The following is a 139,198-nucleotide window of genomic DNA, read 5'->3' as shown; positions in this document are numbered from 1 at the left end:
ACTCACCCACTCAAAAACCTGCCAAACTATTAGTGATCCACTATCAGCACTACATCTAAAGCAAATAATTGAAACTCCAACTCATAAAGCAGGTCACACTATCGACCTCATCTTTATCAACACTGAAACTTGGCAATTAAAAAATATTCACACCACAGATATACCTTGGTCTGACCACCACCTAATCCACACCAACTAACCATCAATCTTAACCTTAAAACATTCTAACAAAATATCTTACTGGCCTCCTTGCAACACTGAACTCCTACAGAAAACCCTTCAAGATGAACTAACTAACATAAATTTATCAAACTCCAAAGATGCAACGACTTCATGGCTAAATATCACCGAAAAGGTAGTAGACAGCATCAATCCCACAGTTACGAAGACAAGAAAACAATCCAAACACACCAACCAATGGTATAATAATATCAGGACAGCCAAACGTATTCTTTGAAAAAAAGAAAGGGAATGGAGAAAAAACAAAAATGCAACCACACTAAATATATATCGGTGCCACTTAGCACAATATAAAAACATCACCAACAATACTAAAAAAGAATTCTCCTCCAACAAAATCTCCAAATTTCATCACAACCCCAGAATGCTATTCTCAATAGTTCAAAAACTTACAAAAACCACCCAAGATTCTTCATGCACCAAACAAGGCAGCGATGACTTAGTTGAGATTTTTTTGTTGAAGAATTCAGCAAATTTAATCCAACATAACCAACGACAACCAAAACCTCAAACTAAACACCAAGGCAACCTCATCATGGTCAAACTTTGATACCGCCTCCTTCATCGAAATTCAATCTATCATAAAAAAAATGAACCCCGCCAACCACCCAATAAACATCCCTATAAAAGCCCTAAAAACAATTGAACCCACCATATCTAAAACCATCACCAAGATCGTCAATTTATCCCTGACTGGAGGTAATTACCCCAAATGCCTCGTCTGCAATAATCAAATCAATTCTAAAAAAGAACAACCTGGATCCTGAAATCCTTACAAACTACCGCCCTATTTCAAACCTTTCGTTCATAGCCAAGACCATCAAAAAAGTCATACACTCCCGACAACTATCTCGAAACAAACAACATCCTATCACCAACCCAATATGGATTCAGAAAAAATCTAAACACAGAATCTCTCCTCTCACCTTCCCCGCCCTGCCCCTTTAATAAAGCCCTGGGACTTACACACATCCCAGGGCTTTATGCGCGTCGCCGGGCCTTTTGACAATAGACTCTGTATGCGTAACCTTTTTAAAATCCAGCCCTTAGCATTTAGCAGCATTATCCTAGCCTAGGTGGGCACCAGTGCCACACCAGCAGCACTTGTAAGGTAGGCACTTTCTGTGCAGTGCAGTAATGAACTATTATCCTATCTTCTGGTCTAGCAGTAGTGTCTCTTTTTGGTGCTGAACTTGCTCTTGCAGCTTTGACTGTGCCTGGCTGGCAGTCATCATCAGTATCAATCAGATCACTAGTATATCAATCATCACTCCTATCCTCTGTCCTGTGGTCTGGGGCTATTAGCTAAGTAAAGTTTTAAAAATACCAAACTAATAGTGTCTTACCACTATAGCACTGCAGTGCCAGCTATATTCTTAATTTCTTTATAAGGTGTGTGCTGCTTGCTTACATCTTGGTGCACTTATAGCTTTGATTGTGCCTGGCTGGCAGGCTAGCCGAGCAGGCAGACAGTAGTACAGTAGTGTACAGCAGTGGTGGTCATTCAGTGACTCACTCACTAGTGTTACAGCAAGGTGAGCTGCAACTATGTGACAAAAGTATCATCAATTATATCCTATCCTGTGTCCTTTGGTCTGGGCTATACAATCTGTCTCCAGTTGCCACTGGTCTGAGGCATCTGGACCAATAACATCACCAGTGCCTAATTTCAAAATGTAATAAAAGAGCTCAGTAAAATCGCTGTTAGTTGTCTACTGCTCTGGATTTGATTTTATTTTTTTCAACACCAGCGGTGGGGGTAGTGGCACCATTAGTAGTTGTTACAGTTAATAGTTAGCCAATAACCACTTGTTATAACTTAATTTTATAGTGACATCTTACATTAACACTGCTGTGCCAGTTATATATTCTTAATTTCTTTGCTTGCTTGCTTGTTGGTGCTGGACTTGCAGCTTTGACCGTGCCTGTCTGGCAGGTTAGCCAAGCAGGCAGACACAGTAGTAGTACATCTAAATCTTTGTCTCTGTGCAGTGTACTGTGTATTAGAGATGTGCAATCGTTTTTCACGATTTAGTCAATGCCAACGACATTGTCTAATTCGTCATTGCTGGGGAAGTTGGGAAAAAGAATCAAAATTCCACGAATTTTCGGGTTAAAGTCGGTTTTTTATTACTGCGCACTAACGGATGTTAGTGCGCATGGACTATCCGTTAGCGCGCAGTCGCTGGACGTAGTGCGCAGTACATGGCGCCTCACCGTACTGCGCACTAACGGATTATTAGTGCGCGCTAGGTACATGGCAGTGCGCGGTGATATATGTTAGTGCGCACTAACGTAAATTGATACTAAATTGACACTTTTTTTAAAATTGAAGGTTGATTATGTATTCCTATTGGGTGTCTTCTTGTTTTTTATTCATTACCAAGGTTACCAACAGCCAAGGTGCTGTTTTTTACAGATTGTTTTATATGGGGGATGGGGAATGGGAATGGGGGATAGAGCTATTAGCTTGAAGTTCTAATCCTACTGTAGTAGTGTGTCTGTGGATAGTGTGATTATGTCATCAATCATGTGACTAGAATTTGTTTGATATATTATGCATAATATTCATTTGCATCATTTTTGAATTGGCCACTTAAACCTATTAATTTATTTTCCCTCCTACTTTTAGTCAATAGGTAGCAATAATAGCTATATAATAAGGGGTGCTCTGCTTATGTGTTGCTTTTGTTTTGTGGGTTTGAGGAGAAAACATCAGTCAATCAGTTTATAGCTAGCTGCAGCTGTTGATTGATAGTTAGTTAATATTATACAGCCTTTATTGTTATTAATAAGGGGTACTAGCTGCTAGCTGGCTTAGCTAGCTGATACTAGTATCAGCCTATGATACTAGCAGCCAGCCAGTAGCCATTGCCACTAGCCACAGTAGCATATAGCTAGCTACTGCTAGCAGCCAAGTTCCACTAGCCAAAATAGCCAATAGCCACAACCAGTGAGCTGAGCTGAGCTCTACTCTTTTTTTCTGTTTCTTGAGTGAGCTCTTCGTTCGCAGCATTCCTAGCCTAGGCATAGGCAGGCACCAGCACTCCAGTCCAGCAGCAGTGCTTGCTTATAAAGGACAAGGTAGGTGCGTTGATTGCTTTCTGAACATTGCAGCAGTAGAGTTTTAATAAATATAATATTATATAATTTTATATATTTATAAATCTATCAATATTATATAGATGTATGTGTAATCTACCAGATTTATCACTAATAGTGTTTATAGCTAGCTAGCCATAGCCAGTGACACTAGGTTAATAGCTAGCTTGGCTATTAGCCTAGTGTCACTGGCTATATTGGCTAGCTATTAAAGCCAGTGAGTCACTACTATCAAATCAATTCTACTACTAAACCTATAATTGGCCAATAGTCTGTCCAATATCCTATATTATGTATCTTGTGCTTGGCTTGAGGCTTCTGCTCCTGTGTGTGAGATCTGTGGGTAAGACTTGAAGTGGGAGGGAGAAGTTATTTTAGTTCAAAGAACAGAATAGGCCTGAAAAGGATATGAAAAAATAGGAATAGGACTTCTCTAACCTCAATGCAGAAAAGCCTAGCCAGTCCTGCCAGGAGGCTAGTGTAATGAGTGAACTGAAGTATTGCAGCCTAGTTTCAGTCTCAGTCTGCTGCAGTTTGATGCTCTGGCCAATGCATGGTATAAATAATATAATACTGCAATTGCAATATAATATATATACTATATCAAATTATCAATTGTCAGTGTCACTCACTGACTAATAAATAATCACTATATCCTTCTTTGTCCTGTGGTCTGGGGGTAGCATTAGCAATAGCTAGCTAGCTATTGCTAATGCTATTAGCTCAATAAAGTTTTAAAAATGAATACCAAACTAATTTATTAACTTATATAATAAATATAGTACATTAAACATTTCTTTGACCACAGAATCATAATGCCCCTACCAGTACCCTCTGGAAAAAAACGTGTTGCTAGTGATAGTGCTACTGGAAAGAGCTGTCTGCCAGTCCCTAGGAAAAAACTGCGATTTTTTGAGAAGAAAGAGGATGTAGAAGTGCAAGGAAACTTGTTGCAAGGGAAGGAACGAGCGAAATTTGAGGGAAAGGTGAAAATCTTAGATGAAAGAATGGTGCTACAGAAAGTCTTGGATGATGATGATGAATCAGATATTGAGGAGGAGGAGGAGGATGATCAGGAGTTTTTGGCTAGTAAACATTCTGAGGAGAAGGAGGAGGAGGAGAACAGAAGCAATGACAATGTTAGTCAGATTGCAAAACAAACAACTACTGCCAGTGCCAGCAGTATTGCTGGTACCCTGTCCCCTACACCATTTGAACATCCACGTGTGACTACTACTACTACTACTATTTCTACTACTAGTATGAAAATGACAAGTATCCAGCCTAGAGTAAGGAACAGTACAAGGACATCAAAGATTTGGAATCATTATCATGTTGTGGCTGACCAGAGATTTGGACAATGTATCCATTGTAAAAAGATGGTGAGCCGTGGAAGAATTATTGGACATCTTACTAACAGCAACATGAAATATCACCTTGAAAGAGAACATAGAGCACTGTTGCTTGCAGAAGAAGCTGGTCCCACCGTGCTTGCCCAGGCTTCAAGTAAAGCAACAGGGAAGCAGCCACAGAAGGAAAGTAGAAGTACTAAAGAATATACAGATTGTGTGCATCTGCAGAAGCAGCAGTCTCCTCTTCCTCATCCCCAGCAGCAGCGGCAAGCTACCATGGAGCAGATGGGGTGGTGTTCTTCTGCAATGTCACAGAGCAGGAAGCAGGCAATGTCTAAAGTGGGTACACGACATATTGCTCTAATGATTGCTTTGGATGATCAGCCACTGCAGATTGTAGAAAATGAGGGATTTAAGCGGATGCTCCATTATTTCGCCCCTTACTACAAACTTCCTTCAAGAAGTACATTTAGCCGTCAGGTGCTTCCTTCCCTATACAGAAAATGTCGTGCTGAAATGCAGATTATGATGGCAAGGGCAAAGGGGAGGAGCATCCATCTCACCACTGATGTTTGGACTAGTATGAATGCAATGCATGCATATTTATCTCTAACAGCACATTGGTGGCAGCTGGATGAGGCATTAATACCTGTAAGCACTAGCAGCATTGGCAGTGGCAGTGGCAGCAGCTCCAAAAAGGTTTCGCCAGGATACCATTGGGCTTTACTGCATGCTCAAGTGCTAGACAAGAGACATACTTCCGAAAATATCTTACACGCAATTCAGGGGATGATGGAAAAATGGAATGGGCTCCTTAGAAGCAGTGATATGGAATGCTTAAATGGATTTTTCATTACTGACAATGGTTCCGATATTATTAAGGCTCTGACTGATGGTAGATTCAACGGCATCCGATGCTTTGCACATACCCTGCATCTGATAGTGAGGGATGCTTTGGGGCTTAGTGGCAAGGAAGGTGGTACTACTAGTTGTAGTAGTCAACTCCTGAAGCGGTTGATTGAAAAGTGTCGCAAAATAGCTGGGCATTTCAATCGTAGTGTAAAAAGTGGGAAGCAACTCAGAAAGAGGCAAATAGCAGTTGGCGCACCTTTGCACAACCTTCTTCAGGATGTGCCTACCAGATGGAATTCCACCTATCTTATGTTGGAGAGGTTGTCTGAACAGCAGACACCTCTTCATGATTTGGCAATGGCAACTGAAATTGGATTGGAAAATCCTCTTGGATGTCAGGACTGGACAAACATTGCACACATGGTGCATGTCCTCAAGCCTTTCAAAGTATATACTGATGCATTGAGTTCAGCTACTGCCACTTTGGGTGGTGTCATCCCTGTAATAAACTATCTGGAGGAGGTATTAGAGGAATTTCTGCATCATCCAGATTTCTCTAAGGAAGTGTTAATGCTTGTTAAATGCTTAAAAGAGCAAGTTGAAAAAAGATTGAAACCTCTCATGCAAAGGGATTGCTATATGTTAGCCACGATGTGTGACCCACGTGTGAAAGGCAGTATTGCTCTCAAGAACAATGCTCTTACACATTGGAAAAAAAAGTTGATTACAATGGTTGAAAACATAATGTCTAACAGGGTCTGTTCCACTGGTAATGATGAAAAAGAATTAGTATCATCCTCTCAGTCTCCAACTCCATCCTGCTCAAGTACTAGTATGATCAGCTGCTCCCCTACCCCTTCCATAACACATCAAAATATGAGTCATTCCACATTTAATGAACTGCCTGCCATGTCACAAGCAATCGCATCAGCTGTTGGCAGAAGAGTTACTACTACTGAGTCCTACCTGCAGGAGAATGTTTCAGAACTGCATGTTAAGAGTTTTCTGTCTGAGCCAATTCAGAGCATGGACTCAGATCCCTTGAGATATTGGGCACAGAAAGCTTCAATGTGGCCTGATCTTGCAATACTAGCACAGCACTTTCTTTCCTGCCCGCCAACAAGTGTGCAAAGTGAAAGAGTATTTTCAATGACAGGGAACATAGTGAGTCCACACCGTGCACGTTTGTCTCCAGACTTAGTCGAGCAATTGGTTTTTATCAAAACGAACTTTCCACAGCTTGGGTATCCGAACTTTCCCTGTGACTGGGAGGAGTGAGTCTCTTGTCGAGGGCCGAGATCCAAGGTCAAGGGGTGGAAGAGAGGCTTGGCTCTATGCAGCTGTGCTCCCCGCATCGCTTGCTGGGGCGCCCGGCCACAAGAGGCAGCAGCGGCCACAACATTGCCGCTGCTGCCTCTTGTGGCCCACAGGAGAAGCCAGTCTGGGAGTCACAAGACATGAACACTCTGTCCTGCTGCGTCTCCAACACAGGCTTCTCACTCCCAGGCTCCTTTCCCCCAATGTCCACCTCTGAGGCAGGCAAGTCCTCGCTGGGTTCTTCTGCCTCAGCGTCCATCTCCGACAGCATGATTGTGTGAATGAAGTATGAAAGAATTTCAGGCCAATACAATATTAAATTGCACTTACAGTGCACAGAGAGGTTGATACTCTAAGTAGCTAGTGGCTGTACTAGTAGTAGCTAGCTACTAGCTAGCTACTACTAGCTACTGGATATCCAAGTACTAGCTACTACTTGGATATCCAGTTTATATCCAACTAGTAGCTACTACTACTAGCTACTAGTTGGATATAAACTGTTACTGTTATATCCACTACTGTAACAATATATTGATTAACCAAATATATACAGACACCCTTGAGTGTAATAAAAAGAGAAAACTGAGCACCCAGAAGTTGTACATTTCTGAAGGATTTTTTGTTCATGAGTCTGCTTTCTCCTAGTCCTTACTCCTACTTTAGTATCACAAGCATTACATTTTTTGCTTCAAATGGCTGTCTTGGTCATGGAGCAATTTTTGGCATTGACGTGTGAGTCATTGCAGTAGCTTGAGTGCTGCACACACTGCACACAGTGCACAATATTGTATTGGCCAGGTTGAAAGATGTGTGAATGGTTAGTAGCCACGGTTGAAGCCTTGACGTTGGCGCTACTGCTCACAAGTATACAACTTGTGCTAATTCAGCCAGACTGAATGTTGTATGGAAGTGTATGACTAACTTAGTTACTACTACTAAAACAATGAAATGTGTTGGATTATAATAGACATACATCCGTACATGTCTGCTCTTGTAATTTAGTAGTACCATACTATATTATTTTGGAATAATTATTATTAGTTAAATGACTAATAAAATAATATATAAAAAAGAACAAGCAAACATTTACAATGTTAACAAATTTATTTTAACATATTTTACATATTTATATGTAAAATATAAATATTTCACATACCACCACCACATAGACACATTTAAAAAAACAAAAAAAAAAAAAAAAACCAGGCCAGCAGCCCAGGTCAAGGCGAAATATGATGCCTTGACTTCATGATGTTGCAGCAGGGTCAGGCTCATGTGGAGAGGAGGGTGCCGCCACTGGAGAAACCTGCTCTGAAGCAGAGGGAACTGGCACCTCCTCCTCATGAGGCATCTCATGAGGAGGAGAAGCCATTTCCCTCTGCTCCTGAGGGGCCTCCTCCAGAGCTAACAACCTCCTCTCCACATTGCACACACTGGCCTGCACCTCTCCGACCTTCTGCTGCAACATCATGAAGTCGGCATCATATTTCGCCTTGAACTGCCGTACTTCCTGCAGGATCTCCTCCAACTTTGAATATTGTGCACAGCAGCACTTACAGGTTGGAGGAGATCCTGGAGGAAGTACGGCAGTGCTGGTGCTGGCACTGGCGCTGGTGGTGGTGGTGCTGGTGGTGGTGCTGGTGGCAGTGGTGGGCCACTGGGTTTTCACAGCTTTTTCTTGGCCTGTAAAGAAATTAAAAAAAAAAAAAATTCAACATGAGACACAGAACTATACATTATACATACATTACATAGTCAGATATGACAAATAAAAAAGCAAATACTACTGGATGCATGTGAGCAAGTTTATAAAATAATCTACCCCTTATTTAGTTTATTGACCTTGAGGATTATAGAAAAATGAGTAGTCCATTACAGGGAAGAAGGAGTGAGGGGGAGAGTGGAGGGATATCAAATCTATCAACATAGATTAGAGAGAATACATAATTTGAAGGATTGGAAGGAGAAATAATAGTCAATCTCAGGTTACACAGAATATGATGGTAGGAGATACACTACAAACCTCTTCTTTTTTTTCACCTTCAATTCTTTAGTTTACTATCATAGCCACTCAGTGTCATTTAATATATACAAATAAATAAATACACACATTCCCCCATTCCCAATCCCCAGCCACTATAACTGACTTTTTTTTTTTATATCAGATTTTGTTTTTCAGCCTCAGATAATATATACTACTGTACTGGCCGTGCCAAGATATATTATTTCCTACCTAGACCACTACTTGTTGTTGCTGCCTCCGTCCTCCTCTGGTGACAGCTCTGCCTCCCACTAGGCCCAGGAAGCCCCGCCTCGTCCCTGCCTGGGTGTGGTTCTTTAGAAGACAAATCAAAATTCAGAGAACAACAGTTAGAATTTTAAAAACAAGAATGAGATCAGACACAATGATTCATTCACTGTTATATTAAAGAAACATTTTTAAACACAGATTCCATTACAATTAATTGAATAGTTGTGTAATGTGTGTTGTTCTTGTGTAGTATTCTGAAAACAACTTACCAGGCACGGAACTGGGCAAGGTTCAGCGGATCTCCTCGAGCCACCTACCCTCGTGCAATCGCAGATGGCGACCTGAAAATTAGAGGAATATACAGGAAAAAGAATAACATTGATTAATTTTTACAACATGCCCATGTTTTGCCTTGACCTACTAGATTATTTTTTATGCAACATACAAAAGTTAGTTATACATAAATACTATTTTATTTATATTTCAATGTGGCTTTCAAAAAAAATCCCAAATACCACCATTTCAAAAAGATAAATATAAATATCAATAATATACCACAGATAATTTTATTTCCTTTGTAGTCTAGTTATTAAGTATTAATACTAGTATAGTATAGGGTAAGGGTGGTACACTAGTAGCTAGCTAGCTAGTAGCTAGCTACTAGTATTTCTGTTTTTTTTTTAATATATTTACTTAATTATATAATTATAATGTAATAAGTAATAAAAGTTATAATGTTAACTACTATAACTCACTGTATGCTACTAGTAGCTACTGTAGCTAGTATTACTATCATACTCTATTTAATTTTCAATGACAAAATAATATACATAATTTATAATTGAATAATATGATCAACATTATTATTTCTCACCTTTCTTTTTGAGGTCTTCCACCTCACGAGGGTAGGAGGCCCGCCGGCAAAACTCCTCCTGGAGAGAGGCCCAGGCAGCAGTCTCCCTTTGCAGGTTAGGCCTGCTGCCTGGGGGGGTGTAAAGGTTCCTCTCATCCAGGAGCATCAGCCAGGCCAGGAGGTCCACGTCGGCCTGGGTAAAGCGGGGCTTCCTGGACCTTGCTGCCACCTTGACTCCCACCTTGCTGCCACCTTGACTCCCTTTCACGTTCCATCCTACCATGAGAAAATAAAAAAAAAGATGAAAAAAAGTATGTGCTATAGGACAGCTGTTTGTTCAGAAGCTCACACACTAATGCAGGGAGGGGCTAGGCAGCTCCCCCCTGTCTGTGAAGCCAGCCCTCAGCCCTCACCCTCACAGTGACAGTACGCTATTCAGTTCAGTGGCAGGGACATGGGGGGAGGGGAGGAGTGAGGGTCAGGCAGCTGAGCTCCCCCCCCCCCTGTCTGTGAAGCCAGCCAGCCTCTCACTACGTAATGCAGGCAGGGAGGGAGCTGTCTCAGCCCTCACCCTCACAGTGACAGACAGTACGCTATTCAGTTCAGTGGCAGGGACATGGGGGGAGGGGAGGAGTGAGGGTCAGGCAGCTGAGCTCCCCCCCCCCCTGTCTGTGAAGCCAGCCAGCCTCTCACTACGTAATGCAGGCAGGGAGGGAGCTGTCTCAGCCCTCACCCTCACAGTGACAGACAGTACGCTATTCAGTTCAGTGGCAGGGACATGGGGGGAGGGGAGGAGTGAGGGTCAGGCAGCTGAGCTCCCCCCCCCCCCCTGTCTGTGAAGCCAGCCAGCCTCTCACTACGTAATGCAGGCAGGGAGGGAGCTGTCTCAGCCCTCACCCTCACAGTGACAGACAGTACGCTATTCAGTTCAGTGGCAGGGACATGGGGGGAGGGGAGGAGTGAGGGTCAGGCAGCTGAGCTCCCCCCCCCCCCTGTCTGTGAAGCCAGCCAGCCTCTCACTACGTAATGCAGGCAGGGAGGGAGCTGTCTCAGCCCTCACCCTCACAGTGACAGACAGTACGCTATTCAGTTCAGTGGCAGGGACATGGGGGGAGGGGAGGAGTGAGGGTCAGGCAGCTGAGCTCCCCCCCCCCCCCCCTGTCTGTGAAGCCAGCCAGCCTCTCATGCAGGGAGGGAGCTGTCTGTGTGACACTGACAATCTCTGTTAAACTTTTTTTTCACTAAATTAGCATAAAATTAAATGAAGTACTTTTGTGTGTTAAACTTTTAATTTCCCCTAATGTAAGTAACTTCATTTAATATTATTTTTATATTATTTTATGCTACTTCACCGAAAAAAAAGTGCATTAACTATTTAACTTAACCAACTAAGTAACTAATAGTAAAGTAATACTGTATAAAAACTAAAACAAAATCTGTATAATAATAAATATATAACTTACACTGGTAAAGTTGTTGATGATATTGTTGTAAGTCTCTGTGCTGTGCACAGCTCAAACACAGCTTCAAGTTCCAACTTCTCACTGGCACTGCTGCTGCTCTGTCAGACAGCACGTAGTAAGAAAATAATTATTAGTGCGTGCAGCAAAATGGCCTCTGGGGACCTCACAGAGCATGCTCAAGAGAGCGCGCACTAATCCGCGTTTGTGCGCACTATCCAGCGGTAGTGCGCACTAAATATGGATGAGTTAAAATACTGATTCTACATTCCCATTGGCTGTTTTCCAGGTGGTGCGAACCAGTGGGAGCCCAGAACCGTACATTTAGCTAACGAACTCCTTAAAAATTGATACGTTTTACTTAAAAGTTGCAATTTTTGGTAGTGCGCACTAGCATTAGTTAGTGCGCACTAACGGGAACTTTGGGCGCACTAACTCCGTTCGTAAAAAAACCCAAACCACACGCGAAAAACTAAACTTTTAAACGAATCGGTCGACCAAAGCCCGACCCGATTCCTAAAAACGAAGCACATCTCTACTGTGTATACGTGGTGATCTGGAAAGGAAGTAAAATCAACATTCAATCATTCATGATGCCACTCCCCTCTGGAAGAAAACGTGGTACTAGTACTGGCTGGCAAATGTTTGGTGGTAAGAGCACTGGTGATAGAGGGTCTGTACAAGGCACTACTACTAGTGCTACCAGAAAGAGCAGTCTGCCAGTTCCTAGAAAAAAAACTGCAATTTTTTGAGAAGAATCAGAATGATACTTCTAATACATGTGAGGATGTAGAAGCGAAGGTTACTTGGAGGGCAAGGAAGGAGCAAAATCAGAACAATGTGAGGGAAAGGTCAAATCTGTGCAATGGACTTCATTCTTAGATGAAAGAACAGTACTAGAGAAAGTCTTGCATGACGCATCAGATATTAATGATGATAATGAGGAGGATGATGATGATAATTATCAATCTGATGTGGATTTGCTAATGGGTGAATCTGCTAGCAAGGGGAAGGGAAAATCTGTGGAAATATCTCAGGGTTTCTTGGCTAGTAAAAATTCGGAGGAGGAGGAGAACACCACCAATGACAATGTACTATCAGATGGTGGTAATACTAGTCAGACTGCAAAAACCACTGCCAGTGCCAGCATCATCTCTACACCATTTGAACATCGACAAGTGACTACAACAACTACTACTACTACTATTGCTACTACTAGTATGAAAATGACGTGTGCAGCCTAGAGTAAGGGACAGTGGAAAGACATCTAAGATATGGAATCATTTTCATGCTGCGGCTGATCTGAGATTTACCGAATGTATCCATTGTAAAAAGATAGTGAGCCATGGAAGAATTATTGGACATCTTACTAACAGCTTCAAAAATAGAGAAACCTCACATGTATATGTAAATCATTAAATTTATATTTAAGGATGTTTAAATAAGGAGGAAAAAGACCTCAGAAACTCTATGCCCGTTTTGGTATTTATGTTGTTGTTCCAATCATAGGTCTTAGAGGGTTGGAGGTTTTTTATTTCAAATTTATTGTCCAAAAAAGACTGTATTTCATATTTCTTTATCAAAAGTTTTTAATCTTTTTGAGTTTCTTGTATATTAAAATTCCTTTGCTCAATAGATCACTTCACATGGGATTCATAGAACTAGAAATCACAATTGTGCAATTACAAAGTAAGTCCTCCAAGGAAAATTGCCATTTCAATATTTCATGCTTTAAAAATTTGAAAAATCTCACTTATCTTGGTTCTTGATGTTATGTGCAACCATATGAACAACTGTTTCCCCCGTTGCTTTTCTTAGCGATTTGTGCAAGGGGAATTATTATTTCAAAATTGCATGATTTAAACTTAAAAAGATTCACTTATCTTAATTCCTGATGTTATGCACAACCATCTCCTTCATATACAGACGACTGTCTTGTTTCCCACGTTCCTTTCCTTAGTGATTATTGGGGCAGGATAGGTGATTTACTGAATGGATTGTTCATGTTAAAAGCCATAAAAAAGCGTATTCAAACATAGCCATCTGGCTGGGTCAAGGCTCAAACTGTACGCATAAAAAAGTTGATTAACTTTTTTATTTTAAAGCAAACAAATCATACTAGTCTCCTTATTGCCTCGATGAAGATTTCAAACATCCATAGGTTTTTCTCCAGCGGGACTCCGCTACTGAATTTTGCTGAATGAAGAACGCCAGTGCACGCGCTCTTTACTTATATGTCCCTTCCACCAATGGGAACTGACCAACAATTTTTGAATCGTCTGAGCGGCAGTGTTATAAGTATGTATCATCAATCAAAAACCGCATCACTAGCAATGTTCTAATCCTGGTATTTCTTGATATTAGTTTTTTTTATTTACTTATCTCTTTAGAAATAACATAAGAACAAAGACGACTGTTCTACCTCCTCGCCATTATATAAACATTCATGAAATCCATGACTGCAATGTTGGTATTGTTTTTTTGTGGCAACAGTCTAACAATGTGTCAAATAAACTTTTACATCCTTTACATCATCACTGCATACATAATTAAAGCTGGAACACAGTTACAGTTACAATCCTGTTGTATTACAAAAATGTTTCAACAGTGAAATTGTGCTGAAGTAAAAGCAAAGCATTCTCTGCTTTCTAACTGCCAATTACTCAAAAACGAAGTGAGTTATATTTTGATGCCGATAACTCTAATATTGAAAAAAACATTTAATGCCTTCTGTATTTTCCACCTGCTGTAAATTCACTGTTAATTGATGAGAAATATTGCAGTGTAGCAATGTTTTATAACAGAAAGTATTGAACCAGAAGGATTATTTCAATTAGAAGAAAGGGAACCATTCCATCTCAGACTTCAAACCCAAAGAGTTCACACTTTGCAATTTGAATATCCAGCGAAGTTCTTGCTGTAGCAGTCTCTTCCCCCGTCACCTTCCCTTATCCTCATATTGATTCTTTCCAAAACAATGCATTGAAAGTCACTAAATTTGTGGTTACGTTCAATGCAGTATGACAGGAGCTGCTTCAATTTTAGCATTCTTTAAACATCTTCTGTGTTCCGCGAATCTGTTCCTAAAGGGTCTAGTTGTTTTGCCGACATAAACACGTTTGCAAGGACAGAGTAGCGCATACACCACGTGATCTGAATTACAATTAGTAAATTCTTTCAAGAAACATTTTTTTGAATCTCTGGGATTCGTAAAAATCTCACTTTGGATCATATTCTGACAAAATGTACACTGACCACAACAAAAGTGACCTCGTAGCTTGATACCTGTCAGTGTTTGAACTGTATCACATCTTATGTCCAGTAAATAGGAAGGACTGACGATCTCTTTGATGTTTTTAGAGCGTACATATGATGTACGTATTCTTGAATCCTTGAAACAGGCGAGTAATTACAAAATGTTAAAATGTGATCTCAAAATTTTAACTAGACCAGGAGTTAAAGTTGTATATCTGGTGACAAAATTTAAATTTTTATCATCTTTTGTCTCCGGTTTTTCATTCATTAACAGTTGCTCTCTATTTGCAAATCGTGCCCTCTTATAACTGTTTTTCAAAAGTTTATAAGGATATCCACGTTCCAAGAGATCTGTACATTTACGTTGTGAGTGTGTTTTGAATTCACTTAAATTTGAACAATTCCTACGGATCCTTTTATTTTTTTAAGGAATTTACTAATTGTAATGTCCATGTTGAAAGAATGTACCCAAAGGGGACAGCCTAAGGGTCACAGCACGACAGTTCAGCATGAAGGCAGCAGGAGCAGGACCGTAGTGTGCAGCATCAACGCAGCAGGAGCAGCACAAAACCCAGCAGCATGGCGGCAGGAGGCCCAGGAAGAGACACGGCAGCACGGAGGCATCACTTGCAGGAGATGAGATGACAGACAGCAGCATGGAGCAGGAGATGGGACAGCGTGACAAGAACCAGCAGCTGGAAAGAGATTGCAGGCTACTTACATGACCCGGTAATAGGGGCAGAGCCTCAGTGAGGGGTTCTTAGTGTGCATCACACAGCACCATCCATTGTGCATGGTAGCACAGCAACTCTGTGATGAGAACGTGCAGAGCAGGTTTCTTCCATCTCGACAGCACACCAACTCTGTGAGGAGGGCACGCTGTGGAATTTGAGTAAAAAAGCACCTTTTTCTGGGTTCTTATTTGATGGATTGACTATATAAAGAAGCACAGTGGATTTATAAGAAAAAGAAACATGTTATGTTTTGTAGAGCTTAGCAAGCATAATATTGTTCTGAGCTGCTGTTATCTCAAATAGTGAATGTACTGTTAGAATTTGTTTTCAACATCTTGTAGTCAAAATATGGAGCGGGCTATGAGCTGACTTGAAGGGTGGATTGTGCAATGTTGGATCAGACCTTGCAACTGACACATCATGATACTGTTATGGCCAGCGGCCGCAGCGCCCCGTGACCGGTGCCTGCCACTTACCGGCGCGGGTTTGCCTCTCCGGGTTCGCTGGCTGCGACGGGCAGCTGTCCCCGGTGTCGCTCCTCTCGGCCATTCTGGCTGCCGCGGGGCTAGGCCGCGTCTCTGGCCCGCCTGCCCTTCCTGTGCTGGCTCCTCCCTCGCCAGGCCTCCCTAGAGCCGTGCACGCAGCCCTTCTCTACACTTACCTCCCTCCTCTAACCAATCTCCTGAAACACCCTCTGAGGCGCGTGCAGGAAACCAGTATTTATACAGGAAAAAAAAAGGGGCATGCAAAGCTGCACTGCCGCGTGCATTATACAGCTATTCGATGCGGCAGACACATGCCCCCTTTTTTTTTTTATCGTGTACATTATTCGCACGATAAACATAGCAAAATGATGAATCTAGGCATTAGTCTCTCACACACATGCTCACATACACACATATGTGCTCTCATACACACACTTTGTCACATACATACACACACACGTACACTCACATACACATGCATTCTTTGACACACATATGGCTACTCACACACACACACACATTTGCGCTCTTACAAACTCACAAACAGGCTGTGAATATTCTCTCATTTAAATGCTCACTCACACATGCACACGTGTGGGAAATATGCGCTTGCCAGCAAGCCATTTCAGGGTTTAAACATTAACTTCCCTTCTCCCTGACATTTGCCTGAATAAAAGCATCACTTGTGCTTAAGCCTCTCTGCCTAGGAAAGGATACCTGACTTCATGTATTTCTCTGGCTTATAATTATTCCTGATAGCCTGAAAGAGGGGCTGGGTGTTCCCTAGTCAGAGGCAGGACAAAGTCAGGAGGTATAGATTTCAGCAGCCAATGAAATGATCCGTGCACACCCCCTGAGCCAAAGCCAATGGTGTAAGGACTCGTCTGTTGCTATGGGAAAGTAGCCAATCATGTAATGACACATCATCTGCCTTTGTATGAATGTACAATAAAGGGAAAAGGCTCGTGAGGGCAAGCTCTTTGCCTTCTCTCTTCCTGCCTGCCATGAAAGCTGTCTGAGGCCTATTCATTACTCCTACACACACGGGCTCTTTTTCTCACACACACACACACATACATTATCTCACACATTCATAGGGACACTCTCAAACACACACACGTGCGTGCTCTTATACAAGCTCCCTCACACACACACACGTGCTCTCTCACACACACACACTCTCTCAAATACACAGGCATGCTCTCTTTCACACATTCACACACACTTTCTCTATCACACACACATTCTCACACACACGTGTGCTCTCACAACACATGCAAGTTCACACACATGCTCAATCACTTGTGCAATCTCTCACAAACATATGCTCAAACACACATATGCGCTCTTGCACACACACACACATGCTCTCACACATACAGCTCTCACAGACACATACAAACACATGCACACACAGAGGCATACACACATGTATGCTCAGACTTGCACATATACACACATGCGCTCTAACAACCCTCATGCATGTATGAACACATGCTCTCACACATGCATGTGTTCTGACACACATGCTGTCACACCTGTGTGCTTTCTCTAACACACAATGTGCACTCACATATGCCTTCACACACACAAATGCGCATGCTCTCTCATGCATTCATATGCATAAACACAGACACACACACACATGCTCTCTCTCACTTTCACTTACTTTTTTCCCATCCTAAGGCAGAAGTGGTAGCATAGCAATCTCCTCTTGGTCCCTGCAACCAACGGGAAGATTTCTTCTTCAGACCACAGGAGCTGACCCTGCACTGGTCCTCTGCTCTTTCCAGCAGCACACGTAGTTCTATTCCTTCTATAGCCCCTGCCAGCCAAGCTACTAATTCCAGCAGGGTCAGGCTGGTTCTCCTCCTCAGGCCCTCTCTGGCCATATTGCCCCTTCAGCATGGATCACACTGTTTTCCCCGTGGCCTCATTGTGCTCTTGTCAGCATGGACTGGCTAGTGGTGCTATGGTGCCCTTTGGGACAAGGCCATAGAGGTGATAGGTACACCATGAACGCTCATCAAGGAAAACCTTTTTAGAGGATAAGACATCGCCTTAGGCTTGCAAATGTATTGCAGCTATTCATATTCTTTCATCCAATTTTACCCCTTCTGAGGATCATTATGTTTATTTCTTGTTGGTTTTCTTTTCATTAATTTATTTAGGCATTATCTATTTTTTGGCAAAATGTTCTATAATTTGTATGCACCTCCAACCTTGATTTCTCTCTCTCTATGCATGAACTCTTTGCAGATTCGCTCTGTGAAGTTTGAAATTAACATAAGAATTATACAAATACGATTCTGCGAATGAGATTTCAGGACTATGAAGATCCCTTTTTTCATGTAACACATTTTTGGATAATTCTTATGTTGGGCAAAAAATGTTGGCACAACCTGTAAGGAATCCAGCTTTCACCATGGCCAACATATCTACTATTAATCTCCACAAAATGTGTGGAGATATCCTTACCACTGTATTAACGGAACTGGCTTTTCACATTTTTATTGTCAACCTTTTCTTCTAACCCTCTCTTTTAAAAAAAAATAGCAACTGAAATTGATTTCCTAACCACGGGGAGTAAAGGAAAAAAATGGAAAAGGCTTTTTAAAAGGTTTAATTTTGAATGTCCTGCTGTGGGAATTATGCCTGTGCAGTTGAGCATGCATGGGCCAAATCCCTTTCAGAAAAAAACGAGATCAGCAATCTGGTCAAGATAGCCAGAAAAAAAGACCGGGTTTCCTGAGAATGGTAATTAAAAGCTTTAGTAATATTCCATCAGAACTCTCATAGCAACTTATTATAAAGGGAAATACAGGACTTGTATAAACAGACAAGAATGAGGGAGGTTTATGAGATTCTATATCTACAGCTTGAAGACCTTTTGGGCCATAGAAGCTGGCTAGAATATACAGTAGAGAAATAAACATTTAAGTCATTGTTGCTATAATTTGGGACACTATACAATTTCAGGAAAATGTTATTAGCATGACAATTTCAAGTGCATTTTCAGAGGAGTTATGTCAATGTAACATACCATCGCAGCAACTCTCAAAAGCCATTTACCCATGTGGGCAAACCCTGTTGACAATTCAACGGCATTTATTTTAGCAATTTTCAAAAGCCCACTTGGGTACAGTGAATCTGTGTGTGCAAAACCCAGTTTTAAGTGTGTAAATGCTTTTGAAAATCAAGTTCTTTGTGTACAAGTTGCCAAAGCGTTTCATTTTCAAAGCCATTTACCTACATAAATAGCAATTATAACTTATTTGCATTTGTTTAACTTACCTTTCCATGAGACTGTCACGTCGGCTTACAGCAGTATTAGAAATCAGGTACAACAAATCCCTGCTTGGTATAAGCTGGGTCATTCATTGAGGTGTCCGACTTACACTTACTCAACAAAATACCTCTAGTTATTTCGCATCAGTTATTTGGAACTTGTGCCCTTTCGATGTTTGTGAGGAAATGAATTACTTGAAGATTCGGAAGTAAAGTCCTGGCTATTTAAACAAGTGTTTAAGGGTTAAGCACATTATTTTGGTTTATCTGGTTTGTTTTATCAATTAGTTATGAGAGAATTGGATTGATTGGATTTATTTTTGGGTGGGTTTTATTTCATGGTATTTGTGATGTTTATATTCTAACCCTGTGACCAGTAATGGCGGGTTAGCAAGTGCAAATAGATAGTTTGCCATGTAAGTGGGTCCCTGAGGCAACAGAAAATAAAGGCGCATGCCTAAGATCACAACAGCTGGATTTGAACCCTGGTTTACATGGCTCAGTCTATTGATTCAACCACTAGGCCACTCCTTCTCTACTTGGTTATGAGGAGTGGTCAGATTACATTTCTGATCTGGTGACAGGCTACAATATATTTTGCTGCTTTAGCTGATGTTTCCTCCAGGATTATACAGGTTTTCTTGCTCATTTTTTTAGGGGAACTCTTATTTGTCAGATTTTGAAAAATAAGCATCTCGTGTATCTTTGTTTTTTGCACTGTACAGAAACCAGGTTGTCTTACTAATTCACTGATGGACTAGAGCAGGAACTGCAACTCAGTCTTTGATAGGTTAATAAAAGAGGTTGGCCTGCTCTTGGAGAGGGAACAAAAATTTGTTTGGTAACTATCAAGCCTCAAATTATGGAGAATATAACTCATTAATAGAAAATAATTGTATTTATTTAATTACAAGAATTTATAGTCCACCTTATTACCAGACAATCTGTTCATAGCAGATTTTCTTCTAAAAGGTTGTTTAACCCTATATACCAAACCTGCTAGAGTTATGTCAGAAATGTTTGAAATTAAAACTGCCCATAGCTATTTTATTTTCCTGCAATAATGGAGCCAATGTGTTGCGTTTGTGAACACTTGGCCCGAGGTGAGGTCAGTGCTACCCACAGGAAGGAGCCCTGCTGGCCCTCGCCGTTGGCAGGCAGAGCTGACTGGAGCAGAGCCCTGACAGGGACTTCACCAATACCTGCCCACATTCCTCGCAGGTCGAGCCCTTGGGTGCAGGGGGCCGGCTGGACTTGGGCCTCTGGATTAAGGAAAACCCGTCGTAAAAGCAGAAGGCCAGTGAGAAGACAGATCAGTTCCGGCAGCGTGCGAGGCAGGCAGCAGAAATGAAGACAAACCAAGGCTGGGGCAGGCAGCAATCCAGCGAAGTCCAGGAGGTCCGAAGTCAGCTGAGAATCCAATACCAAAGAAGAAACCAAGCCAAGATCCGAGCCGAAGAGACAATCTGAAGGGAGGGAGAGCAGGCGAGACAGCAGGGAGAAGATGAACCACCTAACAAGGAGACAGGAACCAACGGAGACACAGGAACAGGAAACAAGGACCAGGAACTGTAGAAAGAACACTGGAACTGCGTGGCAAACAGCTACTCAATAGATAACAATACTACACATATACCTGCGTTTCATTTTTAACACATATTTTTATTGAATTCTAATTTTAACATAACTTCATAATTTAAATTACAATATATTAAAATTCACACCAGTGCTCTCACTCATACTACATTCACACACATTCCATCACCTATCACTAATACAGCAAAATTTATCTACTGCTAACAATATTAAAATACACATACATACTAAAGCTTAGATAGCACAGTATTTTCTATTGTCAACAAATATCCCAACCTATTGCCCTTTAAATTGTTTCACTATTAGTTCTAATCACTATTAATTCTGATTCTTTTTATTCACTATATATTCTTCACCAGTTATAAACTACCATAGTTCCCTTCATGTTCCTCAAAAATTATTATAAACTTTTTGAGGAACATGAAGGGAACTATGGTAGTTTATAACTGGTGAAGAATATATAGTGAATAAAAAGAATCAGAATTAATAGTGATTAGAACTAATAGTGAAACAATTTAAAGGGCAATAGGTTGGGATATTTGTTGACAATAGAAAATACTGTGCTATCTAAGCTTTAGTATGTATGTGTATTTTAATATTGTTAGCAGTAGATAAATTTTGCTGTATTAGTGATAGGTGATGGAATGTGTGTGAATGTAGTATGAGTGAGAGCACTGGTGTGAATTTTAATATATTGTAATTTAAATTATGAAGTTATGTTAAAATTAGAATTCAATAAAAATGTGTTAAAAATGAAACGCAGGTATATGTGTAGTATTGTTATCTATTGAAGTTATGCCTGTGGGTTACCCATATGATATCTTATTGATTTAAACAGCTACTCAAACAAGTCTGACCTATTGCCAAGGAATCAGCCGTTGGGAGGGCAGGCCTTAAATAGGAAAAGGCCTGGGTTGTCATCACAGGGCGTCGTGGGGGATTTCCTACCGCGGGCCCTGTAAGAGAGCACTGGCTGAGCGATGGCCCTAGCACAGCACATCAGGCCTTCGTGGTGGCAGACTGCATCTTCCTCTTGTCGGTGTTGGGAGTCCCACTGCAACCCGGGGGTGGGGGCGAGGTAAGGGTGGCAGGTCGCGGGATGGGACTGTGGCTGGCCGAACACAACAAATGTGCTACATCATGATAATGCAAGCATCAATAAGTGTTAAATGTCTTCATTACCTATCATAAGCAATTAATGCACTTTAATAACACTGTTAACATATGCAAACAAGCTCATGTTAATACAAAGTCTGTGCTAATAAAGTAATGAGATGCAAAATTATACAAAGTAGGTAAATGACTATTAGTGCAGCAATAAGTTAGGCATGTTAAATAGAGCGAAATTCAACAGATGCGTTATTGCAAAAAGCTACATCTCCTTGGAGATGATGTTTTTGTTGTGTTAGTCATTAATTCATGTAATTTTAAAGTGTGTACTTTACCATCTGCAGTAATGCATGCCTCATTTGCATCTCATTAATATTGGCTTTTAATTAATTAATTAATTTTTTTTGTACCATTACTAAGACATGGAATCGGAATGGTTTACAAATCATAAAAGTAAATAAAATAGCAAATACAATCGAAGCAACTTTAAAAGAATAACAATAATTTTAAATAGCTAGAAATATAAAATCAAGCACTTAAAACCTAAAATATACATTAATATTAGAATAAAATTGCTGCTAGGAACATCAATGACTTAATCACTAAAATAAACACTAATATTGCATATAAAAGGCCTTAAAAGCATAAAAGTAAGAAGTAAATGAGCTCTACTTCACACCGTATATGCTTTGTCGAAAAGCCAGGTTTTAAGATCATGCTTAAACTTTTTAAAATCAGTTTCAAGCCTCAAATGTATCGGCAAAGTGTTCCAGAGTTTTGGTCCTGCTAGAGACACTGCTCTCTCCCTAACTTGATTCAAATGTGCTGCATTAGCAGTATTGGCAGCCAATATTAATATAATTTAGTACATCAGCCCCAATATCAGGCCATTCTCTTGGCACAAAGGGGACAATGTTGAGTAGTCCACGCAGGTGCAAGATCCATGGTATCAGCATACCTTGCAGGTAATTTTCAAATAGAAACTGCACTGGCACCAGCTACTGCAAATCAGCTGCAAGCTTGAAAATATGCATGCAGATTTCACAATTAAATCTATGTGCTTATTTTCCCCTTCCCTGGGAGAGGGGATAGGTATGGTGAAATTGATTTATTGATAGATTTAAGGGTAGATTTTTAAAACTGCGTGCAGTTCCCGGTGCACACACATGGACACGCCAATTTTTTAACATGCATGCGTCAACGGGTGCATGTTATGAAATCTGCTCCCCGTGCATTCATGACAGATTTTATATCTATGCATGCATGTGCGCCTGAGTGCTGATTCATGCAGAAGGGGGTGAGATTTTAGTACATGCATGCAGCGATGAGTTAGGGCCTTTCCCCAGTACCCTCTCAGTCCGCATCAAATAAATGAGCGGGCTGTGAAGGAACTTCATAAACCCCCTAGCTAACCTTCCTCCTATCTGCCCCAACCCATAAAACCCCGCAATCCAGGTTAGTTTTTTTTGTTGTACTACTTACCTGCTCCCTGGAGCAATAGCAAGTTGCGTGGGCTGGTCGGCTGCTGGCCGTGCTTCAGCGGGACAGTGCCTAATGGCCTAATGGTGCTGTCCCGGTCCGTCCATGCTTTTCCCCTACCCGTCCCTTTTTTCAAAGCCGGTTCTTCCACACGTATCTCCCGGTTTTCATGCATGCCGACTTTTAAAAATTGGGTCTTTAGTGAGATGAGGAGAGCAGGGAGAAAGTTTTCATGGGAATAGGTGAGGGAAGAAAGACAACAAGTGAGAGAGAAATTATTTTTTGCTAACTTTTGACTTATTTTTGTCAAAGAGGAAACTAGGGATGGATGACCTTGGTAGATGGCAGTTTGTTTAAATTTTGTGGACCCTAAGCAATCTGGGGCTTGATTGAGAAGTTCACAAGTTTTACAAAATGAAAGGGTTTGAGGTTTGGATGTTTGAGAATGTAGTTGGGTGAGGAGGTAAAAAAAAAAAAAATAGGGTTGAATGATGGAAATGGAATGGGATAATGTGACGCTTTCACCGGTCTGTACACTGTCTGCTTGCATCTGTTCCCGGGATCCAATCACTGCGTGAGCTTCCCTGGTCCCTTGGAAACTCAAAATAGCAATTTAGCCATATTTATCTTACAAGTCCCCAGGTGGGATTTGAACCCTCACCACCTGGCTAGAAGGCAGATGCCTTCCCCACTGAGCCAGCAACTCACGTTCCAACCACTGGCTTCAGAAGTCCTTCTCAAAGTCCATAGTTCAGTCCAGCCCCACTAGGCCTAACTGCCACCTCCCTCCGTACCTCTGGGAGCTCAACACTTCCCCAGAGATACAGCCACCCACCGGCAGTCCTCCAGGCAAAGTATCCTTGTTGTATGTCCAAACAACAGAAGTCCCCAAGCTCACCTTCCTTGTGATAGTGGTTGCAGCCCTTCACACCGTCGGGGATATCCAGCGTCCAAGTTTCCCAGAGCAGCCAGACAGCCCATTCCTTCCTCCTCAGTCCCCGGCAGGAGACTGAGACTGCTCTATCAGGGAATCCTTTTATCATGGGGAAACTCCTCCTCCTCTGCCCACTGATTGGCTCTGAGGAGGTCCCACCCTTAATCCCCCACACCTGTGGTTCCTCTGTCCTTTTAACATCGGGAGGGGAGGGGAGGAACCAAGGGACATCTCTTGCCTGGTGTTGCTGTATTTTCCTTCCCCCCCTTTTCCTTGAATCTTTGGTTCCTAGCTTTATAGTTCCTATCTTAGTCTAGCATAGTGACCCCGTCACAGATAAGTTCAAGGTGTTGTATATAGGGAAAAATAACCCTTGCTGTAGGTACACGATGTTAGGTTCCATATTAGGTGCTACAACCCAAGAAAGAGATCTAGGCATCATAGTGGATAATACATTGAAATTGTCAGCTCAGTGTGCTGCAGCAGTCAAAAAAGCAAACAGAATGTAGGGAATTATTAGGAAGGGAATGATGAATAAAACAGAAAATGTCATTATTTATTTATTTATTTATTTTTAATGTTTATATACCGATGTTCCTGTAAAGAATACATATCGCACCGGTTTACAAGGAACTGAACAGTCGCCTCCAGGGCGGAAATACATTAAAACCTCTACATAATGCCTCTGTATCGCTCCATGGTGAGACCACACCTTGAATACTGTGTACAATTCTGGTCGCCGCATCTCAAAAAAGATATAATTGCGATGGAGAAGGTACAGAGAAGGGCCACCAAAATGATAAAGGGAATGGAACTACTTCCCTATGAGGAAAGACTAAAGAGGTTAGGGCTGCTCACTTTGGAGAAGAGACGATTAAAGGGCCGATGCAATACAGTGCGCTTAACCCAGCACACTGTATAACCCACAGTTGGACGCGGGTTGTAGAGCGCTAACTAATCCCCAGAAGGAGTGTATAAATCAACATTAAAGTGTCAGGCACAATATTAATTTATTCACTTCTTCACTTATTGCCCATTGGTTCTTTTCACCGACAGGTGACCCTGCAAACATTACACTAGGCCTTAAAACATAAATATACCTCCTATTAGGAAAACTGAACAAACCAAGCTTTTATAGACCCCTACATAGAAATGACACATTAATAGAATACGTAACCTCAATCACACATGCATAACACAGGCAGACTCACTAAATACAGAATAAAGTAATCATAAAGTAATACTACAAACATGCAGACAAAAACTGGCTCCATTTTAGAGAGAGAGTTTCCTTTGAGGGAGGTCAGCTCATGGTTTGCGTCTTGCCCTCCCTGTTGGAAACTCTGAACAGTCAAGCTGCCTATAATTTTGACCATTTTTTTTTTTTTAATTCAGGGGACAGTAAGAGGGAAATGTCTTTAAATCATGTTAACATTCATTGAGGGGATCCAGTGTGGTCTGCATTTTTCACAGTTGGCAGGAAGCGTCGCTCTTCTTTTCATAAGAGTGCTTCATATGATTTGGGAATGCTTAGGCTAGTGAATGTAACCAGATATTGTACGTATTTTCATTTGGCACTGTGTGTGTGTGTGCGTGTGTGCATTGTTTTTATATGAAAGGAAGAGGTCTGTCAGTTTTGTCTGTCAGGGTTTCTCAGGGATGCTAGGACATGGAGCCAGCTGGTTGACCAATAATTTTCTGTTACCTTAGGAGAAAGAAATAGCAAATCTAATTTCGCTGGGGGGGGGGGGGGGGGGGGGCATTTTTGGCAATATAAGTGAGGGTTTTCCCCATTTACTACTATTTATCACTTCGATAGCACTGTGCAATATCAAGTAAAACTGTGCCTTCTCCGTGAAGTTAGCATGGGGCACATTTAAAACTAATCGGAGAAAGTTCTTTTTTACTCAACGCACAATTAAACTCTGGAATTTGTTGCCAGAGGATGTGGTTAGTGCAGTTAGTGTAGCTGTGTTTAAAAAAGGATTGGATAAGTTCTTGGAGGAGAAGTCCATTACCTGCTATTAAGTTCACTTAGAGAATAGCCACTGCCATTAGCAATGGTTACATGGAATGGACTTAGTTTTTGGGTACTTGCCAGGTTCTTATGGCCTGGATTGGCCACTGTTGGAAACAGGATGCTGGGCTTGATGGATCCTTGGTCTGACCCAGTATGGCATTTTCTTATGAACTGTAAACCATAAGAGGCCAGGCTATGTATGCAGTGGAACAACGGAAACACAGAAACATTACAGTTCCTCATAAAACATCAAACAATAAAATCAGCACTATAAATTATCAATAAAAGTAAAAAGATACCAATAAAAAGAATATTTCAAAATAGCTAACAAAAATAACATCCAATAATATAAAACTCATATACATTTAGAAAGACCAATAAAATATTTCAAAAAGCAGTCACATACACCACCCAATATTTAAAACTAAAAAAAGATAAAACCTTTGCTGTCTATACCTGGGATCTTTTGATTTGCTTAGCTGTGTATTGTCCCTGTGACTCCCAGATTTCCTGTTATGTTCCCTTTAGCAACCATTACAATGCCTAGGCAAGTGTTCGTGTTTTCTCAGCAGCTGCTTCTTTGCTGTAATGTGTGTGGTTAGTGTATGTGAGGGTACCCTGCATGCCAGGAACCACAATACACCTCATTTTGTACATGTGAGATAATCTGTGAGAACCTCTACCATCTATGATGTGAGCATTTCCAGCTGCAGACAGGCGGTACAGATGCTTCCCAGATGGCTAGAACATGTGGATACATGTACATGCAAGTTATAGTTGACAGATGATATGTTTTATGCTTTCCTCGAGTTTCCTTCTCTAGTGCACGCTCCATTTTTGTAATCCTCCTGAGCCTTCAACACCTCTTCTTCTTCATGGAGTAACATGTCAAGATATGGTATAAATCACTTTCTAATGTTCCAAGATCTACACTTAAGAGCTCCTTGTACATCTGATACGATGTTTTATTGTATCATCTTATGTGCACGCATCAAAATAATGAGAATACACCTAACGTTAATTGTGTTTATTTTTGTGAGACACTGCTGACATTCCAGACAATTTCAAATTATGCACATGAACTTGTACAATACCACAGCCCCCACAAAATCCTTCTGCTTCTAGAAACCCTTCCCAACTCCACCCCCTAAAACATCTATGGATGGGAGGCAGATGGCCCACCGGGACGCACCACATCCCTTTCCAGCAGCCATCTGTGAAGCTGGACACCTCCCTGGTGAGGGCAGCAGTGGCTCCGTGATGCTCCTGCAATTCACTCTCCAGGGAGGTGCAGATGTTACTGAGAGTTTCAATCTGTGTGGCCAACTTGTCCATAGGTACCGGTGTAGGTGGAGGCCCTGGCACAGCCTGGGCTGGAGGGGCCACTGGGACACCAGGCTCTCCTTGTGGCTGGTGGCTGCCATTCCCACCACCTTCTTCCCTGGCCGCCTCCTCCTCGCTGCCCTCTTCAGTGCTGCTCTCCTCTTCTGAGGTCCTTTCTTCCTCTTCCCAGAGTCAAAGGTTGTTCTTCCTCCTCCGGCTCATGTGAAGATGGACCTGAAGGATATCAATCAATAAAATGTTAGGCAACAGGGATCTGCCAAAGGTTGCTATCCTGCCCCGAACACCAGCGTGTACATCATCATTGCTCCATTGCTTTTGTGTATGCCCATAATTCCTCCAAGCCAAACATTTCAATGTAATAGGAAGTTTATACAGAAGGCTGGTAGACTTAGTGCCATTCACAAGCTGTGCATTACAAAAGCCATGATCCCTAGCTTACCTCTGAGACTCAGCACATGGTAGATGGTAGAGTATGAGTGCTCATTGCATTAACCGATTAATTGAATGCTGAAATATTGTCATCCCCACCTACCTACATGTAGAGCCAGGACTATGTCCAGAGCTAGTACTCATGCATGGAGCCTTGTAGGCAGCAATATAAAGCTGTATATGCACAGTGGTAGTAGTAATAACTGCCAACTCATATAGAGCTGTACAACCAATAGGTGAAGTGATGAGTATGATGACAACTGAACAGATCACGGAGGGGAACACAGTATAATCTTTGAATGACAAGGCAGCAAAGGACATACAGGTCTGAATAATGAGCTTCATTTCACATAATTGTGCTGGGTGTGAACACGCTTGCTTCATGTAGGTAGTAACCTGCATAATCTCCATGCATTGGGAGGTGACATATTCCTGCCTCCTAGGCGACAATGCCTTCATTGAGGTAAAGCTTTATGCATTTCATAATGTGGCACCTTAGTAGATCTTATCTGTGTATGCCACATTACATCCATGCATTCTGTACACTCCATATGCACAAGCAAGGTAGTATTGTCCCACTTACATGCATGGCAATATGTATAAAGTCTACCTCATTGCATATCCTACCTGTCTACAGTTAGCTTCCATATTAGATGTATACTGAAGAAAATATTGTGCACATCAGATAATGACGTGCCCTCTGGAGGCTGCCGGTTTTCCTTTAAAGCCTAAACAAACTGAGGCTCTTGCCGGCATAGAACACAGTATCTTGCCTTCAGGACCTCGAGGCCACGGCTTGTTTGGCTTTGTCTGTAGGAAAAAGGTGAGTTTCATAAATGTCCCTTCCCTGTACATCACCCTCACTACAATCCTGCCTCCCTTATAGGGCTCACCTGTGGCACAGCATCCTGCATTCCACTATAAAGTGTGATGGAAGTGCACCCAACACTTGAAACTGTACCTATCCCTGCTGATTATAATACATAGAAAAACATCTCTACATTCAGTATACCTGCACTTTCTAGCTAGCAAACATCCTCCAGCCCTTCCCTCAGTTGAGGTTTGAGAACCCTGAAGAAAAATATTCCTTACCTGTTGAACTCTCACCTGAGGCAGGGTGACTGCTGAAACTGATGTTGCACCAGAAGTTTGCTGTTGTCAAGGGCCCTGGAACTCAGTCCACCAGCTAACTTCTGGTTCCCCAGTGCCGAATAATGTAGGCCACCATTGTCGCGTTGTCTGAGAGGACCCGAACCGACTTTCGGGGAAACATAGATCGGCCAACGGCCCTGAATTGACTTCCACCCTCAGACCAAAGAGGCTCGCATCCAAGGTGACCCCCGTCCAGTCCAGCTTTGTCAGAGGCGACGGGGAGAAACTGCATCGAGACTGGGCTCCATCGGGAGAACAACGTGAATTGCAAAGAACGCATGTGCGCGAAAACCAGGGTACCAGGCCCCGCGTTGCCGCCATGGATCCTATCCTCTGTAGAGAAACCCAAACCGTCGGCGGATAATTCCGAAACAAGGGTCGAACCCGTCCCCGTCATGAGTGGCCGCGCTGCGATGAAAGAATACGTCCCGTGGCTAGTCTCGAGCAACGCTTCCTAGAAACTCCAGGAACTGAGAGGGAACGAGGGCTCTTCCTGGGGTTTCCACCCCGCCTAGGGAACGCCCCAACCACAATCGCGAGTGATGGTTAACCACAGGGGCTCCGACATCGCCCGCCTGCCACGGCGGCCCCGCTAGCCTAGTGGTTCCTCCGGCCCTGCTGACATCAAATCTTCAGCGAGGTGTACTGTGCTGTTCCCACCTGTCACTCTGCTTGTAAAACTGGCCCCTAAACCACCAGCACCAGCTCACCTGCAGCTCCTAGATGAATACTTGCCTGCCCTGAAGGCCTTGTAGCTTGCTTGCATGTCCTAAGCGCGCCCCGTGTTATTGCATGGGGCTGAATGTGGGGGGGGCATTTTGTGGCGAGAGTGGCCTGAGATTGCTGTGGCTCTCTGCACTTTCCTGCGCCCGGGGGCAGGGCCGGTGCTGCTGCTCCCTCGCAGGTTTGCGTGCAGGCAGGAGGAGGAGGAGGGCGGCGCCGGTCCTACCCCGGGGTCACAGGGAGCTGGCGGAGCCTGCACCCGTGCACGGGCCTCCCCGCTGCTGCTGCTCAGGATTGGGGGAGGGGGAGGGGGGCTCCCACCCCCGTCCCCGTTTCCAGTTTAGTTGCTGAATTTTTTTTTTATTTTCCCCTCCTGCTGTTGGGCTCCCTTTTCTTTCCTCGGGCCTAGCAGCCCGTTTGTCGATTCTGGCGGCACCGAGGGGGCCAGAGAGTCCATGGCGGCGCCCGCAGCGCCCACTCTGGCCGGAGGAGCGAAGGGACGGGGGCGGCGGCGGCGGCCGCTGCTGGAAATAAAACATCCCGGGGGGGGGGGGGGTAAGAAAACCCCACGGTGCAGCGTAGGAGGCTGAGGCTCGCGGCGGAGCCGGGGAGGGAGGAGGAGCAGCAGCGCCGGGGGCCCTCCTCCTCCTCCCCTCAGTGCCGGGCGCATCCTGCGGGCTCCGGCCCAGGGATAAAGGCGGGGGGGAGGGAGAGAGAGAGGGGGAGGAGGAGGAGCGCGCGCCTCCGCCGCCCGAGCCGGGTCCTGGTACAGCGCGGATGCAGGCGGCGGGATCCGGGCCGGAGACCTCGCGCCCATGGCGCACTCGGGCCTGCCGGGCCTGCAGGTAAGAAGAGCCGGGCCCCCGCCCCTCCTCCGGTTCCGTCGCCCCGGCTGCAGAGGAGCGAGGGCCCGGCGGGCCCGCAGTGGCAGGGGAGGGAGGGAGAGGTCCGCAGCCCCCCCCCCCCTTCTGCACCGCCAGGCCCCTGGCGAGGCTGCTGCATCCTGGGCACCGCCGGGCAGGGAGATCTTGGGCTGCACCGGGAAACGCTGAGCGCTCGGAAAGTGCTAAAGTTGGGTCCTGACTTCTGCAGCTTTCAGACGCGCGCGCCCTGTCACTTCCCTGGGAGGCGCGCGGAGAGCGCTGTCCCGAGTGCGAGTGCAATAACGCGGGATGAGGGCTTGCCTGCTACCTCTTAACTTGCTTAAACCTGTGTTTCCTACCTCTCACCTCCTCTTATTCCCTTAGCATTCACTTCCCAAAAAATAAACCCAATGCTTCGTCTGTTATTGTTGTTGTGGTCTTGTTTGCAAATAATTGTGTTGGAGCTTTCCTAAAGTTTCCTTCTCGGGTGGAAGGTTATCTTTGAAAGATCAGTTGGGTGAAAGAAAGCTGAGATGAGTGCTGGTGTGGCAGAAGCCCTTTTATCTAAAGGAGACTTGAATCCTACTGATTATAGTCTCCTTATACTTACTCCTTATTTCAGGATGAGCTCTTTAACATCTGATAACATTGTGCAGTCGCATAAAATGCATGAGCTGATAAATATGGAGACATTCTCTTTTCAGAAGTCATTGTTCAAGCCGAATGTGCTTCAGATAATTGGATGTTAAACACAAACAGGCCAACGAAATAATCTTGGTGTTAACCACACCAAGATTATTTCATAACTCCCTATGCAGTAAACTAATGAGATGCTAATGCATCCAGTTATAAAATAAAAATAATTAAGTAAAAACTGCAAAATGTGGATTTGACACAGGTTGAACACACATTTTAACTAGGGAAGAGGGTGGAGACATCCTGCAGGCTATCTAGGAAGTGGTGCTACTTACCCAGATAAATTCTGATTTATCCGTCTAGCTGCCAGTGAAAAGCAGCTGCCAGATAGACACACAAATCAGTCCTTATACCACTATCTGCTGTGGGCTGCTGCTACCTAGCTATCTACCTAATTTACCTGGCTAAGTAGCAGTGAACCACACCAGGTAGCCATATAAATACCGACATGCAACTATCTGGTGGGTGCTTCCTGCTGCCAGATAGATGGATAAATCATTATTTAATTGGCTAAGTGGCAGTAGCTGCCCGCACTTACCCAGCATTTCTAAAAAAAAACTTTAAAAACATTTTTTTAATCTTTTTTTCATAGTGTTGGAAACTTAACTCCAGCTTAAAACCAGGGGTTTCCAGTGTTAAAAAAAGGTGTGCAGGCCAGATGCATGCAGTCTTTGCATTTGTGGGTGGATTTGCATAGAATTTCTATACGAGGGCACTAAGCAGTTACCCCCATTTGGAAATGTCTGTTTTCTGCACTCAGCATTTCTTGCTGCATTGGCAGCAGGTTTTGCGTGCAGAAAATGCGGGTTGAAGGGCATGCAGAAAGGTGTTTGAATGCACCTCTCTGCACTGGCCTGAAAGCGGGATCTGTCTATGCTCTGCTCGGCATCCAAAAGCAGGCACTGTTGGGCCTGAGCTGGATTTTGCCCAGAGAACACACGGGTTATTTTTTAAATCTAGCACTACATTTAAAGCTATTACGTTTCAGCTTGTTGCTAGCAGGTTATATTGGGTTTTGTCATGCTGCTTGTGGCGTGGAGGAAAGGCCTGGTGCTTTAGAGCAGCAGGCTGAGAATCAGGAAGCTAGGCTGCAAATCCTGTGACCTTGGGCCAAACACTTCACCCTCAGTTGCCTCCGCTACAGACTTACAGGGTCAATGGGCCGTCATCACGTTTGTTCCACCACATCGTGCCTTTAACATTTAAATGAGGGGAAGGGCTAGGATGAGTTAAAGAATATTTTGATGCAATAGCGCCGGAATTAACTTCACCTTTCCCATTGGCGCTATTGGGGCGATGATGTGTAGTGCGGCCGCAACCCGCGGCAGGCGAAAGCGCAATGCGGCCGCCGGCTCGCTGTCACCTTCGCCCCACTTTTTTTTTTTTCCCTGCGCCTCATCATTCTGCTATATCTGTGGCGGGATGATGAATCCCGGGGTTAAGATTGCTTCTTCCCAGAAGGCTCACAAATACCCTACTGTACCTGAATGTAACTTGCCTCCAGCAACCCCTGAAACTGCATGAGCTTAGTGCCGGGGTAGAAATCAGAAATAACCACCCTTACGCAGCAACCCCCGGGGATTAGGATTGCAAAGTTCTACCTCAAGGCTACAGAAAGTGTTAAATGCAGACTGTAGGGGGATGAACAGATCTTATTCTTGTTTTAATTTAATCTCCTTCAGGATTCCAGATGCATTGGTACAAAACAGGCCAGAATTATACTGGCTACATCTTTCAAGGTGTGGAATTTCTTTTCCAGGAGTAACCCTGTCTCTTACCACTCGGGGCACTATCCTAACCCCCCAGCAGGAAGAGGCCAAAGGTGCATCTGCACTGCAGGGTCTGCATTCAAATAACCCGGCTTCCTGCAAAAGGGCATCCCCAGGACTCGCAGGCAGGCGCACACACACTGCTTTCTCTCTTCAGCAGGCAGGCACACACACACACACACACTGCTTTCTCTCTTCAGCAGGCAGGCACACACACACACACACACTGCTTTCTCTCTTCAGCAGGCAGGCAGGCGCACACACACACTGCTTTCTCTCTTCAGCAGGCAGGCAGGCAGGCACACACACACACACACACACTGCTTTCTCTCTTCAGCAGGCAGGCAGGCACACACACACACACTGCTTTCTCTCTTCAGCAGGCAGGCAGGCGCACACACACACTGCTTTCTCTCTTCAGCAGGCAGGCAGGCGCACACACACACTGCTTTCTCTCTTCAGCAGGCAGGCAGGCAGGCACACACACACACACACACTGCTTTCTCTCTTCAGCAGGCAGGCAGGCGCACACACACTGCTTTCTCTCTTCAGCAGGCAGGCAGGTGTACACCCACACTGCTTTCTCTCTGCGAGCCACACCATTACCTCCTGCCTATATATTTTCTTTTTCTCTGCCTGCTGCTAGTCCTGTTTGTGATGACAGTGTCAGAAATAGTGGGGCAGAGGAAAAAAACAAAAACACATTTAACTTTATAAAATGTGCTGAAAAGGCACATGTCTGGCTCATGTTCTAGCTCAAATGTTGAATGAGTGTTTTTACAGCTTTTATTGGCATACTAGGTGAATTTTATTGGAATTGGATGCTGTATGAACATTTTTTTTTTTTAAATATTTTGTATCTTCTGAGAGAGTTGCAGATGTTGTTGGATATTATGTGAAAAAAAACCGACTTGCTTGTCTTTTGTTTATGTCTTGCTGAGGCCACTGATGAGAAACAGCGTTATATTTGGTGGTCCTAGTTCGTGCAGGCTGCTTTCCGGCCTGATTTTTCTTCAGGGAAGCTGCCTCCATAGAACTATGCATCCTATTTCACTTAGGTTTCTGCCAGGCAGCTCTCACTTTTCTCATGCCCCCCATGACATTTTGAATCCCTCTGCCTCATAACGCGAACGACCCAGACCCCAGCAGCGGCCCGGTCTCCCCGGTCCCTGGCTGGCAGGAGGGACGGTGGAGCCCGCGTGTATCTTGTAGCCCCCGTGAGATCTGCTGGCACCGCGGCTCAGACTGGCCGGTGCCTCCTTTCCTGCCTGGTAAGATGGGCAGGACGGCATCAAATAAAATGAGCCAAGCTATAAAACTCACTGGCAGAAACCCAGTGGGTAAAAGTTGTTCCTGCCTCTAGGTCCCTGATACTTGTGCGGCACGTTGCTGTGTTTCAAGCCGTGCCCGCGGTCCGATTCGTCACAGTATGTTTCATGATGGGTCGCGTCGCTCCTGTCCTGAAGAGCCTACCTTGCCTGCCTGAGGAGTATAGGGCGTAGTTTTTAAACTTCTGAAGCTCGTGTGTGTGTGTGTAAAACCTGTCAGGGGTAGGGAACGTCTTCAGCCTTGTGACCCCGTGCGATCTTTCACATCCTTGCCCAGGATTCCGGGCCTGCTTGATCACCTTTCACCCCTGGGGAAACCTTTACTGTAGCCAGCCCTTCACTGCAGAATAACCCCCCTCGGGAGCTGGCTTCTACCTTTCAGAAGCCTGACGCTTTAATCTGGCCTTTTTTTGTGCATAGTGCAGGGTGCATTCTGGCCTTTCCTGGCTGTGTTTATGTGGATAGATTGTGCTTGTTCCTGGATTTACCTCCACTGGTTCTGAAACACCCTGGCATATTTTATGGTTGGGTTTGCTCTCTGTGATGCCAGTAATATTATTAGTAAACAGTTTGCCTGTGTTGCACAATATTTGTTTCAGCTTGTGTGTGTGTGTTGTGGTGGTGCGATTCCTAGAAAGGGGATTTTTATATTGTACCACCCCTGAAGCATGAATTTGATCAGGTGTGAATCAAATTTTAAGAAATGTCAACTCTGTAAAGAAAACAAATCTTGAGGAAACCGGGACCCGTCATCAAACGTGTTGAAAGCTCCCTTGCTCCTGGTTAGTAGTTATCATATGAAAATTTCAGTACTAAAGAAGGCAGCATGAAATGCTCCTAGATCTCCTTGGTTTTGCTTGTATTTACAGGTCACGTGGCCCTTTGAACTTGCCTGTGGTCCTGTGTTATCTGCATTGTTATGTGAAGCTTCTTGGTAAAGCCTGAAGATCTTGCCTGTCCTTGTCCTTAACGGCGCGGGAGGATTTCTCTGGTCTGAAAAGATACATAGAGGTCACTGGGGACTTGTTTGTGTTGATCTAACGAGTATTTTCATGAGTTTTATTCCCTGGCAGATAAAGAATCATTTGCAAAATTCTTATTCATGGAGAACATGACGTTGTACATCTTAAAATGTCAAGGGTCCATTTGAAACTGAAGTACAAGGATTAGTTGTTACCTGATTCTGTTCAGTGCTTTCCTAAGTTATATTGTAGAGGTGCTAAAAGGAGGATGTTTTGTTTGTTTAGGATGACACCAAGATGTGCAATAGGAATGACATTCCCAAAGGGAGTGGTTAAATGCACAGTAATTGTAAGATTAAGGAGTGGTTAAATGCATCGTAGCTAAGAGGTAGTTTACAGGTCTACATTTGGAGTATAGAAACCAAGGGAGCCACATAATGGGGTGAGGTACTGTTGACTGCGGAACTGGGGGTGATCATTTTGGAATAACTTCAAGGTTGCTAAACTGACAAGGCAGTGGGGAGAGCCTGCAGAATGCTAGATATTTGCAGAGATAAGTAAAAAGTAGAAGTCCTAATATCTCTGCATAAAACTTTGGTGAAATCCCATGTCCATTATTACTGTATCCAATTCTGGAGGCCATTTCTGAATTTTTTTCTGTTCTATATTCTGAGGAAGGTTGGTAAAATGGGACTGCTGGGTTGTAGGTTAGGCATTCAGATAGCTCCAATGCATGATACTGCACGTTAGAAATCCTGAATCGCTAAGGCTGTTCTCACATTCTTTGTATAGGGGAAAAAGATCTTGCTGAGATCAGGCGTTATTATGTACGCATTTTTCAGTTTGAGAATAACGGGTCATGTATAGACTGAATAGCGCAAGGAAATCTCTCTTCACATGAAGGTGCTGGATGACCACTTAACGGGAGGTAGTGCCGGCGAAATCCCGGCAGGCGTGGGACAGAGGGCGCTTCCTGGTGGGGAAGGATTGATAAGTCGGATCTGTGGGATTGTAGTAGGGAAACCAACTTCTGTGAGGGGGAGTTTAGCTGCTCCTGGGGTATTTGGCTGAGTGTAAGGACGGGCTGTGCAGTTTTTACAGATCTTTACTAACAGCATTTACATCGTGTGCGCCTTATGTAATAGGTCAAGTGTATCAAATCCCATTAATGATTTATTAGAGCTCCAGCGCTAAGTAAACATTTGACTCTGCAGTTGAAAGAAAATCATTGGAGCCTTTGTTTATTTTATTAGTTTTATGAGGATATAGAACTGTTTTATGGACGTGAGTGAATCTGGGTGCTTCTGTGGTAGCTTTTGGTGCGTCCTGATTCATATACAGGGAGATTCACTCGTAAGAGGCCCGAAATATTCTGTTCTAACTTCCGTTAGGATGAAGCAATCTGAACCCAAAAAATACGCTGCATACCTTGACGTGTGTGTAATGTTTTGCGATGCTGGAAGTGAGCGCCGTTTTCCGCCAGACGCATCTCGACGCGGCGCTCCGTGTTCCTGAACGCGTCTGCCAAGCACATCAAGGGGGGATAGCAGCAATTTCACGCTGGATGCTTCCCTTCAAATCTTCCACACTGCGAGGCTTGTTCCCATAGACCTTTCCTTTGAGCATACCCCGAAGCAAGGAGTCTGCTGGTGTCAGATCCGGCGATCGTGGTGGACAAAGGATGCAATCTCTGCTGTGCCCTTTGCCGACGTGCGACGTTGCGCCATCTCGCAAACGGAGGTTAAATGTTGCGGTGGTGTCGGACGCGGGGCATCCCGGCTTGTTCGAAGCTCCATATACTGAGGAGCACATTGCACTTTGTTTCATTCAGATTGCTTCGTCCCAGTGAGAGTATTACAGAATATTCGGAGCCTCTTTCGAGTGAATCTCCCTGTATTTATTCCTATTCATGACTGGCTAAGCGAATATAATCTTAAAAAGGGCAGAAACATATATTTGTTAGCTTATGACTCAGCAATATACAAAGTACTCCTATGTACAACCAAAAATGTACAAAATGCAGTAAACAGCATAAATAAAAGTATCAAGTTAACAATTAATAAAACTAAAAGAGTTAAGTGTCTCATCAATGCACAAAATTAAACTAAGGTAATTTCACACATAGGGGACTGCTGGGCAAAGGCATATCCCAAAAACAAAATCTAAAAAATTACAGATGGCAACATATATCCTATAAGGAAAAACAGTATCAAAAACAGCAAATTTAGAGCAAGGATTAAATAAATGTTCCCCTCATCCGAAGTTTAAAGATGAAATAAGTGAATTTTTTTTTTTTTTTTTAATTGTTAAGGCTTAAGTTGTAAATAGTCTGTCAAGGTTCAGATCATTCCAAAAATGGAGCTTCACCTGAAAAGCCATGTTTCTTGGGGCTGACTAACCTAATAGCAATGGTTGGTGGCCCGATCAATAAAGTAACTTATGAAGAGCGTAACTGTTGATTTAGGGTAATAGCTAACCAGTCAACTATTTGGAGATATTTATAAACCATGCAAGCAATTTTATATTGCAAGTGGCACTCTTTGGGAAGCAGTGGGGATATCCTGTCCCTGAAGCCATATTTGGTGGAAAAGGCCGCATCATGATTCATATCTAAATAGATATAGAGCTGCAAATCATCAGCATACGATACCTATTTGATGTGCATTATTTTCCCTAAGGTACTGATGTAAATATTAAACAGAGTAAGTGATATAATGGGTATTTAGCTTTTCAACTAATAGTAGGACTAGGAGCACTCCATGAAACTAGCAACCAACAGATAAAAAAGCAAATTGTAGGAAGTGTTCCCCCCCCTCCACTCAGTATACGGTCAAGTATGGAATCTGCTGCCAGAGGATGTGGTCAAGGCAGCCAACATAGTGGGACTCAAGAGGATTGGACAAGTTTCTGAAGGAAAAGTCCAGAAAAGGTATTAGCCCGGTAGATTTGGGAAAGCCTGGGAGTGAGATACAAGACCTAGGTCAGCTGCTGGGTACCTGTGACCCGGACTGGATGGCCCTTGGCCTGACCCAGCATAGTGGCTCATGTTCTTATGAAAAGGTCGCCTTCAATCGCTCCTTGACGGTCAGCTCTATCAGATAGTGGTGATGGATGATTCTGTCCTCTCCAGTGTCCCTCAAGGCTCTACTCTACCCAGCTCATGATGTGATAAATCTGTTTTATCCCCTCTGCTGTCTCTTTTTTTAAAGCTAAAGATCCTGATGTGTTCAGCTTTTCCATCCTCTCTTTTCTGTACTTCTGTCGGTCTCTTTTTTTTGTTTTAAGATGGGGCAACCCAGTATGGCATTTTCTTATGTTCTTATATTAAGTTCACTTAGCCACTGCCAAGCAGTGACTGCTTTATTTTCAAATATTTATATTTTTACTATTGTTAAATGTATAACGATTATATAACCCTGTTAAATGTATAACGCTCCGGCGTAAGTTCCTGTTCACTGTACACCGACGTGATATCTTTGATGAGCGGCGGTATATAAAAAATTATAAATAAATAAATAAATTAGCAATGGTAGCATGGGATCTTCTTAGTTTTTGGGTACTTGCCAGGTTCTTGTGGCCTGGTTTTGGCCTCTGTTGGAAACAGGATGCTGGGCTTGATGGACCCTTGCTCTGACCCAGTATGGCATGTTCTTATGATGTGCAGACAATGAGATGCAGTTGGACCATGCATCTAGACAATGGCATTGGGATATTCTCAGTTCCTTTCCAAACTATTCCTATTTGCCATTTTGACCATCACCACACACTGAGCCGAAGATTTCAAGGTATTGCCCACAAGGACTCCAGTCTTTTTCCTGGGTGGTGAATCTAACACAGAGCTCGGCATTGTGCACCTTCTTAAGATGCGATTAAGTTTTCCCTACATCGCACTCATCCACATGAAGTTGCATCTGGCAGTTTGATGCCAGCTCCCCTGGTCTCACAAGGTCTTTTTGCAAATCCTCACAATCTGCTGCTGTTTTAATGACTCAAAACCATTTTGTGGCCTCTGCAGATTTGGACCCCTCAGTTGCTGTTCCTTTCTGCAGATCATTTATGAATTTGCTTAATAGCACAGGTCCCGGTACAGTTCCCTGAGGCGCTCCACTAGCGACTCTTTTGGGTGTGTGGACCCTTTTTCAACATCTAAAAGCTTTTTATTTTTTTTCTCTTTAAGGTGAAATCTGTTATTTATTTTTATCTTTCAGCTTGTACAGAAAAAAATCACATCAGCTCAACAAAAGCTTGCTTAAATAAGAGGGCCTTTAGCAATTTACCAAAGTGTACAGGGCTTTGCTTTAAATTCATCTCATGAGAATGGGGCGGTCACTCTACCCACCGTTCCCTAGTTTCAGACAAACACTGCAACTGAAGAGATGGCATTTCTAGAAGATTATGATCTGCAGATCTTGGCAAGTGGCTAGGTCTATAAATCTTTAAAACAGACAGGAGCTACTACAGTTACTGCTTTATATGTTAACATCACAATCTTAAATTTGGCTCTCAACAAATCAGCACCCAGTAGAGCTTAAATAAGAGCAGGGTTACAGTGGACCCTCGCGTTACAACCGGCTTGACATACAACTTTGGTTACAATCAAAATTGAGTTCGTAAGTCAAGGGTGCACTGTATATGTTCATGGATGATATGATCCTAGTTGCTATTTTTTTGAATGAGCTAGTGCAGAGGTCCCCCCACTGCCTCATGCCCCCCACCCTTCTTGCGTTGGTGAAATGTCCCTGATGTCTTTCCTGCACCTCTCAGTCGGTTCTTTTTAGCATTAATCTGCCCCGTTGCACCTTGAACCCCAGAGCATCCTTTACTGCCAGATACAGCAAGCGTGCGCAAAGCACTGGATTCCCTCAGTCCCCACCTTCCTCTGCCTTTTTCATATTGGCTTCACTGTCCATCACGAAAGCAGGAACATCTGTTCTGCTGCTCTGCTCCAGCTGCCAGCCTTCCAGTTTCCCGCCTGCTCCTGACGTGTCATTGATATCATCATTTGGATGTGCAGCACCGCCCACCTATACCTGTTTGCTCCACCTCTACTGGAGCCGCTGTTTGCCTCTGCCTCGGCCGGCTGTCGCCCGTGTGTACCCGTCTGGCTGATCCAGATGTAGCTGCTGAAATGGATGCTTGGCCAGCTGTGCCTGCATTCAAGCACTGTCCTCACCTTTTGCTGCCGCCTTCATTTTACCACGGTTCAGTGATGCAGTAAAATAGGCCGCCTGCTCCATCGTGGCCGACGTGGCATGGGGGGGTGGTTAAGGTTAGGAAATGGACTTCCCTATTTATTTAACTTTCCTGTTGCTGCTTTGATGGGATCCCCAGGCCTCCTTATCCCTTCCCTCCCTGGCTCCAGTCGGTCTGCATTACGTCTCCTGCTTCAGTCGCTTTTCTTGATCAGGAAAACAGCTCCTGCAGTTTTTGCTTTCCCCTTACAATTCAGCGAGGACCAAAAACAAAAATGTTCATCATTTTGGGGCACTGGCAATTTGTTTCAAATGTCCCCAAACTGAAATGAAAATGCATTCGTTTGTTTCACAAGAAGTTGTCCTACAGGGTCACACCGTGTGCACATGAAGCCCAGCATCCTGTTTCCAACAGTGGCCAATCCAGGTTATAAGTACCTGGTAATTACCCAAAAATTAAACAGATCCCGTGCTGGTAATAAGCAATGGTTCTTCCCTAAGTCAACATGATTTAATATTTTATGGACTTCTCCGACAGGAACTTATCCAAAGCTATACTAACTGCCTTAACCACATCCTCTGGCAACGAATTCTAGAGCTTAATTGTGTGTTGAGTGATTGTGTTTTAAATGTGCTAGTTATTAACTTCATAGAGTGCCCCTTAGTCCTTTTATCTGAATTAGTAAAATAACTAATTCATTTTACCCGTTCTAGACCTCTAATGATCTTAAACACCTCTATCATATCCCCTCTCAGCCGTCTCTTCTCCAAGCTGAAAAGTCCTAACCTCTTTAGTCTTTCCTCATAGGGGAGCTGTTCCATCCCCTTTATCATTTTGGTAGCCCTTCTCTGTATCTTCTCCATCACAAGTATATCTTTTCTAGATATGCGGCGACCAGAATTGTACACAGTATTCAAGGTGCGGTCTCACCATTGAGCAATAAGATGCATTATGACATTTTTTTTTATTCATCATTTGCTTCCTAACATTGTTTGCTTTTTTGACTGCCACAGCACACTGAGCTGATGTCAATGTATTGTCCACTATGAAAATATAAAAATACCCCACAATATTTGATCTTTTTCCTGGTGGTAACTCCTAACATGAAACCTAACATTGTGTAACTACAGTATGGATTATTTTTCCCTATATGCATCACTTTTCACTTGTCCACATTAAATTTCATCTGCCATTTGGTTGCACAATCTTCAGTCTTGCAAAGTTGTCCTGCAATTTTTCACAATCCACTTGTGATTTAATTACTAAGAATTTTGTCATTTGCAAAATTGATCACCTCACTTGTATGCCTCTAGATCATTTATATTAAAAAGCATTGGTCCTTTAATCCTACTGTTTCCTGTCTTTTAACCAGTTTGTAATCCATGAAAGGACATCGCCTTCCTATCCCATGACTTTTTAGTTTTCATAGAAGCCTCTCATGTGGGACTTTGTCAAACGCCTTCTGAAAATCCAAATACACTACATCTACCGGTTCACCTTTATCCACATGTTTATTAACCCCTTCAAAAAAATGAAGCAGATTTGTTAGGCAAGACTTCCCTTGGATAAATCCATGTTGACTGTGTCCCATTAAACCATGTCTATCTATATGTTCTGTGATTTTGTTTTTTTAGAATAGTTTCCATGTTTTTTTCTGGCACTCGGCTCACTAATCTGTAGTTTCTTGGATCACCCCTAAGCGCTTTTTCAGATTCCTTATTTTTTTCAACCAAATGCACATCCCTACTGAGTCAGCATCTAGATCCCTGCACAAAAGAAGCCTGCAGCTATACCAAACTTGGAACATCTCTGAAGCTAAATCTAAAATGAATCTGCTGAAGCTGACCCCATCCTCCAGCCGTATCACCTTGAGCTGTGAGCCCGTAGAATCTCAGGAACATTAACATTAGAGGAATCCATGGGTAGCTGTGAATGAAGATTCAAGCCTCAGGATCCCAGCACTGGTTCTGACTGGGCTGAAAGAAAAATGAGTTAAGGTGATTAAAAAAAAAAAAAAAAAAAAAAAAGGATTTGAACTTTGGAGAATTGTTCTTGCAATAAGGACAAAGCAAACATGTCTTGCTGTGGATTTTATTTTTTGTACAGTCACTGAAACTGTATATAGAAAGTAAGCAAGGGCATACTCCAAGCTGATGCAAAAAAAAAAATCTTCCGCTTACAAGAGACTTCCTCAAGAACATAATTACTGAATTACAAGCATGACTGCGTATTTTGCAAACTGATCGTTTCTGCTCTCTTGAGTTTCAGTTAATCTGGTTGTTAGGAACTTGGGTTACTGGAGGTGAATGTAATATCTTTGGTAATAGAGGTCAAAAGCTTTTCGTTCAGGGAAACAAAATCTCATGAATAGTGCAAGACCCTACAGCAAAAAACTCTTCCAGCTATCCTTGGACAGTAGCTCGAACATTGGGCAACAAGAACAGTGACTTTCAAAATAGTACATATCCCCCTAAATATTAATACAGGCAACCTGCTCCACCAGTGTCCCAAAGGGTGAATAGGTAATGAGCAAACGGACCCTCAGGCCACAGGAGTCCGTGCCCGGCTGAATTAACCCAAAGCTAGTAAATGATGCGTTTACAAAACTCTTAATCGCCCACCAGTTTATTATTTGGTTCATTGTATTATTGTTATTAATGTTATATTGTTTTATTGTATTTCCCGCCTGAGTTCATTGTAAACCGGCATGATGTGCTTCACGAATGTCGGTAAATAAAAGTTAACACATAAATAAATAAATAAATTTTATTTTGTTTTTTATGCAATAAAAGCTAACTCTGAAATGTGTCGGTTTTTTTTTTTTTTTTTTAACTTATCTGGAAACTTATCTGAAGAACCTAAAAAGATATCTTCACAAAAGGGGCTTAGAAGAATCCTAGCCATGAATCTTGTGACGGGATGCTCTTGGTTGAAACTTTCAAAATGCTGATGCTGAGCATTTCGGTGCCCTAGCACCTGCATCAGGGGTTTCATATAATTACTGTAAACAAAGGGTAAAAAATAAACACTTCTGCCTTCAAAAACAAGGATATAGCATGGACTTTCATTCCAACGTTTCACTCTTCTCTTAAAGACGGCGGACACACGTCAGAGTTTGATTCATTTTGCTGTATATGGAAGGTTCAGTCAGAATGAATAAAGCTATAGTTCAGAGTTGCCAACTACTGATTAACTGGGTTGCCCCATCACCTCCTGTTAAAATAACTTTTTTTTTTTTAATGACAGTTTTTTTTGTTTAATATACTGTAAACTTGAGTTAATACAGCTATGCATTTCAACATGACATTTTAAAATAATCTCTTGAAAAGCATTTCATTTATCCATTTTAAGAGTATTTCAAAAGATTTTTCAGCATTTTTTTCCCCCAAAATTTAGATTAATTTTTCCATGTCCAACCCCTGGGGGGTTAGGGGTATAGAAAAAAACCTTCTCCCATTTGCCACATCGCTCGTGTGATGCATTTGATAGTGCTGTGCTGGAAAATCTTTCCCAGAGCTCAGAAAATGTGAGAAGGCCTTCTGAGCATGTGCGAGGTTTCCTGTGAAGCTGCTGAATGTCTCCTCACTCTTTCTTTTCCCCCTGTGCATAAGAATACCATTTTTTTCTCTCCTTCAGCTGAACTTTTTGCCTGCATTTTTTTCTTTCGTGTCTTCCTTTTCCCTTTGTCAAAGTATTGCTCATTTTTCTTGATGCGAGCCAGCTCAGGGCTGTTCCTGATATACCTATGTCGGTAAGGCATTCAGTAAGAATATTGTGACTGACCATGTCAGAGGCTGAGGAAATATCAAGTAAGGCAAGAATAAATGATTGGCCTTTTGTCCATACCCCTAAGGATGGTGTCAGAAAGGGATAGTAGAAGGGTTTCTGTGTTGAAGAATTTCCTGAAGCCAAATTGGGATGGGTATAGGAGGTTATTGTTTTCAAGATGTCCCATGAGCCGTAAGTTGACGACTCTCTCCAAACGTTTAGCCAGGAATGGGAGGTTAGATATTGGTCTAAAGTTAGCTGGGTCAGAAGTGTCTAGGTTTGAGGATGGCTTGTTTCAGAGCGGAAGGGACCTGTCCATGGGAGAGAGAGCAGTTAATAATTTCTGATAAGGGTTTGGCAATTGCATCAGGAATGGCGAGCAGGGCTTTAGTAGGGATACAGTCCTCTGGATGTGTAGAGGGTTTCATTTTCTTTAGTAATTTTGTTATCTCAGAAATGGAGGTAGTGTCGAAAGAGTCTAGGGGGATGCTGGGATTTTTGTGGAAGGGAGGAGGGGAACTTATTTTGTTATGGAAAAAGGTTGCTAGTTCATTGCATTTGTATTTTGCATCACTTTCTGTGACTGGAGTGGGGGTTGGATTTGTGAGAAGCGAGACATAGGCAAAGGGCTTTGGCATCATATTGGTAGTGATGGATTTTTTGAGAGTAGTAATCATTTTTTGTTTGTAAGATTGAGGTTCTGTAGGAGTTGAGAATGTGTTTGTAGTCTGCTAGAAAGGCAGGGGAAGGGTTCTTGCACTATTTCTGTTCTTTGGTTCTTAGCTGTTGTTTGAGGGACTTAAGTTCAGCTGTGAACCAAGGTTTTTTTGAATTGAGTGGCTTAAAGTCTGTCCTATCAGATCCAAAGAAATAGTCTGCGACGTCTTTGATTCTGCTCCAAGAGCGGTAGGCTGAATCAATGTTGGTGAGGTCTAATTTTTCGAGTTCGGATGTGAGGGAGACGATTAGATCATCTTGAGAGCATGGTTTCCTGTAGTAAATGAGGTTGGTTTGTTTTTTGTTGGGACATGGAGTTTTATTTAAGGTGAGCTTGGAGGATATGAGAGAGTGGTCTGACCAGGGTACTGGGGTGCAAGTAGGGGCTTCTGCAGAGATGATGTGGGAGTTAGTAAATATTAAGTCTAAGGTATGACCGGCTTTGTGTGTAGGGCTGGATACGGTTTGGGTAAATCCCAAGGCTGTGATAGCAGATAGGAAGGATTCACAAGCGGGGGATGTGGTCCACATGGAGATTGAAATCCCCGAGGATGATGGCTGGAATATCCATGTATCTTCTCTGCAGTAAATTCAATGAGTGAGGAGGCTGGGGGGAGTGTAAATGAGACAAATTGGAAGCTGTGGGGATTTGAAGAAACCTATCTCGAAATTATAGGGGGAGTTGACAGTCTGAGGGATTAATTTCAGTTTTTTCTTTGAGGCCAGTAGAAGGCCTCCTCTTTAGTCTGGGGAGGGAGTGAATGTCGTAGAGATCAATGGGGAGTTGATTCAGAAGGACTATGTCTGTTTGTTTGAGCCATGTTTTCTGTAATAGCACAGATGTCTGGCTGAGTATCTTGTAAAAGGTCATTAAGGATTGGGTTTTTTTTGGTTAGAGATTGGGAGTTGGAAGAAGAGGAGTGATAGTGTGGTTAGGCAGAAGAATTGTGTTAGGGGGGAGATCATGATGGGTACTAGAGATCTCAGGTTGAAAGGAGGAGTAAGGGGGTAACTCCTTTTTTGGGTATAGGGTTAGTGGTTAAGTATGGGAATAGAGTAAGATTCCATGTTGAGATGTGGGAGAGGGAGGGTTGTGTGTAGTTTGTGTGCAGGGAGAAGGGAGATTGAAGATGCTATGTGGGTTAGGAATTCCGAGAGGATTGGACAGGGTTTCAAAGGGAATGGGTGGATTTAGGTGGGGAAGGATGAAGGTTTTGTATTGGGAGTCAGCTGGGAAAGAGTATGAGAGGCGGGAAGGGAGGAGTAGAATGGTGGCTGCACCAAGGGGGCCTGCTCCTTGGTTGCGCTCTTTAGGCATGCGACGTACGGCGCACGACACCTAGGCGCCGCACGTCGCATGCTTTTTGAGACAGAGAGTGACCTCTTTACCCTAGTGATGTCTGAGGTTGCTGGTAGGCCGCTAAGGTCGTCATCAGTGGGTCTGATTAGGGCGACTTTGGGGGCGTCCGCTTAATGGGCCTAACCAGGCCGCAGCTCTTACCCCAGTAGGTGTGCGCCGATCGCGCGAGCCTCGGGGTCCGTAGACACTGCTTCGAAGTGCAGGATCGGGTCTTCAGATGGCAGTCCAGTCGGGTTGCTGGTGGGCGCAGGTGGGTCAGATCGCACTGTTGGTCTCCGGGCCGGAAGGAGTACACTAGGGCGGTCTGCGGTGCTTTTTGAGACAGTGACCTCTTCACCCTAGTGACGTCTGGGGTTGCTGATTGGCCACTACGGCCTCCGTCTGTGGGTCTGTTAGGCTTTAGTAGGATGCATGACAAGGGGCAGGCTCCTTTATCGTGCTTCTTCGGCGCACGGTGCCAAGGCGCGTTTACGTTCCTTTTAAAGTTCCTTCCAGGTCCCACGTCACCGCCTAGGGAGCGTTGGTGGGCGGAGTCTGCTGGTCGTCGCTGGGAGGGCTCCGAGGCGTCTGGGTGGAGCTGCCGCTGTTGGGACCGCCTGGGTCCGCCGCGGAGAAGAGTGGAGAGGTGGAGGTCTGCGGCTCACAAGGAGGTAGGGCTAGGCCAAAAGCCTGCGGTCCATCCTTCTGGCAGGTCTGGGGGTGGGCTACCATTCGGCGGGTCTGGATGCCTGGGTTGAAACCGCGAGGGGGGTTGAGGCCTTCCGGGCTGGCGAGTCTTCGGTTCGGCGGGTCTGGAAGGTGGATGGAGGAGCGAGGTCCGGGGGTCCGCGTGGTATCGAAGGGCTGGCGCAAAGGGTATATATGCTAGAATCAAGGTCCCTTGTGCCAAACAACTGAGTAAATTGCACCTGTTCCGATTTCTCTTGCATTGTGGACTGCATCATGGATCTTCCAATTTCTGCTGACTGTGCTGCCATTTTAGTGGTATTGGACCATTTCTTTTTTTTCCAAAAGCGCATTTTTGCTTCTTTAAGCTGCCTTTGGCCCCACAATGAGCCATCATCTTGGTTAGGGATGTAGTTAATTTCACATTGAATCCCAGCCATTATTTCATTGGAATATTTCATGTGTCCATCTTGTTTCCTGCTGAGATCTATGTTTATACTTTTTTTTTTCTCAGTCAGTTGTCAGTGCTTGGTCATATTTCCTGGTCCTCATAATGACTCTTTCCTTGTTACCTGAATTCATCTCTGGTTTCTGCTTTCAGCATTCCTGCTTGACCTCCCTCATGTTTGTTTATTTAAAATTTTTTGTATACAGTGGAGTTAGATCAAAGCGGTTTACAAGGGCTACATTCATAATAAAAACACAAGATTGTGAAAATCACGTGTTCCTGATGTGCTCCAGTGCCGTGCTCTGTACCAGGATTCTAGCTTCTTGTTTGTATCTGCAGCTACCCCCTCAGGTGCTGGACACCAGCACCTGAGGTTCTCAACCCAAGGGGAACGTTGTTGGCAGAGGCAGAAGATACCCAGCTGTTCTGTCTTCACCATTAGCTGCCTGGATTTGCCTCTCCGGACATTAGGCCCCTCGGTTCCTGGGGAACTCTACAGATGATAATGTTATACTTACGATGCATACCATGCTTTGAGAACGTCTGCAGTAGCTATTGAAACCAGAGGTCTTTGAAGATATTCTTGAGAAACCTGCTGATGCTCCATGCACAGGGGATAATCTTTTTGGGGAGAGCACTTCTCCACTCTACCCTGTTAGCAACTACAACTTAAGCCATCTACAAGCAGGAAAGGTCAACCGTTTTATCACAGAAGAAAGTAACATACATTTTTTTTTTAAGGCGTCACCAGCAATAAGAGCAGATCAGACTATGTAATTGGGTGAAAAAGCACTGCCCAAACCCATCCAACAAACACAATCAAAATCTAATTCTAGGCTTTCCGGATTTAAACAGTCTTCCAGTGAGGGAAAGGCTTCAACAGTTCAGCCTGTTATGGTCTTTAATATCCAATGGTCGTATGGGATATAATATGAATTTCAAATCCTCTCCTCCAAAGGGGGACTTCCTGTTGTCAGTGATCTCACTGATACTATCTGCGGCGCTCCTGTAGTCCCTGAGGTGAGAGCACTGTCAGGTTTCGTTTGACACAATCTGGAGATGTCACTAGAAGCGCCAGGGGCCTATAATTCCCAGCGAGCTGCTGGGGACTTCTTGCTCTCTCAGCGATACTTATCTGTGGCTTGCCTGCAGTCCCCGGAGGTGAGGTTGATGTTTGGCTTCTCTATGGACAGTCTGGAGCAGACGTTTCTAGGAGCGCCGGGGTTCTATAATTGTTAATGAGCTGCGGCATGCAGCCAAAGCCGCACGGCAAAGGTGCACACATTTTCTCAGTTTTCTCTGCTGAAGATAATAGGAAAGAAAAAAGGAAGGGGGGACGATAGTCTGCTTCTTTGGCATTGACACCAGTTTGGGGATCCACGGATCTCCATGTGCAGTGCCCTGATTTACTACTTTAGGTAAATTCAGTGGTGAATTAGCTGAGACGTCTTTGCATTCTGATGTGCGCCTTCCACCACTGTTACTTCATCTTCAGCTGACATAGAAAGGGGGGTAGAGGACCTTGTTTGTGGGCTGGGGTCACCCTGAACCTAGTGCTGGAGCCTCAGCCAGATGGGACTCAAGAAGTCTCTTCCCCTTTGGGTGTTGCCTCCCCTGCAGTTTGCCTGATGGTATTGCCACTGCTTCAAATTTGTTCTCGTGCCGTAGGTTCTGCAGATAATGGGTTTTGATTCCTATGGCAGTTCCAGCTCCATGGGATTGAAGCAGGTGAAGATGTTTGAAACAGTGGGCATCACTCTTGGAGACCTGGAAGATTGTGCACACTAAGGAGGTTTCAGTCAGTTACTCAGCTGTGCAATTTCTCATCCAGGGTTTCTATAAAGCTGTCTGATCTTGAGGGAAGAATGAATCTCAGGTGACTTCTAGTTCTTCCGCAGTCTCAGTAGTGCAGTCGCCTGTAGCAGCTGGGAGTAAAGATAATTTGGAGAATAGGATGAGATCTAACAATTTCCAGCTTCTACATTTTCCTAGCACTCGATTAATATCGGGGTATGAGTTATTTTAAAAAGTTACAGAAATTTCTAAGGTTTCTTCTATCTGGAGTGGACAGAAGCCCATAGACAGTTCACCCAACTCGTTATTTCTTTTGATAGGAATAAGTTGGGCATTGCCCAGTGGACTGCATCTTCTTCTTCTATTATGCCCAGGCTGGATTGCATCTTGGGGGCGATGTCACAGCCATGGCAGAGTCGGTGACTCACTTGCGAGCAGTTCCCATGGAGTAGATCTGCAGAGCTGCGACATGGACTTCTCTCCACACGTTCACATTGCGTTATTGTTTGGATAGGGATGGCCAATGCGACAGCAGGTTTGACCACTCTGCTCTTCAGAACTTGTTTGAGGTGTTGAACGCAATTCTGTTCCCGCCTAGGGCACTTTTTTTTTGTGTTCAGGTTGCCCCCCCCCCCGCTACCAACAAAATAATGTGGTGGTATGCCCGTTGGCACTTATTTTGGTGTTTTTGTTGGTCCCCTTTTATGTCTGGGGACAGCCTGTAGCCAGGGATTCACCCATGCATGGTGACACCCATCCTGCTTGTCCTCTGAGAGAGCAGGATGTTAATCCTCACGAAACCCACCCGCCACCCCGCGGAGTTGGGTTTCCACTATGTGGGTTTCTTATTTTATTTTAGTCTTGAATTCTACATTATAATCCTGAAGGGGACCCCTGCGTGGATGTGTGGTGTAATGCATGTTGAGCATGCTCAGTGAGGCTCGGTCAAAAGCCTTCTGTGTGGGGGCTCCAACTGATGATGTCACTCATTGTGTAAGGGCTGACATCCTGCTGTCCTCAGAGAACACCTGTTACAGGTAAGCAACTCTGCTATATCCTGAAAATCTGACTGTCTCTGTGGTCTGTACTCTGATCTATCCAGCATTGCCCAGGAGTTATTAGATTTTGCTTTAGTTCGGTTTTTGTTCCTCAGCTGACTAAAATCACATGTGCAAGGACAAAGGCTGCATGAGATGATGCTTCTTGCTTTTGTGGAGCTGGTGCTAAGCAAGGTGGAGGAGTTAAAAACTGCAAGATAACATGACAGAGAGAAGAGAAGCAGATTAGAAACAGTGGCGCCGTAGACTGAAAAGGAAAGATGTTCAGAGAGGACACACAGCTGCCTCTATCCCCCCCACTCTGCCACAGAGCTCTCATGGCTTCTGGGTGCAATAAAGATTTATCTGGGAATATTTTAAAGAAGTGCTTTCCCTGGGTATAAAAAGGAGAAGGCGCAGGGCCCAGTGACATCAAAACGAAAACTGCTTATGAGGAGAAAATGACGTGGATGAAGGTGTGGATGAATGGATTAGTAAATGAACTCACTCTGCAACGCGTCACTCTACCAGACTCTTCTCTATGCCTTTTGGTGCAAGGGATTTTAAAAAGTAAGCTTCCTGCATGTTTCAGTGATCAGATCTTCCCCATTATGAAGAAATGTGTGAAGTAGTATTGATGTAAAATCATCCTATCCTTAGCCCCACCCTCCAGTATCTGCTTTTGGGGCTGACGTGTGGCAGATGGCAGTTGCAGTCTTTCCTTGAAGAGCACAATCTCCACTTGTACGCTGCCTTCTCTTCCTCTGCAGTACTCGGGTGCAGCCCTCTGTCTGTCTGGGGAAACTCTGGCCGGTTCTCGCAGGCAGAGAAAATCCACTTCCCTTCAGTGAGCTGGCGAGGGTGGGTTTCAGTCCCTGACTGCAGGTCTGAAGTGAGGATTTTTCTCTCACCAGATCCATTCCTTACTCACTGTGTCTCTTTTCTATTCCTTTTACTCCCTTTCTCTACTGAATTTCTCCTCCTTTGATCTTTTATTACTCCTGCTTATTCTAGCCTGACCTGGTCCCATTCTGCTTGTAATTATGGAAATCTGCTGGGTTTTGTTACTGCACCTCTAGCAGCATGAAGGTGAAGTATTGGTGCCGCTGAGCAGGTTTCCCTAATGACAGGCAGCGTGAGACTGTAGAGACCTGCAGATGGCAGAGACCCAAGCTATGCTCTGCACTTGCTATTTTTAACATCCTCTACTACAGTATCTTCAGTGGTGTATTCAGCCTTTGTCATAAATAAACTATTTAAAGTACGCTTTGTTAGAATAGTATTATGAAACTTACTTACCTGGATGACTGTAATGCTGCCTGTGTTGGTGACCGGCGTCTTCTATTGCCGTCCTGCAGTCTGTATAGAACGTAGCAGGCATCGTAATGATCCCATAGCACCATTCTTGTGTTCTTTGCGTCTTATCTTATGGTGAAGTCACTTTAAAATTCTAACATTAGTTTCCAAAGAATAAGGAAACCTATCAGATGGAATCAGTGTTTAAAACAAAAAAAGATCTGCTGCCTAGATTTGGCTAAAGGTTCTATGGTTGCAGTCCTTTTGTCTGTGTGAGATGAGAGGACTCTTATGGTAACGGGCCCCGTTATGCGGAATGCTCTACCATTTACTTTAAGAGCAGAATCTTCTTTGACGTCCTTTCACAAGAAATTTAAAAACTTTTTGTTTCCATAAGCATTTGAAGTTAGTCAAGATGTTCTGTTTTTGCTTTGCTGATATGATCTCGTTTGATTAACTAATTTTATTTTTATTGACTGGGCATTTTTTATTTTTATGTATTGTTTTTTTATTACTGAATTTGTATTGTGTATTCTTTTACTCATATATTTGTATTTATTTTTTATGAATGTAGTTTTGTAACCCACCTAGAACTGTGAATATGTAGAATATAAATATTTTTTATAAATATATGTGTATGTATGTGTAAATATAAAGTGACTTAGGGCTGTTTGTCTCTTTTTCTCTTTCTGCCCATCGAGCCAGCTTCACCCAAGACCCTGCAGGACTCCTGCACCCCAGCCCTTATTTCATTGTGGTTTCTTAGGGCTTCCAGGGGCAGGAGGCATCCCAGTAGCCCCGGCTGGCACCGTTATGCTTGGCAGAAGCTGATATAAGCCTTAGGTCAATGCCATTAGTATCTAAGCTTCACTTATAGTTGCGATCTATGCTAACATTTTACCTGGCTCATTACTTTTATTGGGCCAACAAACTCGTTGTAGTTATACATGATCTTTCCTTACAATGTAGTTCCCTCCCATTACAGGACAGAAGAATAATTTCCATTCTTAAAAGTGCTGGGATGAGAGACAGAAAATCCCAGGCAATATTCTCCTCTTTCACAAATCTTTAGGGCTGATGGTTCTGTACTAAGTGGGCCTACCAACAATGAATGGTCCGTGTTTGAAAGCTGTGTGATAAAATATTTCTGAGTAAGCGCAAAAGCTTATCTTTAAAAGCTGCAGCACAGATCAGGGTAACGAAATGCAAGAGTTTTATATTACAAAACTGAGGAAGAGGTCATCTGACTGACTTCCTGCTCGGAGTATTTTTATCTGACATTGCAGACTGGAGGAAAGATAATACAGATTGACTTCTTTCTTTCAGGCGCACTGCATGCCTTCCGTTGAAATGTGACAAAAGCTTTTCAGAATACTGAATGGGCTTCTGGACTCTGAAATGTTAATTCTGCTTAAGCAGTGATGCACCGTAACTGTATAAAAATGGTCAAGGGCTGGTGATCAAAACCCCGTCTGTGTTCATAGTGTGAGGGCAGTTTTCAAGTGTATTTCTGTATGTAAAGCAGCATTTTTACCCACGGCAATGGTCCCTTCCTGTATGTGGATAGAAGTGCTTGAGTAGGTGCACACCCTTACCCCGCATTATAGTGCAGGTCAGCGCAAAGATTATGCACAAAAAGTACCCACAGACCTTGAGGCAGTGCAGGCGGTTTAAAAATTGCTCCTTATTTGGTTGTCGAATGCCTTTGCCTGCATTCTGTAAACGTCTCCCTAATACACCCCCAACAGCTGGTCCAAGATGTGATCTGCGGAGGGAAGAGCTTGTACGAGTCCCAATTCCGCTGGTGCTTCGCAACCTTCTTATTTTTTTGTTTTAAGCCCCCTGTAGCTATCTGTTGATTTTGTGTAGAGGAAGGACTAAAACTGTCGATGTACTTTAGCAGTAAGTATTGAGGGCATTTCGGGCTGGCAGGAATATCTGGAAGCATTGGATGAAGTTTGAGAATGGACCAAATGGTTTGCTTTGTTTTCCCCAGTTTGTTTGCTTTCTGGTTATAGCAGCAGGACACGGTTTCAGTTGACACAGCAGCTTGTTGGGGATGGAAAGTGGAGAAGTCAAGGGGTGCCCGTAAATATTTCTGAGGTGGGTGGCTATTCTCACTCCCTCACCACCAGAGGTTATCAGAAGGTATGGGTTGAACCCTTGCCAGATCCTCTCCAGGCGATCTCCTCAGAGTCGCAGTGCTGGCCCTGCAGCAGCAACTCATTGTGGTGCCTGACAGGCCATGCAGAGGCCTTGTCACGGCCCTGCCTCCTCCTTGTTGCTATGGAAACTCATGCGGGTGGCAGGGGGCCTCTGGGCCTGTTGGTGTGCGAGGGCTATCGGGCTCCATGCTGAATTTTCTTCAGAGGAGTCTCTGTTGCTGTGGGGGCCTGTGGAGATGTGGCTGGCGCAGGCCTGGATAGAGCTGTGGCAGTGGTGGCACTCTGGCATTATGAAAATTTGATGCCTTTTCCTAAATCTGGGCCTGGGAGAAGACTGTAAAAGGAAGGGGAGGGAAAGAGCCGGGTTTATTTGTTCGTGCGATGGAGGAGACCCTGGAATTGTGTGTGCATGTCTGACAGAGGCTGGAGAACAAACTGAAGCTCTTTGCCAGTGATCCAAGGCTGCGCGTGTGAGATCAACACTTTCAAAATGGAGACTTTGATAAAATGAGGAAAACAGAAAAAACTGAAAGGTGCAGGGATAAAAGTTTACACTTTACATCAGGCATGCTTATTTAAAAATGGAAGCCCAGTCCAGAAGTATTCCAAGTACTTAAAGTGGAAGGAAGGCCAAACAATTGCTAACATGGGTAAAAGGGGATGTGAAAGAGGCTATTTTAAACCAAAAGAACGTCTTTCAAAAATTGGAAAAAGGATCTTTGTGAAGAATAAGCATTGGCAAGTTCAATGTAAAACACTGATAAGGGTGGGCTAAAAGAGAATTTGAAAAGACGTTGGCTGTAGAGACAAGCTTGTGATAAAACTCTTAAATATATTTATAGGAGGACGCCTGTGAGGGTGTCAGTTGGACCGTTGAGATGATCGAGGGGTTAGAGGGGCACTTAGGGAAGATAAGGCCATCGCAGAAAGATTAAATGATGTCTTTGGTGTTTACTGAAGAGGATGTTGGGGAGATACCTATAACGGAAACTGTATTCAATGGTGATGATTCAGAAGACCTGAAATAAATCACAGTAAAACTGGAAGATGTAAGGCAGATTGACAAACTAAAGAGTAGCAAGTTGCCCAGAGTTCTGAAAGAACTCAAAAATGAAATTGCAGATCTATTGGTAGTAACTTGTAACCTATCATTAAAATTGTCCATTGTACGTGAAGATTAGAGGGTGGTCAATGTAATCCCAATATTTAGAAAGGGCTCCAGGGGTTATCCAGGTAGCTATATATACCAGTAAGTTTGACTTCAGTGCCGGGGAAAATCTTGGAAATTATTTAAAAGAACAGAGTTGCAGAACATACAGAAACCCATGGTTTCATGGGAAACAGCCAGCATGGATTTACACAAGGGAATCTTGCCTCACCAAAGTGCTACATCTTTTTTTTTTCAATGGGTTGTTAAACATGGTGAGCCGGTGGATGTAGTATATTTTTTGGATTTTCAAAAGGCATTTGACAAAGTGCCTCATGACTCCTGACAGAATTTGAAAAGTCACAGGAAGGAGGCAATATCCAATTGTGGAATCCACACTAGTGAAAAGGAAATTGAGAGGAAGCTACATGCTTCATTTTCTCAGTGGAGAAGGGTAAAAGGTGGAGTGCCTCAGGGGCTGCTGCTTTTTAATACATTCATAAATGATCTGGGAAGGGGAACAACGAGTGAGGTGATCAAATTTTGATGACAAATCACAAGCAGATTGTGAAAAATTGTAGGAGGACTTTGCAAGACTGAAAGACCTGGGAGATGAAATGTTAATGTGGACAAGTGCAAATTGAATCACATGGGGAAACGTAACCCCTACTGTGGTTATACAATGTTAGGTTCTATATCAGGAGCTACCACCCAGAAAAGGATTTGGGCATCCTAGTGGACAATACTCTGAAACCCTCAGCTCAGTGTGAATTATTAGGAAAGGAATGGAGAATATCATAATGCCTCTGTATCCCTCCATGGTGAGGCTGCACCTGAAGTACTGTGTGCAGTTTTGATCACCGTATCTAAAGAACAATATATTTGGTACAAAGAAGGGTGACCAAATGATAAAGGGAATGGAAAGGCTAGAAAAGACGGCTGAGAGGGGAAATATGATAGATGAGTAGAACAGAACGAATAAATGTGAATCAGTTATTTACTCTTTCAAAAATACAAAGATGAGGGGACACTCCAACTTAAAAAGTAGCACATTCAAAACAAATCGGAGAAAATGTTTTCTCTCAATGCACAGTTAAGCTCTGGAATTAATTGCCAGAGGATGTGGTTAAGGCATTTAGTATTGCTGAGTTTAAAAAAAGGTTTAGACAAATTCCTGGAAAAGTCCATAAATTATTAACCAAGCAGATGTGGGGGAATAGCCACTTCTTATCACTGCGAGTTAGCAGCGTGGGATCTGTTTACTATTTGGGATCTTGCCCAGGTACTTGCGACCTGAATTGGCCACTGTTGGAAACAGCATCATCCAGTATGGCAATTCTTATGTTCTTATGATTGCCTCTATTGCACCAGACTATTCATTTATTCGCTTTTGTATACCGACGTTCGTAGGAAACATCACATCGATTTACTATGTCAGCTTAAAAACTTGATCTGACTCCATAATGCTGGTAAGAGGGGGGGACAAAGCCCACATCTGGACTGGTCTGTCAGAAATCAGAGAGGTAATTAGCAGGCAAGTCCGACTTCACCTTGTAGGAAACTGTAATTTGTGAACTGTATCTGGCTTTCTCTAGTTAGAAGATGCTAATGTAATCTTTTGAAGGCTCTTATTATTTTCTTGCTCTATATGCACATACTGTTTAGTTTTGAAGTGGTTTACTTGTAGAAAATGCTTAATTTTGTATATATTGATCAGTGCAGTTTTGAAAATTTATAATCTCTTCAAAGATGGCATCCCTGTTGCCAATAGTATGCACTGAAAATTGTGGTGTGTGTTTGGTTTTTTTTAAACCTGTTGAAAATACAATTAATGTTTCTCCTTCTGAAAAGCTGTGAGGTCTGATCTTGGATGTTATGCTAGCCTGTGCAGATGTGGAAAAGCATCTGAGTATAATCCGTGAAGACTCTGCGCTCGGCCCTCTGTGAGGTCTGATCTTGGATGTTATGCTAGCCTGTGCAGATGTGTAAGAGCATCTCGGAGTATAATGCATGAAGGCTCTGCGCTCGGCCCTCTGTGAGGTCTGATCTTGGATGTTATGCTAGCCTGTGCAGATGTGTAAGAGCATCTCCGAGTATAATGCATGAAGGCTCTGTGCTCGGCCCTCTGTGAGGTCTGATCTTGGATGTTATGCTAGCCTGTGCAGATAAATATATCGACCATCGATGAACCAACTTAACCGGGTTTTAAACATAATAACCTTACCGCCAAAAATCGGCGTCTGCTAGAGCCTGGTTCTATTGTAATCAGCTTATATATATATATTTTATTTTATCGCAGAGAGGTTAAACATGATAGCATCTATCTATGCTCGTCTACTTAAAAAAAAGAAATGTTGAAACAAATGTATAGTTTTATTTAAAAAGATTCAACTAAGCACAGTAGATAAATCAAGAACAAACACTCACCCACTTGCCGTTCAGCTTAGGTTAATGCAAAGGTCTAACGCACAACCTAATCAGATGTTTTATACCCGACTTTCATGTTCTAAATATCACGATACTAAGTGACCTGCATATGCATACAGCGCTACTGACTGCCACACATAAAATGCTATATATTAAATGTGCCAAATGTATGCTAAATAAAGTCAACTATATAAAAGACTAAGGATAAAAGGAAAAAATGGAAACTCCTATTATGAATCTACATAGAATATTAGGTTGGTAAACGTAAAAATAAAAAATTATTATTGCATAAATTTAGGTGTATACTCTGGTACACGAAGGAAGGGAAGGGGAAAGGAACGGAAGCGGGGAGGGGGAGAAAAGAGGATAGGGGAAGGGAAGAGGGGAGGGAAGGGGGAAGGAAGAACGGCTCATGGGAGAAGGGGGACAGAGATGAATGTAATGATGAGTTGTTCAAAAATATAACCAAGGTGATTCTCTATAGGATTTGAAAATTACAAACCATACTGTAGGTACCCTCTTTATATCCCAATATCAATTAAAAAATTGTGCCAGCTTGTTAATGGATATGTAATATTCATACTATATATAAAAAAGTTACAAACATTAATATAGTCGTGTCTAAAAACATCCTACACATCATTATCAAGCAAAATCAATGAAAAGAAAAAAATAAGAGAAAAAAATAGACAATATATAAAAATGAATAGAAAAATGAATAAATGAAAACTAGGAAAAAAATATATATATGAAAACTATAGGAAAAAAAATTTACAATACCAACTGAAAATGAACCAAAATGGACAAAAATAAAAATATAGATGACTATCAGGATACTGTAATTTGCAAAAGCATTTGAAAACAATACAAGATGTAAATATTATATGTAAGTTGTCTATAGGTATAAGCTAAGATCAGTATCTCCATTCAGACCAAAGGGAGAGAGAGTATTGAAGTCAAAGATATATTGTTGTTCCAACCTCAGCAGAAAATTATCAAAATTGCCTCCTCTCCAGTTTCTAGATGGTTTATGTATTACGCAGAATCTATAATCATTGAAATTATGATGCATTTGTACAGAATGTGCAACAAGCGGTTTCCCCTCTACTTGTCTCTTAATGGCACTTGTGTGTTCCATAACCCTTCTATTAAACTGTCTAATAGTTTTTCCCACATAAATTTTGTTGCACGGACAGATAGCCACATAGATAACACCTACACTTTTACAATTAGTTGAATTTTTAAGTTTGAAAACCTTACCAGTGGTAGGAATAGTCAAGGACTTAGCTTTCAAATTGACTGAGCAAATGCAGCAATTGCCAGAAGGGCTATGTCCAGTCAGACTGCTGCTGGTGGATTTGGCAAGGCTGATGGTGATAGGTATTCTTTCAGATTTTTATCTCTTATTAGTTATCATTACGTCCTTACATTTGAATGCAGGGAGTGTCTGTATGATATGCCAATGCTTTCTGATAATCTTGATTATGTTGTGGGACGAACCCGTAAAGGTGAGGGGACAGATAATTTTCTCAATCTTTGCTGGTTTCTTGTTTGGTTTTAGTAATAATGTGCGTTGCTGCTTTGCTGCTCTAGAGAGACAACAATTGACACAGGTTGGTGGGTAACCTCGTTCAATAAACCTGTTCTTCATTTCAATAGATCTCTGTCTGAACGTGTCTTCTTCTGTACATAGTCTTCTTAAACGGAGAAACAGGCTATAAGGAAGGTTACGTATTAATGATTTGTTATGACAGCTGTCATATGCTAAAAATTTGTTCATATCTGTGGGTTTCCAATGAATGTCTGTCATGAAACCTGTAGGTGTATTCGTAATCAGTATGTCTAAAAATGATACCTTACTTCTATTAAATTCCATTTTGAACTTCAGGTTGTTGTCTAGGCTGTTAAGCCAATCTTTAAAATCCATCAGAGAAGATTCACTACCCTCCCAAATTAAAAATACGTCATCTATGTAACGTCTCCATAATTGAATATTTGCACTAAAATGATTGTTACTCAAAAATTTTACTCCTGCTAATTATCTTGCAGAAGCAATATTAAACGTGTGTGTACTAATGGCTGGGTGGAAGACCTGTGTGAACTGGGTGAAGTTCAGGTTGAAGAACCAGGTGAAGGAATGGGTGAACGGTTACAGTAATTGATAAAAATAGTAATGTCACTTTACGCAGGCATGTTTTAAAATATACCGTGTGTGTATGTATATGTATGTATGTATGTGTGTATATGTATATATGTGTGTGTGTGTGTGTGTATATATATATATATATATATATATACACACACCAGGAAAAAGGATGTGGTTTTGACCCATCTCGAATTGTTCCATTGTGCAGGCCATTTGTTTGTAAGGGTGTTGAAATGATAGAAGCATTTTAGAGAAGGAATAGTGACGGAGAGGCTTATGGAGCTCAAAATATACTTGTGGGAAAAGAAGATATGAAAGAAGCAAAATTCAAGGACATTGGGTCATGTTATCAAATTGGTGTAAGGGTCAGGGGGAATATGAGGAGGGTGGTGGATGCCTGGAATAGTCTGCTAGCCGAGGTGGTGGTCGCCCAACCTGTGGCAGAACTTAAGCATACTTGGCACAGATACTGATGGCAAAGGTAAGAGGAATGATTGAAGAGATGTAGGATAAGAAAAAAAGCCCTGGATGTTTCTCGTATTGAAACTTATATACTCATCTACGTGGAATAGTAGAGAATTAAACAGGGAATATGATAAAGCCAGCTTGCACAGAATACTGGTATGACTAAGTCAAGCTCCCAAGAAGAGGAGACGGGGTTGACCAGCACTCTGTGGTGGCAGTATGTCGGTACGTTATTGATGTAACGGGGAGGGGTGGGACAGGAGAGAGAGATGGCAGGTTGCTTAACGTGGGGAGCAGGCTTGACATGGCTGCAATTCCAAGCTTAAGGATATAAAGATGGTCAGGACTGTACTGGTGAGAGATGTCCGTAGCATACTGAGCAGCAGTAAGGGCAAAGCATGGTGATAAATAGAGAGAGACAATATAGATGGTCAAACTTGTATGGCTGTGTTAACCTTTGCTAGAACAGTGTTGGGGCTACAGACGGTTTCAGTGGACCAAATGGTATTTATCTGCTATGATAAGCTGCAAATAGCGGTATCTGCTGACCTTTATTACTATGCCCACTGCATCTACTTTGAAATTTCAGTTCCTGGAACAGAGGAGTTGAAAACTGCATTGCATAAAATGTTTTGATTGTTGCAATTGTATCTTCTGTGACAAAAAACGTGGCGTACTTTGATTTTCTTAAGGAAATGAATAAGCTCTATTAATAATAGAATCAATATGGCTCAGCAGGGGGATTATACTGAAAGCACTGAATAGATTTTTCAGACGCCGGTGTAGACACTTCTCTTTGCTGGCTCACAAAGTTATTTTAAACCATCAAGAGCACTATTAAATAGTTAACCAAACAGGTCAGAGATCTCAGGATGATATTGAATGATTTCGAGGTTTCAGAAATATATCAGTGGCAAGAATCAGAAGAATGTTCGGGTGCCTATAAAAGGTTTGTCTAGTAGACATTAATCACTGGTAAGATCTCATCTGGCATAATGTGTCAAATTCTGGACACTATGGGGTCTATTTCCAAAGCAACGCAAGGCCGTCCACGTGCGTGTAGTTCCCGGCATGTGCATGTTATAAAATCAGCACATTCTAGGGGGGGAGGGGGGCTGAATTTTCCATTAATATGTGCGCGACTCAATCAGATCTCCCATCCCAGTCCGCTCCAATTAAGGAGCAGACTGGGAGGGAACTTCCCGATCCCTAACCCCTACCTATCTACCCGAAATTGTTTTATTTTTCTACTTACTGCTCCTCCGGAGTAGAAGTATTTTCCGGACGCCTGCCGGCTGCGGCACGCACTTCCCCAGGACAGTGGGTAATGGCTGCTGTCCCGGCCAGCCTCCATCACGCCCGCCCCCTTGGAGAGGCCCGGCAATTCTGCGTATAACAGGGGTTATGCGCGCGGCCGGGCCCATTCTAAAACGTGCATGGCATGTACTAGGCCTGGCAGCATGCATAACCCCTGATTTTTATGTGTGCGGCTTTTGAAAATTTGAGCTTATAGTTCTAAAAGGACTGAATACAGGAGTCCTGATAAAGGCTGGCAAAATGATGTAGAGCCTGGTCCATGTGCCCTATAAAAACATTAATATGTGTGTACCATAGAACAGTTTCTGAAGTCAGTTATTGTGTACCCAGTCTGATTTTTCAGGATATCCTCATGAGAGAGAGCTGCATTCACTGCCTCCACTGCATGCAAATATATCTCCTGCATATTCATTGAGGATATCCTGAAGGACTAGCTAAGGGGGTAATTGTGGACTGATTTGAGAACCTAAGGGCTCAATCTGCAGGGAATGAGGCTGGTACAAGTGAAGCTCCAGCTCTGTCCCAGTCCAGGGCATGTCTGTCAGCTGTTGGCGTGAACCTAGTGGTTTCGCCTATTAAGATGTGCCAATGAAGCCATAGCACAAGAGGCAAAGAGGCTGCTCACTCATGCTTTGGCTCTTCCAGGCCGAGAATACAGGGCCCTGGATGCTCTGGGAAGGAGGGTCTTCCAGGGTTCCATGTTGGCAGCCCGGATCACTTGCTGTCAGCTCTCTATGAGCCAATACTCCAGAAATCTCTGGAAGCAAGTCCAAAATCTGGTGGAGCGCCTCCCGCAACAGTTTCAGGAGGATTTCCTGAAAGTGATCTAACAAGGCCTGGAATGTGACAAACACAAATTAGCAGCAAGAGTGGCATTGCGGCTCGAAGCATGGCCTGGCTTCTGGCATCTGATCTCCGACCCGAAGTGCAGGAAAGCCTGGCGGATTTGCTCTGTACCAGCGAGAATCTCTTTGGAGATAAGATCAGAGGCGATGGCGCAGTGGAAGGATTACCATGAGACTCTTCAGCAGTTATCTGCTAGCACTTCTGCCCTCAATCATCTGGTAAAAAGCTGTCCCGCCAAACTTCCAGATGCCCTTTTTACAGGCCACGGAAGTATCATCCGCCGACTTCTAGGGCGAAACCCCAGAGGGCCCCAACTAGGCCAAGGGCAAGACAGCCATGCACCCTTTGGCCACCTGCTGCCCCGCAGCAGAGCCCCGCCATGGGGTTTTGACTAGGGCGAGGGAGTTTAAGCCATCAATCAGTATCCCTCGGGAACAACCCTCCAGTGGGAGGGCGTCTACAACTTTTTGCCGACCAGTGACCGTCAGTCACGTTGGACCAGTGGGTCCTCTCCATTGTTTGGGGTACAGACTGAACTTCCAATGGACCATTCCATAATCTCCCCTGGGTCCCCCACAGAGGTTTGCATCTGATCAGCAAATACTTCAGCTAGAGCTCTCCACCTTCTTAATGGCTCGAGCAGTCAATTCAGCAGGGCGATAGCTTCTACACCAGGTATTTCCTGATTCCCAAGAAAACCAGAGGCCTTCGCCCTATCTTAGACCTAAGGGCGTCGAACCATTTTCTTGTAAAAGAAAAATTCAAGATGGTCTTGTTGGGGGCTCTAATCCCTCTCCTCAGGACTGGGGACTGGCTTTGCTCCCTCCAATCTCAAGGATGCCTACGCTCATATTAAGATCTCCCCCTGCCATCAGAAATACCTTTGTTTTCTGGTAGGGGAGGAGCACTATCAGTATTAGGTGCTTCCTTTCGGTTTTGTTTCTGCACCCCACATCTTCATATAATGTTTGGTGGTGGGAGCTTATCGGGTACACATCTTCCCCTACCTGGATAATTGGCTTATCAAGAGTGGCTCCAGGTAGGTAGCAATGCAGTCTCATTTGGGTCATGGAGAGCTTGAGATTTCTGATCAACTACCCAAAGTCCCAGCTTCTCCAGTCACTACAGTTGGACTTTATCAGGGCCAGGTTAGACACGGACCAGACAAAGGCCTTTCTTCTTAGAGACAGAGTACTGAACCTTGTGACCCTGGTGGGATCGATCTCTTGCAGCCATCATGTCTCTGATTACCTAATCTTGCGTCTTCTGGGGCATATGGCGGAGATGGTGCATATCACACCTTTTGCTCACCTGCACATGTGCAGAGCGCAGTGGACATTGTGCTCTGTGGTGCCAAACCATCCAGGACCTTAGGATTGGCATCTTGGTTATTGCGCCAATTCGGCTGTCCCTTGTGTGGTGGGAAACCCTGTCCAACCTAAAGGTGGGAATGCCATTCCAGGTCTCTCTGCCCCAGGTTGTTCTCACCACAGATGTGCCTTACACGGGGGGGGGGGCGGCCCATGTTGCGGACCTCAGCACCCAGGGCCAGTGGGTCCGGACAGGAGCAGTGTCTCCAGATCAACTTCTTAGAGCTCCAGGCAATCCGGTATGCCCTATGGACGTTTTGGGATCGCTTGGCCAACAAAGCAATTTTGGTCCAAATAATCAGGTGGCTATGTGGTACCTGAACAAGCAGGGGGGAACGGGTTCATTCCTCCTGTGTCAAGAGGCAGTACAGATCTGGTCTTGGGCTCTCTCATAGGGCATTCTCCTTCAAGCCGTATACCTCCCAGGTGCAGAAAATGTGATGGCGGATGCACTGAGTCGGACCTTCTGCCCCCACGAGTGGTCCCTAAATCAAGAGGTGGCAAACAGGATCTTTCATGTTTGGGGAACCCCAGACATAGATCTGTTTGCTTCCTTGGCCAACCAGAAAGTGGATCGCTTCGGGTGCCTTCTTGCATCATTGAGGCACCGGTCTTATGTATTCATATCCTCCGATCTCACTGGTCTCGAAGATTCTCCTGAAACTTCAACAGGACCGAGGCTCCATGATCCTGATTGCACCTTACTGGTCACATCAGATCTGGTTCCCGCTTCTGCAGGATCTATCCTCCTGGCCTCTGATCTGGCTGGGGAACCCCCTGGATCTGTCATGCAGGATCAGGGCAGGCTACGCCATCTCAACCTTCAAGCATTGTTCCTCACTGTGTGGCTGTTGATTGGATGACCCTGCAGGCTCTAGGCCTCTTGGACAGTGTGTTTCAGGTCCTGGTGGAGTCCAGGAAGCCCTCCATTAGGAAATCTTAACATCTCAAGTGGAAGTGGTTCTCGGTTTGGTGTGAGGAAACAGTTTGGATCCTTCCTCCTGCTCCACCCCAAGACTTCTGGATTAACTTTTGCACATTTCCGAGGCTGGCTTAAAAACCACCTTTGTGAGAGATCACTTTAGTGCAATTGGGGTATATCATCAGGGGGGTGGATGGCTTTCCATCATCTCATCCACTTGTGGGGCGTTTCATGTGTGGTTTACACCTTCTCAAGCTCCCCTCCCCCCCATACAGCCCCCAACAGAATCCTGGGACCTCAACGTGGTGCTGACCCATCTCATGAGGGCACCATTTGAACCCCTGAGATCTTGTTCCTCCAGAGATCGGACTCGTTCTCTGAGAAACAGGAGCTCTTTGCACCAGATGCACACACGTAAGCTTTCACTGGTGGATAAAAAATAATCATCCATGTGACACTCTGTGCAGAAGACTGGAAGGCCCGCTCCCCCCCCCCTCCCTTGCTGTTGAATTGCTGCCTTCATCTTAATTTTGTTGAGTTCTTAGTTAAATCCCCCATATTTTCCAAGAGCAATTATAACATATGATTTCCTTTTGGATATTAGTAGCTGTGATAAGGGCAAAAGTTTCATACGATAATGTTTGAAGTTGCAAATACAGGTTGACAGATCAAGAAATTTGCATTGGAAGGCAGAATATGTAGCTAAGCAAATGGTTGCTATTTGTGGCAAAGTGCAAAAATCTGCCAAAACTATTTCCCAGAGGCATTGCTTACTTGCTGTATGATGTCTGGTGTTTGACAACTTAATATTGAACTGATATACCGAGTGAGAAGGAGTAAATGAATATATATTAGCTGTAAAATCACTGGATTTCAAAATCTGAAATGGATAAATCACATAACATTGCAGAAAGTCCATGTTCTGCTAAATCAAATCCATTTTTGAGACGTGTACATTTTAGTATTAAATGGATTTGATCTTTATTCTCTGATTCAGTAAAGAATTAGTTTTCCTGCCATTCTTCATTTCTATTTTGTGGGGTTAGGCTAGTTTTGCATTTTTATGGTGTTAACATGGCAGTTTCTTCCGGCTCTGTTTGGGCTTCTAGCTCAAGTTGAACTGCAGTTGCAAACTGGTGCCATGAGCCTTTATTTGAAAGCAGCAGATCTTTCTTCTGTTTTTATTTTCTCTCTCAGCTATCTTTAGTGCCATCATTGCAGTACTAGTCCTCAGCTGGGGGCTTGGCACAGTACTGTTTCTTGAACCTTAGTCGTTGGCCTTAATTCCAGCCGGTAGGTATTGCTATTGCACTGTGGTGGACCTTGTATAATAATTCAGGAACATCATATTTCTAAAACTGATGAAATGTTAACATTTAATGCTCATTTATTAGGAAAACCTCAAAGTACGACATTAACTCACTTTAAACCAGCCATAGAACACCACTTTTTTTTTGAGCGATACTTTTTCACGCTTATTTTTTTCTTTTTTTATGTGTATGTATTTCTGGCTTGGTTTTTTGAGCATTAACTTGCAACCTGATTGTAAAACGCAGGTTGTCAAATTTTAATCATTGGTTTCCAAGTTGAGATAATATATTCTTGCGCATTCGATTTAACTTTTATATTTAGGCTTTTATATTTTTAAACTTTTACCGATAAGTGCCAGTGTCTTTAAACGAAGAGCAGCACTTCTGAAACGCCCAACCCGACACGGCTCGTGTTTTGTACACTTCTTCAGGGGTGGCTTTTAAATTGTGCTCTAGGAAACAAAAATACGTATAGTTTCATTGTTCTCATGTTGAAAAAATAACTAAAGTTTTTCAAATACATACGTTTGCAAGTGTCAGTACTAGTTTCCCAGCTGTTGTTGAAGATCGGCTTTACCGGAGCTAAAGATCCGTCATTTTTCTAACTAAATTTAAACTGACTGGCAGATGTGAAACTAACCAATGGGATGGAAGCAGAACAAATGCCACCAATGAGAACTCATAGCAACATTGACCATTCAATGCTTTCATTTAAGCCTTTAGGTGCTTGTGCAGAGAGGGTGAAAATCCACCATTGTTCACGATGGTTCAACTGACGGTGAATATCTCCGCCATGAGGATGTTGTGACACTTGTTCTAATACTGTCCATTTGAGGTGAGAAAAAGAATGTTGTGCCTGGATACAATGATTAACTATAGGAGCTTCTATGTTGGCTGTCTTAATACGACTCCTGTGCTCACGTAGACTAATTTTTAAACTGTCGACTGGTTCTGCCTACATAAATTGATGGACCGTGGACTTGTAAATAACTATTTTCAGTTTCAAGATACATTTTATTTACAAGTCCACGGTATAGCGATGGGCTCGTCAGTAGCGCACCGTCTGTTGCAAATTTAGTTATAGATCGGTTTGAACAAAATTTCATTTATTCATCATGGATTCACTCATATTCCATTCTGGATTAGGTACATCGATGACCTATTTTTTTGGACCAGATTGTTGTTCTTTAAAGAAGTTCTCAGCATGGATCAATACATTAGATCCCAATTTAAAATGTGCGGTACAATAAAGTACACACAAAATAGAATTCTTAGATATATTAATATTCAAAGAAGGTGATACACTACACATAACAATGTACCGGAAGCCCATTGCCAGAAACAACTTGCTTAAATATAATAGTTTTCATCCTAGGGCTTTTAAAAATGGTCTTCCCACCAGTCAATTTTTCAGAGCTCATAGACTGTTCAACAAAGGAAGAATTCAAAATTCAAGCATTTCGATTGGCATATAGATTTTTTTTGAACGTGGATATCCTTATAGTGTAGTATATAAGAGCATATTTCTCTCCACGTACAGCCCTTTTACCAATATCAAACAAGGACAGCGCCCACAGCAGATATTTGTGTATTGCAACATAGTGACAAGTCTCATTTGATTGCCAATAGCATTCGCCATCATTGGCATGTTACAGCTTCAGCCCATATTTTCAGATACTCCAATATTTTCATTTCAAAGGAATAAAAACATTTGGGACTTTGTTATTCAAGCATCATTGTCGACTACGATCCCTCAGTCATTTGAGGGAATCCATCGTCAATGTGGAAAATGTGACATGTGTCTTAAAACTTTAGAAGGCAATTCTTGGCAACATCCTCATAGTAAAATAATTTATAAAAAGAAAAACAATACCAACTTGAATCAACTTCAGTAATATATTTAATCCAGTGTCCATGTTCATCAATTTATGTAGACAGAACCAGTCGACAGATTAAAATTCGTCTATATGAGCACAGGAGTCGTAATAAGACAGCCAACATAGAAGCTCCTATAGTTAATCATTGTATCCAGGCACAACATTCTTTTTCTCACCTCAAATGGACAGTATTAGAACAAGTGTCACAACATCCTCGTGGCGGAGATATTCACAGTCAGTTAAACCATCGTGAACAATGGTGGATTTTCACCCTCTCTGCACAAGCACCTAAAGGCTTAAATGAAAGCATTGAATGGTCAACGTTGCTATGAGTTCTCATTGGTGGCATTTGTTCTGCTTCCATCCCAATGGTTAGCTTCACATCTGCCAGTCAGTTTAAATTTAGTTAGAAAAATGGCAGATCTTTTAAACCCGATCTTCAGCAATGGCTGGGAAACTAGTTCTGACACTTGCAAACGTATGTATTTGAAAAACTTTAGTTATTTTTTCAACATGAGAACAATGAAACTATACGTATTTTTGTTTCCTAGAGCACAATTTAAAAGCCACCCCTGAAGAAGTGTACGAAACACGAGCCGTGTCGGGTTGGGCGTTTCAGAAGTGCTGCTCTTCGTTTACCGATAAGTGGCAGTGTCTTTTAAAAGTTTAAAAATATAAAAGCCTAAATATAAAAGTTAAATCCAATGCGCAAGAATATATTATCTCAACTTGGAAACCAATGATTAAAATTTGACAACCTGCGTTTTACAATCAGGTTGCAAGTTAATGCTCAAAAAACCAAGCCAGAAATACATACACATAAAAAAAGAAAAAATAAGCGTAAAAAAGTATCGCTCAAAACAAAAAGGGGGTTCTATGGCTGGTTTAAAGTGAGTTAATGTCATACTTTGAGGTTTTCCTAATAAATGAGCATTAAATATTATTTCATCGGTTTTAGAAATATGATCCTGAATTATTATGTTTAGGACCATACATCGTATTATAGAGGTTTAAAAAAATGTTTTTTCTGTGATGGACTTTGTCACCCCAAGGATTGCAAACTCTTCCTCTGCAGCACCCTTAACCCTGGAAGCAGGAGAAACCAACGTTAGGAATTGACCACCGGTTTCTCTGCATAGCGGTGCATGCCACGAACCACTGGTCCAGTCCCTAGAGTAAGCATTTTATTTGTCAGCCAACTTCCTGAAACAGGAAAAGCTTCCTAGGAAGATTAAATTTTGCTGCTCTGTGGATTCAGGTCTTTCTTGAATGATGTTTTTTTTATTTGTATGGGAGACGGGGGGGGGGGGGGGTTATTTAATGGGAGCAAAGGAAAAAAGGTGTTGGCATACTTTGGCATGCAACAGTCTTGTAGAATCTTCTTGACGGAGGAAAAAAAACCCCCAAAACCTGTTACTGAGAAATTTGTGCAGTTTGGTGGAAATCCAGTGATGACTCTTAGGCCTTTTATAGCTGCTAGTTGGCCAGGCTTCAGAGGCACAGTGTTATAAAATGACCAGTGCTAACCATAATAATTTGAACACCGTTCTTCTTCAGTTGGTTGCCAGGTGATGACCTGGCTGCAGAGGAATTTTTTCTGCTCAACCTGATGGTTAATAAATGAACATTTCTTGAATGAATGCTGGAAACTGGTTTTTTGTGTTTGTTGTTTTTTTTTTTTTCTCCACAGAATCTGAAAACAGATCCAGATGAGCTTTTTAGAAAACTGGAAAAAATTGGCAAGGGTTCTTTTGGTGAAGTGTTTAAGGGTATAGACAATCGGACTCAGAAGGTTGTAGCTATAAAAATTATTGATCTGGAAGAAGCAGAAGATGAAATAGAAGACATTCAACAAGAAATTACAGTGCTAAGCCAATGTGATAGTCCATATGTGACCAAATATTATGGATCCTTTCTTAAGGTGAGTTTAATGTATCACATTATTAACTGTATTGACTCAAACCTGGAGCAGAAATTCATAGAAAATTAGGTATTTAACAATGAGGCATTATTTGAGCTATTAATCTTTTGAAGTCCAAATTGTGTGCTTGTCTAGTTGGGTCTGGCTTGGACCTGTAGAGTCCTGATATAGAAATATAAGAACATAAGTTTTGACATACTGGGTCAGACCAAGGGGGTCTATCAAGCCCAGTATCCGGTTTCCAACAGTGGCCAATCCCAGTCAAAAGTACTTGGCAAGTACCCAAACATTAAGTAGATCCTATGCTACTAATGCCTGCAGCAAGCAGTGGTTATTCCCTATTGATTAATAGCAGTTTATGAATTTCTCCTTCAGGAACTAATCCAAACCTTTATTTAAACCCAGCTACATAAACTGCCTTAACCACATCCTCTCATTTGTGGTGGTGTGTATTGTATGTAGATTTTGTTTTGATATTTATATAGAGTTGTACTCCAAATATTGCTGTGTGTTTTACTGTTTTTGTTTTGTGTTTTGTTTGATTTTATATAGAACTACTTCCTTAAAAAAAAAAAAAAAGTCCTTATTTACAACCCACCTTTCCAGCAAAAGAGTTAAAAGCGAGTTACATGAAAATTATCACACTTAGAATATAATTTCATCAAAACATAAATTTGAATACAATCAATATAAAGTAAAAAAAAAGTGTATTGGGAGTTCATGAATGTTGTGCAAAAAACACATTTCAGATTTTCAGTTGGTAGGGTTGAGATGGTAGGGGCAGATTCCTTTGGGGAGTAGGTAGCTTAAATGGAGTGGTTTGTTGGTATCCTGTGAGAATAGAAGGGATTTTCAGTGAGTTCAACATGGTTCGATGTCTGAGGCTGTACTTTCAGTGGGTTAGTGCTGAAAATATGCATTTCTCCTAGGACCTGCTTGTCCTCACATGTGGATGACATTATCAGGTGGAGCCCGGCACAGAAAACTTGTCAAAGTTTCTAGAACTTTCACTAAGTGCACTGAGCATACCGAGCATACTGAGCATGCCCCTATCCCCACACATCCACGCAGGGTCCCTCTTCATTCTCTTTCCATGGAGCAGATGTGAAGCTTGCGCTTTTTCTTGGAAAAACTTACAATTGAGTTGCCTCTTGGTTATCTTTCTCACCGGGTCATGGTAAGTCCCTATTCTGTGCAGTCAATCAGACTGTGCCATCTCCCGGTGGCCACCGGCCATCGACTACTGGTCTGTGTTTTGTTTTTTTTTTATTTTGGTTTTTTTATGGCATCATCTGGGTTCTGCCGCTGCCTCCACTGCCCCGGAATATGTTCATCACAGACCACCATATGAAGTCTGTGAGAGGCTCCCAGGCACAAAAATACAATGTGCACGGCTGTTCGTTTTGTGCCCAAGGGTCACCTCATGCGTCTTGATAAGATGAAAGTTATTTGGGCCCAGGAAGTCTGAGCCCTTGACCTCAGCATCGGGGGCAAGGAAGACCCTGTAAGTACTGGTCCTGCAATCTCGTTTACCGGTTCCCTAGCGAGTTAGGCACTGGGGATCAGCCTATGTCTTTCTTCCCATTTTAGGTCTAGTTCCTCTCCATAGCCCTTGGCGCTGGGGAAAGACTGGGCCGAGCATCATGGGAAAGTGAGGAAGCACTTCCTCCCATGACTCCAAGCTCAAGGCACTGGCTTCGTCTGAGAAATTCCAGTAGTTGCCCTGTACAGATGAGGCATCAACCTCTGAGGCTAAGGGCCCAAGTGGTCCCCACTGTTCAGGTGCCGGGCTCTGAGGGGGAGACAGGTTCCGCCTTCCCTTCGTCAAACTGTCCTGTCATTGGCAGCATTCAAGGAAGAGTTTAAAGCTCAGTGTGCGGTTGGCAGTCGGACGAGCCCTACAAGACATCAAGCCACCAACTCCCTCGGGGCCACCACCACCACAGGAGCCTGCACTGTCTGTATTGGCACCGTTGCTGGAGCAGCTAGATTTGCTCCTCTGTGCACTAGCAACGCAACCTGTGCTGATGCCTAGGGAGCCCTCGATGCCGCGGGGGACACTGGTGCGACTGCGATCGGAAACCATTCCCATCGCTGATTCTTCAGAAGAGGGAGGACCAATGGTTCTTCCACAGCACCACACCCACCATGCACTGACCTGCTGGGTCCATCGACACCATCGATACCCCCAGTGCCAGCAAAATCTCCGGTGCTGTCGGTTCCTTCGGGGCTCTCTGTGTCTCAGGCCAACGGTCTCCTCCACTGGTGTCATTGGGTGATCTAAGTGAGGAGGACACCCCCTGTGACCCGTGGGAAGTCTAGCCTTCCATGTCTTCCTCAGCAGAATCGGAGGTTCTCCTTCTGAACCATCCCTGCCGGAGGAGAGGCACCGCTCACTTCCAGAGGACCTGATATTTGCAGGTTTTGTCCATGCCATGGTTGAGTCGCCCTTCCAGCTCCTGATGAAGGAATACTCCAGGCACAAGATGCTGGAGGTCCTTCAATTCGTGGATGCTCCTAAGGAAGTAGTAGCAGTTCCGGTCCACGACATAATCGAGGAATGGTTTGTCTGATTCTGGGAGCACCCCATTTCAGTTCCTCTGTTTAACCAGAAAACAGACTCTGCTCAAAACTAGTGGTGGGCTGAACAAGGTATACAATGTCGGCTTCCTTTCCAGTCTGTGGTGGTGGAGTCCAACCTAAAAAAGACTGAGGTCCCGTACCCACACTTCTGCATCTCCAGGACGTGAACACAGGGCCCTAGATGCCCTGAAGCCCTAGGTTTTCCCAGGCTCGATGTTGGCAGCTCGCATTGCCTGTTACCAGTATTCCAGAAACCTCCTGAAGCAAGTTCAGGAGCTGGTGGACCGCCGCCCTCAACTGCAGGAGGATTTCCTTAAGGTTGTGTAGCAGAGTTTTTTGAATGCGACAAACATGAAGTGAGATCCACATATGATGTCTTTGAGATGGGCGGCCAGAGTGGCTGCAGTGGGTATTGGTGCCCATTGTATGGCCTGGCTTACATGCCTCTGATCTCCAGCCAGAGGTGAAGACCTTACATGCCTCTGATCTCCAGCCAGAGGTGAAGACCTTGCACTGGGGAGAATCTCTTCGGGGATAAAATTAAGGAGGCAGTAGCACAGCTGAAAGATCATGAGACCATGCAACATCTTCCAGCTAGCACTTCCGACCCACAGTTCTCTGGCAAAAAGTCTTCCAGGCAGGGGCCTCGCTGCCATTTTTACCAGCCAAGGAAGTACTACTCTCCAGTCAATAGAGCATGGTCTTAACAGGCTGGGCCAAGGTCCTAGACAGGCTTGCACCCCTAGGCCTCAGCCAAGCCCTGCCAAGGGTTTTGACTGCTGCGAGGGAGCATAAGCCAAACCCCTGTGCCTGCAATGGCAGACCCTCCAGCCTGGGGACAGCTACGGTCTTTTGCAGACTGGTGGACGGCCGTCATCATGATCAGATGGGTCATTTCCATTGTCCGGCAATGGTACAGATTGCACTTCCAGGAGTTTTCTCTGGACTCTCACCCATGCCCCTCTTGGGGGTCCTCAGTGGATCAGGAAATACTGCTCAAGGGCAATACTGCCCTCATAATGGCCAGGGCAGTTAAGCCTGTTCCGACCAGTCAGCAGGGAAGTGGCTTCTACTCCTGGTATTTCCTCATCCCAAAGAGAACAGGGGGCATTTGTCTGATCCTGAACTTGACGGCTTTGAACAGATTCCTCAGGCAGGAAAAGTTCAAGATGGTCTCACTGAGTGCCCTTATTCCTCTCCTGCGAAGGGGAGACTGGCTTTACTCCCTCAATTTTAAGATGCATATGCCCACATAGAAATTTCTCAGGTCCACAGAAAGTACCACAGGTTTGTGGTGGCTGGGAATCATTTTCAATACCTTCGGATTGGCATCTGCTCCCTGTGCCTTCACAAAGTGCCTGGCAGTAGTAGAGGCCTAACTAAGGTGGCTGTGTGTACAGGTCTTTCCCTACCTCTACAATTGGCTCATCAAGAGCTCCTACCATCCACCTGGTCAAGATGGTGAGACTGACGTGAAATGCTAAGAAAAATTAAGGAAGCTAACCAAATTGGTCGTGCGGTAATAATGGGAGACTTCAATTACCCCAATATTGACTGGGTAAATGTATCATCGGTATATGCTAGAGATATAAAGTTCCTGGATGGAATAAATGACATTTTTATGGAGCAATTGGTCCAGGAACCTACAAGAGAGGGAGCAATTTTAGATCTAATTCTCAGTGGAGGACAGGATTTGGTGAGAGAGGTAACGGTGGTGGGGCCACTTGGCAATAGTGATCATAATATGATCAAATTTGAATTAATGACTGGAAGGGGGGACAGTAAGCAAATCCGCGGCTCTCATGCTAAACCTTCAAAAGGGAAACTTTGATAAAATGAGAAAAATTGTAAGAGAAAAACTGAAAGGAGCAGCTACAAAGGTAAAAAGTGTGCAAGAGGCGTGGTCATTGTTAAAACAAACAAACAAAAAAAAACCAACCCAAAACCATCCTAGAAGCACAGTCCAGTTGTATTCCACACATTAAAGATGGAAAGAAGGCAAAACTATTTCTGGCATGGTTAAAAGGGGGGGGGGGGGGGGGGGTGAAAGAAGCTATTTTAGCCAAAAGATCTTCATTCAAAAATTGGAAGAAGGATCCAACAGAAGAAAATAGGATAAAGCATAAACATTGGCAAGTTAAATGTAAGACATTGATAAGACAGGCTAAGAGAGAATTTGAAAAGAAGTTGGCCATAGAGGCAAAAACTTACAATAAAAACTTTTTAAAAAATATATCCAAAGCAGAAAGCCTGTGAGGGAGTCAGTTGGACTGTTAGATGATCGAGGGGTTAAAGGGGCACTTAGAGAAGATAAGGCCATCATGGAAAGATTAAATGATTTCTTTGCTTCAGTGTTTACTGGAGGATGTTGGGGAGGTACCCGTACTGGAGAAGGTTTTCATGGGTAATGATTCAGATACACTGAACCAAATCACGGTGAACCTAGAAGATGTGGTAGGCCTGATTGATAAACTGAATAGTAAATCACCTGGACTGGATGGTATACATCCCAGGGTTCTGAAGGAACTCAAAAATGAAATTTCAGACCTATTAGAAAAAATTTGTAACCTATCATTAAAATCATCCATTGTACCTGAAGACTGGAGGATAGCAAATGTAACCCCAATATTTAAAAAGGGCTCCAGGGGCGATCCGCGAAACTACAGACTGGTTAGCCTGATTTTCAAGGCCAGGAAAATAGTGGAAAGTGTTCTAAACATCAAAATCACAGAACATATAGAAAGACATGGTTTAATGGAACAAAGTCAGCATGGCTTTACCCAATGCAAGTCTTGCCTCACAAATCTGCTTCACTTTTTTGAAGGAGTTAATAAACATGTGGATAAAAGTGAACTGGTAGATGTAGTGTACTTGGATTTTTAGAAGGCGTTTGACAAAGTTCCTCAAGAGAGGCTTCTAGGAAAACTAAAAAGTCATGGGATAGGTGGCGATGTCCTTTTGTGGATTACAAACTGGCTAAAAGACAGAAAACAGTAGGATTAAAAGGACAATTTTCTCAGTGGAAGGGAGTGGACAGTGGAGTGCCTCAGGGATCTGTATTGGGACCCTTACTTTTTAATATTTATAAATGATCTGGAAAGAAATACGACAAGTGAGGTAATCAAGTTTGCAGATACAAAATTGTTCAGAGTAGTTAAATCACAAGCAGATTGTGATAAATTGCAGGAAGACCTTGTGAGACTGGAAAATTGGGCATCGGCATGGCAGACGAAATTTAATGTGGATAAGTGCAAGGTGATGCATATAGGGAAAAATCACACATACTATAGTTACACAATGTTAGGTTCCATATTAGGTGCTACCACCCAAGAAAGAGATCTAGGCGTCTTAGTGGATAACACATTGAAATTGTCTGTTTAGTGTGCTGTGGCAGTCAAAAAAGCAAACAGAATGTTGGGAATTATTAGAAAGGGAATGGTGAATAAAACGGGAAATGTCATAATGCCTCTGTATCGCTCCATGGTGAGACCGCACCTTGAATACGGTGTACAATTCTGGTCGCCGCATCTCAAAAAAGATATAATTGCGGAGAAGGCACAGAGAAGGGCTACCAAAATGATAAGGGGAATGGAACAACTCCCCTATGAGGAAAGACTAAAGAGGTTAGGACTTTTCAGCTTGGAGAAGAGACGGCTGAGGGGGGATATGATAGAGGTGTTTAAAATCATGAGAAGTCTAGAAACGGGTAGATGTGAATCGGTTATTTAGTCTTTCAGATAATAGACAATGGGGCACTCCATGAAGTTAGCATGTGGCACATTTAAAACTAATGAAGTTCTTCTTTACTCAATGCATGTGCCATAAAATGTGTGTGAGGCAGTGAAATGTTAATCTATCTAGTAGCTTTACCATGCTTGTTACCTATTTCTCTTTTCAGGATACAAAGTTATGGATCATAATGGAATACTTGGGTGGAGGCTCTGCTCTGGATTTAGTAAGTATGGACATTTACAATGCACGTCTAGGCAGCTCCAAGATTAAGATGTGCTGAATTCTCATATATTCTTCCACCCTGAAGCATCTATGACAGCGAAACGATGGCCAAAGCCAGCAGCCAAGTAATTCTGAATTGAAAAGCACATCATGTTAACAGGGTAGTTTAATCAAATCGCGTTGGGGCCCTAATACCCACGATAACACCATAACACATGCGATAACGCATCGCAAAATGCGTATGCAAATTTTCAAAATTTAATCCAAGGGAAGGAGTTTATAAAATGATGGGTGTATCAGTGTTGCATGCAATAGTGTAATGCATGTTATTGCACGTTTTAATGCTGGAAATAACTACACCTTTTTTCCTGGCATTATGGTGTGTGATATGCCTGAAACGGGATTTACAAGAACTATCGCAAATCCCTTTTTGGGCAAGAGAGAGAGCACGCCTCTAGGGTGGCACAAAGTCAATTTTCTATACCACTGTAGGAGGGTCAACTAGTAACTTGAGGTGTTTTGGTGGTGGTCTAGGGGGGACAGTTTTACATGCACAATCAGAAGTATGAATAGCACAGTACACACTAGTGAAGATTTGATGTGATTTGGAGTGAGGAAAGGTACACAAAGATGAGATTTGTATCATGTACTCTCTATCTAGTTTGCACTCTCTACATAGCTGCTATCAAGCTAGGACGAGAGTACAATGTACAAATCTCATCTTTGTGTCCTCACTCCAAATCACATTATATCTTCACTGATGGGTATTGTGCTGTTCGTACCTCTGTGCATGTAAAACTGCCCCCCTAGACTACCACCTAAACCTCACCTCGAGTTATTAGTTGACCCTCCTACAGTGAGAGCATTGTAAAGAGTCGTAATATCTCTCCAGGAGCAGCCCAAAACATGGAAATGCTTGCCTGGGCACTTTGCAGCGGGTGTGATAACTTAGGGAATAGCCACTGCTATTAATTGCATCAGTAGCATGGGATCTTCTTAGTGTTTGGGTACTTGCCAGGTTCTTGTGGCCTGGTTTTGACCTCTGTTGGAAACAGGATGCTGGGCTTGATGGACCCTTGGTCTGACCCAGCATGGCAATTTCCTAACTGCATGTTGTGCTATCTCAAATCACCGTAAACACTCCCCTTTTTCTATCACTGGTGTTATTCTTGCTTTCTCTAGCAATTTGATAAATCTAGGTCTTAGTTTTTAAATAAGATAAAGCGAAAATAAAAAAATATATTTTTTTATTTTCGCTTTATCTTATCTAATACTTTTGGGAGGATAGCAAATTTTTTGACCCATGATTAAGCTACCAAAACATGTTTTCATCTTTGCAAGAACAATGCATGCTTGGTTCTGAAGTCTTTCCTCAGTTCGAGGGATAATTCAGCTGTAATAAAGACTGTAATAAGGCAACTTTTTGATTTGGGAGAACTAATTAATAAACATGTTTAATATCACTTATGCTAGATAATTAGCAGATGTAAAAATACGCAAACAAATATCTTTTAAAACAGCAATTTACATGCATAATGTTGGTCCTGCCCTGGAATTGCCCCTAAACCGTCCCTTTTTTACATGCGTATTATATGTTCACAAAAGTGAAAATACACTCAAATTTTCCACTTTTTATAAAATATGGAATATGTGAGTAGAGGCTACTTGCGTGTCAATTTTTTCGCATGTAAAGATTGATAATTCAGTCCTATATTTGCAGCTAGATGTTTAGGTCTGAAGTTTCAACATGTGAATGGGCATTAGTTAATTGCCCAGGTCGATGTTGATCTAAAAGTATTCACAATAGTGATTTTTGTATGTACTTTTACATGCACGAGAGAGGTGTTCTGGGGGTGAAGTTGGGGTGGGGAAACCATTTACACATACATTTTTTTCAAAAGTATGCATGTAAATCCCCAGACACATTCACACCTTTTAAGTTGCAGGTTTAATTGTGCGTGCATGTTCTAGGGTTCCATGCACACCCACTAATTTTCGAAGAAGACTTATGCGCATTTGCTCGAATTTTCAAAGCAGACTTAAGTCTTCGTGTACTTTCTGTATGCAGATTTCAGGCCGAATTATCCTTTTACTATCAATCCTTGCAACACTACAGTACAAATCTGATTTATTTTTTTTTGATTGGGTGACTAGAGAATTGGATCAAGGAAGAGCGCGTGATGTGATCTACTTGATTTCAGCAAAGCTTTTGACATGGTCCTGCATAGGAGGCTTGTGAATAAAATGAGAAGCTTGGGAGTGAGCGCCAAAGTAGTGGTGTGAATTACAAACTGGTTGACTGATAGAAGATAGTGTGTAATGGTAAATGGATCCTACTCTGAAGGCGGCACAAGAAAGACCACCTGAACAAACATGAGATAAGTGGCGTTTAAGGCCAGTGTTTTGGCATAACATTTCAAGTAATAAGGTTTGAAGAGCACGCAAACCCGTGGACACTAATATAATTCAACCACCACATTGAGGTGCCTAATGATTAGAAGCCATATACAGGCTCACAGACACGATAGCAGAACCTATACGGTTTGCATCGTATGAAGGTACACTCAATTCTCATCTATATATAACGTGTCCTTGATTGATTTAATTCAACTGCAACATTGCTCTCCACTTCAATGGCAGAGGGAAAAGGGGAATTGGATTCAGGACAGCAATCAACAAGGGCCCCGACTTTTATGGTCTGTGGTACTGATAAGCATGGGGGTATCCTGCATGGAACGGTGTTTACTACTCTTAAACAGAAGGCATGGGGGGGTTACTACCCTTAACCAATAAAGCTTGATGCTTTGACACAACTGCAACATCATTCTCTGCTTTGACAGTGGAGGGGGGAGTAAGGGGAATTCAACAACCATCATGAGACCTGACTTATGGTCTAGGATACTGATACCCCGACATAAGGGAAAAAGCATAAGACTGCCTCTACGACCAAGTCCATAAACAAATCTTGTCAAGCAGCACTGAATTTTCAAGAAGGCTCATCACCCAGTAAAATTGTTGCTAGCCGTGATTTTTATGGGTTGTCATAACTGCATGGAGCGGCAGTACCCTTAACGGAAACATTGGGTAACCTGCACAGAGCAGCAGTTAACTACCATAAGAAGCTCGCTGTACTTTCTGGATGGAACATTTGGTCCTTTTCTGCTATCATTACTATGTTACTATGTATATATGTATGCACGTGATCAAGTTCTGCATTACTTCAGTTGGTTCATCCTTTTATAAAGCTTTTTTTCCCCACTGTGAGAGATTGTATTTACCTGCTCCAACTTACATGATGCAAACTTTTATAGAACCAAGACAGGACAGTTTTTGAAGGCTACAAACGTAGGGATATTCATTTAGTTTTATTTTGCCTGGGAATTTTAGTGTTAAAACAAAAGAAATATGTAGAAAAATGACTTTTCCGCTCATTTTTTCTCCTGTGTTCAGTTTATAAAATAAAACTGAAAGCGAAGGTCCCTATGCATAAGTTACAGTTTGGACAGCTTCTAAGCTTAAATTTATGGAAGGAGGCACGCAAACAGCACGGAGTGCCAAAATCACCTCCTGGAATCCCATTTTAAGTGGCATGATCTGGATAGAGGTCACGCAAATCAGATATTAAAAATGTAATAACATTTAAGCTTTCTAATGTGTATGGAGGTGAAACGTTCCTGGTGGGTGAGGTGTAGGATTCTATCTTGTCCTCTAACATGGTGGCTAGAAGAGACTGGCTAAAGAATTAGCTTCTACTAACCACTTGCTTGGTATTCCCTTTGAGGGACCAACCTGGTTGAGTCACACATTTTTATCCCAGAATTATCCATCCCAGCAAGTATGGGGAGGGCTGAAAAGCCTCTGGCTAGTGTGGGTAGACTGTTTTGTATGTGTCTAAAAGAAATCCAGTGGTACAATCTGCTAGAATATTCCAGTTTCCTAGAGAATTCCTTTGAGCCCAAGAATTTCCCAGGGAAGGAGCAGAGGCTTTAGCTGTTTTCTGGGAGAGGACAGCCTGAACTTCAGTTGAAGTGTGAAATAAGGAGGAAATAGTAAAAAAATATGTTTGTGAGGTATTACATAAAGAAATAGCAATTAAAATAGGAATATTTTGTGATTTTCCACAGTCTTACAAAGTTAATCAGTGAACAGAGCCATGCTTAGGCCTCCTGTGAATGTCATTTAGGTTTATGGTGAGGTTCTGAGCAGGGCCATCCTGAATATAGGAAAGGTTGTGTTGTTGTGTGTTTTTTTTTTGCTTCAAAATTATGATTAGGGTATTTTGGCCTATGTAGATTTTTATATTATAGTTTGACTGACTTAGGCTTTTCTTCAGGCAGGGGTAAACCAGAAGGTGTTTTGGTGAATAAGACTGGCGTGGAGGGGAGCCATGATGTTACTACAGGACTCTTGGTCCCTGAGTTATTTCCATAGTTGAGCAGGATCCATGGGATAAACGCATTTCCTTTTTTTTTTTTTTTTTTGGCACTTGGGGTCTAGAGCATGTTCTTCAGCACGTTATCTTGATTGACCTTGAAGTTCATGGAAATTGCACCTTTATCTAATAGTTGAACTATTCAGTGCATTTCCTCCTTTACAGAACTTTTCCTGATTTTTTATTCCAAGAAGAGTGTGCCCATCATGGATCTGATGGCATCGTCCTCAACTTGACGCTTTCTAGATTCATCAGTTTCTTCAGGTACGATATGGCAGTGGCCACAGATGTTCTCTTCCAAGATGGGAAAAGTCACTTCTGCTGTTATCCTTCTGCGTGGGGTCTTATTTCTTCAGTTGGAAGCAAAAGATAGGATTTTTCAAGGTGCTTACAACTTTTGTGATCCCTTTGGCCAAGAAGGCCTTGATTCCAGAGGTGATGAATCTGAAGGTGATTGAATCATTCTGATTACCAGGCAGGCCAGATAGAAATCAGGGCCCCATACAGCACCCCAGTACTTAATGTCTGAAACTGACCATAAAAAGAGAAGCTCATAAAGCTAAGGTGGTACTGGTACTCAAAAGATAAGAAGAACTTCTCTCAACAAAGCCTGCTTTACTCTCTGGCAAACTATTTTCCCGTGGTTGTAAACAGAGATATGTTTAGGTAGCTTTCTGATCCGTTTCTTTTTTTTCAGGGCATAGGCCTATGTATGATAGCAGGCACATAAACCCTCAGTATATTTCAACCTCCACTTTTTCTTTTTTTTCCCCTAATCATCAATTTAGTTTATTTGATTGCATTTTGCTCATTCAAGAGTGTGTGAATTGGAAGCTTTGTTTCCTGCAGTCCTTTCCACTTAAGATTGTATTAATAACGTCAAGTTTTGTCTGCAGTTCATTCATTTCATATTAATCAAAATTGTTTTGACTGACTAGTCCTGTCCCTAAGAATTCCAGGGTCATGCACAGTGGTAATCATTGGATGAAATATCTGGAATAAGTGAGAGGGCACGAAGGGGCAAATGTGATGGATTCATAAAAGGCTGACAACGACTCGATGTGTGTTTTGTAAATTCAAATATTTTCTCTGCTTTTACGGGAGACTGTTTAAAACCTTTTCTATCTCCAACCAAGCCGAGTGGTTTATGAATTTAGATTGTTTTGTTTCCTCCTCCTGCTTGTTCCGTAACCCAGTTGTGCTTTCTAACTTTTTTTTGTTTTAAATCCTTTTTTTTTTTTTATCATTAAAGCAGAATAATAGTAATTATACAACAGTATTAACCAATCCTGTTACATACATTTACGTCAACTCCTTTAAATACATAGGTTAAGTTATATGTACCCATTTGCTTCAATAAAAGTTTGGTACATAACATCAAATGTCCCCACCCCTCCCCTACTGACAGCAAGGGTAAAACCAATAACTAAGCAAAGAAATAAGAAAATAGTAGAGTATTGAGAGCGTTGGTAGTTGTCGTAATTTTTTTTATCTCAAAATATAAAAGTTGAATGATAAACACACAGAACATGTACAAATGTTTGTAATATTTTAAAATAAACTAGTCTGCTGAAAAAGGGAGATATTATAGAAGCCCCATATGGGCTATAAGTGCCATGACTCACTCTGGTTCCAGTGTCTAAGTTGGGTGAAGATGGAAGAAGTCATCCAGACTGACCATGGCAAAGAACTTTATCTACAAATTACAAATAGCCATATACATGGGAAACACTTGTAACTGCAAAGGCCGAGATCTCATATTTTTGGGCTAACGTGTAACTCATTTGTGGTTTGTAATTTTTGCTCTTGAACCACTAAGAGTGATGAGTTGCCCGTTCAGTTTAATCCTAGGTCTCTTGAATCTTTTTTTTTTTTTTTTTTACTTTTGTCTTTTTTTAAAGTATGCATTTAAAAGGAAAGCTTCTCAGTATAAACCATAGACATTTATCTTAGTTCATCATCTAAATGATGAGTCGTGTAGAATTGCACTGCCCAACACGATTCGTGTTTCGGAACTGTTCCTTCCTCCAGTGCTCAGACAGCTAAAAAATGTAACAATCTCTGAAAAGAGAAAACATTAATCTGAAAGAGAGATGTAAATCTCAAGTAAAATAAGCAGCTGTTAAACTTACAATACATACGCGTCTTGGTTAAAATGACCCTCTTCTCAACACACACCTTTTAACGGCGGCTAGAGCGTTTCCCACTAGAATCCGCCATTTTGATTATGTTGGTTTATATAATCTGGTTGGATTTAAGTAAACGAATAGGAAACGAGCAATCCACATGGCTGTTTGTAATTAATAGAAATAATTTGCCAATATCGTATTCAGTTTTCTATCTGATGTGTTTTTAAGGAAAGCTTTATCTGCCCATAGTTCATAATTTATTGCCCTTTGAGGGCTACCCCATCTCACTGGGTAGAGAATTGAAGGACAGTTACTGCCTGCCTACAGAAAAGACTCCTTGAATAATCATTGTAAGGCGGACATACAAAGCATAATTCAGGGCTTTTTTCTATATTTGGCTAGTATTGTTTCCTGATTAGCACTTAAGGTTGTATTTGTTTACCTGTGGGAAAATAATTAGGGGTGAATTTTTAGTAAAAAAATTAGCATATCATGTGAAAGTACTTTATATGGATCAAGTAAACTGTTGTGATCTACTTTTGGAACGGAGGGTGTATATAAACGCTCCTAGTAGCATGTACATGAGTAAATGCTATTTAGAAACCTCAAACTTGGGTGTAGCTTTTGCTTTCATGTACCCGTGTGTGTAATAAGCGGGCAGTCTAGGAGCGGAGGCAACAACCCGTTGCTATTTTAAAAGGCAGGCTTCATGCCAGCTAGCCAGTGGCGGTGAGCATGAAGCCTGTGAGACAGTGTGCGCTCACAGGCTCTCAACTCTGGCTTCCTGGGTGACTGCTGCTGCTGCCTTCTTCCCTGCTGTATGAGAGCGAGAGGAAACTGAATGCTAGGAGTCTGTCTCTTTTGGTTCATCGTCTGGGGTTAGTATGTGAATTTTCATGTGTTTAAATGGGACCCTTACTGAATAAAATTTGGGACGCACTGAACTAGTATATTCTAAAACACTAGCATGCCTGCTTACAATTAATTGTGAGTCTTCTTTAATTTTTTTAAGACTTAGTTTACAAAATTCCATGCTCATTTATTTGAGAATTATGAATGCACTGTTGATTGTATCCAACCTTGTTAACTGAATGTTACTTGTATTTTGTTAGCTAGACCTGGTTCCCTAGATGAAATTCAGATTTGCAACAATACTAAGAGAAATATTGAAAGGACTTTATTACTTGCATTCAGAAAAGAAAATCCACAGGGATATCAAAGGCAAGTTACGAATACATTTTTTAATGAGACAAAAATAAGTTTTTTGGTATAAATCTTAAACTGTGTTGTAAAATTTATTTTTTTTTTGTTTGTGTTTTTTTTGGTTTTTTTTTTTACAGCTGCAAATGTTACTGTTATCTGAACAAGGAGAAGTAAAACTAGCAGGACTTTGGGGGCTAGCGTTGAGGACAGCTAACAGATACACAAATAAAAAGAAACACCTTTGTAGGCACTCCCTTCTGGATGGCGCCTGAAGTAATAAACAATCTGCATACGATTCCAAGGTGAGATGAGATGAGAGGGATTTATGATATCGTCGGGGAAGGAGGGGGCTCTTTATTTTTTCTTTGTCCTGATAAACTCTTTCTCTGAACCTGCCTCTACTGGGCTATGGCACATTGAGCTTTCACTTGCTACAGTGTTTTTTTTTCCTATTTTTATAAACTACAGTTCTAGCTCTGTCCTTGGCCGGGGGGTCACAGGCCACAGTTCTGGAACCTCTGTGCATAGGCACTCTCTGGGTATTGGGTGTTGCCATTATGTGACAGCGGAGACGCTGTCCTCCTACGTGCAGCAGAACCACGGCTGTGTGCTTTGGCTTTGAAACCTTGCAGCTTTCTAAACGGAAATGCAATCAAACACAGGTGATGCATTTTTTTACAATATGCATGGATTTAAAAAAAAAAATACCAAGTATTCTGATAAAGCTAATTGCCAATTATATTTTGTATCTACTGTTTGATTATTAATAGAACTGTTTACTGCTAAGACTGGTCTGCTGCTCAGTTATTCCTATGCTTGCAGAATTTAGGTGCAGGGGAATGAAAGTGCAGTGTGTTTTTACATTTTAACTCCTTTCTTTAACAAGGTGATTTTTTTTTCTTCAAGTATTGTGTTGTGGGACTGATGACTGTTTTTTGGAAGTCTCTGCTAAGTGAGAAATGTTTAGCCAGTGTAGACTATTTAAGCAAGGCTTGTACTACAGGCAATTAGGTACAGTAGGCTCTCCATATTTAGTTATACATTCTACTGTTAAAGAATTTTCTCCAATTTGTTTTAAATATGCTACTTGCAAACTTCATGGAGTGCTCCCTAGTACATCAATTATCTAAAAGAGTAAATAACCGATTCACATATACCCATTTTAGTCCTCTCATGGTTTTTGTAGACTTCTATCATATTCCTCCTTAGCTGTCTCTTCTCCAAGCTGAACAGCACTAGCGTTTTTGAGCCTTTCTTCAAAAGGGAGCCGTTCTATCCCCCTTGATCATTTTTGTTCTGCTTCTCTGTACCTTCTCCAGTGCAACTATATCTTTCTTGAGATCTGGCGGCACCACAATTGCACACACTACTCAGGTGCAGTCTCGCCATGGACGATAGAGGGCATAAATTAGAACAAAATAAATGCCATGCTGGGTCAGACCAAGGGTCCATCACAGCCCAGCATTCCCCGTCTCCAACAGAGGCCAAACCAGGGCCAAAAGAACCTGCAATCATCCAAACCATAAGAAGATCCCATGCTACTGATGCAATTAATAGCAGTGGCTATACCCCAAATAAACCCGATCAATAGCAGTCAATGGACTTCTCCTCCAAGAACTTTATCCAAACCTTTTTTGAACCCAGCTACACTACTGCACTGACCACATCCTCTGGCACAAATTCCAGAGCTTTATTGTGCATTGAGGTGAGAGAGAATTTTCTCCGATTAGTCTTAAATGTGGCTACTTGCTACTTGACATTTTCCGTTCTATTAACCATTCCCGTTCCTAAATTCTTAACATTCTGTTTGCTTTTTTGACTGCTGCAGCACACTCAGCCGACTATTTTAAAGTATTATCCACTATAATGCCTAGATCTTTTTCCTGGGTGGTAGCTCCTAATATGGAACCTAACATCGTGTAACTACAGCAAGGGTTATTTTTCCCTATATGCATCACCTTGCACTTGTCCACATTAAGGATCAGATAAGTTCTTGGAGGAGAAGTCCATTACCTGCTATGAATTGTTGACTTAGAAAATAGCCACTGCTATTAATTGGAACTTCATGGAAAAGGGAACTGCAAATGACGTGGTCAAATTTTCAGATGAGACACAATTATTCAAATTTGTTAGTCTGAGTGGCCAGGCTGGGGATCTGGGGTATTTTAAGTGACAGATGAAATTTAATGTGGACAAGTGCAAAGTGATGCATATAAGAAAAACGAATCCCAGCTTACAGGTACACAATGCTGGGTTCCTCATTAAGTACCACTCAAGAAAAGGATCTTTGAATCATTGTGGGCAGTAAATTGAAACCCTCAGTATACAGCAGCAGTCAAAAAGCAAATAGAATGTTGGGAAAAATGGAGAATACATCTGAGAATATCATCAAGCCTTCGTATCTATCCATGGTGTGACCACACCTTGAGTACTGTGTGCCCATTCTGATCCTCCCATCTCAAAAGAGATATAATTGCAATGGAGAATACATCTGAGAATATCATCATGCCTTTGTATCGATCCATGGTGTGACCACACCTTGAGTACTGTGTGCCATTCTGATCCTCTCATCTCAAAAGAGATATAATTGCAATGGAGAATACATCTGAGAATATCATCATGCCTTTGTATCGATCCATGGTGTGACCACACCTTGAGTACTGTGTGCCATTCTGATCCTCCCATCTCAAAAGAGATACAGTAGAATTAGTGAAGGTACAAAGAAAGGTAACAAAATGATAAGGGGGAGAAGAGAGGCTAAAAAGTTTAGGACCCTTCAGCTTGGAGAAGAGATGAATGAGGATTATAAAATGACGAGTGGGGTAGAACAAGTAAATATGAAACGTTTATTCTAGGTGAAACTCCATGCAACTAACAGGTATCCAATTTAAAACAAATTGGAGGGAGTTTCTTCACTCAATAAGCAGTCAAGCTGTGGAATTCGTCGGAAGATTGTGATCAAGGTATCTAGTTTGGAGAAGGAATTTGTCCAAGTTCCTCAAGAAAACGTCCATAAACGGTTATTAGACTTGGGAAGCCACCACTTATCCCTCGGCATGAGCAGGAAGGGCTAGATCTATTCCTTGGCTATTTGGGATCTGCCTAGTGGTTAGAGCAGCGGGCTGCGAACCAGGGAAACCAGGGTTCAAATCCCACCACCGCTCCATGTGACCTCGGGCAAGTCACTTCACCCTCTTTTGCCTTGGGTACAAATATAGTTTGTAAGCCCCCTGGGGACAGGGAAATATCTACAGTACCCGAATGTAATTCGCCTTGAAGTGCCTGAAAAGCGGAATATAAATCAAATAAATGCAAAATAGACAAACATTCGGGTTGGCACAGTTAGAATACTGGGCTTGATGGTTTGAACATGACAGGAAAAAAAAAGACTGGGTTTTGTTTTATCATCTGAGAATCTGAAAGCTAAAAAATGCTATAATAATTCTTTACTTTTTCTTACATTGCATATAAATATGGGTTTGCTCATGTAATCAGGAGAACACAATGAATCTGAGTATTCCAGCAAATAGCAGAGTAATTAATAATGTTCTATTAATTGATATAAATCCTCACTTTGAATTTACTGGAAAGCCACACTGCTTTGTTTTTTTTTTATTATTATTATTAGAGTAAAGAAAGTGATCAAGGTGGTAAAACTGTGAATCTAACCTCACTATGTTGCTTTGTGGAATACTTTATAGAACTGCCTTGGCAGTTGGGTTGAAAAAGCCATTGCCAACCCTTTCTTATTCTCTCTGGCTTCTTTTCACATCCTCCCTCGTTTTTGTCCCTGCCCTCCCCGCCAAGGTTTTGATTTGGAAAGCTTCTGGTATAAGACCACTGTGATAATTATCAATCTCGGTATAAAGCAGCGTTAATATTTATCATTGAGAGAGAGAGAGCTTGGTTAGTAAACTCTTGTTGTAACTCAAATGATATGGCATGAAGAGACAAAGCGACCCTTTCAAAAAAAAAGAAATAAATAAGGGATGTGATAACCAAAATTATGTTCTATATTCCAAGAAGAGAGAAATATAAAAATGTAAACCAAAAATGAGATAAGACCAGGCTAACAGCGTCAAGAAGCAGACAAGTAATATTTTGGTTTGGTAGTACTTTTGTTTAAGCAGTACAAATCTGTAGGAAATAAGTGGTAATGAAACCTATATCTGAGATTTCATGATGCTGAATGGACCTGTCTTCTAGAACATGTTGTTACATAATAGTATGTATTGCATGTTCAATAGAGCTGTTTTACTTATACATATTCTTAAGCCTGTACAATACTGCTTTACGGATTTTGCTGTACTAAAGTGTTGCAGTAATGCCAAAACTGTACATTATGTGGGAGTCTGTTTTTCTGCTTGGTTACCAGGAAGCTGTAATTGTTTCACTGCTACGTTAAGAGTAATGTGCTAGGATGTTGATGATAGGAAACTTGTACTAAAGTAAAACGTATCCCTTTCCATATAACTGTAAAAAACAAACAAACAAAAAAAACCCCCCCACTTTTGTTGTAGGCAGATATCTGGTCATTGGGCATAACGGCTATTGAGCTTGCTAAAGGAGAACCTCCACATTCAGAATTGCATCCTATGAAGGTTTTATTTCTCATCCCAAAGAGCAGTCCTCCAACACTGGAAGGAAACTACAGCAAACCCCTCAAAGAATTTGTTGAGGCCTGTCTGAACAAGGAGCCAAGCTTCGTAAGTTGTATGCTTATGTTTACTTTTGTGTGTCTTTCTTTTAATTTAATAAAGAATTTTGAGAGAACCCAATCAGTATAAGCTGCATTCATAGAAAGCAGTAATTGGAGAGACTTATTAAAGCAGCCTGTTAATGTCAGATCGTTATTTCCGTTCCTGTTCATACTGCGATGGTGCACATACCACAGTCCATACCGACGTGTACGATCAAGAGTGTTGGGAAATGATCATCTAAGTTGTGCATGTTTCCCACTTGCAGTGCAGTGTTTTGATGTCCTTGTTTTTGTTTGAATTTTGCCATATATAAGAAACAAGGGCATGAGATGATGGGCAATCCAAGCCTGGTGTCACAGTATGTTGACAATATGCAAAATACTAATGATAATTCTTTAAAAAAACATATTTGCAGCCCAATGAAGCACTTTTACATTCCTACACAATAACTTAATCAGGCAAAGAATGTAATTTTAAAAAAATAATAGTTGAACTTGAGCAGTGGTATTTGGTAATGACAAAACTTAAAAAAAAACCTCACAGGTTTATATAAACGTTTACTATTAGAAGTTTCTCTAAAAGATATTTCGGGCTTATAATTTGAAGACAAATTTGTAAACATTCAGACTAAGAAGCTTGATGCATTGGGGAAAAGTAAGAATCTGATTTGCTGAAAATTTAAGGCAAGTGAGACAAACCTTTCTGGTTTTTCTTTTAGGCAGTAGGACCTCCAGCTCCTGACAGCTTTTAATTTCTCTTGAGCAGATGAGAGGAGAAAATATATTTTTTCCCCATTTTGTTCCAAAAACTGCAAACTTATGAATGGAGCATATAAATAGGCCGTTTTGTTTCACTTTTCAAATACTTTGTTACCCGCTGGGATGCATTAGCTAATGAGAATATCTGTCTTCTCTGCGATCCCTTCTACTTGAGATTGGCTTGTCCTGTGTCTTGGCTTGGTTTGACCTCTTCAATGAATGTTCTTGGTGTCTTTCAAAACACCAAACCTTTAGGTTGCCCCTAGGTGGCCGCTCCGACTTCAGACTAGTTGAAACGACTTAATTACATAAGTCATCAGTACCAGGGAAAACGACATCCACATTTCAGAATGTATTTACTCTAAAACTGCTGTTGCCCTGTAATGCCTGCTAATTTGTGTCCAATTCCAGCCTCACAAAACAGCACATCTTGAGCATTGTTTTCCAGTAGCTGCATGTATGAAAGGGAATGTTTATCCAATACAAGGATCTAATCTGAGCTGGACATCGGCGTACCCACTGATATCAACACAACTTCCTCCATTTCACTTTTAATCCTTGCCCTTCAGTATACGCGTGCAGAGAAGTTCATAAAGAAAAAAAGTTAGGAAAATTACATTTGTCATTGGGAAATAGAACATAATCAATAATAAGAAATTATCCAAACAAGTGTGCAATGATAAAAATTTGCAAAGAAAATGCAATCTGTGTAACAAAAATAACATGAACATGAAGAAAGTGTTTAATGTGGTAACACTGCATTATCATGCAAGACGTTTTTTGTTACTCCAAAGATGTGCATTGTTGGTACTCGTGACTCTGTGCATGCATATTGGAAGGAGGGTTTTCTCCCCAATTGTAAAGTCATCAAAATGTTGATGCACAGCTGGGAATTTGTGGAACCACTGAGAACTATCCTGTATATACCTCTTTTTACCTCACTGTTTAAGACAAATCGTACCATTTGTTTGTTTTTTAAATAGTAAAGCATCAAGCTTCTTAGTAAAGCAGCTAATAAACAAGTTAGTGAGTTTTGCTTTCCCAACCCTCCTCCCACCAACCCCTAGCTCATCCTTTAATTTATAGGCAGGTGCCACTTTCACACACACACAAAAAAAAAAAATTTAGCCCTATAACTTAACTTCACAAATTCCCCACACCTTATTGAAAGTTTGATCATTCTGTGGTAGGCTACTAGCAGATATATAGTGAATACACTAATACATTTAAAGGACCCTAATTACACACATTCCATAGCAACCTAAACATTTAGGAACTGAACAAATTTGAGATGAAGGCAGCAGTCCAGCAGCAAGAGGGGGGCCTCCCAGTCTTTTGCATCGAGTGTCACATATACGGTTTTTTACCTGCCGGTGAGAAGTTGTACGTGTACAACCGATGCAAAGAGCTCCTGTCTTTCGGAGAGCGAGTCCAATCTCTGGAGGCGGGCAGACCTGGAGTTGCTGAGGCAGACAGAGAGGTGTATATAGATGAGACCTTCAGGAACATAGTAGCCAAGGCCCAACTACAGACTGGCAGCCCTGGTGCTGTCTTGGAGGAATAAGGTCTCATGATTGGAGAGCATCAACCTGGTGCAGCAGGAAATGATCATTCCACACATTAAAAAAGGTGGAAAGAGGGGGCGCTGTTCGCCACGAGGCAAGATGGACGTCCTTGACTGAAGCTCCGGCGTTCCCCCACCTTGCAACCCCTTTTTGAGTGGGAATCACAACCCGCAATCTTGTCTGTCTGCTACCATAACACTTTATCGGTGAACGGGGCGATGTCGGTGAAAAAGCGAGGGCCAGATCTGCAGAAATTCTCGTTTACTAAAGCGGCAGCAGAGGCCCGAAAAGGCGGGCCGGATCTTTCCGACTGCGCGGTGGGAGATATGGAGGAAGCAGATGTGGAGGCCCCTATTTTGTCACCTCAACAGCCCATGGACTCGATGTCAAGCCTGGCAGATCTTCCTACCAAAACGGTGCTTCGAGAGTGGTTTGTAGAGTTAAGGGCCGACATGAAAAACAATAAAGAGGAACTGTTGCAATCTTTCGCCGAGCTCCGCGAAGATTTCCTAGCGCTGGGAAACAGAGTCGACGAAATTGATCTCTGGGTGGAACAGCATACCATGGACCTCTCTGAGTTAGCAACTGCAGCTAAAGGTACCCAAAAAGAGATCGCCTCGCTATACGATAAAATAGAAGACATGGAAAACAGGTCCCGGCGCCAAAATCTTAGAATAAGGGGAGTGCCTGAAACTGAAGAGTTTGCTAATTGCTTTACTGTCGCAGCAGACTTCTGCGCCTATATATTACAGCAGGCCCCGGCAGACTTACAGAAGGACCCCAATGCCGGCGATTCTGACATCAGATTTGAGAGGGTGCACCGTGCACTGGGTGCACGCCGCGATGGGAGACCGTGGGATATTTTGATCAACTTTCTTAGCTTCCGTCAGAAGGAAACCATTTATAATATTGCGCGGCAAAAGAAGATGTGGTCCTGGCGCAACCACGATATCGCTGTCTTTCAGGATCTGGCGGCAAGCACGTTAAAAAAACGGTACGAGATGCGGCCTGTTACTGAGGAGCTCCGCAAAGCCAATATCGGTATCGGTGGAACTACCCGTTTGCACTCTCATTTCAACATGAAGGCGCTACGTACCGGCTTCAGAAACCCGAGGACGCTAACTCCATTTTTCAGCAAGCAGGCCTGGACATTCGCATCATATCGCCATCTTGTTCGTCAGTGCCATTGCCGAAGAGAGATGTTGGTCTAAAATGGCGTCGGGTCGAAAGAAGCAGATGGAGGCCCATCACCCATTCTCAGCAGCCCCAGGAACCGCTTTCAGATCAGGGGTGAAGAAGACAGTTGAATTTGGTTTTTTCTTTCTCTTCTGTGTGTATTTAGCTGAACTGTTCTGCACATGTTTCAGGGGTTGTGATTTCGATCACATGGTTGGTTAAGCTAGGGGTTAACGGTATTCCTATCACTGTTTGCATGTTTTTATATTGCATAGGTGGGGGGGGGGGGGGCAGACGGACAGGGACACTGCCGGGAGGTGAATCGCACCCGTAGATTATGATCCACAGCTTTAGTTCAGTGGATCACTATGGGGGGGGGGGGGTCCCTACTAGTACTTTGGGAACTTTCATCGCAGGTATCAATCGTTTCATGTGTCAGCTTAGTCAGTTGTTGTTGATGTATTTATGCAGTGTCTACGATGGCGGGCAGATTTTTATTGCCTTGTTGCTGTCAGAGCCACTATGGCGTCCTTTATAGCTGAACCCTATAAATAATGATTCAGGTTATTACTATTAATACTAAGGGTCTTAACTCTTACAGGAAGCGTCATTTATTCAATGCTGATCTGAAGCGTTTTCATGCCTCTATAGTATATGTGCAGGAGACTCACATTCGGAAAAGGTACGAAGGGCTCCTTAAAAGCCGTGATTTTCCTCATGTTTTCCATGCTGCTGCTAATAAACACTCCAAATACACGGGTACGGGGATACTTATATCAGCTGATTTACTTTTTGAACCAGTGCTGACCATTTTAGATGACGAGGGTAGATATGTATTTCTTAAGCTTAAGATAGGAAGTGAGCTATATACTCTTCTTTCCATGTATGCACCTACTAGTAACCAAGTGCCTTTTCTTCATAAGATTAAGAAAGAGATCTAGGTGTCATAGTGGATAACACACTGAAATAGTCGGTACAGTGAGGGCTGAGGGGGGATATGATAGAGGTGTTTAAAATTATGAGAAGTTATGAAACGAGTAGATGTGAATTGGTTATTTAGTCTTTCAGATAATAGAAAGACAACGGGGCACTCCATGAAGTTAGCATGTGGCACATTTAAAACTAATGAAAGTTCTTCTTTACTCAATGCACAATTAAACTCTGGTATTTGTTGCCAGAGGACGTGGTTAGTTCAGTGGATAGCTGTGTTTAAAAAAGGATTGGATAAGTTCTTGGAGGAGAAGTCCATTACCTGCTATTAGTTGACTTAGAAAATAGCCACTGCTATTACTAGCAATGGTAACATGGGATAGTTTTTGGGGTACTTGCCAGGTTCTTATGGCCTGGATTGACCACTGTTGGAAACAGGATGCTGGGCTTGATGGACCCTTGGTCTGACCCAGTATGGCATTTTCTTATGTTCTTAATATGGTCTGTTTTGGCATCTACCAAAATTCTAGTAGCAGTACTTCACAGGAACTGGAGGCACTTTATACTGTATTGCATGATACTATTGAATATAGAGTTACAGAAATCTGCTTGGCTAGAGATTAACACAAGGATTACAGTAGAAAGATTGTGTTTATCAAGACAGTTGCGCAGGTGGTCGATCTGACAGTTACATAAAGAAGGTCCTTATCTTAGTTATGTGATTTTCCATGGGGAGGTTTTGGTTGAGCTGAACCCCTAGGCTTCGTATTGTTGCCTTAGAATGTAAGGGGGTACCTGGCAGAGAAGATCGCAATCATGGGAGATGACCCTGTTGGCTGTACCAGAGGAGCTCTGATTGGAGAGGTTGATTTTGAGTTTGTGGTTGCTAAGCCATTGAGCTACTGCATAAGACAATCATTGAGGAATTCAATGGATAAAGTTTAGTCGGGCTCCATTTTGATGTACAGCAAATAGGTGGTATTCAATGTTGAATGAGGTTGTATATAGGATAAATCTAAATACTGAAAAGTATCAGGAAGTGGATTGAGCCTTAAGGAGCCCCACAAGTAAAGTCTCCAGCTGGATAGTTTATTGGCCTAAGCAACATATTGTGTTTTGTTAAATAGGAATGATTCAAACCAACTGAGAGCTGTACCTATGATAATGTCCCTTAAGCAGCAAATCAGGCATTGGTGATCAACAGTGTCAAAGGCAGCAGAAAGATCTAGCAGGACTAGGAGTGAGTCGCCCCTTTGGTCTGCATGCAGTTAGATGCGGTTGTCCAGGAATTTAGGAGTTAGGAGGTAAAGTAAAATACTTTTCAGGTTTGTTCAAGATGAGTTTGATGATTACCCTTTAAGTAAGGTAGAAAGAAAATGGCATTTATTATATTGGTTAGCATTTATTATATTATATTTAGCATGAGGGGCTAGGTTGTGCTTCAGGTTATAGATGAATCTGTGGGGATGCTACATCACTTGTGGGGAGAAGTCAGACAATGTGATATAGTCTGGAGGGTATAGGACTGAATTGGCTGGGACAGGAGAAGGGATGATTGTATTCTTGTGGTGAGTTGGGTCAGGGATAAGTGAGGTAGGGGTAGACACTGGGCTTTAAAGGTAATTTTTTGGAACAGGAGCTAATTTAGATTTGCTTTTACACAGGGTGTGAAGACTTAATGCAATCAAAACCATTTTAATTCTTAACGTAATTACTTTTGGAATATTTCTAATTGTTCTTTCATGATGAAAGTGTAGCATATGTTGTGTAGAACTGTGAAACTCCTACTTTTATGTATTTTTTTTTATTTTATTTTTTTTAAAGACAGCATAATGTGAAAAATATACAAGGGTATGCAACCTTTTACCAGGCACTGTAGCTAGAACAGCTGAGGAAACCAGAAAAAGTAGTCTAGAAAGCAAATGAAGAGTGATAATTAGGCAGCAAACTAGGTGGTCAAGTCTATGTATTTTAATTTTTTTTATTTTTAAGATATGTGGGTAAAAGGAAGAAGTACAGAGTTGGGATTGTAAGACAAAAGTAAAGGGAGGAACATGTAAAAGAACCAGCAAACAGCAGAAATACTAAACTTGGGTCAGACCAAGGGTCCATCAAGTCCGGCATCCTGTTTCTAACGTGACCAAACCAGGCTTCAAGAACCTGGCAAGTACCCAAACACTAAGAAGATCCCATGCTACTGATGCCAGTAATAGTAGTGGCTATTCCCTAAGTCAACTTGATTAATAACAGTTAATGGACTCCTCCAACAATTTATCCAAACTTTTTTTTTAAACCCAGCTACACTAACTGGATAAATTAGAAACGACATATTTGTGCCTAACTGTAAACCGTTGTGATGGTGCTCTACTATACAAAGGTATAGAAAAGTTTTAAAATAAAATAAATAAATAACTGCACTAATCACATCCTCTGGCAACAAATTCCACAGCTTAATTGTGTGTTGAATGAAAAATAATTTTCTCTGATTAGTTTTAATGTGCTATTTGCTAACTTCATGGAGTGCCCCCTAGTCCTTCTATTATCCGAAAGTGTAAATAACCGATTCACATCTATTTGTTCTAGACCTCTCATGATTTTAAACAACTCTATCATATCCCCCCTCAGCCGTCTCTTCTCCAAGCTGAAAAGTCCTAACCTCTTTAGTCTTTCCTCATAGGGGAGTTGTTCCATTCCCCTTTATCATTTTGGTTGCCCTTCTCTGTACCTTCTCCATCGCAATTATATCTTTTTTGAGATGCGGCGACCAGAATTGTACACAGTATTCAAGGTGGGGTCTCACCATGGAGCGATACAGAGGCATTATGACATTTCCCGTTTTATTCATCATTCCCTTTCTAATAATTCCCAACATTCTGTTTGCTTTTTTGACTGCCGCAGCACACTAAACCGACAATTTCAATGTGTTATCCACTAAGACGCCTAGATCTTTCTTGGCTGGTAGCACCTAATATGGAACCTAACATTGTGTAACTATAGTATGTATGATTTTTCCCTATATGCATCACCTTGCACTTATCCACATTAAATTTCATCTGCCATTTCGATGCCCAATTTTCCAGTCTCACAAGGTCTTCCTGCAATTTATCACAATCTGCTTGTGATTTAACTACTCTGAACAATTTTGTATCATCTGCAAATTTGATTACCTCACTTGTCGTATTTCTTTCCAGATCATTTATAAATATATTGAAAAGTAAGGGTCCCAATACAGATCCCTGAGGCACTCCACTGCCCACTCCCTTCCACTGAGAAAATTGTCCATTTAATCCTACTCTGTTTCCTGACTTTTAGCCAGTTTGCAATCCACGAAAAGACATCGCCACCTATCCCATGACTTTTTACTTTTCCTAGAAGCCTCTCATGTGGAACTTTTGTCAAACGCCTTCTGAAAATCCAAGTATACTACATCTACCGGTTCACCTTTATCCACATGTTTATTAACTCCTTCAAAAAAGTGAAGCAGATTTGTGAGGCAAGACTTGCCATGGGTAAAGCCGTGCTGACTTTGTTCCATTAAACCATGTCTTTCTATATGTTCTGTGATTTTGATGTTTAGAACACTTTCCACTATTTTTCCTGGCACTGAAGTCAGGCTAACCGGTCTGTAGTTTCCTGCATCGTCCCTGGAGCCCTTTTTAAATATTGGGGTTACATTTGCTATCCTCCAGTCTTCAGGTACAATGGATGATTTTAATAATAGGTTACAAATTTTTACTAATAGGTCTGAAATTTCATTTTTGAGTTCCCTCAGAACTCTGGGGAGTATACCATCCAGTCCAGGTGATTTACTATTCTTCAGTTGGTCAGTCATATCTACCACATCTTCTAGGTTCACCGTGATTTGATTCAGTCCATCTGAATCATTACCCATGAAAACCTTCTCCATTACGGGTACCTCCCCAACATCCTCTTCTGTAAACACCAAAGCAAAGAAATCATTTAATCTTTCCTCGATGGCCTTATCTTCTCTGTGCCCTTTAACCCCTCGATCATCTAACGGTCCAACTGACTCCCTCACAGGCTTTCTGCTTCGGATATATTTAAAGTTTACTGTGAGTTTTTGCCTCTAGAGCCAACTTCTTTTCAAATTCTCTCTGTCTTATCAATGTCTTACATTTAACTTGCCAATGTTTATGCTTTATCCTATTTTCTTCTGTTGGTTCCTTCTTCCAATTTTTGAATGAAGATCTTTTGGCTAAAATAGCTTCTTTCACCTCCCCTTTTAACCATGCCGGTAATCGTTTTGCCTTTTTTCCACCTTTCTTAATGTGTTGAATACATCTAGACTGTGCTTCTAGAATGGTATTTTTTAACAATGACCACGCCTCTTGGACATTTTTTACTTTTGTAGCTGCTCCTTTCAGTATTTTTCTAACAATTTTTCTCATTTTATCAAAGTTTCCCTTTTGAAAGTTTAGCACGAGAGCCTTGGATTTGCACACTGTTCCTCTTCCAGTCATTAAATCAAATTTGATCATATTATGATCACTATTGCCAAGCGGCCCCTCCACCATTACCTCTCTCACCAAGTCCTGTGCTCCACTGAGAATTAGATCTAAAATTGCTTCCTCTCTCGTCGGTTCCTGAACCAATTGTTTCATAAAGCTATCATTTATTCCATCCAGGAATTCCTCTAGATAGACTCACAGAATTATTTTCTTGAATGTATAGTATTACAGAATATGATGCTGCTGGTTCGGGCTGCCTTTTATGCTTGCAGCTCAATAGCAAGAAGTGTTAAGTGCTGTACATACTGTGTGCATATTTGAGTATCTGCAGTTAAGTAGTGCTCCCTCGAATTGCTGTAGTGCTGAAGAAAATCTCCTTAAAGAAATCCTTAACCTAGTGAAAGTCACTTTACTTACATTTCTTTTCTGACATTATAGAGCAACCTCTTCTAGAAAGGATTGGTCTGTCTTTCATAAAAGATGTTTGTCCCTTCTTAGCAGGAGCACTAGAGTAGAACAAAAGAAAATGAGAGCAGATAAAGATCATAAATTCTGTCTAGTCTCTTGTCTAGCCATATTGAACCTTATGGCTTACATACATATTAAAATACAGAAAAATGCAATATCACAAATGGAATTCATATAAGAAAATATTTTACTTTTAATTCGTATTCAGTGTTATGAATTATACTTTAGATTTCTTTATGAATTGCACTTAATCAAGTACATCCTAGTCACTAGGGCAGTGGTTCTCAGCAGGTCCTGGGAGGTGCGTCGCAGGGCCAGCTGTCTCCTTATCAGCCTGAGTGGGAGTTGGTTGACTTCTCTTATATTGGGCCTGCAACTCTCATCTTCTCCTCTTTCTGGCCCAGTGAAAGGCTGTTTCCTCTTTCATCCAACTCCTGCTGTTCTGGGCCCCAGTGGGGACACAAACTTTATCTTTCCCGGCTGAGTGTGGCAGTGATGCTGCTGAACATCTCTTCGTCTTGTGGAGGGTGGGGGAAAGGAAGATGCTGGGCAGATAGACGTGGAAGGGATGGGAAACAGGGGGTCGGGGTAGCTGGGCAGGGAGTGGGTAGAGAGGGAGCACAGGGAAGGTGATGTGGGGGGTGTCTGGACTGCTGGGCAGGGATGTGAGTGTGTGTGGATGATTGATTGATCTGTTTCTATTGAAAGGGAGTAATCGGGAGAAATGAAGGATGATGGAGGGAGAGTGACGGGGGTGCAAGCGCCATATGTCAGTTTGGGGAATGTGCATTTCTTCTATCTTTGTTTAATGCAGGAAGAAATGTATTTCTGTTTCTAGTTCTCCAGTTTTGCACTGCATGCGGAATGGCTTTTTGAGGTTTCCATTCCAGTTTGCGTCTCCACATTTGTAATTTGTGGTCGTTTATTCTGTATTGGGTAAAGGTTGGAACTGAATGTGTGAGTGAGGTAGTTTACTAGTAGGTAGGGATCTGTATCAGTCTTATTTGTTGCATTTTCTCATTCTCAGTAGGACATGCACTGGCGCTGCACTGCTGCCTTTTCATAGGTAGGGATATTGCTGTCTGAGTTCTTGGAGTTAGGATTGCTATGGTATGGCAGGGTAGCTACACGTGTGCTGTCTTCTTTTCAGGTTTTGTATTGTACAATGCGCCTGGTACAAGGGAGTTTGTATTTCTGTTACTAAGATAGCACCAGAATCAGAATATATTTTTTATATGACGAGTTGTATGGGGAAATCTTCTCTGCATCCATTGTTTGGGGACCTGGGGCGGGAGGGTCCTGTGAGTGCCTGCAGAATATGTTTACATTTAGCCCCATGATGGTCACGTGTTCAGTGCGTCATGCATGTAAGCATTATCTGTCAGGTGTGTCCCATTAGAAAAAAGATTGAGAACCACTGCACTAGGGAATAGGTTCAGTTAAAATACAATAAATAAAAGCATTGTAAGTAGTTAATTTGCATAAACTAGCCACCACACTCGAAAAATGCCCCATACAAGCAAAATCCCCAAGCCTGATGGGAGTCACCCCAACCTCAAAGAGCCTAATTATTGGTCCCGAGTCGCCTCTATTGCTACATTAATGTGCTCCCTAAAGGGCAACCCTCCCCTGGAGCCACTCCTTCAGAGGCATCCCATCCCTGCGGTAGGCCACCTTGACTGACATTGGTATCAGTGGGAAAGGGTAGAGTTGGGGCATCCCTTGAGTTAGCAGAAGCAGCAAGGGCTGTGATTGAACAGGTTGTAAAAACTCCCCTCCACTGCTTGCTCTTTGACCTCTTCTCTTGCAAGTGCCGTCTGCAGGCCTCTGAATGTACCCACTCTTGGGCTTTACCCTCACAACTTCATATTTTGTTAGTCTTCTGTTCCCCAATTCTAGTAAATACGATTCAATGTGGATTAGAATATAAACACTCAAAAAATAATAGACAAATGCATCACTTTACTTCTTTTTAAAATTCTTGTACTGTTTTGGACTTCCCAGTCTACACTAGGAAGCTGTTACATGCATCCACCACTCTTTCTATAAAGAACTATTTCCTGTGTGAACACTGTTGGAGCCACATATCATGATACCTTGCTCTAGAACTTCCTGTAGATCTCCTGCTTAACACAAGATTCAGGGCTCTCCCATGATGCCATTCGGACAAAACTCACTTGGAACACTGATCATGATTTCTGGATCTAGTCTATAACCAGGCCCAAGCATTGGAGGAGAAGTCATTCTGGCAGAGGCTTGAAAATTTGGTAGATCATTGGTCTCTAATTACCTCATTTTTAGGATTGTTAGAGAAGGCTGCACAACTAACTTTTGGGAAGTCTCTTCAAAACGTAATCCAGACCTTCTTAACAGATCCAGCTGAGGTTAGAAGTCTCATCATCCTTCTTGGCTCATGCAGTTGAGCCAGATCCACAAAAAAGGGAAGAATTTTTCTTCTTACTAGTAAAAGCAGGAATTAGTTGATTTCATTAAGTGCCATTCCTCTTACTCAAGAGAACGTACGACGCTCTCTGAACCTCTGTAATATTTCCTGTAACCTGGCTGCAGCTCAAGTGTATAGTCTATATGTAGCATTACCATTCTTTTGTTTTGTCTTTTGGCTTGATGTTTAATACAAGGTTGGTGTTAGTTGTGGCATATCTATATAGACAGGAGTGTGTGTGTGTTTTCCTGCCTAAATGATTGGCTAGCAAAGGCCTACGTTTTGAATTCATGAGCCCCAAACCATTATGGTTTTTGCAGGGAAGATAATTTGGAGTCTGCAGATATCAGCCAGTTCTGTATGGAAGAGGCTAAGCTTGGTGGCAGCAGCAGTGCGCAATACTCCCTTGGCACGTTTCTGCATGAGGTAAGCATAGTGGATGATGAGGTCACAATTGTCTCAGTTCTATTAAAGCCTTTAGAATTGTATTGAGGTCAAGGACAAGTCGTGGGTCAGTCTGACTTGACTGTCGTATTCATATTTGATTTAAAAAAAACCATCTCTTTCCAAATTGCAGTTCCTTTAATGCTTGGATTGCAGAAGCATCCAAACTGGGCTGGGAGCTCTCATAGAGGAGCTACTATTTTGAAGCCCTGATCCGTTTAGGAAATAGGATTACACATCAACCGTCTGAACACTCTGGACTTAAGAAATCAAGCAGCCAGCATAGTTGTCTTGGTTTAGACAATCAAGTAGTCGTATACTACAGGATCAAGCAACTTGGAACAAAATCTTCTTTTTATTTTGTATGGACGTGGGCACTTATGGGTTATTCAGGATTACCCCATATTTACTGGGGGAAAATGATACTGATAGACAAGCTAAGTCAAGATCCTATGGATGTTCCCTGGATCAAAAGGTGACAAAAAAGATTTGTGGTGGCAATCTGAGCTAGACTGAGTTATGAACAGTTATTAACAGGAAAGTGGCGACCTTCTGCTGTATGTGGGAAAACAAGAAGCTATGTCAAGTTCTGCCTTCACTGGAGTACAGGTGTTTTATATGAATATGTGCCAGTAATTCTCATGACCAATACTTTTGCAAAGGATAGGATTTGAGGATCTTTATTACCTTTCACTAAGTCTCTCTTCCCTTTCTTGCTGGAAATGAACATAGTAGAATCCACCACTTTAGGAGCCTCCTTGAATGTGGTCTCTCCCATAACCAAAGCCTCCAATCATTTGTTGAGATTGACAGACTTGTGGCCAGATTTACTAAGTTTTTCCCCCCATAGAGGCATAATAGGAATAAAGTCCTTAGTGTGTGTGTGTGTGTGTGCAGAAGTGTTGTTGGTCCTTCTGACCATTAGCAAGCAGTCTGCTAGGAGATCGTACAGTTTTCCAGTAGAGATGTTGGCTTCTGGTGTGAGAGAGTCCCAAGATCTGTTCCTGTTGTCCCACACACGTTGTTTGAGTGCCTTCTACATTCTGGATTAGGTCCAACTCCATCGGTATACGTTTATCTGCAGCTGGCACTTTTCGTGAACGTGTAGAAGGGTAACAAGATTTTATTTATGTAGTGTATTTTCATTTGAAACCTCCCATCAAAGAGACTTGTGTTATGGCATATTGACATGTTCCTCACACTGCTGATGGGAATGCTAGGTCAATTCACCGCACAGCATAATTAAGTTTAAGGCCTTGGTGACCCTTTTATAGCAGATTTCACTCTGACAAAGTGGTGCTTCACACGTACCTTAACTAATTCATGTTCTTCCAGCCTTCTAATTTTGCAGTTACACCCACAAAGGAGAAGCTGCCTTCTATGGGAGCTTTGTATTTTTGTTTGGTTTTTTTTAATTAAAAACAAAAAAACCCTCTCCAGATTTGTTTGCTTTGATCCCAGCAAAGCTGATATATTTGTAAGTAATCTCCAGTTGTCTAGCACAGTGGTTCTCAACCTTTTTTCTGTCGGGACACACCTGACAGATGGTTCTCACATGCGTGACACACTGACCCATGATCGTCACAGGGCTAGATGTAAATGTACAGTTTGCATCCACGGGAACCCCCCTGATCCACAATAATGGATGTAAAGCAGAATTATGACATTCCCCATTCAACTCATCTACAAAAAAGATATTCTGGTTCTGGTGTCATCTCAGTAACAGCAACTCAAACTCCTTCTACTTTCAGGCTCAATAGCCCTACTTATGAAAAGACAGCAGTTTACCACCAATGCATGTCCTCTTGAGAAAACACAACAAATAAGACTGATAAAACACTTACATGCTAGTAAAATATCTCTGTAACAGACACAGAACCGACCTAACATACTCCCAGGATCTGTAGTAATGCACATAAACTAATCCACACACAGTTACACCTGTATTATGGAATACACTCAAACAGGAGCAACCCTATCTATGAAAAGGCAACACTATAAATATTAAAATCAGGCCCTAAAAACCAATACACCTCTTATTAGGAAAACAGAACTAACAAGCAGCTATAGATCCCCACACAGAAATAATTGTAAAACTATACTAATAAGCAGAATAAATGTTTCACAACAACTATGAACAGAATAACATCCAACAATTAAAAACTCATAAAAACTATTAAAAATTCTCCAAACACCAATAAAATATTTCAAAAAAAGCAGACACATCACATAATATTAAATAATTAAAATGGCAGTCAATCAAGAAAAATAAACTTAAAAAGCCACCTTTACTTACCCCCTCCAGCAGCTGTCCTACTCCTCTTCCATGCAGGCTGTAGCACACACCAGAAGCAGCAGTAGTGGCTAAGCTCTATACTCATGGTCCTCTTCCTTAGGGCCCATGTCTCTCACACACACACACCATACCAGTCATGCCCCCATGACCAGTTTCTGTCTCTCACACACCAATCATCTCCCAGTCTTTGACAAACACACCAGTCACCTTCCTGAACAGTTTCTCTCATGCCATACACACACACACAGGCTTCCCACTCCCGTGTTCCACTTACATATATGGGCTTCTCACTCTCATAATCACTTTCTCTTTCTCACATACACTCACCAGTCTCTCACTCCCATGCTTGTTCTCTCCACATGCACAGGCTTCTCATTCCCATAATCACTTTCTTTCTCTCACACATACACACACACCAGTCACCTGATCTCTCTCATGCATACACACACACAGGCTTCCCACTCCCATGTTCTCTTTCAGATATACAGGCTTCTCACTCCCGTGCTGTATCTCACACACTCCCATGCTCACTCTTCACATGCACAGGCTTCTTATTCCCATAATCACTTCTTTCTCTCTCTCACATACACACAAACACACACCAGTCACTTGATCTCTCTCATGCATATACACACACACATAGGCTTCCCACTCTCATGTTCTCTTTCAGATATACAGGCTTCTCACTCCTATGCTGTGTCTCACACACACACAGGTTTCTCACTCCCATGCCCACTCTTCACCTGCACAGGCTTTTCATTCCCATAATCACTTTCTCTCTCTCACACATACACACACACCCGTCACCTGATCTCTCTCATGCATACACACACACAGGCTTCCCACTCCCATGTTCTCTTTCAGATATACAGGCTTCTCACTCCCGTGCTGTATCTCACACACTCCCATGCTCACTCTTCACATGCACAGGCTTCTTATTCCCACATACACATACACACACACCCGTCACCTGATCTCTCTCATGCATGCATACACACACATACACAGGCTTCCCACTTCCATGTTCTGTCTTACATACACAGGCTTCTCCCTCCCATGCTGTGTCTCACACACACCCAGGTTCTCACTCCCATGCTCACTCTCTTCACATGCACAGGCTTCTCATTCCCATAATCACTTTCTCTGTTACACACACATACACACACACCAGTCTCTCTCTCTCTCATTTCCATGCTCGCTCTCCACGTGCACAGGCTTCTCATTCCCTGAATCACATTCTCTCTCTCACATTCACATACACACCAGTCACACCGTCACCTTACCAACCAGTCTCTCTCATATACATGCACACACACAGGCTTCCCACTCCCATGCTTTCTCACATACCCAGATTTCTCACTTCCATGCTTTTTCTCTCTCTCTCTCTCTGTGTGTGTGTGAGAAACACACATCCCTGACTGTCTCACATACACATCAGCCATCTCCTTGAGCAGTCACTTTCATTGTCTCTCACATATACACATACATCAGCTCTCTGACCAGTTTCTCTCAATCACACACATACTCTCGATCAAATACATTCTCTCACTTACACACAGGCTCTCAATCACACACATTCTCTCACACACAGGCTGGCTGGCTGCTTCTCTCTCTTTCTGTCACTCACTTCCTCTCTCTCTCTCCCTCCCCCCCCCCCCCCCCCCCCCAACGGTAGCTGCTCCTCCTCCTCCAGCCCCCGCAGGCCAATAAGGAAGAATTCCATCGATCGCGGGAGGCTCCTGCTGCTCTCTCCTCTCCCGATTACCGTCTGCTGCAATAGCTTGGGGGCCGATGCTGCAGCGGCCGCTGCTACTTCATCACGCGGCACGGCCTTTCTTCTTCCCGCGCACCGCGTATCACTTCCTGGTCCGGGGGGGGGGGAATGCAGGCGCGGGAAGAAGAAAAGGCCAGCCGCGGATGCCACAGATTTTTTTTTTTTTGCACCGCTGCCGTTGCCGCTGGGCTTGAACGTGCTGATAGCCCGGCGGCAACGGCAGCGGTGCAAAAAAAAAAAAATCTGTGGCATCCGCGGCTGGCCTTTCTTCTTCCCGCGCCTGCATTTCCCCCCCCCCCCGGACCAGGAAGTGATACGCGGTGCGCGGGAAGAAGAAAGGCCGTGCCGCGTGATAAACTAGCAGGCACGGCCTTTCTTCTTCCCGCGCCTGCATCCCCCCCGGACCCGGAACAGGAAGTGATGCGCGGGAAGAAGAAAGGCCGTGCCGCGTGAGAAAGGCCGTGCCTGCTAGTTTATCACGCGGCACGGCCTTTCTTCTTCCCGCGCATCACTTCCTGTTCCGGGTCCGGGGGGGGATATGCAGGCGCGGGAAGAAGAAGAGGGCAGCCGCGGATGCCACAGCTTTTTTTTTTTTTTGCACCGCTGCCGTTCCCGCTGGGCTTGAACGTGCTGATAGCCCGGCGGCAACGGCAGCAGGGAAGAACGAGCAGCGGGAGGGACCGGGAGCCACGCGACACACCTGCCGGTGCGTCGCGACACACTGGTGTGTCGCGACGCACCGGTTGAGAACCGCTGGTCTAGCAGATTGCCCTAGCATCTTTTAATCTGGCAGATAGGACAAAGCAGTATCAGGTCTGCCTGGATTGCATAGTTTTGCGAGGCTGTAATTCGGTGTCCTGTTTTAATATTGTGTCTTGTTTGACTTGTCACTTTAAGAGTTGTTCTTAGAATAGTGCCCACTTCTCATGCTCCTAGGGTCTCTTTCTTATTGGATGGCTTTTTGTTTTCTCATTTAAAAAAAATTATAACAGACATAAAACATTTTCTTTGTATGTTTTTTCTCGGTTGGCATCATGTTCAGATAACTCTTTGAAGCCATCAGTGTGACTTGTGTGGAGAAACATTGCTAATCTCTGAATCTAGTTTTAGATTAGAGTTGCACAGTCTTCCATCTCACTTTTACGGAGCTGTACACTTCTCTTCTTAACTTCAGCAAAAGGAGTTGAGCATGGATAGATTCTGGCAACCGTATGCTGATGGAGTGCATGAGCTGTTTTATGTACCATCCTAATAAGCTTCACCTATCTGTGTGTGAACTTTCCAGAATTCTACAACTTCTGATTGACTGTACACAACAGGTCAGGTTCCCCATGAGTGTGATTCCATTCCAGTAGTATCTTGTCAGGACAGCAATTACAGGCATGGTTTCTTCAACTAATTGGATAAAAAAAAAAGTGGTGGAGACCATGCTCGCTGATCCTGATTACAAGATCACGCAATTCTGTATTGACCAGCGTACCAGCATATAAGACATCCCTTTAAACCCCAGCTTTCTTTAGTTAATGAAAAGTGTAGTTAATAGCCATTATACTTCCAAACTTTAAATAAATATATACCCTATCTAAATATTTAACTTTTCACTTGTGGCACAGATCCATTTTATCATGTCCATATGTGTCTTTCTGATATTGAGTGAGGAAGAAATTAACATTAATGAAATATCTTCAGGCTAACAAACATACATTTTATGCAAAATGCAGATATACTTTGATTTATAAAACAGATTTGAAAGAAGCTAAACACATGGGGCCAGATATTCAGTGCCACAGTCGGGAAAAGTTGGGACTTATCTGGCCAAGTGGTGAAACTAATATTCATTTGCATTCAGCAGCTGCCACTTAGTGATGGGTGGGAAAGAGCTAATTATCCAGCTAAGTTAGACCTATTGAGCAGTCTAATTAGCTGGATAAACGTATCCGGCTGACTCAGTTATCTGGATATATTCAGTGGCAGAGCTTCACTACTGAACATCTCAGCTAAGTTACTACATAATGCTTATCCAGCTAATTTTCCTAGCTAGATATTCTTTGAATATGTACTTCATGGGCATTTAGTAATAGAAAACATGTGGTATCATTAAATCTGAAGTAGTTGTGTTGTAGACCATGACCTAATAAAATAAATGTAGGATTAACTATAACCTCAATCATGTTTAACTTCTTATTTTTAAGAGACCTACAGCAAAGGAGCTGTTGAAACATAAATTTATAGTACGAAATGCAAAGAAAACGGCCTACCTAACAGAGCTGATCGATAGGTACAAGAGGTGGAAGGCGGAACAGAGTCATGATGACTCCAGCTCTGAAGATTCAGATGTGTAAGTTTTTTGCATAATCTGATGATTTTCCACAGTGAAAAACAAGTAGAAAAACACCAACTGAGACGAATAATTTAATTCCAATAAAAGTGTAGTAGTAGCTTGGTGAAGCTGCAATACTGGGCAATGTTCTATTAGTTACTAAGATTCTGCATTTTATTTTCTGATTTCATATCTGAGGAGGGGATGTATTTGTATTCTTTTGAACCACTTCCACCAGTAGGGAAACAGAAAAATGCAGGTGGTAGTAAGTAGTAAGTTGATTGTCTTCAGAAACTTGTTCTACTACTGTCTGGATATCTTCAGTCTATGAATTCATAAAAATAACTTCATAAGATGTAACTTTAGGAAAAGAATCACCTTTTATTTCACAATAATATAAAAAACATCTAACAGCTGCATGGTCAGCGGAAAGCTTGATGTTGAACATTCCTTCTGTAAAAGTGAAACAAGGCGATGCGTATCTTTCTATCTCATGGAGATCCCTGACTGAGTCTTTGTATGCTCTTGATGATTTACTTATTTTTCATAAGCAGTTGAACACTTGTTTTTATTTCAAGAAGCATGAGATACGTTTTTGGAGGAGAAGTCCATTAACGGCTATTAATCAAGTTTACTTAGGGAATAGCCACTGCTATTAATTGCATCAGCAGCATGGGATCTTCTTGGTGTTTGGGTACTTGCCAGGTTCTTATGGCCTGGATTGGCCACTGTTGGAAACAGGATGCTGGGCTTCATGGACGCTTGGTCTGACCCAGCATGGCAATTTCTTATGTTCATTTCAGACTCACGAAGGTTTAGGCTGATAGAAAAAGTGTACTAGAGCTGGGCCAATTTTGATTTTATTTTTTAGTTTCTATTTAGGTTTATTTTTGTGTGTGTAATAGAAGTAGCATATTTGAAATATTTGTCTTGTGATCCGCTTAGCACAATTGTTTCGCTGTAGGCAGATAATAAATGTGTTAAGAGGCTAGACAGGAAAACTATACCTTAATTGTTAGCTAAGAACATGAATTTATAGCTAGGATACAACTGGAAGAGCAGTCAAGGAAAACTCTTCTCTGAGTAATGAACTTTTAAGGGCAACATCCTCAGATTTTACTCCTTGTTGCCTCTTGTATCATCGTCCCTCATCTTATTGAAATGGTTTTACTAATACCCAGATTTTAGGTAAATTTTACAGTTGTAAACTGAACTTCAAAGATTTACCAGGGACGGATTTCGGCTGCTGCTGCTGCCCCTCAGCACTTATTCACTGCTCGGCATGTGCCAGCCCCTCCCCTGGTTCCGGTGGCAGTTCTCATAGGTCAGTGAGAGTGGGGACGGTGCTCACAGGCTCCACACCCCCCCCCCCCCCCACAGAAGCCCAGAAGCAGGGTGACCAGTAAGCACAGGCTTGGTCTTGACGCTCGCTGACCCATGAGAATTGCCACTGAAGCTGAGGTTCACAGGTAGGGGCACCTTCCTTGATCTGGACCCAGGACTGTGGGCAGCGAGGGTGGCGGCGGAGGGGAGACAGGAAATTTGCCATGCGCCCTCCCAAATTTTGCTAACTTCAAAACGGGCCAAAGTAGACCTTTGCGTAAGACGAGGCCTGAGGCTTACTGGTTGTGTGGTTAGAGTTGAGCTACAAGTTAGGAGAGTTTGACACACACACTAATTCCAATCTCCTGTACCATTAAAACTTTGTGGACCAGGCAATTCATTTTATTTCTCCATATCTGTCTAAATTATTATGCTTATATAATAATAGTAGCATTGGTAGTTTGACTGTTTTTACATTTAAAATATTGGCAGATACCTACTCGGACATGGTTGCCTAAATTTCTGAAGTAAACTGGTGAAATCCTAATTTGTATAAATCAAATCTTACTTCAGTCATTTCCTTGCAGGTTTATTTTGTTGGATTGCTTCTTTTAATGTGAATTCAGTAATTTAGGCGCTCTCACCAAACGTTTAATTGCTGTCATGTCTTTCCCTGTTTAGCTGTGGTCCGTTTCTGCCACCCTCCCTTCTTCAGTGCAGTCACTTGCAAAGCTGCCGCCGTGTGGTTTAGATGTCCATGAGTACCATTGCCTTGGGGGGAGGTTCTTATATCTTTATGTGATCAGGGATTCTCAAATATTTTGATAATGAACCCCCCCCCCCCCCCCCATACACACACACACACATTGAGGACTTAATTGAAACTATCTGAGGTCCCTTTTTTTTGGACTTTGACTTGCTAAGCCTTTCCTCCCATTCTGTGTCTATGGGGAAAAATGCTTAATAAATGAGCCTTGGGTTGGTTAGTTTGTTTTTTTTTTAACTTCTCAAGTTGCGTCTCAAAAGTGAAAGTACTATCTCATCCCTCCTTTCGGGCTTCTTGCATTTCCATCACCATTTAACCCCATCTACATCTATCTCTCTGCTCTCCATGTCTCATCCTTCCTCTGTTTCTGTTCCCGTTCCTCTCGTTACCCCTTCTATTTTCACTTCCTTTCTCTCTCTGCGTCCTCTTCACCTATTTTTCCTCACCTTGGTCCCACACTTGCTATCCCTTACTCCTCTTAAGGCCTTAGCCGCATGTCATCTCCTTCTCTAGTGGGCTACCCTGGCAGACTGTCCATACCTTGCCCTGCTGAGGCTGTCCTGCAGACTTCCCTAAGTTTGAGACCCACATAAGCTACCGTTGAACATGAAGCTGTTCCCAGTGTGGGCTCTTGCTACAATTTCGTCAACCTCCCTGAAAGCTCTGCTTGGTTCACCCTAATGGGCTGCCCTTAGAGCTAGTCTGCATGTTGACTGCGTGTGGACTACAAATGCTTCTGCTTCTTCCTTGAGCAGGTCACCACAGGCTTTCCCAGATGATTTCCTGGACATACCCAGATCAGTCCAGACAAGTGGGTTTTGCATCCCTACCAGCAGATGGAGGCAGAGAACAAAAACAAGAGTGCCACCTGCAGTCTCTCAGTATTTCTCTGCCTCCAGCAAATGGTAGAGGTGCAAACCTGTAGTTTTGACAAAGTTGAGATTAGGAGGAGATTGTAAGAAGTTTTGGATCAGCTCCCAGAGGTGCTAGGTTCCTTTGTGGGCCATCCCTCAGGATGGGCTGGGCGACCAGGGGGGGTTGTATATCCTTGACTGTTATGGCCCGCTGCCTCTGGGGATAGCCGGGGAACTGGCTCACTCTGGGTCTTCTGAAGTCCCCTCCTGCCCGCCGCTGTCTCTATTCAGGAAAGTAGCCTTTTTTGTTCTTTCGCATTGTTTTAGTAAAAAAAAAAAAAAAAAAAATTGGCTGAGGAGAGAGAATTGCCTGAGGTGCAGTGCAGTGACCAGCAGGAGCTGTAGGGGGGCAGATTGTCCCATTTTTACGAGGAGTGGGCCAAGATTACCTCAGACTGGGTTCTAGAGGATGTAAGAGATGGTCACACCTTAGAATTTTCATGCTCTGGCTTCTCTAAGCAAACTGGAAGCAGTAGAGGGCATTTTGCAAAGGTTGGTAAGCTTAGCGGCCATAATTCCAGTTCCACTGAGCGAGCGGGGGCAGGGGAGGTACTTCATTGATTTTGTGGTACCAAAAAAGGAGGGCATCTTCCATCTTGGATTTGCAAAAGGTAGACGTAACCTTGCGGGTACTTCATTTGCAGCGGTCTGCAAAGGAGAGTTCCTAGCTTCCTTAGATCTAACCGAAGCTTAATCTACATATTCTTATTCGAACACCATCAGAAATTTCTGCGGTTCAATGTACTGGGTCAGCACTTCCAGTTTTGGGCCCTTCCCTTTGGGTTGGCCACAGCTCCCCGAACCTTCACAAAGGTGATGGTGGTAATGGCAGCAGCCTTGAGATGAAGGGATCCTGGTACATCCATATCTGGACGATTGGCTTAATTGGGGAAAGATGGAGGAGGAATGTGGTCAGTCCATGCAACGAGTGATGAACACCCTCTGCTCTCTGGGTTGGATGATCAGTGTGGCAAAGTCACCTGGTCCCGTCTCAATCATTGGAGTACCTAGAAGTCTGCTTTGATACTCAGTAAGGCAGAGTGTTTCTGACAGCGGACAGGTTGTCAAAGTTGCAGGCACAGGTGACATGGCTGTTGCGTTTCAGTTCCAAGGGTCTGGGACTACTTACAGGTGCTTGGTTCCAAGGGCCTTTGCTCATTTGTGCCCATTGCAAAAGGTGTTTTTGTCCAGGTAGAATCCGATATCTGAGCAGTATTATCTGCTGTTGCCTCTTCTAGCAGAATCCAGGTCCATTCTTTCATGGTGGCTGTGGAGGAGCAACCTGGAAAGGGGAGTGAATCTGGAGGCTTCGAACTGGGTGTTGACCACAGATTCCAGCCTCAAGGGCTTGGGAGGCAGTGTGCCTGGGTCGTTCTGCCCAGGGTATTTGGTCAGCAGCAAAGACAGCCTGGTCCATCAATCACCTGGAAACGAGGGCGGTGTGCAGGGCTATGGAGGTATTTCTGCCTTTGGTCCAGGGTCGAATGGTTCAAGTGTTTTCAGACAATGCAACAATGGTGGCGTACATCGCCAAGGAGGAACGAAGAGTCACGCTGTGGCTCGGGAAACTCAGCTGTTTGTGTGGGTAGAACATCACTTCGAGGGAATTGCGGCCTCCCACGTCACAGGAGAAGACAAGGTGCAGGCTGATTTACTCAGGCAACAGCTGGATCCCAGGGAGTGGGAACTATCCCTGGAAGCCTGGAATCATATTTGTGCCAGATAGGGTGTTCCTCAGCTGGACCTCATGGCGACATGAGACAATGCAAAGACAGCAAGATTCTTCAGTCACAGAAGGGAAGTTGGCTTGGTATGACTAGATGCTCTGGTATACCTGTGGCCAGGGGTCCTTCGGTATGTGTTTCCTCCTTGGCCAGAGACACTTCTAGGGATGGTGGTGCTGGTGGCGCCAGAGTGGCCACTTCATCTTTGGTTAACGGACCTGGTGTATTTGGCAGTGGATGAGCCTCTTCGGTTGGCTCATCTGCCAAGATTGCTGCAACAAAGACCTATATTTTCAGATCGGGAGGATCAATTTTGTTTCGTGGCTTGGTTTTTGAGAGGCGGCACTTGTGCATGAAGGGAAATTTGGAGCCAGTAACTTCCACCCTTCTGCAGGCTAGACAGCCTTCTATTTCTATGGCATACATCAGGGTTTGGAAGGTATTTGAGTACTGGTGTCTTCAGCAGTGGCTGGATCCTCTGTTGGTGTTAGTACCACACATTTTGTCCTTTCTGCAGCAGGGCATGTCCAAGGGTTTAGCCTGTAGTTCACTCTGTGTCCAGGTTTCCGCCTTGGGTTGTCTCAGGGACAAATTGCGGGGAAGGTTCTTGGCCTCTCATCCTGATGTCGTCCATTTCCTGAAGGGGGTTAAGCATTTGTGACCTCCGGTTTAGGTGTGTCCGGATTGGAACCTCAACTTAGTTTTGCGGTTCTTTGTGAGTCACTTTTTGAGCCTTTAGGGCGAGCTTCTTTGAAGGACCTTACACTGAAGACAGGTTTATTTTTGTTACTATTTGCTCAGCCAGGAGGATTTCGAAGCTTCAGGCTCTGTCTTTTCAAGATCCTTTTTTTGCATATTGCTGACGACAGGGTGACCTTGCATATGGTTCCTTCCTTTTTGCCGAAAGTTGTTTCTGCCTTCCATGTGAATCAGGTTTTCCGGAATTGTCTAGAGATTCTTAGAAGGATAGAGATATCGTTCTTATGGATGTGCGTCACACTCTGTTGCCTTATTTGAAGGACACTAATTTTTTTTTTGGCGATTGAACCATCTCTGTGTTCGGTAGAGCAAATAAAGGAGAGAGAGCTTCTAAAGCTAATTTGGCTTGTTAGTTGAAAGAGGCTATTTGTTTCGCCTATATTTGTAAGGGTCGTGCCATTCTGACAGGTCTTAAGGCGCATTCGACGAGCACAGGCAGCCTCTTGGGCAGTTGGTGTCTCCCCAAGAGATCTGTAGGGCCGCAATGTAGTCTTCGCTTCATACTTTCACCAAGCATTACCAATTGGATGTTCGGGCGCAGGAGGATGAGATTTTCAGTGAAAGTGTGTTGAGAATGGGTCTTTTGGATTCCTGCCTGGTGTAGGGTTGCTTTGGTACATCCCACTTGTCTGGACTGATCTGGATATGTTCAGGAAAGGAAAATTGGTTCTTACCTGATAATTTTCGTTCCTGTAATACCACAGATTAGTCCAGAGACATGCCCTATTATTGCTGTCGAAAGGCTGATTTTCCTGGTATTTTATACACTGTGTATATGAGATTATTATCACTAATTGAACAGTTATGTTGGGTTAAGCAGTTGACAGACTATTTTGGTACTGGAGTTATGTTGGTCTCCAGTTCAGGGGATCCAAGCCTGGGTTTTCCGGTTTGCCTTGGGAAAGGGGAATGCTATCTACTCTGCTTGAGTACAGGTCAATACTGAGGGACTGCAGATGGCACTCTTATGTTGCAGTGCCTCCGTTTTTGCTCTCTGCCTCCATCTGCTGGTAGGGATGCAAAACCCACTTGTCTGGACTGATCTGTGGTATTACAGGAAAGAAAATTAGCAGGTAAGAACCAATTTTCCTTTTTGTGCCTTCTTGGTAGAGTGAAGTCTCCAGTTTAATTTCTGCTAATAACTTCCAATAGGGACTTACATTGTTGGCATGAAATCCACGCACACCGATTAAGAGGAGCTGGCGGATCCTATTGATAACAGAAATCTTGATTCTAGGGTGAATAATGCTTGCTGCCTCTCTACTTTGCTGCTCCTGGGCAAATATAAACATTTTGCCTTAAGACAGGTCTGACGAATAATAAAATGTTTTAAGACGTTGGGCTTAAAGCATTCTGTAGAAACTTTCCTTTCTGGTACCAGATGACTGTCGCTTTCTTTAGTTTGATTTTGACATGACTGTCTTTTTTTGTTTGTTTAAAGGGAGGCAGATGGGCAGGCTTCCGGTGGAAGTGATTCTAGGGACTGGATCTTCACAATCCGCGAAAAAGATCCAAAGAACCTTGAGAATGAAGCAGCTGACCCGCAGGAATTAAAAAGAGATGAGGTGAAAAATGGAAACGTTTCTCAGTAAACTGTATTTGATATATATATATTAACTATTTAGCTAAATCAGAAGCATTGTAGAATCTGATCAGAAAGCAATGGCTGTGAAATGTGTGTTGGACTTATTTATTGCTATGTCGGGCCCTGCCTCTGAACTGTCCTTCCTAAAGGATCAAAACCCCACGCCCCCTGTTCTGTGAGTCTATAGAGCTCGTTGTACATAGTGCTACGTGCCGCAGCCATCCAGTCTGTCTGTCTGACCTGTCCAGAGTTCTCCTCTTTGGATTAATAGCAGCGTCAGACATTGCCGGTCTCATCGCACCATGAGACGGAGTGTTTCCTCACTGACCTGATGAGGCCTGGTCACGGCTGCATTTAGTCTCATAAAAAGGTTTCATCAACTACTTTTTTGTTTGACCCTTAATTCTACTTATCCAGGTGGACTAGAACGGAAGCCGCAGTTCTTTTGCTTAGATGTAAAAAAAAAAGTAATCTCAGGTTTTCCATTTTACTGTGGCCCTTGTATTCTCACATTTTATAGACTGGTGTGGCAGTTTTGAGGATTAACAAGAACACAGCTCTTCTGTCTAGAATAAGATACAAGCAAGGCCGATGCAGTTATCTAAGAAACCGAGCATTGGATTTCAGCGCACAGTACAGATGATTAAAAAAAAGGTTGTAACTCCCAGTGCAGTAAGCTAGTGCTCTGCTAATGCATCGGGAGTTTAAAAAGTCCGTGTTTAAAGTGTAGGATGTGCATTCAGCACCAGCGAACTTTCAGAAGACTCCGGGAGCGATGGCGTCGAAAACCAAGAGTCTCCCACCCCTTGGCCTCTGTCCTCTGTACGAGCCACCCTCTGCTCTGCCATTCACATTGCCAGGGCGATTGATGCGTGGCTATGTTGTATTATTTTATGAGTGTGTGCATCATTTTGGGTGATGCACACACTCATAAAATTCATAAGATTAATGAATCTGGAAAGCGATTCATTAATTTTATTAAATAAATATGATACTGCCATGGGCCCTGCATGAGCTTAGGGACCTGCCATTACCCTCCCAACAATCTGTATTTTGTAGGATTTTCCCGTATTGGCAATAACAACCTCCTAATCAGCTAAACCAGTGCCGGGGAAGTTCCTGCGCCAGGGGACAGTGCGGCTCATTCCCTAGTGCTGGAAACGTGCTCCACCTCCAACCAGCAGTGCTAGGAAACTGGGGAATGATTTCAGCGCACGTCTCTGCAGTGAGGGTGAATAGCTAATGCCCTCATCAGAATGGCATTCCCGTCGCTAAGACAAATGCACAGTTTTACCCGTACATTTTATGAGTGTAAAACTCTTTGCTGCGTCGGCAGTAAGGATTGCGCTCATAAAATTTGCCTACCGCTGAATGCACTTCTTGCATCAGCCTCAGTGAGTTTGACAGTACCCTATCGTGGTGATGACTTTAAACAAATGAAATTATTGAAACACACCTGCTAGAGCTTAGGTTTAATTGAAATAGTCAGCTACAGCCCTTCCAGAGTGGTAATCTTTCCATTTTTTTTCCTTTCTAGGTAAAGGATATCCCAAAACGGCCTTTGTCTCAGTGCTTATCTACAATCATTTCCCCTCTGTTTGCCGAGGTAAGCTAATAGCTGAGCAGAAAAAGAAAGGGATGGTTCCCCTGCAATTTGATTGAGTTGAAATGTCCAAAACGATTGTCTGGAGTGTGCAGGAAAGAAATTGCAGCATTTATGGATGAGTAAGAGTTCTTCACTGGAAAAAATGCCTTGTTACTGCATGCTGTGAGGTTAATTAGCTTTCTTAACATGCCTATTTGGTTAGGCTTCAGCTGACTTTAAAGAAAGAATACTATCTTCATTAGAAAAAAGAGCAGCCAATATAGTCCCAGTGGCTTTCACAGAACAACCAAACGAAAAAAAAAAAAAATTGAATGTGCTAAGAAATCTGTTCTTAGCCCTGGATGAGCAATGCTGCTTCAGTACATGACTTCCGTGCAGAGGTCCCGTCATCGCTTTCTGTGCTTAGCTTTCCCCTGTGTGGTGTTTCCAGAGCCGGCCTGTACCAGGGGCCAGAGGCAGGTAACTGCTACCCACGCTTACTGGGTGCTAAAAGGATTTCTCTCCCCGTTGTCGTATCGGTGAACGTATTGGCATGGGAGATGCAAATTTACTGAGAGCTATTTTCTTCCTGCATTTTCTTTTAAGATGGGGTGGTGCTCTGTGCTTCCATTCTTTCAAAAGCATTAATTTATCCGAAAGAAGCCGTGTGTCATTAAAAACATGGGAATTGCAGTGCAAAAGTCCATTTATCCTGCCTTGGGACGTGGCAGGGAACAGTTCTGAAGTAATTAGTGACTTTGGCTCTTTTATACACCCTCTGCTTTATTTTCCTCTGGTGTTTATGTCCCCTGACTTGGAGAAGAATCGAGACCTGGGTTTCCAACATCTTGTAAGGTTTTCCTGCTGGGAATAAGACACTGAGAGAGCCTGGGACTGCTGTATGTGCGTACATTACCAAGAAGAAAGAGTGATTACAATTTTTTTTTATAATTTGTTCTTATGGTTTGTTTTTTTCTCAGTTGAAGGATGAGAGAGAGGGATGTGCTGGTAATGTGGGGTCAGTAGAAGAACTGAGAGAAGCAATTTATTTAGCTGAAGAGGCCTGCCCAGGCATCTCCGATACTCTGATATCTCAGCTTGTACAGAGACTTCAAAGGTAAAAATCCCCTGCAAAACCTGTTAATTTACTCTGCTTGTGAAAATGAACACTGGCTAGAAGCAGAGAGAATAGAAGCAGACGAGCAGGCCGTTCAGGGGGTTGTATCGTCACACAAGTGATCAAAGCTTCCATACAAATTGTGTACTAATGTTAGTGAATTTCACTTTTAAGAGTTCCTGTTAAAGGAATATACAGTTTGAGTCTCTTGTTCTTTTATGTACTCAGTCTGGTTCCTCTTTTCTAATAGACAGAAACAGAAAATATAATTTTCATGTGTCATAGCAAACATACATATTATGCTAATTAAAATGTTCAAGACATGTCACCGACATATAACCTAGTGATGAGAGCAAAAAAATTAAAAAGTTAAGGCCATCATAATCCACATTAATACAAATATATTTAGTGTGTAGGTGACAATAATCCAGGATTTTAAGATGTCTAAAGAGGGTCTACAAATAGTATTCTAGTACACACACCCTTTCACACCCCGTTGTAGACTATATGGTCATCTCTCTCTCTCCTCCCTTCAGCAGCAGGTAGCTCTCCCTTTATTTCTGACTATCAGCTAAATTTGCTTTCAGTCAGCTCTTACGTTCTACCAGGCAAGCAAGGGGTAACTCCAACCTTTTAAACACAGGAAATTGCAACCGGAACAGCAAACAGCCCAAAATCTGGGACAGTACCGCTGCTGGTTTACTTACGATGCTATATGGTCAGTGTCAGACAGATGAGCATAAGATTTGCCACACTGGATCAGAGCAAAGGTCCGTCAAGCCCAGCATCCTGTTTCCAGCAGTGGCCAATCCAGGTCACAGTTATCTGGCAGGATCCCAAAGGGTAGGGACAAGCAGTCCATTAATGGTTAATGGACTTTCCCTTCAGGAACTTGTCCAAACCTTTTTTTAAATACAGCTGCACTAGCTTTCACCACATCTTCTGATGATGAATTCCAGAACTTAATTATGCATTGAGTAAAAAAAAATATTTTCTTTTATTAGTTTTAAAATGTGCAACTTAGTAACTTCATTGTATGTCCCCCAGTCTTTGTACTTTTTGAAAGAGTAAACATGTTTAGTCGTTGCACTCTACTCATTATTTTATAGGCCTCTATCACATCTCCCCTCCGCCATCTCTTCTCCAAACCTCATAGGGGAATTGTTCTATCAGCTTTATCATCTTGGTTGCCCTTCTCTGTACCTTTCCTAATTCTGCTATATCTTTTTTGAGATGTGGTGACCAGAACTGCACACACTATTCAAGATGAAATTGTGGCATGGAGCAATACAGAGGCATTATGATATTCTCTGTTTTATTCCCCATTCCTTTCCTAATAAATCCTAGCATTCTATTTGCTTTATTGCTGCTGCTGCACATTGAGCAGATTATATCAGTGATGATGCCTAGATCCTTTTCCTGAATGGTGACTCCTAATGTGGAATCTTGCATTGTGTAGCTGTAATTTGGGTTATCCATATCAAATGTCACTTTTTATTTATTTATTTACTTACTTATGAATGTCGGTATAGAAAATAACACGTTACATCACATCGGTTCACATCAAACAAGGGTAAATTAACATTAACTTAATTGTAGCTAAGGAACTATTGATATAGTTGAGAGAAGAGATGAGTTACAATGAACGAGGATTGCTAAAACTTGGAGGATGGAAGCGAGTAGAGAGAAGGAGCAAATGAGTAGTCAATATATATCGAAAGTTAGCAGTAAGGAACCACATAATGAACTTTGTCATAATAACCATAACAATGTATATTGTTATGGTTATTATGACAAAGTTCATTATGTGTGTGTGTGTGTGTGTATATATATATATATATATATATATATATACACACACACACACAATATAGAATAGTGAATGAGACATTACAGATAATAGGGTTAAGGAAAGGCTTGTTTGAACAGCCAGGTCTTTTTTTCTAAATGATAGTGGGCAGTGTTCATGGCGTACCACAGAGATGGCCCAGCTGTGGAGAAGGCACGTTGCTTGCCCAATTTTGCACAATCCTGTTGTGATTTAACAACTGTGGATAATTTTGTGTCAATGGCAAATTTGATCACCTTATTCCCTTTTCAAAGTTATTTATAAATATGTTAAAAAGGAGTGGTCATGGAACAGATCCCTGGGGTACTCCATTATTCACCTTTCTCCATTGAAAAAAATTTCCATTTAGCCCTACTCTGATTTTTTTTTTTTTTTAACCATTTTCCAAACCACAAAAGAACATTGCCCCCTATCCCATGGCTTTTTAATTTCCTAAGAAGTCTCTCATGAGGGACTTTATTGAATGCTTTCTGGAAATCCAGGTACACTATATCAACTGGCTCACTTTTATCCACATGATTATTTTACGCCCTCAAAAGATTGTGGCAGATTGGTGAGGCAGGACTTCCCTTGGCTAAATCCATGTTGGCTTTGACCCATTAAACTGTCTAGTTATATGTTCAGTAATTTTGTTCTTTTTGATACTTTCTACCATTTTGCATAGCACAGACATCAGACTCACTAGTCCATGGTTTCCTAGATCACCCCTGCATCCCTTTTTAAAAATTGGAATTACATTGGCAACCCTCCAATCTTCAGGTACCATACACAATTTTAATGATAGTTTACATATTACCAATAGCAATTTTGCACTTTCATGTTTCAGTACTTTCAGCACTCTGGGATGTATACCGTCTGGTCTAGGTGATTTGCTACTGTTTTTAGTTTGTTTGCCCTATTACATCTTCCAGGTATACGGAGATTTGTTCACGTCCTCTGAATATCATTTATGGCATGGGTATCTCTTATATCTTCCTCAGTGAAAGCAGAGACATGATTAATTCAGTCTCTCTGGTGCTCTGTCATCCCTAAATGCCCATTTTCCTCCTTGATCATCTGATCCAACTGACTCTCTCGTAGGCTTTTTACTTCAAATGTACCTGAAAAAGTTTGAGTTTTTGCTTTCACAGCAAGCTTCTTTTCAAATTCTGTCTTTGCCTTCCTTATCGATGCTTTGCATCTAACTTGCCTGTTTTTATACAGCTTCCTGTTTTTTTTATTCAGATCCCTTTTCCATTTCTTGAAATATGTTTTTAGCTATTGTCTCTCTCATCTCACCTTTTAACCATACCTGTAGTTGTTTAGCCTTCTTTCCATCTTTCCTAATGCATGGAATACATTTGATCTGGGCTTCCAATATGGTATATTTAAACCATTTTATCTATTTTAATCTTTTAACAAAATATTTTTATGTCCTAGGTCAAATTAAATGACTAGCACTGGAAAGGCAGAAAAACAAAACTGTTTTTGGAATTGTGATTAAAACATACTAAGTATCCCCTGAGGAAGACTGGAAACAGTCGAAACATGGCCCATGTCGGGACAATTTGAGAAACAATTACATCTACAGTGGGGCTAAGTATAATTTATTCTAGGATTTCATTCTAGGATTTCAATGATTGAAGAAACTAAATGACGGTGGACATTTAATTTATGCAAGGATAAAATAAGTATATGAGATTTTAGAAACACATAAATAAATGAGTTTTTGGGTTTTGGGATAAAATGAATTTTGAAAATCTAAAAAAAAATTTTTTAGTGGATAAGAATTAAAAAATGCCTTTGAATAAATAAAGGAACAATACCAAATGATTATATACCAAGTGCTTGAATAAACGCTGAATTTGCCTGAGGCCCATTGCGTGGCGAGAGGCGATGGATTAAATTCCATTTGCACTAATACTGATGGTATTTGTTCCTATGTAATGAGTTGATAAGGATAATTTATTTAGCACTTTAAAAATTATAAATAAGAACACAATACATCCTCCTTTTTTGTATTGAGTGAATTAGTAGGTGAGGATATCTAGCTTCTGGTGATTGACTGGATATTTAAACCAGGTCCATGCCTAATGTGAACTCTTAACCTTTGCAGCTGCTCCTTTCAGTTTTTTTCTAACCATTTTCCTCATTTTATCAGTCACCCTTTTGAAAAGTTAAATGCTGTTGCAGTAGATTTCTTTAGTCTCCTCCTTCCAGTTATTAGGTCATATTTCATCATGATGTGATCACTGTTGCCAAGTGGCTCCAACACTATCTCTATCACCAAATCCTATGTTCATGAAGGCCTAGGTCTAAAATAAGTTTCCCCTCTTGTTGGTTCTTGGTACCAGCTGCTCCATGAAGCAGTCATTTATTTCATCTAGGAACTTTAGCTCTCTAGCATGTTCTGATGTCACATTTACCCAGTCAATACTGGGGGTAATTGAAATAATACAATAAGCAATAATGTGTGGCAAACAATATACTGGTCAATATATGTTAAAAATATTATTTGTGAATACACACACATAAGTGGTACATAGTTCCAAACATAAAACAGTTAGCCAAAGTGTAACAATGAGGACCTCTCTACTGGAGCACCATAACATCCCTTTTCTGTTAGTGTCCTTTGGCTTAACAGAAAAGGGATGTTATGGTGCTCCAGTAGAGAGGTCCTCATTGTTACACTTTGGCTAACTGTTTTATGTTTGGAACTATGTACCACTTATGTGTGTGTATTCACAAATAATATTTTTTATTAACATATATTGTCCAGTATGTTGCCTGCTGTATTTTCTCTATATGTGTGAGCTGTATACTCCGCCCCTTTTTTTGTGCCTTCGCCCAGTAATTGAAATAAACCATTATTACCGTGCAGCTGATTTTATCTTCCCTAATTTCTTTTAGCATTTAGTTGTCTGTCTGTTCATTCTGGCCAGGTGATGGTAATATACACCCACTACTATTCTATTCCCCTTTTCATCAGGAATTTCTATCCATAAAGTTTCAGCATTGTGTCTTGTTTACTGCAGAACTTTTTATCCTGTTTGACTGAATACCCTTGTTAACGTATAGAGCCACGCCTTCAGCAGTTTCATCCATCCTATCGTTTCTATATGTGTACCCTGGTATCACAGTGACCCATTCGTTATCCTCCTTCCACCAGGTCTCTGAAATGCCAATTATATCTCTCTTCATTCAGTGCTATACATTCCCATCTTATTTTTTTTAGACTTCTAGCATTTGTACACAGACGTTTCAAGTGTTTGTATTAGCAACTTGCTTATCAGTTGACAAGGGTAGTTTGGAATATTTTTGCTCTGTCTGCACTTTAGCATTTATTGCAACCTCTCTCCTGGAATGCCATAACATGCCTTTTCTGTTAGTGTCCTTCAAAGATGCATCATTCTGAAGCATGTACTTCTGAGCGACTGTTGACTTTCTCCCATCATCTAGTCTAAAAGCTATGCTATCGCTTTCTTTTTTTTTTTAAACATTAATGCCAACAGCCTGATTCGACTCTGGTTAAAGTGAAGCCCAGACTTATGGAAAAGGCCCCCCTTCTCCAAACTGATGCCCAGCTCCTGACAAACCTAAAACCCTCTTCCCTGCACCATCGCCTCATCCATGCATTGAGACTCCGGAGAATTGCTTACCTCTCCATAAGGCGTTCTTTTTGCTTTGTTAGCTTGTAACTGTACTAGAGCACCTAAACCAGTGCCTTCAGACCTGAGCAGGTTTGCCACAGAGAAGTCACCAGTGCCTAATGCTCAGTTCCAGACCAGCAGCTCACAAGCAGAAGTAGGAGCTCCTTCCTGAGAACTCGCGTGATCGTGCACGCCTCGTCTTCCCAGCTACAGTATGAGCCCTTGAGTGTGTTAATTACTGGGCATAGATAGCTTAGGCCTGCTTTGTTCGGTACATACAATGCACACAGCACCTTCCCAGCCCTGAGCTTCCTCCTTTGAGTCCTTCCTCCCTCTGTCTTCTCCTCGGGCTGAGGAAGCCAGGAGACAGTGCACTGAGTGCTTGATGTGACTCACTGAGCCTGCAGGCCTACATCATACTGACATCTCCTGCACTTCTATATGGCCCATTCTGATGAGTTGTTGTCTTTTTGTCCCCTCTCTCTGTTTGTTTTACTATTTGGATAGGGCTTTCAGTGCTTCACTAGCTCCTCTTTTGTTCCTATGAGTTCTCTGCATATCTGCACTGCCTCCCCCATGGAGGCTGGTGTGCCACACAATTATTTTTATTAATAGATAGAAACATGATGGCAGAAAGATTTTATATGGCCCATTTATTCTGCCCATCCATCCAATTAATTTAGCATCATTTCCTTAGAGATCACCTGTACTTTTTCCAGGCTTCCTTGAATTCAGATAATGTTTTTGTCTCCACCATTTCCACTGGGAGGCTGTTCCATGCATCCACCACCCTCTCTGTAAATAAACATTTCCTAAGATTACTCCTGATTCTGCCTCCTTTCACCCTCATCTCATGACCCCTCGTTCTAGAGCCTCCTTTCCATTGAAAAAGGCTCACCTTCTGTGCATGGAAACCTTTGAGATATTTGAATGTCTCTATCATATCTTCCCTATCTCGCCTTTCCTCTAGGGTGTACATGTGTCGTCTCCAGAATTGTACACCCAAGTGAGGTCTCACCAGGGACTTCTACAGGGGCAATATCCCCTGACTTTTTCTGCTGACTGTTCCGCTCCCTATGCAGCTTTTACCAGCTTAAGAACATCAGATACAATTAACCCAGATCCTTCTTTTCCTTAGTGATTAGAAGAATTTCACCTCCAATACTGTACCTTTCCCTTGGGTTTTTGCATCCTAAATGCATTAATGTGCATTTTTTAGCATCAAATCAGCTGCTAGACCTTAGACCATTCCTTGAGCTTCTCTCTGTCCCTCCTGATGTTTTCCACTCTTTCCTGGCTGACACCTGTTATAAATTTTGGTATTATGGACAAAAAGACAAATCTTTCCTGACACTCCTTTCATTATGTCGCTCACAGAAATGTTGACGAGCGCCAGTCCAGGTTCCGATCCCTGAGGTAGACTGCTAGTAACAGCCCCCTCCTCAGAGAAAACTCTATTTACCACTATCCTCTGTTGTCTCCCACTCTGCCAGTGTCTAACCAGTCAGTTACTGTAGGGTGAATACCAAGGACGCACAATTTATTTATAAGTCTTCTGTGCGGAATCTTGTCAAAGGTCCTGCTGAAATCCAAGTACACTATGTCTAGCGCTCTCCCTTGATTCAACTCTCGGGTTACCTAATCAAAGAAATTGATCAGATTCTTCTGACAAGATTTACCTCTGGTAAACCCAGGCTGCCTCGGATCTTGCAATCCATTGGATTCCAAAAATTGCACTAGCCTCTGTTTTAGCAGCAAAATCCATTAGTTTGCTTATCACAGATGTCAGATTAACTGGCCTGTAGTTCTCAACCTCCTCCTCACTTCCACTTTTATAAATAGGAAGCACATCTTCTCTTTTCCAGTCCTCTGGAACCACTCCAGATTCCAGGAAGCATTGAAAAGGTCACCAGCGGAGCTGCCAGGACATCTCTTAGTATCCTCTGATGTATCCCATCCGGGACCCATCACCTTAGCTCCTCACAAACACACACTGCTCTGAAAATTGATTGTTTACCTCACTTCCAATCTTATTTGCATTTGTTTTGTGGTCCTACTCCAGGCCCTTGCACAGTGAACACTGAACAGAAATATTTGTTAAGCAATTTTGCTTTTTCCATATCAGACTACATCTTCCTCCCCTTTAACTTTGAGTCTCACAATGCTGCTTTTACACTGCTTTCTATCACTAATGTATCAAAAAAAAATCATCCCCTTTTTACCGTATTTACTATTTTTTTTTTTTATGACCATTGCCTTTCACCGAGCTGAGGATTTCCATGTATTATCTACGATGACTAACCTAGATCCTTTTCCTGGGTTGGAGGGTTCTAGTATGGAACCGTACAACGTGTAACTACCTCTTCTTTCTCTATGGCGCCAGGAGCCTGGCGCTGGTGGGATTTTGCCACCCTACTGCATGCAATAAATATTGTAAGGGCAAGAAAGAGAAAAAAAAAGAATAAAACTAGCAGATGCAGTGGGGCTGCTGTTCGATGGTCTTGGGAACAAAAAGGAATTCTGGGGCTCTGCGAGGTCGCAGCAATGTGGAATAGTGAGCGAGCAGTAAAGGCTTTTAAGCGTTTTCAGAAAAGTCTGGAAGAATCTGTCCACTTGGTGTTGAGCAGCTTGTGTGACTTGGTGAACTACTTCGTTTTTTCCAGAAAGTATATTTACTCTTGCTGGCATAGGTCTGTGCTAGAATACAACTGTAGCCATTCAACTCCCATTATTTAGAAAAAAAAACAAAAAACAGTTACAGAACTTGAGAAAGCAAGGGATAAAAACAGTGACTCCCTGGCAGCTAAGAAGAGAATGGAAAAACTGGATATCGATTGTGGTCTGGCATGCAAAAATAAAAAAGCTGGACAGACTAGATAGCATGTAAATACCATAAGGCTTGTCATAGCTGTGGCTATGAATTGAAAAGCAGCTTTTTAAATACTAGTTTACCATTGGTAGCTATTTAGACTATTCTGAAGCTTTGTGGTTGGACGTGGGAAGAGAGAGGTACCGGGGATGAGCTGTACAGGGAATGTTGCATGCTCATTTACCCAAGAGGAGGAAGAGAACAAAAACTGCCTTGGATAAAAGAGTGATATCCATAAGCCGGAGGCTAGGATATATCCTTAGCAGTGTGGACATATCGGATGGACCCGCCAGTACATCTCTGAGCTCCCTCAGTATCCTGGGATGGACCTCATCAGGTCCCATGGCTTTGTCCACTTTCAGTTTCCCCAGCTCTTCCCATACATTCTCTTCTGTAAATGGAGTTACATCTATTCCCCTCCCCTCCAGTTTCTTGTTAACTAGTGATGGTCCTTCTCCAGGGTCCTCCTTAGTGAACAACGAACTGAAGTATTCGTTTAATATTTCTGCCATTTCTTCGTCTCTCTCCACACATTGATCCTTTTCACCTTTCAATTTCACTATACCACTTTGAACTTTTCTCCTTTCTCTGATGTATGAAAAATGTTTTGTCACCTCGCTTTACCTCTTTGGCAATCCTTTCTTCTGCTTGACGTTTTGCCATCTCTATTATTGTTAGATTCTGCAGATGGGATTCTCCAGTCTACATCCGGCAGATTAAAGTCTCCAACAATCACCACCTCTCCTTTCTTTCCCATCTTTTGGATATCTTCAACTAGATCTCTGTCAAACTCTTCCTTTTGATTTGGAGGCTTGTAGACCACTCCAATAAAAACAGATGCCCCATCATCTTTTTATAGGTCGGCCCATAGTGCTTCTTCATTGCCCCATCTTCCTTGCAGCTCAGATGCTTGGATATTGTTTCTGACATAAAGAGCCAAGTTATAGCCCGGTATTGCCATATCCCAATCATGAGATTCCGTGAACTATGTCTCTGTGATAGCAACAACATCCAAGTCCGCCTCCACCATTAGGGCTTGCAACTCTGGGATTTTATTGACTAAACTAAGAGCATTTGTGCTCGTAGCTTTCCTTCCAGCTTTTCTCGTCCAGGTTACTGCTTTTCTTGGACTCCTTTTGTGACTTATTTAGTTGAGTTTTGTTATCCATTTCACCCTTTTCCTTTGTATTTGGGGGGGGGTGACATTTCTGTATGCATTGGGTTTCTTCTTTCTTTTCTGATATCACTTCAATCTGTTTCGCAAGAGCTTCTTCAATAACTAATACAGAGAAGGCTTTTTGCAGTTGTGTCACTTGATACATTGTGTGTCTCCGCATCGTATGAAGACAGAATGGCACACACAGGCATAGACACAAATCACATAGACCACAGGCCACATACCAAAATGGTAAAGGCTGTAAATGGTTTTTTAAAACCAAAATTTTTTTGGAGGTGAGAAACTCCTTTCCTCCCTGCCCAACAATTAATTGTTTTCACTACTTTCACTAATTTTTCCTATGTTTCTCTTTTTAGATTTTTCTTAGTTTGCTCATTTAACCTCTGTGTACCTTTTCCCTTTATTCTTCCTCTCCCCTCCACATCTTCCTCTTCCCTGCCTCCTTGCCCATTCCCTTTTCCCCTGGCGGGCAGCAGCTGAGGCTTCCTGCGCTGTGGAACACTGCACTGACCGCTCCCATGTCCAGTTGTACCTCAGAGTAAGCAGGCTACTTCCTGAGGCCCGGGCTCGCACGTGGAATGCTGACAGTATCACCTCCCTCTCCCTCCGTGGCACAGAGACTCCACAGCGTGGCCATTTTATTTCTTCCCTGATTGGACAGCCAGTGTGTCCCCCTCCCAGTTTGCTCATCCCTGTTCTAAAGGATAGAAAGCACCAGGACTATACTGGCATGAGGGGGTGACTGGACAGCAACTTTGTGATGCTACAGTTTGATTTAGGGATCTTGTCCAAAAATGCAGTATTTCTCAAAGCCACCGGGCTATGCTTTTCCCCACAGTTGCTATTTCAAAACGTTTTGTGTGCGCGCCAAGCACTCAAATGTGCCTTCTGCAGCGTGCGTGCACCACGAACATTTGGGATTCCTGGAAATTGAGGTGTCCGCCCTCACGTCCTCATTTGCTTTGATTTAAAAAAAAAAAAAACAAAAAACTTTTGTCAAATAAAGCCTGAGGCAATTACCAAAATATTCAACCCTGCTAAGACAGGGAGGAGCATTGACTTATTTCCTGCTTCGTGGTTTGTGAGGCCATGGCTTCAGGTTGTAAAGGGAAACGACATAACAGCACGCTAGCTGAGATAATTCTGAGCTTTCACGTTCTCTCTCTTTCTCTGCAGATATTCAGTAAGTGGAACAGGCCCTTCTTCCCAATGAACATTTTCTTTTGAGAAAAAAAAAAGTCAACACAAGGCTGTGGTGTCCGCATTGATGCGGTGTTCGATTATAGAGATCCAGGAGAAAAAGGAGATCGCGCGACTGAGGGGACACTCCTGAACGTGCCACAGCTGAAAAACTCTCCTCTATAGTCCTTTTTTATTTTATTTTAACCATAGTGCACATATTGAAGGGAAATATTTTTTAAATCTGAAATGTATATTTGGGACGGTGATCAGGCAACTGAAGATGTGAAACCTCAGGTATCTTGTTTTAAGTTGAAAACTCCTCTCGGAGGTGGAAATAATGTTCGGTTGGATTTCTGTACAGATTTGTACATAGCGTCATTTTTTTACTGAAATGTGCATATGGAATTGCTGCATATAAAATTGCCAGGTGCTTCTCTAGAGAATGTTAGTGGCGTAAATATTTGCCAGGCCAGAAGGGACTATTGCCTTGCTATTATTACATGTACATTTGTACATATTGAACTGTCAGGTGACATTTGCTTTTTATTTTAATTTGCAGGATTTATCATTGAAGGTAAATAATATTATAGTATAAAAACTGTTTTTACCTCAGCAAACTGCACAATTTTCCAGATTCACTCCCTATACATATATATATATATACTGTCATTTTTTTAAAAAACACTTTTAATTTGTATTATTTTGGCACTTTATATTTTGTATTTCATTTGAAACCATAGAGAAGCTTTATTTTTCCTCGTGGGTTCTACAAGTTGTACTTTCAGTTTTTAGTTATAAGGTCACAGGTCATAAGGAAATACATTCTCTTCCATCATGTGCATTTTATAAGATTTTTAATTTTAAAATAAGACTTCTGAAAGGCTGAATTTAAAATGAAAGCAGAAGTTCCACCTAGAGGTAAAGGAGACTACGTTTTGGGATGTGTGCACAAGCTTATGGCCCAAGTCCACTCATGTTTGTGGATCTGGGGAGGGACCCCTTTCAGAGCCCCCATGTCGCACCCCCCCCCCCCCCACACACACACACACTGTACACACACACACAGGCTGAAAGTTAGGTGCGGATAGGACATCGAGCAAGCAAAACGCGTGCACAAACAAACAAACAACAAACCACGTGAAAATAGGCTAAAACAGCCAAATACATAACCTGCTTTCAGTAAAATCCTCCCAAAGAATAGCGGTGACAAAATAATACCTTCAGCTCTGGCTTGAGCTGTGTCACCATCTAGATATGAGGGAAATGAAGAGAGCGAAGGTAACATGAAGGTGACTGTAAGTACCTGTCCTTTAATTACGCAGAGGTTTGGGTTAGGCGCTGCAGTCTGCTCTCACATCTGCATAATTGTATTCAAAAAAGGAAACCAAACAAAACATACAATCCCCTGAAAATGTATGCGTTTGATACTTCTTTCCATTATTTGTTCTGAAAATTCTTGTGTGCCAAAGGGCAAAATACGTCTATTGTATGTTTAACGGGCTCCAGTTTTGTTTCTTATCACGCAGCATTCCCTTTGCTGACCCTCAAGTACTGGTCCAGTGTGCTGTCAGGTGTCCTTGTGGATCCTTTGCCTTTCAGTCTAAAGTGGCTCATGAAATTATGGCTGCATGCATCAATTGTAACTGGCGAATGAAAGGTAAAATGAAGATGCGTTGGGTTTGGTTTTTCTCCCAGGTGCAAAGGTCTCATTCAGATAGCAGGGCTTTCATTTCTACTGGAGCCCATTTCTATGTTGCTTGTTCACCACAGAGGTGGGGTTAACGTTGCTGATGTAAAGTACTTTACATTTGGCTTCTCTGCTCTGCAGAAAAATTGGCTTCAGGTATCCTCAGTCAGCAATGTGTTATACATGTCACAATTTACTGCACCAGCAACACAAACTCCCTCAATTGTCGTATGCTTTCAGGTAGCACACATTGCAATAATATATTTTAAATTTCTAGCTGCATATGCTTTAAAAGCAAGCACTGAAATAAAACAAAATTACCTTATTAATAAACTTCTGTGAATTTCCTGCAAACTTGAGGTCTAAATATTGCTAGGCAGAAGGACACTGAGGGTAACGTTGAGTGCCATATACCTAGGTAAATTGGCTGTCCAATAGCTGCCCACCCTTTCCATGGGTAACAATAAATACGGGATCAGCAATGCAAGTAATTTTACGTGAGAAAAAGGAGGCAGGCTCAGGTCAGGGGGAGTGGTTTTAAAGGGGGGGGGAAAGCAGGTGCAAATCTCTGCCAGTACTTTTTCCCCCGAAGCAATTTTCAAAGCATGCATGCTTGTACCTTCCCTTGAGAACTGGTGCAAAGTGCACCGATAAAAGAAACCATGCAGGCTGTTTTGAAAGTTGATTGCTGCACCTTTACAAAGTCAAGATCAATTCTTGCCCCATTATACAATAAAGGAAAGAATCTGAAGTAACACATGGAACTCCATTCCTAAAATGCAAAGGAGTCAAACAGAAAATGGAAAATTGACATTTTGTTTTCTGCTATTTTCCAAAATGTGAATTCTTTCTTCATAATTCCGATGTGGCGGGCTTTGCATGGTGAGATTTCCCTAGGATGCCCTATGAGTTGTGGTCTCTTTTTTTTGTTTTTAATGCAAAACTGCATCTTAGCATGCCAAATTACCAACAAAAATTTCCAAAAATAGAAGCACCACTGCAAAAAAAGGGCAAAGGATATCCAAGTAAAAGCACCAGTTCTTTCTGCAAGAATCTTTTGGTACTTTAGCAGTATGTAGTATACATCCAGTGTTTCAGATTTTCTATATGAAATTAAAATATTACTTATTCTTTAGTAGCGTTCTTTTTTTTATTTGCTCGGCACCTTTGTTTCATTATTTCTACTGGCTGCTATCACGGCAGAATTGAATCAGAATGCTTGTTATAAACTCTGTTAAGCTGCTGATTTTGGCTTAGTGTATGGTTGTGAAGGAGCAGAGGAGTAAGAATGATGTAACAGCATTATACATTGCAAATAGGCAAAATGACTGCTGTCGTAGCCACTCACAACCCTGTTCCCAATCTAGAATCATCCATAGATGATAATCTGTTTGATTTCAAATCAAAATAACTAATGTCTGGGAATTTTGCCACCTTTTTCTGAAACGGAGTTTGTATTATCATGGTTAGTGATCCTGATTCATTAAATCCCAGCCACAGACAAACGTCCTTATTAGAAGAGAAACTTAGAGCTTTTGCTTAGGAGAAGCTGATTCTTTTGACGTTTACATGAGACATGAATTTGTACATTGGGAAAGATGCTTGCTTTGATATGCATAGTATGAAATACTCGTCATTGTTTATTTTGATCACAATTAATAAAATTTGAGTCTGAAGAACTGTAGCATGTATATTTGTTCTTAGAAATCTCCTGACAGACTAAAGAATGAGTCACCAGGACTGGATGGTATTCATGCAGAGTTTTGAAGGAACCAAAAAATGAAATTGCAGACCTGTTTCTGGTGATTTGCAACCTATCATTTAAAACAGCCACAGTACCGAAGACTGGAGGTAGCTAATGTGACTTCAGAGGTGATCAGAAAACTACAGACCAGTAAGCCTGATGTCTATGCTGAGCAAATTGGTTGAAGCTATTTTTAAAAACAAATGGTTTAATGAGTCTTCCCTTACCAAATAAACATGCAGACAAAGATAAACCAACTTATGTAGTGTATTTGGATTTTCAAAAGGCAGTTGAAAAAATTCCTCATGAGACTTTTCAGGAAATTGAGAGGTCATGTGATTAGATGTAGTGTCCTATTGTGGATTGGTAACTAGATAAGACAGGAAAGAGGATAGGATTAAATGGTCATTTTTTCAGATGAAGGGTTGTTAGTGGAGTGCCACATGAGGTACATGTTGGGATCTATGGTATTTAGCATATTCATAAATGATCTGGTGACAGGAACAATGAGCGAGGTGACCAAATTTGCAGATGACACAACATCATTTTGAGTCTTTAAAATGGCAGCGACTTGTGAAGAACTGCGGAAGGACCTTGTGAGACTGGGCTTCTAAATGGCAGATGCAATTTAAGGTGGACAAGTGCAAAATAATGCATATAGTAATTCCATATTAGGAATTACCACCTAGGAAAAGATCCTCAGAATCCTTGTGGACAACAATTTGAAATGGTCTGCTCAGTGTGCGGCAATGGTCATAAAGACAAATAGAATATTAGGAATTATTTGGAAAGGAATAGAGAATAAAACGGAGAATATCATAATGCCCTTGCATAGATCTACATGGTGACCACACCTTGAGTATTGTCTGCAATTCTGGATGTCCCATCCTAAAAAAGACATAATATAAACCCACAAAAGGTGCAGGGAAAGGCAGCCAAAAAAAAAAGAGAGATGGGAAAAGCTCCCATGGAGGGGAAGGCTAAAGACTCTAGTTTGGAAAAGACGACTGAGAGGGGATAGGATTGAAATATATAAAAATCATGAGTGGGGTAAATAGGGAACAGTTATTCGCCCTTTCAAACAGTAGGACTAGGGGACACTCCATGAAACTAGCAGCTGGCAGATTTAAAACAAATCGGAAGTATTTTTTCACTCTGCATAATCAAGCTATGCAATCTGTTGCTGGAGAACGAGGTCCGGGCCACTAACATAATGGGGTTCACAAGAGGACTGGACCAACTTCCTGAAGGAAAAGTCCATAAACAGTTATTAGCCAGATAGATTTGGGGAAGCCAGCGCTTATTGTTGGGAGTGCGATACAGGAAACAGATCAACTACTGGAGACCTGATGGGTACTCGTAACCTGGACTGACCACTGTCAGAGACAGGATGCTGGGCTCAGTGGACATTGGTCTGACCCAGCACGACATTTCTTATGTTCTTGGAAATGTTCTGAATGAGGCATAATTATACTGCTTGGCTTATCTCTGCTCTCCATAAGAGAGCACATAATTCAACCACTCTATACGATCTGCATCGGCTATCACGCAAAATGAAAATTTCCCGGCGTGTAGCCAGATGGACTCAGTACAAATGGGATAGTATCCGCGTGCTAGCAGTTGGAGACGGATCTGACGTCAGCACGGGGTATATAGCCCCACGGGAAGCGTAGCAACTCAGTAATTTCCGTCTCCAAAGCAGTTTGGAGTGCCTGCACGCTAGTTGAGCGTGCTTTCCAAGACTACTTTAATTTTCTCTCTTTTCTTGTAATTCTAGAATATCTGGGAGTACAGTTCGACACCCGGACAGACACGGTCAGTCTCACGACCAAGAGACAGTTGAAACTTCGGCAGCGTATCCAGTATTTGATGGGAGCCAGTCGTGGTGCCTTGGGCGCGGGCCCATATGCGACCTCTACAACATTCCCTGCTCTCTCGCCGGAGCCTCCGTCGACGGGACTATTCCACGCACCTTCCTCTACCAGCCAGAGTTCGGACCCAGTTGCGGTGGTGGTTGCAGTCCAACCACACGAGCAGGGGGTCGAAGATGTCCTCACCCACGTGGACCTTGCTCACCACGGATGCCAGCCTGAGCGGCTGGGGAGCACATTGCGAAGAACTCACCGCACAAGGGCGATGGAACAGAGAGGAGTCAACATGGAACATCAACCGCCTAGAGGCCCGGGCAGTCCGAAGGAAGTGGTGAAGACCAGAACTGTGAAGGACTTCAAAGGGGCGTGGGATAAACACTGTGGATCCATAAAGTCAAGAGGCCGTCAATAAAGAGTGGGTGGCTAGCCAGAATGACGGCTACTGCCTGGAGACAATACCCTTATTCAATAAACATACACATGGTTACTGTGACTCCAACATCACTCTAAGCTACAACAGCAAGAGGAAATGTGGAAACAAGGATTTGCACTCACAAAGCGGGGAGTAGCTGGCTTGTTACGGCGGTTACTTCCCCTACTTCCCCTACTACCCCTAACTAATCAAGCTTGATATTTCACTTGGTTGCAGCTCCATCACTGCTCTCTACATTAATGGTGGGGGTGGAAGGGAAATAGAACCAAAGAGCTAAGAGAAACAGATAAGTATGAGAAAAAAATGTGAAGCTTGCTGGGCAGACTGGATGGGCCGTTTGGTCTTCTTCTGCCGTCATTTCTATGTTTCTATGTTTCTATGATTGGCATGCCTTCGATTGGCTCACAGACTGAAGAACAGAGCAGTCAGGATGATGTCCAACAACACCACCACGGTGGCATACATCAACCGTCAGGGCGGAACCAGAAGCCGACAAGTATCTCTGGAGATCGCCCTACTGATGACTTGGGCAGAGGCGAATCTTCAGGACATCTCCGCCGTCCACATTGCCGGGAAAGACAATACCACGGCAGACTTCCTCAGCAGAGAAAACCTCAATCCAGGAGAGTGGCAGCTGTCACCCACGGCCTTCCAGATGATTGTGGATCATTGGGGGATTCCGGTCATGGATTTACTGGCGGACAAGTCCAATGCTCAAGTACCCAGATACTTCAGCCGCAAGCGCGACCCGTTCTCACACGGAATCGATGCCCTGGTTCAACCAGGGCATCGATTCCGTGTCCACGGAGGGACTCTGCTATACGCATTCCCTCCATGGGCTCTGCTGGGTGCCATCATCCACAAGATTCAGAAACACCGGGGCCTAGTTCTTCTAGTGGCACCAGACTGGCCAAGAAGACCCTGGTACGTGGACATTACTGGCAGGGGAGCCTCTCCCCCTGCCTCGTCTTCTCCTCTCAGGGACCTTCTACGTCAAGGTCCCATTCTTCACGGAGATCTGGCTCAATTCTCTCTTATGGTCTGGACATTGAGAGGGCTAGACTGAAGAAAAGAGGTTACTCTGAACCCGTGATATGTAAGGATCTGGAGCGTATTTGAGGCATGGTGCGACACTCATGGCACCAATCCACATGTGACCACAATCCCTACTGTGTTGGATTTCCTGCAAGAGGGACTTCAGAAGGGTCTCTCCCTCAGCTCCATCAAGGTTCAGGTGGCCGCGCTGTCTTGCTACGGTCCCAGGAGGGATTGCAAGACCATCGCCAAGCACCCAGATGTTTCCCGCTTCCTGAAAGGAGTCAAGCATATCCGTCCCCCACTGCAGTGGCCTGTGCCCTTGTGGAACCTCAACCTTGTTTTGGATTTCCTCGCGGGATCCACCTTCAGACCCCTCCGGGGCCTGTCTCTCCGTTCTCTCACTTTGAAGATGGTGTTCTTGCCGGCTGTATGTTCAGCACACCGCATCTCAGAGCTACAAGCACTGTCCTGCCGGGATCCATTTCTCAGGATCACTCCTGAGGCTATCCATCTTCACACGGTTCCCTCCTTTCTACCGAAAGTGGTTTCACAGTTTCATCTTAACCAAACCATATCCTTGCCTACCACGGCGGGTTTGAAGAAATCTGAAGAAGGGCGTTTCTTACGCCATCTCGACATCGGCAGATTGCTGCCCAGATATCTGGAGGTGACACAAGAACTACGAAAGACGGACCATCTGTTCGTCCTGCACAGTGGGCAGAAGCAAGGTGAAGCGGCCTCGCGGCCCACCATCGCCCGCTGGATTAAAGAAGTTATCAGAGCAGCTTATGTGGAGGCTGGGAAGTCTCCGCCTCTACAAGTCAAGGCTCATTCTACCAGAGCACAAGCGGCATCCTGGGCGGAATTCAGGATGCTATCGCCTGCGGAAATCTGTAAAGCGGCGACGTGGTCCTCCCTCAGAACCTGGAGAAGGTATGATCGTCTGGATGTCCAGGCCAGGGAGGACTCAGCATTTGTGAGGGCGGTCCTACATGGTCCTCAGGCAGCCTCCCGCCCAGTCTGGGAGTAAAGCTTTTGTACTTCCCATTCGTTCTGAGTCCATCTGTCTAAGGAAAAGGAGATTACACTATCAGGTAAGTAATCTCAACATTTTTCAAAAAACAGACATTCCTATTTATTTGCCACTTTTCCTTATGCGCAGCTTGGATCCGTATTTCCTCTTACAATTGCGCTTGCATAGAAAAACAGGATGCAACTATGCTTATTATAACAGGAAATTGTGCTCTCAAAACAGCAACTCCCTCTCAAGCTTTTTCATGCACTCTCGTGTGTACTCTCTTGAGCAGCATGGAAACACCCTTGCGTGCACACAATGCCAGCGCAAACGCATCAGCAGTCTAAACCTGCAACGGTAAGTTTAAAATAAAAGGATCTTGGTGCAAGAGATAAAAGGATGTTAAATAAAACACTGCCATTTGAAATGAAAGGCTGTCTTCTGAAATGACTTTAAGTTGGTCAGTTCAGGAGGAATTAGCTATTATTGAATATAAATTAATTGTGATCCATTCTGCTCATTTTTTCTGGAAATAAAGGCTTCTAAATCAGTGGGACCATCATATAAAGTTGTTGGATTGTTGTCTGTTACTTTCAGATAAGCTCGATACACTAAATCATACCTTGCCCCCAATATCCTACGTCAAGGTCTCATTGCAAGCATTTGCTTACATTTTAATATTGCTGTTTGGGCGGAGCCAGGGATAAAGAAGATTTTCCTGTCGTGTAGCGTGCTCGTGCTAGCAGTTGGAGACCGATCTGACGTGAGCACGGGTACATATACCCCCACAGGAAGCGAAGCTCTTAAGTAATTTCTGTCTCCAAAGCAGTTTGGAGAGCCTGCACGCTCGCTGAGCGTGTTTCCAATCTACTTTCTACTTACTAAATTTCTACAGGAACATCGAGCCCCGCACTCCTGCGGTGATACCATTAGGTCCCTCCCCCAGTTGAGTTTCCCGAGGTGATTTCCATGGTCCCTCGGAGGTTTAGGCCTCGGTCCGGTGGCCGAATCGCGGCAGGGACCAAGCCCCCGAGCGAGGCTTGGGCGACCTAAGAGAGGCGCCTCGGTCCCGGCGTGGACTTGGGAGGCAGCGGGTGCATTCCTCAAGCACGGCGGTGAAGGTATTTCCCCTCTCCCCCCGCAGCTGGAGACTGCCCGGGTTTCAGCCGGGAAGCGCTGAGGATCAGGTAAGGCACACAACTTTTACTTTTGGTCTCTGAAGTACGAGGATCGGCGACGTTGCCTGTAGGCGGCACCCGCGGAGATCGCCATTTTGTTGGCCCTGTTCAGGTATTGAGCGCCCATGATAAGAAGCGCTTAGACGCCTGTATCGTATTATTTGAGCGTATATTGCATATTGTTGAGCATATATATATTGTATTAAGCGCTCAATACAATATGCGCTCAATAATAAGCGACAACTATATACGCTTAATACAGTAAGTGCATATTGCTGCTGCATATTCTTCAGTGTGCAATGGAACAATCGAATGCCCCGGTGTCCCCGGTGGTGGCGCCTCCTGATTCCGGTGTGAAAGCTCTCAGCCTCTGCTCAGCATGCCAGCTCAGAGCCACGCACTGCGAGGAGCCAGACTTCCTTTGTGCCGAATGTGAGGATGCAGTGGGAGCCTCGGGCCAGGACCAGTCTCAACCGAGGTTTGTTGACAGTTCCCCAGGGGCCACCCCGGATCTCGCAGGCAGTCTCGAACAACCTGGAATCACGGGGGACCTGGTACCCCGACGACTTGAGACCACCTCTATTTCCTGGGTGGATCTCTTTAAAGGAATCCATGCCTTTGTACAGATGCAATCAGCTTCCCGTCCAGGCCCTGCTGTTGCTGTTGCTCCTGTTGCTGCTCCAGCAGATCCTGCCCTGGGCCTTCGCGCCCTTATTGTGGGCAAGCACACCCGCCTCTGGGCAGTCCGGTTCAGGTGGACCCTGATGTCTTGGAGACTGAATCAGAACCCTCCAAGGAGGGGGAACTTCCCCCGGGGATGGAGCCATATCGAACCATGAGGCGGTTCTTTCCCAAGGAAGATCTCTCTGACCTAGTATCTCAGTGCCTGGTGGAGTTGGCACCATAGTGCTGGGGCCTGTAATATCCATCGACACAAAAGCCTCTGCTGGAAGGTCTTCGTCCTACAGCCCACCATTTTCCCTTGTTGCAAGCTGCACAGCAACTGATAGATCTGGAATGGGCTGCACCAGCGGCCTCATTCAAAGGGGGTCGGGGCCTGATAGGCATGTACCCCCTGGATCCGGCAATCAAGGAGATGTCGGCGGGCCCTCGGGTGGACGCCTTGGTTAGCGCGGTTGTCAAGCGCACTACCATTCCAGTTGAGGGGGGGGCGGCCCTCAAGGAGGCTCATGACCGGCGACTGGACGCCATCCTGAAACAGACATTTGAGGTGGCAGCCCTGTCTTTGCGAATCGCAACCTGCTGCACAGCGGTGACGCGTTCCTGTTTGTTACAGGTCAGAAACAATGCTCCGGCGGAAGACACGGAGTCTGCTCTCTCGTTCCTCACCGATGCTGCATCCGACCTAGTTCATACAACAGCCAAGGGGATCTCATCTTCTGTGGCTGCCAGGAGGCAGCTCTGGATACGGAACTGGTCAGCCGATGCTCCTTCGAAGACACGCCTCACCAGAATGTCCTTTATCAAGGTCGCTGCTGAACAGGAAAGAACCCCTAAACTGGCCAGCATATGGGGTGCCTCTCCAATACCTTGACTGCCGGAAGACAGGTTCAAAAGGAACTAGCGCGCCTTTCTGAGGCCCTCCGGAGGCAGAAGTTCTCAATGTTTCATTCCCTATAGGGGTCGCTACCAGGCACCTCGTCCTCAGGCCAGGAACCAGTCCTTTCGACCCAAGCAGCAGAAGAGGGGAGCTGGCTCGGGTTCAGGCCCCGGCCGCGCCTCCCAATGAGATACAGCCGATCCATCTGGGGGATGGGGCCATAGGGGGCAGGTTAACCCTCTTCTACCCCAGATGGGTCGAGATTACGTCGGACCAGTGGGTCCTCGCCATCATCCGAGAGGGTTATTTTCTGGACTTCCATCATCTACCTACGGACAGGTTTGTGGAATCTTCGTGTCCGATCCACAAGAAGGCAGCATTGAAAGCTACCTTGGCGAGGCTCCTGTCCTTGAAAGCCATAATCCCAGTACCTGCATGGGAAATGAAATAAATGAATTCTGGACATTATTCCATGGTACCCAAGAAAGATGGCACTGTCCGGCCCATACCGGACCTCAAGTCAGTCAATCGATACTTACGGGTCCCGAGGTTTCGCATGGAAACGCTGCGCTCAGTCAAGAACGCAGTACAGCCAGGAGAATTCCTCACGGCTTTAGATTTATCTGAAGCCTACCTGCATATCCCGATTCACCAGGATCATCAGCGCTACCTACGCTTCAAGGTGCCGGGACGCCACTTCCCGTTCCGGGCTTTGCCCTTCGGGCTGGCCACGTCGCCGCGGACCTTCACCAAGGTGATCGT

The 139,198-nt window shown here is 42.9% G+C and overlaps 1 protein-coding gene and 2 long non-coding RNA genes across 3 annotated transcripts; 1 reads left to right on the top strand and 2 right to left on the bottom strand.

Annotated features, from left to right (window-relative positions):
- Positions 1–27,340: 27,340 nt before the first annotated feature.
- On the bottom strand, positions 27,341–29,787 carry LOC115092966. The gene is made up of 2 exons (XR_003857128.1): positions 29,194–29,787; positions 27,341–27,885 (listed from the first exon to the last, which is right to left on the bottom strand). It is a non-coding gene; the product is annotated as an uncharacterized LOC115092966 (long non-coding RNA).
- Positions 29,788–30,693: 906 nt separating this feature from the next.
- STK24 (serine/threonine kinase 24) lies at positions 30,694–130,710 on the top strand. Its single transcript, XM_029604482.1, is given in 14 exon segments — positions 30,694–30,821; positions 69,556–69,786; positions 76,268–76,324; positions 83,997–84,105; positions 84,225–84,235; positions 84,237–84,269; positions 84,271–84,361; positions 84,364–84,389; positions 88,608–88,793; positions 107,303–107,448; positions 114,358–114,481; positions 116,039–116,107; positions 117,067–117,203; positions 127,904–130,710. Coding segments are annotated over 14 exon segments (1,287 nt in total). The 5' UTR covers positions 30,694–30,791; the 3' UTR covers positions 127,941–130,710.
- Positions 35,530–103,383, bottom strand: LOC115092967. Its single transcript, XR_003857129.1, has 3 exons — positions 103,337–103,383; positions 98,103–98,191; positions 35,530–35,625 (listed from the first exon to the last, which is right to left on the bottom strand). It is a non-coding gene; the product is annotated as an uncharacterized LOC115092967 (long non-coding RNA).
- Positions 130,711–139,198: the final 8,488 nt, after the last annotated feature.

Source organism: Rhinatrema bivittatum, chromosome 5 (assembly GCF_901001135.1).
Source record: "Rhinatrema bivittatum chromosome 5, aRhiBiv1.1, whole genome shotgun sequence".
Classification (NCBI taxonomy): Eukaryota; Metazoa; Chordata; class Amphibia; order Gymnophiona; family Rhinatrematidae; genus Rhinatrema; species Rhinatrema bivittatum.
Note: the sequence above shows the minus strand (reverse complement) of the source record. Positions and strands in the feature narration are given on the sequence as shown.